Source organism: Erinaceus europaeus, chromosome 12 (assembly GCF_950295315.1).
Source record: "Erinaceus europaeus chromosome 12, mEriEur2.1, whole genome shotgun sequence".
Classification (NCBI taxonomy): Eukaryota; Metazoa; Chordata; class Mammalia; order Eulipotyphla; family Erinaceidae; genus Erinaceus; species Erinaceus europaeus.
This window is the reverse complement of record NC_080173.1, coordinates 15,589,996-15,706,685: the sequence shown is the minus strand read 5'-3', so window position 1 is coordinate 15,706,685 and position 116,690 is coordinate 15,589,996. Positions and strand designations below refer to the sequence as shown.

The following is a 116,690-nucleotide window of genomic DNA, read 5'->3' as shown; positions in this document are numbered from 1 at the left end:
GCGGCTTTGCCAGGTTCCAGCCCACCGCATTGGGAGGAAGCTCTGGTAGTGAGGTCTCCGACTCTACCTAGCTATCTATCTATCTCTGGAAAAGTTAGCCCAGAGCGATGAAGGCCGGTGACGAGCAAGGGAAGGAAGGACAGAGAGATAGAGGAAGGTATGAAGAAGGACGCGAAAGACCATGGATGTAAATGAAGGAATGGCACTGCTGGGGTTGGATGCAACATCGGATGGACGGAGTAATGGAGGGATGGAGGAAGCGGGGCGGGGTGGGTGGGGGGGTTGAAGGAGCTGTACCTGGAGTGAGCGAAGAGTCTGGCATCTGGTGGGCGGGCGGCTACTCCACACAGTACGGTAGGCGCGGGCTGCTCCTCCTCAAGCCCAGCCCGCGCTCACCCCCTCCCGCCCCCTCCAGAGCCTTTGCCCGACCGACTGCCTCCTCGGACCCCAGTCCCCGCAGGCGAGCGCAGGAGGCGGCTGTTGCACGCTCCCCGCCACCCGCGCGCCGCGATGCGCCAGGAGGCCGAGCCGCCCGGGGGCTGCAGCCGGCGCGCCTCACCATGAAGCTCCGCAGCAAAGCGGCCGCGCTGCTCCTGCTGGCGCTGCTCGCGCTGCTGCTCGGGCTGCTGTCCCTGCGCGCCCGCCGCGCCGAGCCTCCCGCGGCCCCCGAGCCGCCCGCGCGCCCCGCAAGCGCCCCGCAGCGCCGCCCTGCGCGCCCTCCCGGCCCGGGCCCCCGCGCCCTCCCCGGCCCCGCCGCTCGCAGACGCCGACCGCCACGACTGCGCCCCGCAGCGGGTCGCCGGAGCTCCGCAAGCCTGGAGAAGTTGGCGAGGTGAGTCGTGGCAGACCCAGCATTTCAGCCGGGGGGCCCCGTGTCACACTTCCTCCGCTTTGGGCTGGAGGGACAGACTCCAACTTGAGCCAAGGACCCCCAGCTTCACCTCGGCCACATCCACCGAGTCCTCCCAGCCGCGCCGTGCTCGTAAGCACCTGGGTTTTCCCGAGGAGCGCCAGAAAGTGGCTTCTAAATACCCTTCCTTTTTTTTTTTTTTCCCCCCTCTCTGCTTTCTTGCAAACACGCGCCCTTTGTTTAGTTTTTCAAAAGCCGTCGTGGTGCAAGAATGCCTTATCAAAGTCTCATGTTTCACTGGAGTTTTTTTTTTTCTTTTCTTTTTTTCTTTTTCTAACCAAAAGCATGTCTGATGGAGTTGGAGAAGTTTGATGTTTATCAAGGACGGGCTGCCTCGCATGCAACCACGAATCGCCCTGCGATGAGTGTAGGAGGTAGCCCGTCACATTTATTAAAAAGTTTTCTCCTGGCGAGAAGCGATGCGTGGCACCGGAAAGGCAGCAGGGGTGGGGGAGTGGTAGGGGAGTGCTTGTTCCTTGTTCTGTTTCAAGCTCAAGTGTGGTTAAAGGGTCCATCATGGGAAGCATCTTAACCTTTGACTTCATGCTTGATGCTTTCTTTCTCCTCGCAAAACTTAACACAGATTTAGGCTTATTCATGTGAGTATTTTATCTTCAGCCTTGAGATGGCTGGAAAGGGATTTGCCTTCATTTCCTTTGTTGTGAAGAGCTTTCTTAACAACCCTCCCTGCTTGTACCATCTGTCTCCTCTATCTTTTCATACAAAAGATCAATGAAACTGATTAAGTGTTGGTTCTTTGAAAGAGTAAACAAAATTGGCAAACCTTTGGTCAGAGGTACTTTATTAAAAAAAAAAAAGACTAATAAATAGGATTGTAAATGAAAGAGGAGATATTACAACAGACATCCAGAGTATTATGCCAGGCTTCTGTGAACAACTAGATGCCATCAAGGTAAAGAATCTGGAAGAAACAGAAAAGTTCCTAGAAACATATAACCTTCCAGAATTGAACCAAGAATTAGAAAACATGAACAGGCCCAACACAGCCAAAGATATTAAAACGGCCATCAAGAACCTTCCCAACAATAAAAGTCCAGGCCCAGATGGTTTTACAAATGAATTCTACAAAATCTTAAAGGAAGAGTTAATATCTCTATTTTTTAAGTTCCTCTTTTTGTTTGTTTGTTTTTACCAGAGCACCGCTCAGCTCTGGCTTATAGTAGTGTGGGGGATTGAACCTGGGACTTTGGATCCTCCTGAATGAGCCTCTTTGTATAACCATTATGCTATCTACTCCAACCCAGCTCCTCAGTCTTTTCTGAGCTGTTGATGTTTCTGACATGGCAGCATCTGATTTCCTTTGTTGGGTTTCTTCCCTATTTAAAATGAATTGAATAATTCATTTGGACCATAATGACTAAATCTGTTGCTGGCACTTTTCATGTAACTAGAGAAAGAAACACACAAACACCCTTATAAAGAATTGTCAGGGGGGCTAGGTGGTGGTGCACCTGGTTGAGCTCACATGTTACAATGTGTAAGGACCCAAGTTCAAGCCCCCAGTTCCCACCAGAAGGGGGAAAGCTTTGCAAGTGATTGAGTAGTGTTGCATGTCTCTCTCCCTCTATCACCCCCTTCCCTCTCAATTTCTGGCTGTCTCTATCCAACAAATAAAAGTAATTTTTTTAAGTGGGGGTAAATAGCATAATGGTTATGCAAAGAGACTCTCATGCCTAAGGCTCTGAAATCCCAGGTTCAATCCCCCACAGCACCATAAACCAGGGCTGAGCATTGCTCTGGGAAGAAAAAAAAAAAAAAGCCAAGCAATGGCACATATAGTACTAAGTGCAAGGACCTGGGTTCGAGCCCTGCTGCCCACCTGCAGGGGGACGCATCATGAATCAGGTCTGCAGGTGTCAATCTTTCCCTCTTCCCTCTCAATTACTCTCTTTGTCCTACTGAATAAAATGGGCAAAAGAGGAAAAAAAATATCCACCAAGACCAGTGGACTTGCTGGCACCAAGCCCCAGCAACTGGAGGCAAAAAATAATAATAATAATAATTAAAATATAGGGAGTTAGGCGGTAGCCCAGCGGGTTAAGTGCGTGTGGCCCGAAGCGCAAGAACCAGCGTAAGGATCCTGGTTCGAGCCCCCAGCTCCCCACCTGTAGGAGAATCGCTTCACAGGCAGTAAAGCAGGTCTGCAGGTGTCTGTCTTTCTGTCCCTCTCTCTGTCTTCCCCTCCTCTATTCATTTCTCTCTGTCCTATCCAACAATGACATCAATAACAACAATAATAACTACAACAACATTAAAAAACAAGGGCAACAAAAGGGAAAATAAATAAATATAAAAATTAAAATATAGTGATTTAAAAAAATAATAAAGCATTTTAAAAAGGGGCAGGGGTAGATGCATAATGGTTATGGAAAGAGAATGTTATGCCTGAGGCTCCAAAGGCCCAGGTTCAATCCACCCCCCTCCCCATAAACCAGAGCTGAGCAGTGCTCTTGTAAAAATAAAGAGAGAGAGAGAGAAAGAAAGAACAAAGTAACTGACACCATTTAATACAACTAACCTTTTGTCAGGCACTGTGCCTACAGCAGTGCATAATAATATCTTTGTTATCAGACACTTTACTTGTATTGATGATGTCATCGAAACATAACCCTATGATAATGGTTCTCATTAAAGTGTGGCCTTTGAACTAGCAACAGAGAGTTGCCTGGGGCCTTGACAGAAATGGTAAAATACCTCCCTTTGATAGTACACTGCTTTGCCAAGTGCTTGATCCAGGTAGGGGCCCAGCTCCTACCACATTGATGGAAGCTTTGGTGATGCTATGGTCTCTTTCACTCCCTCTCCCTCCCTCTCTCTCTACCATTCTCTCTCTCTCTCCCTCTGTGTGTGTGTGTGTGTGTGTGTGTGTGTGTGTGTGTGTGTATATATATATATATATATATATATATATAGAGAGAGAGAGAGAGAGAGAGAGCGCGAGAGGGAGGAGGAGGAGGAGGAGGAGGAGGAATGAAAGCAGGCAGGCAGATTCATGGTTGGGGAGAGGTAGTATAGTAGGATCTTTCATGCTTGAGGCACCAAAGGTCCCAGGTTTAATCCCCACCACCACTATAAGCCGGACCTTTGAGGTCCAGGTCAGGTAAGAAGGAAGGAGAAAGAAAAGAAGAAAAAGGAGGAGAAATGCAGGTTCTCTGGCTCTATCCCACTAGCATCACTAAATCAGAAACCATGGGTGGGTATGAGGTTGGCTATCAGTGTCTTAAGTATTTCTGGATGTGTGATGATGACCAAATTTTATTTTATTTTATTTTATTTTATTTTATTTTAATTTCTTTATTGGGGAGATGACCAAATTTTATTCTCATTTTGAATACCAGGAAAGTACAACAAAAGGTTTAGCATTAGCCCAAGGTTCATAGACATAAAGTGTGTGTGTGTGTGTGTGTGTGTGTGTGTGTGTGTGTGCGCGCGCGCGCACGCACACACCACATCTGGATAAGAAGGATAAAGATCAGTCAGTCTGGACCCAGGTCTGGCTCTTCTTAGCTGCCGTGCTAATGTCATCCTGCCTTTTATGGCTGTACTGAGATTTTTCTAAACAAATCTCACAGATTTTTGGGCCTGTCTGATTCTTCAAGGTGTCCAGAACATTGGGGCAACATCTCCTTTTCTGTCTCTGAACAAATTGGCTCTGACTAAGAAGAGATCATGAACAGAATCCAAATGAATGTTTTGGGGGAAGGAGTATTCCCATGAGCACCAGCACCTCTTGAGGCCATTTTTCTTTGGAACATATCTCTTAGATTATCATGGAAATTCTGGCCAACACTGTAGGAATAGAGAACAAAAATTTTAAGCTAAGGAAAAGGAAAAGCTACAGCAAGTGTCAGCCTCAAATGCATGCACATTGAAAGCCAAGTGTCCTCTAGAGAAGTTGACTTTTTTTTTTTCTGGACCTCTTTAATATTTCTTTTGCTACCTACCTGGTCAGGAATGGCAAAAAGAAGACTCTGGAGCAGTAAGGGAACAGGAGGAAAAAATCTGAGCATAGATTCGTTTATTGCTTTCCTGATCCTGCCTGGGTTAAATTTTTGTGGTTTAGGAGGAATTTCATTTTAGGGAGGAAAAAGAAAAGCCTCATGTTTTCAGAAAACTGAGTACTTTAATCTTTTTATGTGGCCAGAATCCAGAAGAGATGAAAACTACATGATCTCATTTCCCAAAGCTCCGGGAGGGTCAGACTTGTGGTTGTAGTCAGCAGAAAACTGGGAGTTGGATGTGGTACAGCCCACCACCTGCTGACCATCCGAGGATGGGATGCACACACCCCGGCAGGCCTCCCCAAACACACACATAACACGCACATCCCAGGGTACTGCAGTTAGTGAAGTTTTCTGCCGTGTCAGCACAGGAAACATAACACTCCCCTTTCACATCTTGTTTTCATTTCTGAGAAGTTTCCAGGGACTTGCCTAGTTAGCAGGCAGACCCTACAATTTTCTAACTACTCATTTGTATGCAATTGGTCCTGTGGTGGCTTCCCCTCTCTATAAATTTAAAGACAGAAGGTACATTTTGAGCTTTTAGGTCTAGGGTGGCATCTGAGAATGGATACCACACTATAGGTAGTCACTTCAGTGCACAAGAGAAAGGAAATCTCCCTTCTACTTTGTGTGTTGGTGAGTTATACCTGGCCGGCTTCCAAAAAGAATTTGAGATGACTTAGAGTAAAAAGCACATATACAATAAGACCATTGTGGCACCTATAAAAAGAATGAAGAGTCATAAAGAGTAGGGGGAAAATAAGTACTATTTGTCAAAAACTGAAGCCTCCATTGTTATAAGAATTAGATGTTTTTTGGTTTTTTTTTTTTTTTTTTTTTTTTTTTTGCCTCCAGGGTTGTTGCTGAGGCTCGGTGCCTGTACCATGAAATCCACTGCTCCTGAAGGCCATTTCCCCCCCTTTTGTTGCCCTTGTTGTAGTTATTATTGTTGTTGTTGATGTCGTTTGCCGTTGGATAGGACAGAGAGAAATGGAGAGGGAAGGGGAAGACAGAGAGAGAGGGGGAGAGAAAGATAGACATCTGCAGACCTGCTTCACTGCCTGTGAGGCGACTCCCCTGCAGTTGGGGAGCCGGGGCCTCAAACCAGGATCCCTAGCCTGTCTTTGCGCTTTGCACCACGTGCGCTTAAGCCGCTGCGCTACTGCATGAGCCCCAAGAATTAGATGTTAAGTAGAACTCTCAGCCTCCTGGCTGCCTGGTCAAAAGGGAACCATGAGGAACTGCCTCATCTTCACTGAAGGTAAGAAGAAGGGGTTGGCTGGTGGTGCATCTGGTAAAGTGCACATGTTACCATGCACAAGGACCCAGATTCAAGCCCCCAGACCCCATCTGCAGGGAGAAAACTTAATGAGTGGTAAAGCAGTGCTGCTGGTGTCTCTCTCTCTCTCTCTCTCTCTCTCTCTATCTCACCATCCCACTCAAGTTCTCTCTGTATCTAGTAAAGAAGTAAATCAAAATAAAATATTCATATATTTAATATATATATATATATGAAAAAATTTTAAAAGACAGAGCCTTTTTTTTTTTTTCATTAAAACTGAATTGTAAAAAGAACTTTACTTGGAAATAGACTTTAAACTCTAGAAGACTATCTGTCCAACCTGCTTCTGAGAACTCTTTGAGCCTACATATGGGGAAGGAAATTAAAAAAAAAAAAAAAGGCACCTGACATCCTGAGAATTGGGTTCTTGTCTGAAGCCACTAATGTTGCCATCTTTAAAATGAGAAAATTGGGGAGTCAGGCAGTAGCGCAGCGGGTTAAGCGCAGGTGGCACAAAGCACAAGGATCCCGGTTTGGCTCCCCACCTGCAGGGAAGTTGCTTCACAGGTGGTGAAGCAGGTCTGCAGGTGTCTATCTTTCTCTCCCCCTTTTTGTCTTCCCCTCCTCTCTCCATTTCTCTCTGTCCTATCCAACAACAATGACATCAATAACAATGATAACTACAATAATAAAAAAAGGGGTAACAAAAGGAAATAAATAAATAAATGCTTTAAAATTTTTTATTGTAGTTATTATGTTTTATTTATTATTATTAATATTTTTAACCAGAGCACTGTTCAGCTCTGGCTTATGGTGGTGCGGGGGATTGAACCTGGGACTTTGGAGCTTCAGGCATGAGGGTCTGTTTGCATAACCATTATGCTATCTACCCTCCGCCCTAAAAAAATTTTTTTAAATGAGAGAATTGATCCAAAAGTTTGTTAAATTCTCTTCAGCTCTGACACATAACAGTTCTGTGATGAGATCATTAGTGGCTCCGTCCTCACAGGACCTGTTTGGCCCACTGTGCTATTCCTTGCGAAATCACCATTTCTCCATTATTAGCACTAACCTAGGGCTCTTACTGATTTCTCAACCTCACTTGTCTCCTGAATTTTACTCTTTTTTTTTCCCTTCTTCTCTGTGTTGGACTAATTATCAATGTTCTCTCTTAAAATATAGTTTCTAAGGCAGATTTAGGCCTCCTCTCTGCCCAGTAATACACTTCTGTCATTTAATCCACAGCCAGCAAATGTGCATCTTGTGTGTATGTATCCTGATCCAGATGCTCAGTGCCCAGTACCCCCTGGTTCCCACCTGCAGGGGGAAAGCTTCACAAGTGGTGAAGTAATGCTACAGCTGTGTGTGTGTGTGTGTGTGTGTGTGTGTGTCTTTCCCTCTCTATCTCCACCTTCCCTGTTAATTTCTCTCTGTCTCTATCCAATAAATAAATTAATTAAAACAACAACAACAAAAGCATCAGTCTGGCACATGCGATGCCGGGAGTTGATCTGAGAACCTCATGCTTGAGACTCCAATGCACGTTATCCACTGTGCCAACTTCTGGGTCGCTAAATATATGCTTTTTAAACAGAGATTCTAAAAATTCTGGACTTTTCTGTGGTGAGAACTGTACATGCATTGCTTATTATATTGATACACTGACTTTTAAGACTCATTTAAGGGTGGGAGATGGTTGCTGGGAGAACCAACATGTGATTAGAGGTTGAAACTTTCAGTCCTACCCCCAGGCCTTTGGGGAAGGGAAGTAGCTGTCAGGGACCTATGATGTACTCTGCCATGCCTATGTAATGAGGTCTCTCTGAAACCTCAAAAGCAGGGCCCAAGAAATAGCTCACTTGGACAGTGGACTGCTTTGCCACGTGCACAACCCTGACCCCCACCGCACTGAAGAAAGCTTCTGTGCTGTGGTCTCTTTCATTTCTTAACTGCCTCTCAGTTTCTATCTCTGTCTCAACAAAACAAAAAGACAGGGTTCAAAGATCTGGCTCGTTGGTGAGCAGGTGCAGCTAGCTATATGGAGAGTGCCAGGTGCAGAGAGCTAGCACAGAAGCCCCATGCCCTTTTCCCAGGCCTTGCCCTGTGCATCTGGTTCTCCTGAGTTATATCATTTTGTAATAATTGGGCAAGAGAAATACTTCTTTGAGATCTGTGGGCTGTTTGAGTAAATCAGCTGAATTCAAGGAAGAGAGTCATGGGAACCTCTATAGCTCGAAGGTCAGGAGCTATAGAGACGGTAGTAGGGCGGTTCTCCTTCTAGCGTTTGCCCTTCTTCCGTAGCCAGTCAACAGCATCAGGTTGAGCCTGATGTAAAGTTTCGAGACCTCCTTTGAATCTGGAGAGGTGGCAGTCGTTGACTATGTGGGTCATAGTCTGTCTGGAGCCGCAGGGGCAGTTCGGCTCGTCTCTGGCTCCCCAGCGATGGAACATAGCGGCGCACCGGCCATGGCCTGTTCGATAGCAATTGAGGAGGGCCCGATCATAACGTGCTAGGTCATAGCCGGGTTGACGCTTGCAGGGGTCTGTGATGAGGGGTTTGTTCTTTACCTCAGCTGACTGCCAACTCTGTTTCCAAGAGTCTGGAACAGAGAAGTTCAGTGTAGGCGTAGGGGACCAGATTGGGTGACGAGACGTCAAGCGTTGGACAGGGTGGGCGAAGATATCCGCGTATATTGGCAGGTCCGGTCGAGTGTAGACGTGGGAAATGAACTTAGATGATACCGCATCCCGACGAATATCTGGCGGGGCGATGTTGCTAAGAACTGGCAGCCATGGAACCGGGGTGGAACGGATGGTTCCAGAAATGATCCTCATGGAGGAATATAATTTGGAATCGACCAAGTGGACATGGGGGCTACGGAACCATCCTGGGGCACAGTGTTCTGCAGTGGAATAGCATAATGCCAGAGAGGATGATCGTAGTGTGGAAGCGCTCGCGCCCCATGAGGAGCTGGCCAGTCTTGCAATGATGTTATTCCTCGCGCCCACCTTTGCTGCAGTTTTTATGAGATGTTCGTGAAATGACAGAGTGCGATCGAGAGTGACGCCAAGATAGATTGGCTGGGCTTCATGCCGGATTCTCGTATCGCCAAGCTGCACATTAAGCTCATGAGGTCGGGTGGTTAAGTGGGTTAAGTATCTTCCCCTCCTCTCTCCATTTTTTAAAAAAATTTATTTTCCCTTTTGTTGCCCTTGTTGTTTTTCATTGTTGTTGTAGTTATTATTGTTGTTGCTATTGATGTTGTCGTTGTTAGGACAGAGAAAAATGGAGAGAGGAGGGGAAGACAGAAGGGGAGAGAAAGATAGACATCTGCAGACCTGATTCACCGCTTGTGAAGTGACGCCCCTACAGGTGGGGAGCTGGGGGCTCGAACTGGGATCCTTCCGCAGGTCCTTGTGCTTCGGCCCACGTGTGCTTAATCCGCTGCACTACCGCCGGACTCCTTTCTCCACTTCTCTCTGTCCTATCCAACAACGATGACAACAATAATAACTACAACAATAAAACAACAAGGGCAACAAAAGGGAATAAATAAATATTAAAACAAAAAATGAAGGGGGAGGAGGAGGAGCCACAATGATAGCCCAGGCTGGGAGATAGCTCACCTAGTATAGCACACACTATACCATGTGTGAGGAACTGGGTTCAAATCCCCAGTCATTTCATGGGAGCACCATGCAAAAGATAACTTTTGCTAGTGGTGAAGCATTGCTGTAGTCTCAGTTCCTGGCATCTCGTGTCAGTGATGCTCTGTCTTGCTTTGTTTTGTTATGGGATAGAGACAGAGAGGAATTGAGAGGGAAAAGGGACAGAGAGAGAAAAACACAGCTGCAGCACTACTTAACCACTTGTGAAGTTTTCCCCATGTAGGCAGAGACAAGAGGCTTCAACCCCAGTCCTTGCACATTATAACGTGCACTCAACTAGGTGTGCCACCACCTGGTCCCATGCCCTGTTTTTCTCTCTCCTTCCATAAGTAAGTAAATGCTAACAAAAGGAAATAAATAAATATTTTTTAAAAGGAAAAGCAGATACTTAAAAAATTTTTTTAAATTTATTTTCCCTTTTGTTGCCCTTGTTGTTTTATTGTTGTTGTTATTGATGTCGTTGTTGTTAGGTCAGAGAGAAATGGGGAGAGGAGGGGAAGACAGAGAGGGGGAGAGAGAAACACCTGCAGACCGGCTTCACCGTGTGTGAAGCGACTCACCTGCAGGTGGGGAGCTGAGGACTCAAACCCAGATCATTCTGCCTGTCCTTGCACTTCTCACCATGTGCGCTTAACCCACTGTGCTACCGCCCGACTCCCAACAGATACTATTAAAAAAAAAAGTTCAAATTTGTAAGGGAAAATATTATAGTTATCCCATATTTAAAAAATTTTTAATATTTATTTATTTTCCCTTTTGTTGCCCTTGTTGTTTCAGTTATCCCATATTTTTAAATGTTAGTATTTTACATATTTATATTCATAACTCACATATTAGGTATAACTCTTCAGGGTAGTATATCAAAATGTATAGCAGTGGTTATGAAATTGGAATTATAAGTGATTCTTTTTTTGTCTATCTGTATTTTTAATTTCTTCCTCTGATATATTCATAATTTGTATAGTTAATATTTTTAATATTTATTTTTTTTATTACTGAGAGAGTGGAGGGGACACCAGGTGATCACTCTGACATATGTGATGCCAGGGATTGAACTCAAGACCTCATGCTTTGGAGTTCAATACTTTATTCATTATGCCACTTCCCAAGCTGTTTTTTTGTTTGTTTGTTTGTTTTACCAGAATACTGGTCAGCTCTGGCTTATGCTCATGCCAAAGACTGAACCTGGAACTTTGGAGCCTCAAGCATGAAGGTCTAGTTGGGGAGACTGTATTTTTCTCCCTCTATTAAGTTGTTAGCCTTTTTGTGTGTTGGGGGGGGGAAGCTGGGGTGGGGATAGATGAGGAAGCTTGGTGGGGATAGAGACTCTCATGCCTGAGGTTCTGAGGTCCTAGGTTCAGTCCCCCACCACCACCAGTATAAGACAAAGTTGTTTTTTTCTTTTCTTTCTTTCTTCCCTTTCTTCTCCACTAGAGCACTCACTGCTCAACTCTGGTTTATGTTGGGCGGGGGACTTTGGAGCTTCAGGCATGAGAGCTTCTTTGCATAACAATTATGCTATCCACCCCTGACCTATAAGCCGGAATTGAACAGTGCTCTGGTTAAAAAAAAAAAAAAAAAAAAAAAAGAAAGAAAGAAAAAAAAGCTGTCCCCTTTTTTTTTTTGGAGGGGGCAGATGAGATAGAAATGTCAGTTTTGGGGGCCAGGCTATAGTGTACACATTACTATGCACAAGAACTCAAGTTCAAGCCCCTTGTTCCCACCTGAAGGGGGGAAGCTTTACCAGTGGTGAGACAGGTCTGCAGGTGTCTATCATTCTCTCTCCCTTACTATTTCTCCCTTCTCAATTTCTCTCTGTCCTATCAACTATCAAGGAAAAAAAAAAAAAAGGGAGGAGGGGAAAATGGCCGCCAGAAGTGGTGGACTTACAGTACTGGCACTGAAGCCCCAGTTAAATGACTCTGGCAGCAGTAAATAAATAAATATTTTTTTAAAAAAGACAGTAAAAATAAATAAATATTTAATTTAAGGGGGTCAGTTAAGTGCACATAGTAAAAAACACAAGGATAAGCACAAGGATCTGGGTTTGAGCCCCTGGCTCCCCACCTGCAGCTGGGATGCTTCACAAATGGTGAAGCAGGTCTGCAAGTATCTCTTTGTCTCCCCCTCTCTATCTCTCCCTCCTCTCTCAATTCCTCTCTGTCCTATCCAACAAAAATGGGGGGGAAAAGTGGCCTTCAGGAGCAGTGAACTTATTGCCAGCACCAATCCCCAGCGATAACCCTGGAGGCAAATATATATATATATATATATATATATATATATATATATATATATATATATATATAATTTTTTTAATTAAAAAAAAGTGGGGCTGTTGTGGTCCGGGAGGTGGCACAGTGGATAAAGCATTGGATTCTCAACCATGAGGTCCTGAATTCCATTCCCAGCAGCACATGTACCAGAGTGATGTCTGGTTCTTTCTCTCCTCCTATCTCTCTCATGAATAAATAAATAAATTCTTTAAAAAAAGAGATAGGAAAAAAAAAAGTGGGGCTGGGTGGTGGTGCACCCAGTTGAGCACACACATTACCATGCACAAGGACACAAGGACCCTAGTTCAAGCCCCTGGTCCCTACCTGCAAGGATGGAAGCTCCAAGAATGATGAAGCAGTGCACAGGTGTCTCCCTCTTATAAATAAATAAATAATTATGTAAAAATTTTCAACAACATCCTGATTTGAAAAGGAGAAGGAGATACAGAAATAGAATCTTTTAAAAATGTATTTATTGGGTGGGGGTAGATAGCATCGTGGTTATGCAAAGAAACTGTCATGCCTGAGGCTCCGAAGTTCCAGGTTCAATCCCACGCACCACCATAAGCCAGAGCTGAGCAGTGCTTTGGTGTTTCTCTGTGTCTTTCTCTCTCTGCATCTCTCTCAAAAATAAGTAAAATACTTTTTTAAAATTGTGTTTATTTATTTATGATTTGATACAGAGAGAAATTGAGAGGGGAGGAGGAGAGGGAAAGACACCTGCAGCCCTGCGTCACCACTCATGAAGCTTTGCCCCTGCTGGAGGGGACCAGGGGCTTGAACCTGGGTCCTTTCGCACTATAATGTGTAGTGCTTAACCAGGCCACCACCTGGCCCCTGAAATAGAATCTATGTCAAGAGTAAGGGAGTCCTGGGATTCCCACACAGACATGATGGGCCTAGACCTCTAACAGATCCCTGTCTCCACTGTCGCTGGTCATCTTCATCAAGAACAACATAATGGACCCCTTTGTGGACCCCTATAGGACCTTGCCCTCAATGTGGATCAACAATGGTATGGAATGTTCCATTATCTGAAGGGAGGTTGGACAACATACTCTACCACTTGAGGAAGATGGATCCTGAAATTAGGGCAGTCTAGAATGTTCCTGAATGCGAGGTCAGACCTCCTACAGGAATGGTCCTACATGCTCCTGTGACAAATATGGGTCCCAGATCAAATTGATGGGATTTACAGTTAACAATATATACTTTTCCCGTATTTGGGAGTTACTCTCTTCCCTGATCCAGCTTTCTAGTCATTTTTTTTTTATCTTTATTTACTTATTGGATAGAGACAGCCATAATTGAGAGGGAAGGGGGGGGGGAGTGATAGGGAGTGAGACACCTGCAACACTGCTTGACCACTCGCAAAGCTTTTCTCCTGCAGGTGGGGACTGGGGGCTCGAACCCAGGCCCTTGCGTATGTAACATGTGCACTCAACCAGGTGTGCCACCGCCTAACCCCGCTAGTTCTTTTTAATGAGGATTAGTTCAGGCAGCATTGTAGAATTTTGTAGGGAAGAGAATCATACCACTGTGCATGACCTCAGCTAATGGCTAATGGATGGGTGGTGAAGTGCTGTGCGCAGGGAGGTTTGGAGTGAGAGACTGAAGTTCAGTCCATGCACAGACCACTGAGCCAGGAGCCCTGAGTAGTGCTACAGACTTCACCTGCCCAAAGGGGGTCCTTCTCTGGTGCACTTGTATGTGACACTAAATATAGCACAATGACTTATAAAGCACAGTTCACAAGTAATGCTTCTTGGATGTGAACCCTTGCGCTGCCGCATGCTAGTCACTATGCACGTGGAGGTGTACAAGGGTTTCTAAAAGTAGATACAGGCATACAAAGTAGATACAAGCAGAATGACCGACCTTAGACACTGAGCACATTCTGTGCACTGGACTCAGACTTTGCTTAGGAACACAGCCGTGTTTCACTTACCACCATCCAAACTAAATACAGACTATTGAGAGCTGAGTGCACTTACAAATCATTTCATTAAGCTTCCCCTGGCAGCTTTTTTTGGCACTCTGTTGCCTCTGTTCATAAAATAATACCCTAACTTCAAGGAAAATGTCAGCTCTTCTGTCTAATTTGGATTATATTAAAGATACTTAACTTTACACCATGGGTCATTAAAAGTGGCTTATTAGCACAGTCCTTAGCATCATGTCTTCCTTCCTTCCTTCCTTCCTTCCTTCCTTCCTTCCTTCCTTCCTCTCTCTTTCTTTCTTCTTTTTAATGAGAAAGTGATACAGATATATATATATACAGAGAGAGAGAGAGAGAGACCAGAGCACTGATCCGTTCTGGCTTATGGTAGTGCTGGGCACTGAACCTAGGACCTCAGAGCCTCATGCATGAAAGTGTTTTATATAACCATTGTGCTGTCTTCCACAGCCCCATGTATGGGTTTCCAAAGGAAAACTCTACTCACAGCTTCAGGGGGGGGGCTTTTTTTTTTTAAAGAAATCTATCTTAAAAAATTTTTTTTCTTGCTATTATCTTTATTTATTTATTGGATAGAGACAACCAGAAATGAAGAGGCTCCAAAGCCCCAGGTTCAATCCCCTGCACCACCATAAGCCAGAGCTGAGCAGTGCTCTGGTTAAAAAATAAATAAATAAAATAAATAAAAGGGAGTCGGGCGGTACTGCAGCAGGTTAAGCACAGGTGGTGCAAAGCACAAGGACTGGCATAAGGATCCCGGTTCAAGCCACCGGCTTCTCACCTGCAGGAGAGTCACTTCACAAGTGGTGAAGCAGGTCTACAGGTGTCTATCTTTCTCTCCCCCCTCTGTCTTCCCCTCCTCTCTCCATTTCTTTCTGTCCTATCCAAAAATGACAACAACAATAATAACTACAACAATAAAAAAGGGCAACAAAAGGAAATGAATAAATAAATATTCAAAAAAAGAAAGAAAGAAATCAAGAGGAAACAGGTGATAGAGAGGGAGAGACAGAGAGACATCTGCAGCATTGCTTCACTGCTCATGAAGCTTCCCCCTGCAGGTGGGGACTGCGGGTTCAAACCTGGGTCCTTGCACACTGTAACATGTGCACTCAACCAGGTGTACCACCACCTGACCCTAGCAATTTTTTTTTTTTGTCAAGGGATTTTCATGTGGTTTGCACGGAACTTTTAAGTACCTCTTGTTGCCAGTGCTTGGTGTAAACATAATCACCGAATGCCAGCCTCTCCTGGGGCGGTGTCATAATATTGTTCTCACTTCCTGAACTGTCATTTGTAGGCTTTTGCAGGCTCAAACAACTGCAAAGTCATCTTGCTAAAGTTTCTATTGGGGGGGAAAAAACATTCTACTGAGAAGGGGGCATTCTGCTACTCTACCCTCCCTCCCTAAGGTAAGCATATTCAGCTTCTTCAAATTCCCCTCCCGTGTCCCCAAATACTTCTGTGCCCTTCCCCACAGCACTGGTTTGGGCTGTATTTTTAAGAACTGAGTTTTTCCCATCAAGCTCACACTGTCTATCTGCTCCCTATCACAGCATCGGGCTTACCTGAGTTAATTCAGCTTGTCAGTTAAGGAGAAGCGCTGATAAAGGGGCAGCAGGAGACAGCAGAGAAGAGGGTCAGAGAACAACCTACTGCTTGCTTTCATAATTCAGTGTGTTTGGCGGTAATAGGCTACAAAGTAAATAGCAGTACACATAAATGCCCTATTTCATTATTTATACATTCCAGAAATTGAAGTTTAATTAAGTCACACTCTTGAGACTTCCAAGTGGTTAAAGAGATGCCTCTTTTCAGGCAGCATAGAAGTGGAGAGACTGCCTTCCCCCAGCCTCCTCTACGGCTCTGAACCTGAAAGTGAGTTTTCACGTGCACATGGGGGAGGTGGATGGGACACTAATGGAATCCTTGGCCGCTGGCACAGTGTCTGCTACACTTCAGCCTTCAGTCATTCCCACATCAGTACCACTGTTCTTCCAATATGGCTGCACAGTCCTTGCTAACTAAAAGTCGGGGAAAAAAATCATCTATGGTTCTTAGAAAGCATTAAGTACATTTATTTATTCATTTAACTTGAGTTTTATTGAAAGATTATTAAAATAAACTTAGAGGCATACAGTACAGTGGTGTTTCATGTATTTATGGAAGTGTGAACAATCACTGGCCTGGGAGAAGGGGATAAAGCTAAAAAAAAATCACTGTCATTTAATTTGAGAATATTTTCATGACACCCACCCAAATAAAAGAAACTGTCCATTAAGCTATCACTTCCTGTTTACCTCCCCCCATACCTCTATCTTTTTTATTTTGTTTTGTTTTGTTTTAAATATATCTATTTACTATTGGATAGAAACAGAAAGAAATTGAGAGGAGAGGGGGAGGTAGGGAGAGAGACAGAGACACCTGCAGCACTGCTTCACCACTTGTGAAGCTTTCCCCCTGCAGGTGGGGACCAGGGTTTTGAACCCAGGCCCTTGCATACGGTAATGTATGTGCTTAACCAGGTGTGCCACCTCCTGGACCTCCAGTATCTATCTTTCTCTCTCCCTCTCTCTCTTCCACTTCCCTCTCAATTTCTCTCTGTTCCTATCAAATACAGTAGAGAGAAAGAAGGAAAGAAAGGGAGGGAGGGAGGGAGAAAGGGAGGAAGGAAGGAAGGAAGGAAGGAAGGAAGGAAGGAAGGGGGAACGGAAGGAAGGAAGGGTAAAAAGGAATATATGGCCACTAGGTGCAGTAGATTTGTAGTACCAATAATGAACCCCCGCACTAACCCTGATGGAAAAAAATAAAAGCAAAGCAGGACAGAAGGTAAAAAGCAGGGAGTCGGGCTGTAGTGCAGCGGGTTAAGCGCAGGTGGCGCAAAGCGCAAGGACCGGCATAAGGATCCCGGTTCGAACCCCGGCTCCCCACCTGCAGGGGAGTCGCTTCACAGGCGGTGAAGCAGGTCTGCAGGTGTTTATCTTTCTCTCCTCCTCTCTGTCTTCCCCTCCTCTCTCCATTTCTCTCTGTCCTATCCAACAACGATGACAACAACAATAATAACTACAACAATAAAAAAAAAAAAAGGTAAAAAGCATAATGGTTATGCAAAAAGACTCTTATGCCTGATGATCCAGAGTCCCAGGTTCAGTCCCCTGCACTACCTTAAGCCAGAGCTGAGCAGTGCTCTGGCTAATATATATATATATATATATTTGGTTTGGGCTGGGAAGACATCATAATTATTATGCAAAAGACTTTCATGCCTGGGGCGAGGCAGTGGTGCACCCAGTTAAACACACATAGTAGTACTAAGCGCAAGGACCTGGGTTTGAGCCCTGGCTCCCCACTTGTAGTGGGAACACTTAAGAATGGTGAAGCAGGTCTACAAGTATATATATATATATATATATATATATATATATATATATATATCCTGTCCCCTCTCAATTTCTCTGTCCTGTCAAATAAAATGAAAAAATAAAAATAAAAAATGGCTTCCAGGGGTGGTAGATTCCTAGTGCTGGCACCAAGCCCCTATGACTGGAGGAAAAAAGAAAAAAAGATTTTTTATGCCTAAGGTTCTGAGGCCAGCATTACTATAAGCCAGAACTGAGTACTGCTCTGGTCTCAGTCTCTCTCTATATATATCTGTCTCATTAAGATAAACAAACTATATATGTGTTTGCCTCCAGGGTTATTGCTGGGGGCTCGGTGCCTGCACTATGAATCCACTGCTCCTGGAGGCCATTTTCCCCATTTTGTTGTCCTTGTTGTTACCCTTGTCATTATTATTGTTGCCATTGCTGTTGTTGTTTTCTGGCACCCACGTGGAGTGGATCCAACCAGGGGGTAAGCCTCCAACCCTCCCTTGTTGGCTCTAGGAGTCGCACGGCTCAGAAAGAGGCATCGGGGAATATTCTGGTACGAACATTGGTTTATTGGGAGAAGAGTACAGGTCTTTATAGAAAGTTAAACAAAAAACATTTTTCACATATGTCAGAAACTACAGGTTTCTTAAAGGTCAGCTTGCCACTATGGTAGGGGGCTGGTATGACAAGAATTGATGTGATACATAAAGGTCAAAACGATTAGTCTCCAGGATGCAGGCAAGTTAATTATCCAAAGGCATTTAAGAGAAGCATAGGGGTTAAGCCAGTAAGGTGAGGTAGAGAAGAAGAAAAACAAAACTTGATGTAAATCACATATATCAAAGGGCATAAGGAAATAAAAGTTGGGTGTTTCACTGCCTGGTGTTTGGGAGGTGTATGATAGAGTGTGTTCTCCTTTATGATCAAAAGGAGAAGTGGATGTGTAAACTTTGAGTGAACCCTAAAGCAGGCAGCCATTTGGCCTGCTAGCAGGGGAAACTAAGTATGAGAGGCTTGTAGGCTTTCTCTGAGCTTGAGAGACTAACAAGGAGAAACTGAGTCTGGGAGACTTTACCCTCTTGGCTTATCTCTATAAGGAGAGAGGCTAACAAGTGGGGTGTCTTTCCAGACCTCCATCCAAGGATGGGAGAGCTCCCCTAAGCTCTACCAAGCTTTCACATAGTCCCACAGTTGTTAGATAGCAGAGAGAGAAATCGAAAGAGGATGTGAGACAGAGAGGGGGAGAGAAAGATAGACACCTGCAGACCTGCTTCACCGCCTGTGAAGACTCCCCTGCAGGTGAGGAGCTGGGGGCTTGAACTGGGATCCTTACACAAGTCCTTGCACTTTGCACCACCTGCACTTAACCTGCGGCGCTACTGCCTGACCCTCAATAAATAAAATATTTTAGAAGAGCGGCCAAGTGATGGTGCACCTGATTGAGCACATGTGTTACAATGTGCAAGAACTCAGGTTCAAGCCCCTGGCCCCCACCTTCAGGGGGAAAGCTTAGCGAGCGGTGAAGCAGGGCTGCTCTGTTTCTCTCCCTCTCTATCACCTTCCCTCTTGGTTTCTGGCTGTTTCTATCCAATAAATTAATTAAGGTAATGCAGAAAAATGTATATTTAAAATATTTAAAAAGAATGTTAGGCTAGGGTAGGGGTAGATAGCATAATGGTTATGCAAACAGACTCTCTCTCATGCCTGAGGCTTGAAAGTCCCAGGTTCAATCCACCCGCATCACCATAAACCAGAGCTAAGCAGTGCTCTGGTGTCTCTCTCTGTCTCTCTCTCTCTCTCTTTCTTGGCATCTTTCTCAAAAATAAAATAAATAAAATATTTTTTAAAAGAATATTAAAGGGGGTTGGGGAGTAGCGCAGCTGGTGAAGTGCACATGGCGCAAAGCACAAGGACCGGAGTAAGGATCCCGGTTCGAACTCCCGGCTCCCCACCTGCAAGCAGTGAAGCAGGTCTGCAGGTGTCTATCTTTCTCTCCCCCTCTCTGTCTTCTCCTCCTCTCTCCATTTCTCTCTGTCCTATCCAACAACGAATGACAGCAACAACAACAAATAATAACCACAACAAGGCTACAACAACAAGGGCAACAAAAGGGGAAAAAGGAGAAAAAAAAATGGCCTCCAGGAGCAGTGGATTCATGGTGCAGGCACCGAGCCCCAGCAATAACCCTGGAGGGAAAAAAAAAAAAAAAAGAATATTAAAAGAAAAAAATTGTCAGGTTATATTCAGCTACGCTGCTGCAAGCTTTTGTGTGCAAATTTTGAGTGAGCATGTGCTTTCCATTCTTTTGAATTCATCACTAAGAGTGAAATGTTGGGTCATATGGTTTCTCTGTAATTGACATTTTTAGTAACTGTCCAGCTGTTTCCAAAGTGGCTGCACCCTTTCACAACCCCACCAAAATTGTCTGCATGTTCTGATCTCTTCCTGTTCTAAGTATATTTTATTTTTTTTGCCTCCAGGGTTATTGCTGGGGCTCAGTGCCTGCACCATGAATCCACTGCTCCTGGAGGCTATTTTCCCCCTTTTGTTGCCCTTGTTGTTTTTATTATTGTTATTGTTGATGTCATTTTTTGTTGGCTAGGACAGAGAGAAATAGAGAGAGGAGGGGAAGACAGAGAAGGGGAGAGAAAGACACCTGCAGACCTGCTTCACTGCCTGTGAAGCGACTCCCCTGCAGGTGGGGAGCCAGGGGTTTGAACTGGGATCTTTTTGCTGGTCCTTGCGCCTTGCGCCATGTGTACTTAAGTTGCTGTGGTACCACCCGACTCCCAGCCCTGCATTATTTTTAAAGAGTTACTTTATTGGGAGTCGGGTGGTAGCGCATTGGGTTAAGTGCAGGTGGCACAAATCCCAAGGACCAGTGTAAGGATCCCAGTTTGAGCCCCCGGCTCCCTACCTGCAGGGGAGTCGCTTCACAGGTAGTGAAGCAGGTCTGCAGGTGTCTGTCTTTCTTTCCCCCTCTCTGTCTTCCCCTCCTCTCTCCATTTCTCTCTGTCCTATCCAACAACGACGACATCAATAACTACAACAATAAAAAAAAAATAAGAAACAAGGGCAACAAAAAGGGAATAAATAAATATTTTTTAAAAATAGTTACTTTATTTTACTTATTAAAGAGAAAGAGAATGATAGCACTGCTCTGGCATATTCAGTGTTGCGGATTAAACTAAGGATCTCAAGCACACAGGTCTGGCACACTATCTGCTGTGCCACCTCCCAAGTTATTATTTTGTTTGTTTGTTTTACCAGAGCACTGCTCGGCTTTGGCTTAAGGTGGTGCAGGGGATTGAACCCGGGACTTTGGAGCCTCAGGCATGAGAGTCTCTTTGCTTAACCCTTATTCTATCTACCCCTGCCCTAGAGAGTCTTACTTTATATTGATTGTTTATATGTCGTACACTTGATACAGATTCCAGTGAAAGAATATGTAGGTTCAGTTTCTGGCAGAGTTGAGTGGCGCTGTGGTCAGAGAGGAGAAAGAGGCACACAGAGAAAATATATTACCTTTTTAAAGTTTATTCTTTTTTAACAACTTTATTTTTTTAAATTTAGTAGAGACAGAAATCAAGAGAGGAGGGGAGATAGGGAGAGACAAGAGAGACATCTGCAACACTGCTTCCCCACTCATGAAGCTTTCCCCCTGCAGGTGGGGACGGGTGGGGGGAGAGGGGGCTTGTATATATTGCCATTTGAGGTAAGTTCCTAGAAGAAAATAGACCATGACAGATAATAAACAAGAGGGAGCTGCTTTGACAGGATGGTCAGGAAAGGCCGCTCTGATGTCCAGAGAAGGAGGTAAACAGCCCCTGAGCCAGGGAAGAACGTTCCAGGCAGAAGACAGACAGACAACACAGAGGTCCAGGACATGAACACGGAGCTGGTGTCTCATGTAGAAAGTAGAAGGCGGTGTGTATGGCAATTACAGCACCAAAGGATTGGGACACTGGAAGCATCTTCTGCATAACAGTCGAAGTACCTGGGATGATGACAAGCACTGGTGTGTGGAGGAAGGAATACTGTGTGAAGGAGCTGAAGTCCCCAGTGACTGCAGACCGGGTAGCAACTGGAAGATGAGAAACGGCATCGATGCAGACAGGGAGCCGGTGGACTAGTTGCGCCCCCATGCTTCCTTCTAGAGATGAATTCCACGCTGGGTGTGGCAGTGAGGAGTGGGGAGAACACCAGTCCCATGGCTGGCAGGGTAGGGGAGGAAGAAGTCTTCACTTGGGCATCTGCTAGAGAGGTGGCATCTTGGCAAAAAAGTCAGGCTGTCATTATGGCCAGGGGCACAGAAAATACTCAAAATTATCCTTAGAGTGGCACTTGCAAAGGTACAGGAAAAGAGTCTGGGAGAAAGAGAAGAGGTGGGAAGTCAGTCCAGGTTGTTAGTTCCTGGCTGGACTTGGACACTTGCTGGTGGTGTTACTGTGCAAACTCCAGGGAACTCTCTGAACTGAAAACCTCTGGTCTGGGAGTTTCCACACCAGCAAACTCTGCTGAGGACTGTGACACACAGTAAGGCAGGGAATCCCCTTCACTGGGTGGTATTGGTTATCTCTTCCAAATACAGAATTGGAAGAATTTGGCTCAGGACTGTTGTGATAAACAAGGGATTAGTGGACTTAGTAAGCATTTCAAAGAATAACTCAAGGTGACAATAGGAGTGAGAGGCAGAGGAGGCATGCATCAAAGAATTATTTCTGTGTCTATATATTTTTTGTTTGTTTCCTGCCCCGGGGCTTCACTGGGTCTTTGTGTCAGCATAATTTCACCATATCCAGAAGACTCCCCCCTTTTTTATATATATTTATTTTCCCTTTTGTTGCCCTTGTTATTGTACTTATTATTGTTGTTATTGGATAGGACAGAGAGAAATGGAGAGAGATGGGGAAGACGAGAGGGGGAGAGAAAGACAGACACCTGCAGACCTGCTTCACCACTTGTAAAGTGACTCCCCTGCAGGTGGGGAGCCGGAGGCTCGAACCAGGATTCTTAACACCGGTCCTTGCGCTTTGCGCTACCTGTGCTTAACCCACTGCGCTACCACCCGACTCCCTTTTCCCTCTTTCCTTTCCCCCAGATAGAACGTAGAAAACAGAGTGGGTGTGAGAGAAGGACGGAGAAACACAGAAGTACCATCCACCACTCATGCAGCTGACCCTTATGCATAGTGCTCCCATGTTGTAGCTAGGGGCTCGAACCCTAATCCTTGGACCTCGTCCTTGAGAATGGCAAGAAACGTGCTCAACTAGGTGGTCTGTATCCTTAACCCAAAGAAACACATTTTTAAAACATATTTATTTACTCTCTTTTGTTGCATTTGTTGTTTTATTGTTGTAGTTACTGATGTCATCGTTGTTGGATAGGACAGAGAGAAATGGAGAGAGGAAGGAAAGACAGAGAGGGGGAGAGAAAGACAGACACCTGCAGACCTGCTTCACCGCTTGTGAAGCGACTCCCCTGCAGGTGGGGAGCCGGGGGCTCGAACCGGGATCCTTACTCCGGTGCTTGTGCTTTCCACCATGTGCGCTTAACCTGCTGCACTACTGCCCGATGCCCCAGAGACACATTTTTAAGATAAGTTCTAAGACTCTCCTTGATTGCTAAGTTCTTAAGTTTGTTGCAAACAAGCTTAAACAAAATAGTGTGTGTGTGTGTGTGTGTGGTTTTTTTTGTCAAAACTATTTTTTAAATTTATTTATAAAATGGAAATATTGAAAAGACCATAGGGTAAGGGGGTACAATTCCACACAATCCCCACCACAACTGGAACTCAAAATAGTGTTTATTGGCATTGCAACTGAGCAGTCCAAAGTTAGGGTCTGGCTCACTTGCATCCAGATGCTTAGTTGATGCCACCAGAGATGTGTCCTATGACTGTGCTTTCTGTTAAGCTGTTATCATCCTCGAGGTATGGTGGCCGAGACGTTGCACACCAGCTGCAGTCCTAGTAAGAAACCTTAAAAGATCCAGGGCAGTAGCTTAGTGGGTAAAGCCCATGCCTTTCCAGGGGACAGGACCTGGGTTTGATCCTTGATACCACATAGGAACATTACAGACAGAACCACGAAAGTTCCATGGATAGTGAGGACGTGCTGTGACCTTTCCTTCTGTTTCTCTAATACATACATACATACATACATACATACATACATACATACATACATACACACACACACACACTAAGCACTAGGTTAGTGAGGCAGCTCACTGGTGGCATATTTGCACAGGACTGTATTTATTCCCAAGTACTTCATTGAAAAGAAATCCTAGACAGCAAATTCCACCCCAGTCCGTTTAATGAAGTACAGCTCTTCCTAGCACTGGAGCCATACATGCTCTAGATGAAACTGGATTCTGCTACTGCAAGTGATGTGCTTATGCGGACAAAGCAAAGAGCTACAGTGAATCCTGATGGCAAGCCTACCAAAACCAGAGTAACCTGGGGAAAGAAAAGTATTAGCTCATACCCATAGAGACGTGGCATGATTGAAGCCCAGATGCAAAGCAACCTTCCACTTAAAGCCACTGGACACAGAATCTGTACAATGTGGTACCCTGAAAGGTTTTAAACTTTTTTTTTTAGTAGAACCCAAACCTTGCACATGTGCAATTTCTCTGCTATGGGTCACTTATCATTCAGAGAAAGAGACGGGGGCGGGGGTCAGCACAGCACCAGAGGAGGCCATAGCACTTCCCATGTGGTGCTAAGGTTCCAAGCCTGGGCCACACATGTGACAAGGCACACACAATCAGATGAGCTTTGTCTCCAGCTCCAGGATTTAAATGTATTGAACAGTAAATAAATAAAAGTATGCATTTGTTTAAAAGAAGAAAAAGGGAGAGGTCGGGCAGTAGCGCAGCTAGTTAAGCGCACGTGGTGCAAAGCGCTAGGACCAGAGTAAGGGTCCTGGTTCGAGCCCCCAGCTCCCTGCCTACAGGGGAATCGCTTCACAAGCAGCGAAACAGGTCTGCAGGTGTCTATCTTTCTCTCCCCCTCTCTGTCTTCCCCTCCTCTCTCCATTTCTCTCTGTCCTATCCAATGGCGAATTACATCAACAACAACAATGACCACAACAAGGTTACAACAACAAGGGCAACAAAAAGGGGGGGGGGGGGAATGGCCTCCAGGAGCAGTGGATTCATGTTGCAGGCACTGAGTCCCAGCAATAACCCTGGAGGCAAAAAAGAAGAAGGAGAAGGAGAAGGAGAAGAAAAAAAGGATTCCAGGGTCATAGAACAGATTTCCCCTTTTAAAATGTTTTTTTAAAATATTTATTATTGGATAAAGACAGAGATTGAGAGGGGAGGTGGAGACAGAGAGACAGACAGACACCTGCAGCCCTGTTTCACCACTCATGAAACTTTCCTTCTGCAGGTGAGGACCAGGGGCTTAAACCCAGGTCTTTGCGCACTGTAGTGTGTGCACCTCAGTAGCTACGCCACCACTTGCTTCCCAAACAGACTTCTCTTGATCCTGGCAGAGATTGGGCTGCCGATGGCGAGGTGGTGCATGTGTCATTCATCAGGACAGGTGAAGAGCACAGAGTATCCAGAGTCCTTAACCCAGACTATGGTGAACACACAGCACAAACACTTAGGACCTGAAGCCTGGGGTTTTTAACGCAATGTGCGAGGTCAGAGAGTAGGGGCAGCAGGGGGCTCTTTAGACTCCAACCACTGTCACTAGCATCGCCTCCAGGAAAAGCTTCTCTTGTTCTTTCTTAGTCCCTGTCACCAGACACATACACTGATATTTAGTGCCTTCCTGCTGTCTCCTGCAGTCCCAAATCACCAAGACCTGCAAAGAGCTCGAGTGAAACTCAAGTTTTTTGTTTGTTAAGGTTTTTTTTCCTTTATTGGGGGATTAATGATTTTTTAATATTTATTTATTTATGTATTCCCTTTTATTGCCCTTGTTGTTTTATTGTTGTAGCTATTATGTCGTTGTCATTGTTGTTGGATAGGGCAGAGAGAAATGGAGAGAGGAGGGGAAGACAGAGAGGGGGGAGAGAAAGATAGACACCTGCAGACCTGCTTCGCCACTTGTGAAGCGACTCCCCTGCAGGTGGGGAACTAGGGGTTTGAACCGGGATCCTTACGGCGGTCCTTGCACTTCGCACCATGTTCACTTAACCCACTACACTACCGCCTGACTCCCGGGGGATTAATGTTTTACAGTCAACAGTAAATGCAATAGTTTGTACATGCATAACATTTCTCAGTTTTCCACATAACAATACAACCCCCACTAGGTCCTCTGTCATCCTTTTCCAGGACCTGTACTCCCCCTCCCCCACCCTAGAGTCTTTTACTTTAGTACAATACACCAAAGGGTTTTTGTTTTGTTTTTGTTTTTAACTAAAAGAAGTATTTGTCAGGGCTGGGTGGTGGCGCACAAGGACCCAGGTTCAAGCCCCCACTCCCCACCTGCAGGAAGGAAGCTCATGAAGGGTAAAGCAAAGGGGCCGGGCTGGCGCACCTGGCTGAGTGCACATGTTATAATGCATAAGGACCTACGTTTGAGCTCCCGGTCCCTACCTGCAGGGGGAGAGCTTTGCAAGTAGTGAAGCAGTGCTGCAGGTGTCTCTCTGTCTCTCTTCCTCTCTATTTCCCCCCTCCGTCTTAATTTCTGACTGTCTCTATCCAATAAATAAATAAAGATAATTTTTATATTTATTTATTTTATTTATTTATTTTTAATATCAGAGCACTGCTCAGCTCTGGCTTACGGTGGTGCAGAGGACTGAACCTGGGACTTTGGAGCCTCAGGCATAAGAGTCTGTTTGCATAACCATTATGCTATCTACCCCTGCCCAAGATAAATTTTTTTTAAAGGGTAAGGCAGTGCTGCAGGTGTCTCTTTGGCTCTCTCCCTCTCTGTTTCCCCCTTCCCTCTCAATTTCTCAATTCCTTCTCAATTTCTGTCTTATCAAATAAAAAAGAGAGGGGATAAAAGGCCACCAGCAGCAGTAGATTCATCATGCTGGCACTGAGCCCCAGCAACAACCTTGGTGGCTGTAAAAAAGGAAAGAAAAGGGGGCTGGGTGGTGGCATACCTGGTTGAGAGCACGTGTTACAGTGCACAAGGACCCAGAATTGAGCCCCTGGTCCCACCTGCAGGGAGAAGGCTTTGCAAGTGGTAAAGCAGTGCTACAGGGGTCTCTCTCTCTCTCTCCCTTCCCACCTGCAGGGGAGTCACTTCACAGGCAGTGAAGCAGGTCTGCAGGTGTCTATCTTTCTCTCCCCCTCTCTGTCTTCCCCTCCTCTCTCCATTTCTCTCTGTCCTATCCAACAACAATGACATCAATAACAACAATAATTACACAACAATAAAACAACAAGGGCAACAAAAGGGAATAAATATTTATTTTTTAAAAAGTGCTAGATGAAGGAAAAGAGTAGAGAACATTTCTACAAAGGAAGGGGTGGGGGAGAGGCTGCGTATGCCAAGACCTGGAGAGAGAGAGCCCAACTCAGTCTCATGATGGGAAATGAGACAGAGAGTACAATACACGTGGCTGTGGAGACCAGAAGTTTGTTCCTTGGTACAACACACATTTTACGATGCACACAAGGAACTGATTTGGAGCTTCCAGCCACCACATGGGATCACCATAACGGTAGGGTGGTGTTGTATCTTTCTTCTCTCCAACACTCAGCCCTATCTGTCCCTTTCTCTGGAACATGCTTTCTTCCCCCTTCCCCCCCCCCCAATCTGGAACAAAGTGCAGGGGAAAGTCCACCAGGAGCAATGGAATCATGCAGGTATGAAGACCCAGCAAAGTACTGGAGGCAAAAGAAAAAAAAAAAACCAGAAAGAAAAACATGTGACTATGACTCCCATTATGACTGCATGTCAACCTAGACTGGAAGTACTGATGCAGTTGCAAAAGACATAAAAAAAAGTTAAGAAGGTGGGGGAGATAGCATAATGGTTATGCAAAAAAAAAAAAAAAAAAAAAAGACTTTCATGCCTGAGGATCCAGGTTCTCAAATTCAATTCCCCACACCACCATAAGCTAGAGCTGAGCAGAGCTCTGGAAACAAAAGAGAGAGAGAGAGAGAGAGAGAGAGGAGAGAAGAAGAAGAAGGAGGAGGAGGAGAGGAGAGGAGAGGACAGAAGAGGAGAGGACAGAAGAGAAGAAAGGAAAGAGAAAAGAAATGAATGAGTGACTGAATTTGGCCAGGAGATAGCTCCCTTAATAAAGCTCACACATTACCATGCTCAAAGACCCAAGTTTGAGCCCCTGGATATTACATGGGAGCGCCTGCAGTGCTGTGTTGTCTCTCCTGTCCCCCTCTGTCTAAAAGAAAAAAAAGTTCACTGGGAGCAGTGGAATCAAGTAGGCACAGAGCCCCAGCAAAAAAAAAAAAAGTCAAAAATTTATATGTATATATGAGCTGTGATGAACAATTTGGACTTGATCTTAGGGCATTCAGAATCCCTTACATGTTTTCGGTCAAAGGAATAACATGTTTCAAATTGTGTCGCATGTTAGTGGAGCATCACTCTGGCACCAGCAAGGATGCAGGTTATAGATGAGGTCAGAGGCAGAGAAACAAAGTATCTGAGGAGCTGTCATATTGAGTCAGATGAGGGGAGAGGGTGGTTTCTCCAGGAAGCAGCGGAAGTGGACACTTCGAGAGATACTTTCCACTGTCGTGTCCTATGATCCCTGGTATAAGTAGCGTCTGAGTAACTCTCCACTTCTGAGCTTAGCTAAGTCAGAAGGACAGACTAACACGAAGCTTGCTCTTAAGTAATCAGATTGGAAAGCTATCCAGAGTGCTCTGTCCACATCCTCAACTTTCCTCCTGCTGGAAAAAAATCTGGAGTGAGACTGCTATTATTCAGCAGAGCAGTGAACAGGGGAGCAGTGCTCTGATTGAAATTGACGCTTTTGGAAGGAAGGTAGCATTCAACGTCCAAGTTCCCCTGGTCTCCAAATCTTTCATGCAAGTCAATCAGTTTCATTTGTCTCAGGGCACCTTTTCCAGGCCAACTTGCCTGCAAATATTCCTCAGTGGTGTCTGAGGCTTGGCTCCCTCTCCTTGTCTGGAACAAATCTTTTTTTTTTTTTTTTTTTTTAATGAGGAAATAGCTTGATGATGATTCTGGACTCTTGGACCTTCTTTGCCTCTCAGCTGTCCACTCAGTCTTTGATACCTGGATATTTTTCAGCTTGACCTGCCCGCCCCACCCCTTCCTGCTTGCTGCTCATTAATATGAATTTTATACCTGGTGCTGAATTTCATCCCTACAATCCCAACAATCTTTCGTGAGACCATTGGGATTAGCACCTGCTTCTTCGCAGAATCTCCCAAGATATCACGTGTGTGATTTCCCTTTGCTCCAGTGGCCACGCATTCCGCTGTAACCTAAAGCCTTCCAGATGATGGGAAGATCATATTGCTCCTTTCACATGGGAAAGCCACAAGCCACCCTTCTCTTGTTCAAGTTGCATTCAAATCGAATTTCTACGGCCTGTGCAAGTGGGAGCGTCACAGCCCTTGTGTCAGCTGTCGAAGTTTAGCAAGACTATTTCCAAACATGGGCTCGTCAGCAGCCAGCAGGCACTAGACAACTGAGCTCTGGCAGAAAAAGTCTCAGACACCTATAGCCGTCCAAACAGTGACTCATCCTGTGGTTGCCAACATAAATATGGGAATAAATGGTATTTTTCTCTGAGCAAGAATAATTGTCAAAATGCTTATCACTTTATAAAAATAAAACAGATTGTGTGTGATCGTGCTTTGAAATGTTCCAACCACTCACTCTCGGGGTTGTTTTATTTATTTATTTATTTTTTAATTTTGTGAGTTAAGTAATAGCTTTAACTTGTTTTCCTTCTTCCTAGGAGACCTGGAGGACCCAGAAATTTCCAAGCCGTGGTGCCTCCCGAGTTCTGGATCCACCTGGCTGTGGTGGCCTGCGGTGACCGGCTGGAGGAGACGCTGGTTATGCTCAAATCCGCCGTGCTCTTTAGCCACAGGAAGATCTGGTTTCACATCTTCACGGAAGACTCACTGAAACCTGAATTTGATAAGAAGGTGAATTTGTAGAAGTCGCGGCACAGTGTTTGCTGAGGGCAGAGATAATGCCCTTTGGAAGGTGCTTGTCCTGCTCACTCACGTACTCTGCTGCATACCCAGCAGTGACACTGTGAAGCCTTCGCCTGAGCCTTGTTCTCTCCAGTAATAGAGAAAAGCCAGAGCTACCAGATGCAGTTAGTGGGAGGACTGGATAAGACTATGCAGTTATAGCACCCAGCCCGGAACCCAGACCTTCTTGTGTAATCGGTATTGTTCTTTGGTGGTGGTGGTGGGGGGTGTGCTTTCTTCACCTATACAGTTATTTATATTGTGCCTAAGAATGGTTTCAGGGCTGGGTGCATGCACAATACTGCCAAGCCACCAGACTGGTCTGAATTGTAGCATATATATATATATATATATATATATATATATATATATATATATATATATATATTTTTCCCCTCCAGGGTTATTGCTGGGCTTGGTGCCTGCACCATGAATCCACCACTCCTGGAGGCCATTCCCCCCCCTTTTTTTGTTGCCCTTGTTGTAGCCTCGTTGTGGTTATTATTATTGCCATTGTTGATGTTGTTCGTTGTTGGATTGGACAGAGAGAAACGGAGAGAGGAGGGGAAGACAGAGAGGGGGAGAGAAAGATAGGCACCTACAGACCTGCTTCAACGCCTGTGAAGTGACTCCCCTGCAGGTGGGGAGCTGGGGGCTCGAACCGGGATCCTTATGCCGGTCCCTGCGCTTTGCGCCACATGCGCTTAACCCACTGCGCCACCGCCCGACCTCAGTCTATATTATTTTTACAAATGCTTTATCCACTGTGCCATCTCCTGGACTACTAACTTTTTGCCTTTAAAAAAGAAACATAGGTGACAAAAAATAAAAAAGAAACACAAGGCTTCTAGGAGCATTTTATGATAAGTTACTCTCTAGTTTTTTTTTTCTTTTGAGATAGATCAAGCACCTCCAAAAATACAATTTCTACACATAGTGGGAACTTTACTTAAAATGAATATTAAATAAATTATGTGAACAGCCTTAGTTTAAGCTGACATTATATAATCAGCTAAAAAGGCAGTGACAAACCATAGTGCCAAATGGAAACAGTCTATTTGCAAATAAATTTTTAAAACAAAGTTAACTTTTTATTAACTTTTTGGCAGCAGGGTTAGTGGTGGGGCTTGGTGCCTGCATGACATATCCACCACTCCCAGTGACTTTCTTCTTCTTCCTTTTTTTTTTTTTTTTTTTAATAACCATAGCACTGTTCTGCTCTGGCTTATGGTGGTGTGGGGGACTGAAACAGGGACTTTAGAGCCTCAGTCAAGTAAGTCTGTTTGCATAACCATTATGCTATCCACCTTCTGCCCTCTTCTTCTGCTGCTGATACTCTTCCTCCTTCTTTCCCCCCTCCTCTTCCTCCTTCTCTTTTTTTTCTTTGTAGGATAGAGGGAAATGAAAGAGAAGGGAGGTAGACAGAGAGAGGGGCTGAGTGGTGGTGCACCTGGTTGAGTGCACGTTACAACACAAAAGATAGAGAGATACAAGGAAACATCTGCAGCACTGCATCACCACTCATGAAGCTTCCCCACTGCAGGTGGGAAATGGACTTGAACCTGGGTGTTTGCACATGGTACAGTCTGCTCACCAGGTGTGCCACCTCCTGGCCCCTAAGTTAACTTTTTCTTTTGCTTTTTGCTTTTTTTTTTTTTTTTTTTTCCTCCAGGGTTATTGCTGGAGCTCGGTGCCTGCACTACAAATCCACTGCTCCTGGAAGCTATTTTTTCCCTTTTGTTGACCTTGTTACTGTTGTTGTTGGATAGAACAGAGAGAAATCAAGAGAGGATGGGAAGACAGAAAGGGGGAGAGAAAGATAGATACCTGTAAACCTGCTTCAGCGCTTGTGAAGCAAGCACCCCTGCACGTGGGGAGCCAGGGACTCGAACTGAGATCCTTACCTGGTCCTTGTGCTTTGTGCCATGTGCACTTAACCCGCTGCGATACCATCCCCTCCCCGTTTTTTTTAATTGACACCAAGGTTATTGCTGGGACTCAGTGCCGACACTATGAATCCACAATCTCTGACAGCAAGTTTTTCCTTTTTTTTTTTTGTATTATATATATATTTTTTATTTCTTTATTGGGGAATTAATGTTTTACATTCAACAGTAAATACAATAGTTTGTACAGGCATAACATTCCCCAGTTTCCCATATAACAATACAACCCCCACTAGGTTCTCTGTCATCATTCATGGACCTGTATTCTCCCCACCCACCCACCCACCCCAGAGTCTTTTACTTTGGTGCCATATGCCAATTCCATTTCAGGTTCTACTTGTGTTTTCTTTTCTGATCTTGTTTTTCAACTTCTGCCTGAGCTTTTTTTTTTTTCCTTTTTTATTCCTACTTTATTTTTATTTGGCAGGACAGAGAAAAATTGAGAGGGAAGGGGAGATAGAGAGGGAGAGAGAGAGAGAGATACCTGCAGACCTGCTTCACCACTCATGAAGTGTCCTCCTTGCAGGTAGGGAGTGTGGACTCAAGCCCAAATCCTTGCACATATGTGTGTTTAACTGAGTGCTCCACCACCTGGTGTCCTTCTGTTTCTATTTAAATACAGAAAATATATTGATTTCCTAAAATTAATAGGATGTGATAACACTTCCCTATAAAGAATGTGTAACTTGGTGAAGCAGTGCTGCTGGTCTCTTCCTCCCTCTGCCCCTCCCTCCCTAGATTTCTCTCTGTTTCTGTCCAAAATAAATAAATAAAATATTTAAAAAGAATGCATACCAGAACATGTATAAATGGTGAGTGGATTTTTTTTTTTTTTTTTTACCAGAGCACTGCTCAGATCTGGTTTATGGTGGTACAGAGGATTAAACCTAGGACTTCAGAGCCTCAGGCATGAGTGTCTCTTTGCATAACCATTATGCTATCTACCCCTGCCCATGAGTGGATCTTAATAATTTGCTGGGGCAGGTAGTGGTGTACCTAGTTGTGCTCACCCATTACCATGTGTGAGGACCCAGGTTCAAGCCAGTGCTTCCCACCTGGAGGGGGGGATGCTTCACAAGTGGTGAAGCATGTCTACAGGTGTCCTTTCTCTCTCTCTCTCTCTCTCTCTCTCTCTCTGTCTTTTTCTCTCTCTTTCTCCTTACCCTCTCAATCTCTACCCGGTAAGAAAAAAAAAAATAGTCCACCGGGAGTGATGGATTCATAGTGCTGGCACAGAAAACTCCAGTGATAACTCTGGTGGAAAAAAAAAAAAAGAAGAATTTGCCATAATAAACTTTTGCTAAACACAAGTACACATTGTGAAGCACGACAGGTGGCATATGTTTTGACTAGGCCAATTTTTTTATTCATTCATTCAGCCAGTCAGGCAGGCAGGCAGGCAGGCAGGCAGAGTGGGAGAGCTTCCCCCAACCATCATAGCACTTCCCACACAGTACCAGGGCTCAAACCTGGGCCACATGCATGGCAAGACAGGCACCCCACCCTTGAGATATGTCTCTAGCTCAATGTGTTTTTTTAATGATAGATAATATAGGTTCATTAAGAGAAATTAAAATAATAAAGATTGGGGACTTCCGGGAGGTGTGGCCATGAAATAACTGGGACCAAATCACCTCTCCTCCCAAAATAACAAATAAATACAAGAGACCCAACTGAAGTCATAGTCTACAGCTGAAAGTTCTGCAGCCTCGGGTGGGTGCTTGCGAGCGGTTGGAGTGTAAAGGGGCTCAGGCACGGGATGAAGAACAGCAAAGTCAATCGGAGCTCTGAGCCGTGCCATTTTGGTGATTTCACTTTAAGTGCAGCAAGCAAGTAACATTGTTCCTGATGTTGGAAGAAAAGAGACAGGGGCTTAAAACCTCTCAGTTTTTGACTCATGGGGGCTTTAGCCTTCTGAATTCAAGGCAAGGACACAACGTAAAACAGCATTTGTGACCCAAAGACAGCCCAAAGCAACCACCCTCCCACCCTGTCCCACATGCCTCAGATCATACAAGCAAGAGAAACCTAGAGATCACAATAGCACCACCTGCTGGCCATCAATAACCAGCACTAAAAATACGCAAGCAGAGAAACAACTAAACAGTCAACTATGTCCTATGAGCCAGACAGAAATGAAACAGAGGGAGAGTCAGGCAGTAGCGCAGTGGGTTAAGCGCAGAACCAGTGTAAGAATCCCAGTTCGATTCCCCAGCTCACCACCTGCAGGAGAGTTACTTCATAAGCAGTGAAGCAGGCCTGCGTGTGTCTATCTTTCTCTCCTCTGTCTTCCCTTACTCTCTCCATTTCTCTCTATCCTATTCAGAAACAATGACATCAATAATAACTACAATGACAATAAAAAAACAACAAGGGGAGTCAGGCAGTAGCACAGCGGCTTAAGCGCATGTGGTGCAAAGTGTTAATAGACTGGCATAAGGATCCCAGTTAGAGCCCCTGGCTCCCCACCTGCAGGGGAGTCACTTCACAGGCGGTGCAGGTGTCTATCTTGCTCTCCCCCTCTCTGTCTTCCCCTCCCCTCTCCATTTCTCTCTGTCCTATCCAACAACGATAACAACAATAATAACTACAACAAGGGCACCAAAAGGGAATAAATAAATATTAAAAAAAAAAACAAGGGCAACAAAAGGAAATAAATAAATTTAAAAAAAAAAGAAATGAAACAGGAAATCCAAGTAATTACAAATTTAGAGAAACTTTCAGAGACAGACTACACAGAGCTCATTATAACAGCTCTCCAAGAATTTAAGCAAGAATTAAAAGAGCATGTTACTATGGAATTAAAATGCATGAGAGATGAACTTATAACAGACATCACTAAGTTATTGAAAAGACACCCTACCTGCAACCTATGCCCACGTAGAAGGCTTAGCAGATAGAGCCACACATTCAGAAGAAATAATCTCCAGTCCAGAAGATACAGCCAGGCCACTCTTTCAATTCAAAGATATGGGAACGGAATGGTTCAGAAAGACTGAAGCAACTCTCTGTGAAATTGCAGACTCCATCAAAAGATCGAGTATAAGAGTGATAGGTGTATCTGAGGAGGACGACAAGGCCAAAGACCCAGAGTCCATTTTCAGAACAATTTTAGCTGAGAACTTCCCTCACTTAGGAAACCATCAGAACATCCTCATCCAAGAGGCAGAACAATCTCCCAGATTTATAAATACAAAAAGACCAACACCAAGGCACATTATTATAAAACTATCAAAAATCAGCGACAAGGAAAAAATTTTGCTGACTGCTAGGGAAAGGAAAGAAGTTACATACAAAGGCAGAGCTATAAGACTTTCTTTTTTGTTTGTTTGTTTTTCTTTTTATAATTTTTATTTTCTTTTAAGAGATAACCACAGAATCACTCTGGCACACTGTATTCCAGAGAACTCATGCTTGCAAGTCCAATACTTTACCCACTATGCCACAAAGGTTTTTATCTGGTTCCTAGAGCAAATTAGGGAGCAAAGTACTTCCAGAATCTAGAGGAAGATATATGGTTCAAGTATGAAGGGAGTATCTAATTCAGCAACAAAAGGTCAAATTGTCTTCATAGTATTTCATTCAAAATGAAGGTTAACTCGCAGACCATGATTACAAAGAGGAAAAAAGGTCTTGCCTATTTTTGTCCTTCAAAAGGATGCCAGTGCAACTGTCTTTAAAAACAGCTTTTTCATAGCTTTCAGAAAATACAGTCCAGTCAGTGATGGTATTTCTCCATTTTCAGAGGACATAAGATTTACTAGGAAACCTCTGTAATAATTTATTCAACTTCTTGGGGTGTAAACTCCCAAACTCTCCCATGATATCCTGTGTTGATTTCATTTTTGGGGATGCCTCAGCCTTTGAAGCACAATCGAAGAAGTTCTTGATTTCTTTTCTGCACGCTTCACCATGGAATTCATTCTGCTTCCAGCAAGCCATCATCAATGACATCTCCATGACACACGTTGCCTCACCTCTCTCCCGGCGCCGTTCTCCCACTCGGTTAGCTAGAATGAGGGGTTTGCTGGGTTTCAGGCTTCTGCGAGTTTCCAAGCCGCGTGAGCCCACCCCGCAGGTTGGGAACCGCCATTGCGCGCCGAACTCCCAACATGCACTACTATAAGACTTTCATCAGATTTCTCTTTACAAACTCTAGAGGTTAGGAGAGAGTGGAATGACATATTCAAAGTTCTAAAGGAGAGGGAATTCCAGCCACAAATATTGTATCCTGCAAAGTTATCCTTCAAATATGAGGGAGAAATAGAGCTTTTCTCAAATATTCAAGAACTAAAGGAATTTGCCACAATCAACCCCACCTTACAAGAACTACTGAACCGAGTCCCACAAGAAGGAGGCAAAGGAATACATGTTCCAAACACCAAATTACAGATGCTACCATGATGTTAACCGGACTCGCCCAGACAGACGACTTCACCAATATACCCTGGAACCCCACCTCTCCAGAGCCCTGCCCCAGTCGGGAAAGATAAGGACAGGCTGGGAGTATGGATCAACCTGTCAGTGCCCATGTCCATTGGAGAAGCAATTACAAAAACCAGACCTCCCACTTTCTGCACCCCATAATGACCCTGGGTCCATGCTCCCAGAGAGATAAAGAATAGGAAAGCTTCCAATGGAGGGAATAAGATATGGTACTCTGGTGGTGGGAAACTCTAGTAGTGGGAAATGAATTTCACCCCTCTTAGTCTATGGTTTTGTCCATATTTTCTATTTTACAAATAAAAGAAGAAAAAAAGATTGTATAAGTTAAAGGGTGGGAGTTCATATTACCCTTCAGTCCTACACAAGAGTCTTGTCAGAGTTAGCAATTTTTCATAGTTTTTTTCCCCCACAGTTGTGTGTGTGGTGTGTGTATGTATGTACCTGTACCTAGAAGAAAATATATTTCTTTCACAGACTCAAGATTCTTAACTATGTGCTGTTTTACTCACTTAAAAATATGCACAGTTACAGATGTGGTAAGGAAGGCTTCTTGGCAACATCAATGTGAGAGGCAGAACCTCCACCTTCATTGGGCCTTCAGATAATAGTGACCCCAGACAGTAGCTGGGCTGCCATCTAGTGAGAAACTCTGAGCCCTGAGCCTGCTCACAAATTTCTGACCTTAAACATATCTGTGTCTTTAAGCTGTGGAGATTGGAAGTAACTTCTCATGAGAGAATAGCTAATATAGATATATCTAAATATATAGTATGTCAAATACATAAATTATGCCAGATGGGTTGGTGTGTGACAGCTGTGGCTAGGTTATAGACAGAATGTAGCTTCTGCCTGACTCCTTCCTGCGATGCTGATCCCTGAACTGGCCACCATGCCGTGAGAAGGCCCCAAGTAGCCTATAAATGGAGAGACCACATGGAGAGGCCACACAGGGACCTCAGGGCTCTGCCAACATTAGTCTGAGCTGCCAGACATGTGAGTGAACTAGGCTTCAGATGATTCCAGTCCCCTGCCTGTGAGCCTTTTAGGTAAGGCCCCCAGACAGCATGGAACAGAGTCAGCTATCCATGGATTGATATTCCTGAGTTTGGGAGTAGTTTCTTGTGAACCATAATAACTGGAGCATAGTTGGAAAATGAATTTTTTTTCTTTTTTTTAATATTTATTTATTTCCTTTTGTGGCCCTTGTTTTATTGTTGTAGTTATTATTGATGTTGTTGTTGGATAGGTCAGAGAAATGAAGAGAGGAGGGGAAGACAAAGAGGGGTAGAGAAAGATAGACACCAGACACCTGCAGACCTGCTTCACCATTTGTGAAGTGACGCCCCTGCAGGTGGGGAGCTGGGGGCTTGAACCAGAATCCTTTCTCCAGTCCTTGCGCTTTGCACCACATGTGCTGCCTAGCTTGCTACGCTACTGCCTAACTCCCCCCCTTTTTTTTTTTTGCTTCCAGGGTTATCGCTGGTGCTTGGTGCCTGCACTATGAATTCACTGCTCCTGGAGACTATTTCTTCCCTTTTGTTGCCCTTGCTGTTTATCTTTGTTGTTGGATAGGACAGAGAGAAATGGAGAGAGAGGAAGGGAAGACAGAGAGGGGGAGAGAAAGATAGACACCTGCAGACCTGCTTCACCGCTTGTGAGGCGACCCCCCTGCAGGTGGGAAGCCCGGGGCTCAAACTGGGATCCTTGCATGGGTCCTTGCGCTTTGTGCCATGTGCACTTAACCCGCTGTGCTACCGTCTGATCCTTCTCCCCCCCCTTTTTTTTTTCATTTTTATTGGGAGCTAGATCTTATGGGGAACCCACTATAGACACTTTTGAAATTTTGAATCACCCTGATGACTCTGTCCCGGGGTGGTACATTTCCTTGGGTCTCTACTAAACCACTGACGTTCACCTAACAAAGGAGAGACTAGCACTATGTTCAGATAAGGCAAGGCAGTTAGTGTGTCACCCTTTTCCATACAGTTTTTAGATTTAAAACTTTGACATAACTCACAGACCTTTTTTTTTTTTTTTTCCCCAGCATTAGTGTCTTCCTCTGTATCAAGAACCAGATGGTTCTTCCTGTTCCTTTAGAGTTTGAGATTAATCAAATCACCTGCTTATTTTCTCCTTGCACAGAAATTGTCTAGTTGGGGGCCCAGGCTGTGGTGCATCTGATTAAGTACACATAGTACTAAGTGCAAGGACCTGTGCTGTGCAGGGATCTGGGTTCAACCCCAGGTTCCACACCTGCAGGGGTGACACTTCACAAGGGGTGAAGCAGATCTGCAGCTGTCTATTTTTCTCTCTCCCTCTCTATCTCCCCCTCCTCTCTCAATTTCACTCTGTCCTGTCCAGTAAAAATGAAACAAAAACAAAACAAAAAAAATGGCTGACAGGAGCAGTAGGTTCATGGTACCAATACTGAGCCCCAGTAATAACTCTGGAGGCAAAGATTGATGGAGAGAGAGGAGGAGACTCTCTAGTCTATTTCTTCTTTGTCAGACATTTTGATAGACCTAATATAGTGGATCAACAGCAATGGGTTTCTGCTAAGCTCCAGGAGGTGCTGGTGTGGAAGGGCAGATCACCATCCTTCTCAAAACTGTCAGCACTGAAGCATTGTAAGAATATCTTGTGAGAACTTCAGGACTTTGCACTTGAAAATCCAATTTAAAAAAACATTTTATTCTTTTAAAGATTTTATTTACTTATTAATGATAGGAGGAGAGAAAGAATGAGACATCACTCTGGTACATGTGCTGCTGGGGATTGAACTCTGGACCTCATGCTCCGATACCTAATCCACTGCACCATCTCCTGGACCACATCATTTTATTTGTTTATTGGATAGACATAGACAGAGAGACATCTATACGGAAAGGGGAGACAGGGAGGGAGAAAGAGAGACACCTGCAGCACTGCTTCACCATTTATGAAGCCTTCCTGCTGTAGGTGGGGACCAGGGGCTTGAACCCAGGTTCTTGAGCATTGTAACATGTGCTCTCTACCAGGTGTGCCACTGCCCATCCCTGAAAATCTTATGTCCTATCTACTGTGTCACCTTCCAGGCCATTGGTCATTTGTTCATGACATGTGTACTAATTGGATAATGCCCTTCATAAATCACTTGTTAAACTATTTTGACAGATAATACTAATCATTCTTTTTATTTATTTTTTGCCTCCAGGGTTATTGCTGGAGATTGGTGCCTACACTATAAATCCACCGCTCCTAGAGGCCATTTTTAAGATTTTTTAAATTAATTAATTAATTATAGACAGGACACAAATTGAGAGGGAGGGGAGATAAAAAGGCAGAGATAGGGGGTCAGGTGGTAGCACAGTGAGTTAAGCGCACGTGGTGCAAAGCGCAAGGACCGGCTTAAGGATCCCGGTTCAAGCCCCCTGCTCCTCACCCCCAGGGGAGTCGCTTCACAGGCGGTGAAGCAGGTCTGCAGGTGTCTGTCTATCTCTCCCCCTCTCTGTCTTCTCCTCCTCTCTCCATTTCTCTCTGCCCTATCCAACAACTACCACATCAATAACAACAATAATAACTACAACAACTATGAAAAAAAAAAAAAAAGGCAACAAAAGGGGAAAAATGGCTTCCAGGAGCAGTGGATTCATGGTACAGGCACCGAGCCCCAGCAGTAACCCTGGAGGCAAATAAATAAATAAATAAATAAATAAATAACAAAGAAAGGCAGAGAGAAAGATAGACACCCGAAGACCTGCTTCACCTTTTGTGATGCATCCCCTCTGCAGGTGGGGAGCCGAGGGCTCAAACCAGGATCCTTGCGTGGGTCCTTGCGCTTTGTATTATGTGCGCTTAACCCAGTGAGCCACTACCCAACCCCCAATACTACTCTTTGTCATTCTGAAATTTCTCTCCCAAATATTGATCTCAAAATTTCAAAGTGTCTCAATGGTCAGGGAACTAGCCCAGTGGGTCAAGGTCAGACTTTCATGCCTGAGGTTCCTACTTTGATCCCTGATGCTGCATGTGCCTAAGTGTTGCTGGGATTGTTTCTGTCTTATGTGAAACTCTTTCTTGCTCATGTGTAATAAGTTTCAAAATAAATTAACATATCTTTTTAAAAATCTTTTGAACCGGGGGCAAGGTGGTGGTGCACCTAGTTGAGTAAACATGTTACAGTGCACAAGGAAGACAAACGCTAGAAGAAGAAGTGCACAAGGACCAAAATTCAAGCCCCTGTTCCCCACCTGCAGGAAAGTGGTGCAAGAGTCTGTCTCTCTTCCTCACTATCTTCCCCATCCAACTCGATTTCTCTCTATCTCTATCATATAAACATAAAACATTTTTTTTAATTTATATTTATTTATTTTCCCTTTTGTTGCCCTTGTTTTTTTTTATTGTTGTGGTAGTTGTTGTTATTGACGTCATTGTTGTTAGATAGGACAGAGAGAAATGGAGAGAGGAGGGAAAGACAGAGAGGGAGAGAGAAAGACAGACACCTGCAGACCTGCTTCACCGCCTGTGAAGCGACTCCCCTGCAGGTGGGGAGCCGGGGCCTCGAACCGAGATCCTTAAGCCGGTCCTTGTGCTTCGCACCATGTGCGCTTAACCCACTGTGCTACACCGACTCCCAATATAAAACATTTTAAAAATAAAACTCCTTTCAACTGGAGCTGCACAAATAGCAAGGCAGGTGTTCTGTTGATAAGCTATTTCTTTAGCCTCGTTTTAATTTTATAAGCTAGATTTTGGTGCAAGTCCTTATACCTTCATCCTCTAGGACTTGTTGTCCTCAATTTTCAAGTTGCTCCCATGAAAATTGGTTTAGATTTATGTGCCTCTTATAGAGCGTATATGCCCATTTTCAAGCACTCTTGACAACTCAGGATGTTATTGTCTTAAACCCTAGCCATGATCTTTCATCCAGTGAGCATCAGCCATGGTAATAAAATCTGACTCCCTGTGTAAATTGCCTGAGTGATTTCTTCTTGGACATCTTAGAGTCTTGAGATATTGCCATATTTCTGGGTCTAATTACCTCCCCACCCTTCCCTATTTTTCAGTTACGACAGTGGCCTGACTCATATACAAAGAAGTTTGAGCACAGAATCTACCCCATCACATTTTCAGTTGGAAATCCCCAGGAATGGAAGAAATTGTTTAAGCCTTGTGCTGCCCAGAGACTCTTTCTCCCGGTAGGAACACCTGCTTTTCATGAGATGCTGCTTGGGAAAGGATTGCACTTGGACACATGGGGAAATTGACTGGGTGTGTTTAGAGACAGTGTACTTACAACTGAAAATGTGTTTTCCTTGCATTCTGTGATTGATACTCTTAGGATGCAGGGTGTAGTGGCCAGGGAGGTGGTGCAGTGGGTAGAACACAGACTTGTTCCTGAGATCTAAGTTTCTGCTTCTTCTGCTTTTTTTTTTTTAATTTTATATCTTTTATTTTTTAACTATTTTCATTTATTTATTGGATAGAAACAGCTAGAAATTGAGAGGGGAGGGGGAGATAGAAAGAAAGACAGATATCAGCAGCCCTGCTTCACCATTTGTGAAGCTTTCCCCCTGCAGGTGGGGACCAGGGACTTGAACCCAGGTCCTTGTGCACTGTAGTGTGTGTGTGTATGTGTGTGTGTGTGTGTGTGTGTTTAATCAGGTGCACCACTGACTAACCATTTTTCTTCTCCTCCTCCTTCTTCTCCTCCTCCTTCTTCTCCTCCTTTCTCTTCCTCCTCCTTCTCTTTCTCCTCCTCCTCCTTCTCTTTATCTTCCTCCTCTTCTTTCTCCTCTTCTTCCTCTCTTTCTCCTCCTCCTCCATTTTCTCCTTCTTTTTTCAAGGCTCCCCCCCCCCCCCAGCACTGCTCAGCTCTGACTTAAAGTGCTGTGGAGGACTGAACCTGGGACTTTGGAGCCTCTGGCATGAGAGTCTCTCTTTTTATTTATTTATTTTCCCTTTTGTTGCCCTTTTTTTGTTGTTGTTGTTGTTGTAGTTATTATTGATGTTATTATTGATGTCATCATTGTTGGATAGGACAGAGAGAAATGAAGAGAGGAGAGGAAGACAGAGAGGGGGAGAGAAAGACAGACACCTGCAGACCTGCTTCACTGCCTGTGAAGCGACTCCCTGGGTGTGGGGAGCTGGGACTAGAACCGGGATCCTTACTCCGGTCTTTGCGCTTCCTTAGGCTTCGAGCTACGGGCGCTTATTCCGCGGTGCTACTGCCCAACACCCGAGAGTCTCTTTTCATAACTATTACATTATCTATCCCTGCCCTTCTTCTTTTTTCTCCTAGATTTATTTATTTATAAGAGAGAGGGAGAGAAACCCAGAGAATCTCCTGAGCACAGGTTTCTGCTTATCTCTGTCTCGGGGGGAAAGCCCAGGTTGTTGCTGGAAAATTATCTCTCTACCCTCTCCAGAAAGTACTAGCAGCTCAGTGAAACACATTTGAATTTTCTTTGACCTTGAATTGGGACCTGAGGTGCCACTGTTAAAAAAAACCCAAAAAACCGGGAGTCGGGTTAAGCGCACGTGGTGCGAAGCACAAGCACCAGCATAAGGATTTGGGTTCAAGCCCCCGGCTCCCCACCTGCAGGGAAGTCTCTTCACAGGCGGTGAAGCAGGTCTGCAGGTGTCTCTCTTTTTCTCCCCCTCTTTCTTCCCCTCCTCTCTCCATTTCTCTCTGTCCTAGCCAACAACGGCGACATCAATAACAACAGCTGCAACAACAATAAAACAAGGGCAACAAATGGGAAAATAAATAAATATATTTTTTAAAAAACCAACCTACCTCATGATGATTTCCATTCATCTCCAGTTAAGTAAACAGTCCATCTTAACTGACAAATAGGTTCTGACATTTCTTAATCTGCTTTTGATAATGGAAACTTGCCCTCCGTAAAAAGAATCAAGTAGGGAGTCGGGCTGTAGCGCAGCGGGTTAAGTGCAGGTGGCGCAAAGCACAAGGACAGGCATAAGGATTCCGGTTCGAACCCCGGCTCCCCACCTGCAGGGGAGTCGCTTCACAGGCGGTGAAGCAGGTCTGCAGGTGTCTATCTTTCTCTCCTCCTCTCTGTCTTCCCCTCCTCTCTCCATTTCTCTCTGTCCTATCCAACAACAACAACAACAACAATAATAACTACAACAATAAAACAACAAAGGCAACAAAAGGGAATAAATAAACTAAATAAATTTTTTAAAAAATTTTAAAAAAAGTTTAAAAAAAAAAGAATCAAGTATGTGGTTGACAGGACCTTTGCCTTCTCTAAATGGTTTATCATAGCAGCTGTTTTAAACATGGCATTTGGGGGCCTCTGTTGGATGTACAGATCCTCGGGGTCATTTGAAATAGAATCTAGGTGACTCTGTCCTTGAAATTCATCACTGTATATGCCCATCAGGTGTGCTTCTAGGGCAGCACAGAGACCATGGAGGTCCTTAAATGCAGCCATTCTAGCAGGTGACTGGCCAACTGACTGTATTACCCAATTGCTAAGTGAATATCACCTACTCCAAAACCTTTCTGGCGTAAGACTTTACTGTCAGGATAAGATCAAATTACAAGGGAGTTGGGCGGTAGCACAGCGGGTTAAGCGCACATGGCACAAGCGCAAGGACCGGCTTAAGGATCTCGGTTCAAGCCCCCTGCTCTCCACCTGCAGGGGAGTTAATTCACAGGCGGTGAAGCAGGTTTGCAAGTGTCTGTCTTTCTCTCCCCCTCTCTGTCTTTCCCTCCTCTCTCCATTTCTCTCTGTCCTATACAACAATGATGACATCAAAAATAACTACAACAATAAAACAAGGACACCAAAAGGGAATAAATAAATAAATATTTGAAAAATTAAAAAAAAAAAAAGATCAAAGTATAAGTCCATGCAACTCAAGCCTATTAGATTTGCAGGTTCACTTGGTGAAATTCAGATCCCACCAATCAAAGATCTGTGAGGTCCTCAAGTAAGTGGGTGTTTACTTTTCTTCTTTTTAAAAAAATTTATTTTCCCGTGGTCCGGGAGGTGGCGCAGTAGCTAAGGCACTAGACTCTCAAGCATGAGATCCCGAGTTCGATCCCCGGCAGCACATGTACCAGAGTGATGGCTGGTTCTTTCTCTCTCCTCCTATCTTTCTCATGAATGAATAAATAAATAATTAAAAATAAAATAAAATAAAATTTATTTCCCTTTTGTTGCCCTTGTTGTTTTTTATTGTTGTTGTAGTTATTGTTGTTGATGTCATCATTGTTAGATAGGATAGAGAGAAATGGAGAGAGAAGGGGAAGACGGGGAGAGAAAGAGAGACACCTGCAGACCTGCTTCACCGCCTGTGTAGCGACTCCCCAGCAGGTGGGGAGCCGGGGGCTCGAACTGGGATCCTTCCGCTGGTCCTTGCACTTTGCTCCACATGCACTTAACCCACTGCACTACCGCCCAACTCCCACTTTTCTTCTTTTTCAAAAATATCTTTTAATTTACTTTTTATTAACTTTATTTATTAGATAGTGACAGCCATAAATAGAGAGGGAGGAGGGAAATAGAGAGGGAGAGAGACAGAGACAACCGCAGCACTGCTTCGCCACTTGAGAAGCTTTCCCCCTGCAGGTGGGGACTTGAACCCAGGTCCTTGCCCAGTGTAGCATGTGCACTCAATCAGGTGCACCACTACCTGGCTCCAGTGTTTACTTTTCTTTATTTCTTTAAGTAATTTTTTTATTATTGTTGTTATTCATGTCGTTGTTGTTGGATAGGACAGAGAGAAATGGAGAGAGGAGGGGAAGACAGAGAGGGGGAGAGAAAGACAGATACCTGCAGACCTGCTTCACCACCTGTGAAGTGACTCCCCTGCAGATGGGGAGCCGGGGGCTCGAACCGGGATCCTTACACAGGTCCTCACGCTTTGGGCCACCTGTGCTTAACCCGCTGTGCTATCATCCGACTCCCCAGTGTTTACTTTTCTATAGCTGTGTCTTAATGGTTCTGAGATCAGGAACACTATTAGTTTGAATCAAACTGCATGTGACTATCTGGGATGCATACTGCCTTCATATGATTCAGAGACTTAAGTATTTAAAACAATATGCCAAATATAAAAATATATATATCAACTGTACTGGAGAGATAGCGTAGTGGTTATGCAAAAAGACTTTCATGCCCAAAGCACCAAAGGTCCCAGGTTCAATCCCCAGCACTGCCATCAGCCAGAGCTAAGCAGTGCTCTGGCAAATTAATTAATAATTAATTAATAATCAACTCTATTCATTATAATTGATACTAAAGAACTTTTCCCTTTTTTCAATAAAGACCAGAAAGATCTACTCATTTGATTGAAAGTCATAAGATTTTATGACTACATAAATAGCTACACATATAGGTATATAATCTCCTGTTTAATTACAAAGACATCACTATATTTCTGTGGGCATCCTAGGGATATTTCAAATATGACAAAGATCAGTGGACTGCAAAGTCTTTAGCAACTTCTTTGGCAGTGACATTCAATAGAGTAATGTGAGACAGACTAGGTACTGCCCAGCCTCGTGGGGGGAGTGTTTTAAACCATATTTTACTAAATCCTGAGATCAAAATAATGTCTGATAGCTTCCTTGCTCCCCAACAACTGCCATCTGCAGCCACATTCAAGGAAGGAATTAGGAAAGAATATTACCATGCTCCGGGAGGTGGCGTAGTGGATAAGGCATTGGACCCTCAAGCATGAGGTCCTGAGTTTGATCTCCAACAGCACATGTACCAGAGTGATGTCTGGCTCTTTCTCTCTTCCTATCTTTCTCATTAATTAATAAATAAAATCTTTAAAAAGTAATATTAAGGGAGCCAGGCAGTAGCGCCGAGGGCTAAGTGCATATGGTGGGAAGTGCAAGGATTGGCTTAAGGATTCTGGTTCTAGCCTCTGGCTCCCCACCTTCAGGGGGGTTGCTTCATAGGTGGTGAAGCAGGTGTGCAGGTGTCAAAAATAATAAGAAGAAGGAGAAGTAGAAGAAGAATATCTAGATGGCAGGGAAATATGCTGGAATTCAAGGAGACTTGAGCCAAGATCGATGAAAGGAGAAAGGAGTGTATTTTGTATGGACCGAGAGTTGATCACTCTGAGAACTCTGGTGTGAATGAGGGTGGTAACATTATCTTTATACCTTGACTGGAAGCAAGCTAAATTAGCTTCAGGTTACAGAAGCAATATGGGCAATTATGGTGGTTAGGTATTCTTAGGGAATCTTGTTTTCCAGGAATGAGGGAATGGGGGAATCTTGTCCTTCAGGAACAGGAATGAGGGAGTGAGCAAGCTTACTGGAATTGCCCAGAGCTAAAATTTTCTCAGTTCTCTCTAGCTTCCTTCTCATAGAGAGACTGGATGAAGTTGCCGTTAGTTGTGAGCAGTAAATTTGTCTTGAGTCTTCTGACTATTTCCAAAAATATGTCCCATTTTTTTAATATTTCAGAGGAAGACCATGCCAAATAAATAAAAATCTTAAGGCAGAGGAGATAGCATAATGGTTATGCAAAATGACTTGCATGCCCGAGGCATCAAAGCTTCTGCACCAACCACAGCCAGAGTTAACCAGTGCTCTGGTGAAAAGATAATAATAATAAAAGAAAAAAATAACACCTATGGACATCTAATCTTTGACAAATCTTTCCCCAGACTATTAAATGGGGAAAGCAGAGTCTCTTCAACAAATGGTGTTGGAAACAATGGGTTGAAACATGCAGAAGAATGAAACTGAACCACTGTATTTCACCAAATACAAAAGTAAATTCCAAGTGGATCAAGGACTTGGATGTTAGACCACAAACTGTCAGATACTTAGAGGAAAATATTGGCAGAACTCTTTTCCGCATAAATTTTAAAGATATCTTCAATGAAACGAATCCAATTACAAAGAAGACTAAGGCAAGTATAAGCCTATGGGACTACATCAAATTAAAAAGCTTCTTCACAGCAAAAGAAACCACTACCCAAACCAAGAAACCCCTCACAGAATGGGAGAAGATCTTTACATGCCATACATCAGACAAGAATTTAATAACCACCATATATAAAGAGCTTGCCAGACTCAACAACAAGACAACAAATAACCCCATCCAAAAATGGGGGGAGGACATGGACAGACTATTCACCACAGAAGAGATCTGAAAGGCTGAGAAACACATGAAAACATGCTCCAAGTCTCTGACTGTCAGAGAAATGCAAATCAAGACAACAATGAGATATCACTTCACTCCTGTGAGAATGTCATACATCAGAAAAGGTAACAGCAGCAAATGCTGGAGAGGGTGTGGGGTCAAAGGAACCCTCCTGCACTGCTGGTGGGAATGTCAATTGGTCCAACCTCTGTGGAGAGCAGTCTGGAGAACTCTCAGAAGGCTAGAAATGGACCTACCCTATGACCCTGCAATTCCCCTCCTGGGAATTCCCCTCCTAAGGAACTCAACACATCCATTCAAAAATATCTGTGTACACATATGTTCTTGGCAGCACAATTTGTAATAGCCAAAACCTGGAAGCAACCCAGGTGTCCAACAACAGATGAGTGGCTGAGCAAGTTGTGGTGTATATATACACAATGGAATACTACTCAGCTGTAAAAAAAATGGTGACTTCACCGTTTTCAGCTGATCTTGGATGGACCTTGAAAAATTCATGTTAAGTGAAATAAGTAAGAAAAGAAGGATGAATATGGGATGATCTCACTCTCAGGCAGAAGTTGAAAATCAAGATCAGAAGGAAAAAAAAAACACACAAGTAGAACCTGAAATGGAACTGGCGTATCGCACCAAAGTAAAAGACTCTGGGGTGGGGGTGGGTGGGTGGGGAGAATACAGGTCCAAGAAGGATGACAGAGGACCTAGTGGGGGTTGTATTGTTATATGGAAACTGGGGAATGTTATGCATGTACAAACTATTGTATTTACTGTTGAATGTAAAACATTAATTCCCCAATAAAGAAAGAAAAAAAAGAAAAAATAGTCTTAAACTGCTAGATTTTTATTGTCATATCTAGGACAGCAACATGTGATCTGCACTTTTCTCCACTGGTAGTTTTCTTTTTCTTTTTTTGCCTCCAGGGTTATCGCTGGGGTTGGGTGCTTGCACTACAAATCCATTGCTCCTAGAGGCCATTTTTTCCCTTTTTGTTGCCCTTGTTTATTGTTGTTGTTATTATTGTTGTTGTTATTGCTGTTGTTGTTGGATAGGACAGAGAAAATTGGAGAGAGGAGGGGAAGACAGAGGGGGAGAGATAGATAGACACCTGCAGACCTGCTTCACCGCTTTCGAAGAGACCACCCTGCAGGTGGGGAGCCGGGGCTCGAACTGGGATCCTTAGGCCGGTCTTTGCGCATTGCACCATGTGCTCTTAACCTGCTGCGTTACCGCCTGACCCCCAATGTCTACATATTTTATCAAACATCAAAAAGCCAGAAATTGTCAGGGTGAGATTAACCACCAAAAAGATAAATCAGAACTGGGAAATAACATAATGCTTATTCAAAAACTTCCATGCCTGAGCCGCCAAAGGTCCCAGGCTCACTCCTCAGAACCACCGTAAGTCTCAGAGCTGAGCAGTGCTGTGGTAATAAATAAATCAATAAAGTCATATGTAAATGACCGTGAAGGGCCTATCTGTTGAGCATAGTTTCCACAGCCTTTATCATTTGCTCACTTATTACTAGTTCTGACAGCGGTAGCGCAGCGTGTTAAGCGCACGTGGAGCTAAGCACAAGAACTGGCTTAAGCATTCAGGTTCAAGTCCCCGGCTCCCCACCTGCAGGGAAGGCCCTTCACAGGTGGTGAAACAGGTCTGCAGCTGTCTATATTTCTCTCCCCCCTCTCTGTCTTCCCCTCCTCTCTCCATTTCTCTCTGTCCTGTCCAACAACAATGACATCAATAACAACAACAATAATAACTACAATAAAAAACAAGGACAACAAAAGTGAATGAATAAATATTTTTTAATTTAATAAAATAATAAAAAGATCTGACAATCAGGATATTGGTTACAATTCTTGGTTACACATGAGAGTAACTCAGCTACAGCTGCGAAGGAAGTTTACTGACTTATCTGACTGTGAAGTTCATGTGACAGGGCTGATTCCAAGCATAGTGAGACCCCAGGGCTACCACAGCCTCATCAACTCCCCCCCTCGGATGTTTTGCAAAACAGGATAATGGCTTGAGGTGCCTGGCACCCGAATTCTAGACACTCAGCTACTGCAGCAGAAAAAACACAGCAGTGTGGCAGCCTCCAGAATGATGGCACGAGGAATCAACACAGTGGAATCACTCCCTGGTGAAACAGACCTAGCTAGTAAAAATGATTTCTGCAACAACTTTCTAGAGGCTTTGGGAATTTGTTCTAAGACCTACACAAATTTAAAAAAAAAAAAAAAATTTCTTATTAAAAAAAAAAAAAAATCTAAGACTTGGTAAGAATGAATGACTCTGACATTTGAACTATGACCTACTCCCACTCTCGCCCCTTTCAACTCAGCATAATGCAAACTCAACTCCAGACAATTAGGTCACGAACAAAGGGATCCTTTTCTCCACAGCTCCCAGTTGAGGGATATGGTATTTCCTTGGGAGGGGCAGGCCATCAGCATTTCTCCCCTCATCTGTTGCAGAGCCTAAGTTACAGGCAAGTATGGCCATAGGATCAGGGACTCTCTTAATTAAGAGGAAATTAATAGCTTCAAGAGGGAAATCAGCTTAACTATAGGCCAGTTCTGCAAGAGAGAACTAGAGAGAGAGAAGGAGGGGGGAAAAAAAAAAAAGCCTTTACTTGCACCAGAATAAAGTTCAAAGGCTGGCTTTAAAAATTCTTGCAGGGGCCAGGCCATGGTGCACCGGATTAAGTGCACATAGTGCGAAGTGCAAGGACCCCGTGCAAGGATCTTGGTTCGAGCCCCCAGCTCCCCACCTGCAGGAGGGCCGCTTCACAAGCATTGAAGCTGGTCTGTAGGTGTCTCTCTATCTTCCCCTCCCCTCTCAATTTTTTTTCTGTCCCATCCAGTAAAGAAAAAATAAGGGGGGGATACCCTTGAAAGTAGGTATGAATTTAATAGCTAGATTAGATCAGACTAATTAATGGAATGAGGCTATCATGACACTAAATAAGCCCGTTAACAACATCAAGAAGCCCTGTAGATTGTGAGAGAGAGAAAATCAGTATCAGAGTTGCTATCATGTATTATGTAAAACATGCTGTAATACAGTATCATGCTACAATATATTAATGTGCTACCACATGTTATCACAAGTTTCAAAATGTATGTTGTACAAAGAAACAGGAAAGTGTAACATATGCATAGAACAAAATATAGACAAAAAATGACAATGTCTGATAAAATAGAGAATATTGGTAAAGACATAAATATATAAAGCTAACTAAAATAAAAAATATTAGAGGGGCTCACAGTAGATTTGATGGAAGTGAAAAATAATCAAATTTGAAGATTAATCTAAAAAGATTATATTCTCTGACTAGGGACACAGCATAATGGTTATGCAAAAGACTTTCATGCCTGAGGCTGTGAAGTCCCAGATTCAGTCCCCAGCATCACCACAAACCAGAGCTGAGCAGTGCTCTGAAAAAGAGAGAGAAGAGAAGAAGAAAGAGGAAGTAAAGAATAATTACTAGAAGAAATAATGCTAGAACTTGTACATTTGATAGAAAAAAAACAGTCTCTACATCAAAGGAGCTCAGCATCTCTCTTATAAAATAATAATAGAAGAACTTGCTCAATAAACTACAAGCAAAATAAACCAAAGAAATTCACATGGATGTAGTTGGCTGAGTGCACGTGTTACCATGCACAAGGACCCAGGTTCAAGCCCCTGCTCCCTGCCAGCAGAAGGACATTTCACAATCTGTGAAGCAGGTCTGCAAGTGTCTTATCTTTCTCCCTCCCCTCTCAGTTGCCATCTGTCTTGTTAAAGAAAAAGGAAAGAAATGCACACAGTATAAGTGTGACTATTATGAACTATATTATGGATATTATAACTTTATATTTTGTGATTTACAACATTAATATATGTGTGTGTATGGTAACACTCATAAAATGGAAAACTGTATAGGACTAATATTTATATATCCACTGGAATTGAGCTTGTGTAATTCTGAAATATATTCTGGTAAGGTGTATAAGATAAGCCCTAGATAGGGAGTTGGGCGGTAGCACAGTGGGTTAAGTGCATGTGGCGCAAAGCCCAAGGACCGGAGTAAGGATCCCATTTCCAGCCCCTGGCTCCCCACCTGCAGGGGAGTCGCTTCACAAGTGGTGAAGCAGGTCTGCAGGTATCTGTCTTTCTCTCCCCATCTATGTCATCCCCTCCTCTCTCCATTTCTCTCTGTTCTATCCAACAATGATGACATCAATAACAACAACAATAACTATAAGAATAAAACAACAAGGGCAACCAAAGGGAATAAATTTAAAAAAAAAAGGAAAGAAAATAAAGAAGGAAAGAAAATAGTAAAATGAAGAACATAAATTCAACTATATCAATAATAAACATTAAGTGAGAATAAATAAATCTAGCCAAGGGGACTGGGAAGTGGCTCAGTCAGTTGTGTGCCCAGCTCACTGTACGTGCATACTGGCTTTCAAGCCTTCAGTCCCCACTAGGGGGACACTTCATGAATGATAAAGCAGTGCTGCAGGTGTCTCTCCATCCACCTCCCTCTCTTTCAATTTCTCTCTGTCCTATCAAATAAAATAGAAAGAAAAAGGGGGGGTGAGGAAAAATGGCCACCAGGTGTGGCAGATTCATAGTGCAGGCACCAAACCCCAGCAATAACCCTGATGGCAGTTAAAAAAAAAACAAAACTGTTGGGAGTCAGGCTGTAGCGCAGCGGGTTAAGCGAAGGTGGCGCAAAGCACAAGGACCGGCATTAAGGATCCCGGTTCGAGCCCCAGCTCCCCACCTGCAGGGGAGTCGCTTCACAGGCGGTGCAGCAGGTCTGCAGGTGTCTGTCTTTCTCTCCTACTCTCTGTCTTCCCCTCCTCTCTCCATTTCTCTCTGTCCTATGCAACAATGACAACAACAATAATAACTACAACAATAAAACAACAAGGGCAACAAAGGAAATAAATAAATAAATAATAAATAATATATAAAAATAAAAAGAGTTTACACTCTTAAAAAAAAAAAAACTGTTATTAGGGGGCCAGATGGTGGCACACCTAGTTGAGTGCACATGTTACAATGTGCAAAGACCTGGGTTTGAGCCTCCAGTCTCCACCTGCAGGGGGAAAGCTTCACAAGCGGTGATGCAGGTGTCTCTCTGTCTCTCTCCCTCTCTATCTCCCCGTTCCCTCTTGATTTTTGGCTGTCTCTATGCAATAAATAAAGATAACTAAAAAATTGTAAATAAAAATTTAAAAAACTGTTACTAGAGATAAACAGGGGAAACTTTATAGCAATAAAAATGTTAACCTACAAAAACAGAAAAATTTATGAAATGGGAGGTGGTGCAGTGGCTAAGTTAGCACTAGACTCTCAAGCATGAGGTCCCAAGTTCTATCCCTGGCAGCACATGTACCAGAGTGATGTCTGGTTCTTTCTCTCTCTCTCTCCTATCTTTCTAATAAATAAATAATCTTTTTTATAAGAAAATTTAAAAAAAACATAAAAATTATGAGCATTTGCACCTAACAGTAGAGCTCCAGAATATATTGCTAAGTGTCTTTTGCTAAGCAAAATATGTCAGATGGTGAAAGACTAAACTGTAAAGTTTTGTTTATGCTTCAGTTTTTAAGTCTTCTTCTTATTATTATCTTTTATTTATTGGATGGAGACAGCCAGAAATTGAGAGGGGAGGGGGAAATGGAGAGTCAGAGAGAGACACCTGCAGCCCTGCGTCACCACTCACAAAACTTTTCCCTTGCAGGTGGGGACCGGGGACTCAAACACAGGTTCTTGCACATTGTAACATGTGTGCTCAAGCAGATGTGCCACCACCCTGTTTTCTTCTTATTATTATTATTAATATTATTATTATTATATTTATTTTTTAACCAGAGCACTGTTCAACTCTGGCTTATGGTGTTGTGGGAGATTGAACCTGGGACTTTGGAGCCTCCGGCATGAGAGTCTGTTTGTATAACCATTATGCTATCTACCCTCCGCCTTGTTTTTTTTTTTTTTTTTTTTTTTTTTCACCAGAGCACTGCTCAACTTTGGCTTATTGTGGTACAGAATATTAAACCTGAGACTTTGGCGCCTCAGACATGAGAATCTCTTTGCATAACCGTTATGCTATCTATCCCTGCCTCATCATTTTGTTTATATATAGCATATAAAGAAAAAAATACTTGAAGTAAAGATTGACAGAACTACAGAAAAAGTAGGCAATCTAGCAACAGTGGGAGATTTCAGTATCCCATTTTCAGTAATGGATTACACAGGAAGCAGAATGTAAACGGGGCTGGGGAGGAGGGAGCGCGAGTGGTGGCACACACAGTACAAAGCACAAGGACCCGCTCAGAGATCCCGGGTCGAGCCCGCGCCTCCTGTTCTCTCCCCTCTCTGTCTTCCCCTCCTTTCTCACTTTCTTCCTGTCCTATCCAATGGGGGTGGGGGGAATGGCTGCCAGGAGCAATGGCTTCCTAGTGCAGGCACTGATCTCCAGCGACAACTGTGGAGGCAAAAAAAAAAAAAAAAAAATGAAACAAGGGAATAGAAGAGCTGAACACTAGAAATTAGAGTACGAGACATTTATAACTAAATGCATAAAAAGAACTGACAGAACTTGGGAGTCAGGCGTTAGAGCATCGGGTTAAGCGCAAGTGGCGCAAAGCGTAAGGACCAGCATAAGGATCCCGGTTAAAGCCCCCTTCTTCCCACCTGCAGGGGAGTCACGTCACAGGCGGTGAAGCAGGTCTGCAGGTGTCTATCTTTCTCTCCCCCCCTCTGTCGTCCCCTCCTCTCTCCATTTCTCTCTGTCCTATCCAACAACGACAACAATAATAACTACAACAATAAAACAAGGGCAACAAAAGGGAATAAATAAATATTAAAAAGAAAACTGACAGAACTTAGTACCCTTTATGATTAAAAAAAAATGCAACAACTAGGAATAAAAAGAAATTTCTTTTTTAACTTTTTAAAAATATCTTTATTTATTTATTGGATAAGGACAGACAGAAATTGAGGGGGAAGGGGAGATAAAGAGGGAGACAGACAGACACCTGCAGCCCTGCTTCACCACTCACAAAGCTTTCCCCATGCAGGTGGGGACCAGAGGCTTGAACCCAGGCCCTTGCGCATTGTAACATGTCCACTCAACCAAGTGCACCACCCCCACGCTCCAAAGGAACTTTCTTTACTGAAAAATAGACATCTATGATAAGTCCACAACTAAATCATGTTAATGGAAAACTTTTCCTCACAGTGGTATGTTATTCATTTGTAAAGAAAGATGAAATCAGGGTGGGGTGACAGCATAATGGTTATGAAAAAAAAAAAAAAAACATGCCTGAGGCTTTGAAGTCCCAGATAAAATACTGGGTGTTGGATGGTGGCACATCCAATAGAGTACAGTTGTTACCATGTACAAGGACCCGGGTTCAGGCTCCCCTGTTCCCACCTGCTGGGAGGAAGCTTCAAGAGTAATGCTGCAGGGTGTCTCTCTGTCTCTTTCCTTTTCTATTTCCCAACCCCCTCTTAATTTCTCTCCATCTATATGGAAAACAAATAAATATAATAAATGTTTAAAAATAAAATATAGGTGATCCGGGAGGTGGTGCAGTGGTAAAGCTCTGGACTCTGAAGCATGAGGTCCTGAGTTCGATCCCTGGCATCACATGTGCCAGAGTGATGTCTGATTCTCTCTCTCCTCCTATCTTTCTCATAAATAAATAAAATCTTTAAAAATAAATAAATAAAATAAAATATAGGAGGTCGGGCGGTAGCACAGCAGGTTAAGCGCAGGTGGTGCAAAGCACAAGGACTGGCTTAAGGATCCCAGTAGAGTCTCCAGCTCCCCACCTCCAGGGGAGTCACTTCACAGGCAGTGAAGCAGGTCTGCAGGTGTCTGTCTGTCTCTCCCCCCTCTGTCTTCCCCTCCTCTCTCCATTTTTCTCTGTCCTATCCAACAACGATGACATCAATAACAACAACAATAATAACTACAACAACAAGAAAAAATAAGGCAAAAAAGGGAAAATAAATAAATATTAAAAATAAAATATTTGGAAGTCGGGCGCTAGCGCATCGAGTTAAGCGCAGGCGGTGCAAAGCACAAGGACCTGCGGAAGGATCCGGGTTCGAGGTTTGAGCCCTGGCTCCCCACCTGCAGGGGAGTCGCTTCACAGGCGGTGAAGCAGGTCTGCAAGTGTATATCTTTCTCTCCCCCTCTCTGTCTTCCCCTCCTCTCTCCATTTCTCTCTGTCCTGTCTAACAACAACATCAATAACAACTACAACAATAAAACAACAAGGACAACAAAAGGGAATAAATAAATAAATATTTAAATAAAATAAATTTAAAAAGTAAAACAAAATATTAAAAAAGAAAGATAAAATCTCCCCATTATTCCAAAAAACAAAACTACAGATCAGCATCGCTCATAAACATAGATACAGGAATCCTCAAAATACTAACACATCAAATCTAAAAAAAAAAAAAAAAAGCATAGGAAGTCGGGTGATAGCACAAGTGGTGCAAAGGTCAAGGACCGGCGTAAGGATCCCAGTTCGAGCCCCGGCTCCCCATCTACAGGGGAGTCGTTTCATAGGCGGTGAAGCAGGTCTGTAGGTGTCTGTCTTTCTCTCCCCTTACTATCTCCCCTCCTCTCTCCATTTCTCTCCGTCCTAGCCAACAACAATAATAATAACTACAACAATAAAACAACAAGGACAACAAAAGGGAATAAATAAATAACTATAAAAAAACATAAAAAGAATTATATACCATAACTACATAGAATTTATCGCAAGTATGCAAGGCCAGCTCAGCGTTCATAAACCATTTAATGTAGTCCATTGCATCAACAGGGTAAATAAGAAAATTCTCATGACCTGACCGAAATATACAGAACAAGCATTTGACAAAATCCAACACCCATTCATAATAACACATAAAAATGAAATAAAATAAAAAGCCTTGTGAACTCGAAAGAGAAAACAGCTTTCTCTTGTGTCCTGGAAGGTGGTACAGTGGGTAAAGCATTAGACTCTAAAGCACGAGGTCCTGAGTTTTATCACTGGCATTGCAAACATATTCTGTGTTAACTGGATTTGACTTTCAAATAAAGCAACTCTTTCCATTTTAAATGAAGATCTCCAGTTCCCTGTGACCCCGTGATTATGTTTTCAACAGCTCTCCAGCAGACAGCAGACCCTCTGGTGAGGGACCATCTGACGGAGAAACTAGACTCTGCTTTAAATGACAGTTGCCATGGCTAACAGGGTATCTGCTGCTAACAAGGAAAGATAGTGTATACTTGCAGGCTGGGATTGCAACATCTGATAACAGGAGGGAGCAAGCCAAAAGGGATGGAAGCAGATGGAAGATCTGAGAGAGCCATTCTCTCAGCACAAGCCAAAGAAACCAGATCCTTTCAATAACTGCAAGGCCTGTGGAAAAACATCCTGCCAGCAGAGATAACAGGTGGCCACACAGCTGAGATGGTGAAATCAAAGACCAAATACAAGTCTGGGGAGCCAGAAACTGTGAAGAGCTACTGAACAGAGCCATCATTGATCTACCTGATTTAGAGGTACCCTGGAACTTCGTAAACTGATCAGAACAGTCTTTTTTTTTTTTTTTTTTTGACTCTAGGGTTATTGCTGGGGCTTAGTGCCTGCATTATGAATCCCCTGCTCCTGGCGGGTTTTTTTGTTTTTGTTTGTTTTTTTATAGGACAAAGAAATTTGGGGGGGGAGGCAGACACCTGCAGACCTGCTTGACCACTTGCAAAGCAAGCAGGTGGGGAGCTGGGGTTCTTGAACCGGGATCCTTGGGCCAGTCCTTGCGCTTCGTACTATGTGTGTTTAACCCGGTGTGCTACCACCGGCCCCCTGATCAGAAGATTCTACTCCCTTGAAAAGGGACGGAGAGACTGGCAAAATATTGGTAACTCGGCTCAAGCTGCACTGCACTGGAGGAAGTGTAGGTGCTGTGGTCTCTTTCATCTACTCTGCCTCTCTGTCTCTAACTAAAAAAGGGGGGTAGGGGGACATAGTTATGACATAAGTGCACTGGTCTTTGTTAAAGGCACAGAGAAATGAATATGCAAGTTATATGTAATTCCACAAGGGGGCGCAATAGAAGCAAAATATAAATTGACACATTTGTTTTCTTTTTCTTTTTTTTTTTATTTATTCCCTTTTGTTGCCCTTGTTGTTTTATTGTTGTTATTGATATGCGCCATCCCACGGAACCAAATAGCTTGAAAATCTCAAGGGGAAAAAAAAGTGATTGACCACGATTAAATCAAGACGTAAGACTTGTTTTTGTAGAAATTCCCTATGTGTTTACAAAAAAAAAAAAAAATCACTGCATCATACTACCAAAGGCTTTTGATTCTCTTCCCATCTTCAGATATTTTGACAATGTTGAAGAGAATATTTGAGAATATAGTCCTTAAAACAGAAGCCCCTTGTTCTTTGCACATTCAAATCAAAAGGGAAATATATCCCAAAGTAAGCAAGGAGAGGGGCTGAGGGCACAGCACAAAGGTTCATGCAGTAAGCTTTCACGCCTGAGGCTCCATGAGGCCTCAGGCTCAGTCTCCAGCACCACTAAACACTAGAGTTGAACAGTGCTCCGGTTTATTAACAATAAATAAATAGAAAATGTGGTGGTCTGGGAGGTGGCACAGTGGATAGGGCATTGGACTCTCAAGCATGAGGTCCTGAGTTTGATCCCCAGCAGCACATGTACCAGAGTGATGTCTGGTTCTTTCTCTCTCCTCCTCCAATCTTTCTCATTAACAAATAAAATATTAAAAAAAAAAGAAAGTGTGTGTCCAGTGCTGTTGTTTAATCCAAAAGTATGTTTGTGTGTATGTGTGTGTGTATATATATATATAGTATGATAAAGTGCTTTTTTTTTGTAAACACAGGGAATTTGTACAAACGCAGTATATATATATATGTATATATATATATATAGTTTGCATACTTATATATTTCTATTTTTATATAACAGGCTGAGGCCCCAGAGCTTCAAGTTTAATGCCCACACCACCTTGTACCAGAGCTTGCTCTAGAAGTTAGTGAGACCCAGGAGATTCCTGTCCTCACTTCTGTCTTAACTGGGGGAGCAGGAGGTCAGGCGATAGCATCCCTGGTTGAGCGCCCACATTACAGTACATAAGGAACTGGTTTAAGCCCCTCCCCCACCCTCCCTCACCTGCAGGGGCATGTTTCACAAGCAGCGAAGCAGAGTTACAAATCTCTCTCTTAAATATTTTAATTTATTTATTTTTGGATAGATATTGAGAGAAGGGGAGGTAGGGAGAGAGACAGACACCTGTAGCCCTGCTTCACCACTTGTAAAGCTTTCCCCCTACAGGTGGGGACAAGGGGCTTGAACCTGAGTCCTTGCACATTGTAATGTGTGTGCTTAACCAGGTGCTCCACTGCCTGGCACTCTCTCTCTCTTTCGTCTCTCTCCCTCTCTGTCTCCCCCTTTCCTCTCAACTTCTCTCTGTCTCGATCCAGAATAAATAATAATATGTTAAAAACTGAAAAAAAATTGAATGAAAACAAATGAATGAAAAAATAATTTAAGGGCAGGGGTAGATAGCATAATGGTTATGCAAAGAAACTCTCATGCTTGAGGCTCTGAAGTGCCAGGTTCAATCTCCTGCACCACCATAAGCCAGAGCTGAGCAGTGCTCTGGTAATAATAAAATAAAATGATTACCATAAAAAAAGAAAATAATTTAACTAAAGGCCACTGGTTGTAAGAAGTGGTAGAAGGAGATAAGCAGGCAGTGTAAAAAAGACACGGGAGAGGGGGCCAGGTGGTAGCGCACCTGGTTTGAGCACACATGTTACAATGGGAAAGGACCCCGGTTCAAGCCCCTGATCCCCACCTGCAGGGGGGAAGCTTCATGAGTGGTGAAGCAGGGCTGCAGGTGTCTCTCTGTCTCTCTCCCTATCTTCTCCTCCCCTCTCGATTTCTGGCTGTCTCTATCCAATAAATAAATAAATATAATATAAAAAAAGAAAAAAAGAAAATATTTTTTAAAAAAAGACACTGGAGAGAGAGAGAGAAAGAAATGCTCTGGGAGAGCCTGTCTAAGGAGGTGACATCTAGATTCACATCTAAGTGATGAGGTTGGTGTTCAGGAATAATAAGAATTAAGCCAAAGAGAGCACACTTGGATTGAGCTCTGCTTTACCAAGTGCACAGCCCAGGCTTAAGCCCAGCCCCCACCACACTGAAGGACTCTGTGGTCTTGTGGACTCTGTCATTATCGCTAGACATCTCCGTCTCTTAACCAAATAAACAAAAGCGTACATATATGAGTGGACAGCTCCACCTCATGTCTGGGAAGATGCTCATCCCAACATCACAGGAGTTCCATGGAGCTTAATGTCCAAACCCAAGGGAAGTGGGAGTCGGGGGTAGGGAGGACATGGCATTGCTGCTACTTGGATCATATCAAAAGACATGAACTGTGAAGTCATTAGTTTCTACATAGATCAGTTTTGATATTTGTGGTGTTACCTAAAATGAAATAGACAATCCTGGAAACTAAAGCATCAGGGACTAATCAATAAAGATGCTGGGGGCAGGGGGGGGGGGTCAGGCAATGGCACACCTGGTTAAGCTCTCGCATTAAAGATGCAGGGGGTGGGGTGGTAGCGCAGCGGGTTAAGCTCACATGGCGCAAAGCACAAGGACTGACGTAAGGATCCTGGTTCGAGCCCCCCAGCTCCCCACCTGCAGGGGGGTCGCTTCACAGGCGGTGAAGCAGGTCTGCAGGTGTCTATCTTTCCTCCTCTGTCTCCCCCCCCCATTTCTCTCTGTGCTATCCAACAACAGCTATGACAACAATAACAGCTACAACAAAGGCAACAAAGTGGGAAAAATGGCCTCTAGGAGTAGTAGATTCCTAGTATAGGTATCAAGCTGCAGCAATAACACTGGAGGCAAAAAAAAAAGGGGGTGCTGGGGGCCGGGTGGTGGTGCACCCAGTTGAGTGCACGTGTTACAATGCTCAAGGACCTAGGTTCAAGTCTTCAGTTCCCACCTGCAGGGGGAAAGCTTAGCAATTAGTGAAACAGTGCTACAGATGTCTCTGTCTCTGTCTCTCTCCCTCTTTCCTCTCAGATTCTTTCTAGCCAGTAAAATAAATAAATTAATTAAAAATATATTTAAAGGTAAATAAAGATGCTGTTTTGTTTTTTGCTTGCTATTTTTTGTTGCTTGTTTTGTCACCAGCATTATTTTGGGGGCTTGGTACCAGCATGACAATACCACCACTCCTAATGGTCATTTTATTTTCCTTTTTCTTTTCTTTTTCTGGGTGTATGGGGAGGAGAAGAGGAGACACCTGCAATATTGTTCCACCTCTCATTAAGCTTCTTCCCCTCTATTCCCCAACCCTCTGTGCAGATTAGGACCAGGGAGACTTGAACTTGGGTTCTTATATGTGGTAACATATGTGTTCTATTCAGTGCATGATGATGCCCCTAAAAATCCTGTCTTTAAGCACTTGTAAGGACCTTGTCTGACACCTCTAATGTCACAAAATTGGAAGTGAGCTGTTGTAGGTCTGCAGGATCCAAAGAATCTTGTGCACCCAATGACAGTTTCCACAGCTGTGGAGTGAAGACATACTGCAACACGGTGAAAGACAAATCCGCAATCTGAGTTGCAGGCTTCAGCACTCCTCTTCTGGTAATGGACTAATTATCAATCTAATTAGTGTGAAAATTAACGAGGTCCCCAGATTCTATCTGTGGATATGAATGAATCTGCAGTTAACTTTGCAGTTCTCCCCACCTCCCACCCCACCCCCTTCTTTGAGTCTGAGGATAAAACTGTAGGAGCACCTGTGGTTATAATGAACAGACCCCCCCAAAAAAAAAATTTAGTAAGGACAGAGAAGTCTTTGACAACACTGTCAAGCAAGCGACCTAATTGGCAGCTATAGAATTTATAGAGCACTCCACCCGGCAACTGCAGGATAATCATTCTTTTCAAATGTGTGGGAAACATTCACCAAGACAGACCATACGCTGGGCCATAAAGCAAGGCCCTACAGTTTGTGCTCCCTGGCAATGGAATTAAATTAAAAATGAATAACAAGAGGCCAAGCAGTGACACACAGTACCATGACTGAGGACCCAGGTTCAAGCCCCCCCCCCACTGCACCCCACCTGCAAATGATGGAGCAGTGCTACAGGTATCTCTCGTTCTCTCCTTTCCTCCCTCCCTCTCTGGTTCTCTGTCTTTATCGAAAAGAAAAAAAAAAGGGATGATCACTAGAAGCTGGGGTATCTTTTTTGCAGGCATCAACCCCTAGTGATAACTGATGGCAAAAATAAATAAACAAAAAAATAAAAGTAACAAGAGAGAGCTATCTGGAAAATTCCAAATACTAGGGAGTTAAACAAGTCACATTGGAAATTTAAAATTCCTCTATGTGCCTGGGGAGATAACATAATGGTTCTGCAAAAAGATTTTCATGTCTGAGGCACCAAAGGTCCCAAGTTTAATCCCCAGTACCATGTAAACCAGAGCAAAGAAGTGCTCTAGTCTCTCTCTGTATATTAATAAGTCAATTAATCAATCAGTTAATTTTAAGCATTTCTCTGAAGAATAAATTAGAAGGGGCCATACGTGGATGTAGCTAGACCAATGAATATACTTTTCCAGAATCCTTGGGGAGTTATAATGGTGCCTAGATCTTGGGGTAGGACAGCAGAGAGAATGAGAGAGAGAAATAGTCAGATGCCAATGTGTTTTGGAATTGGATAAGAGGAAGCATCCTACATAGACATTCTTGTCTCAAATTATTAAACAATTCCATGCTGCCCTTGGCATCAGTTTGTCAGCAGATCTGCTGCTCTGGGTCCTGCCAACTCTGCTATCCTAATTTCTGCCCCCTTTCTCTACAACCAGCTTCAACCCACCAGACAACCTACCACCTTCCTCTATCTTGTCTTTTCTTTTGGTCACTTTTTCTCATTTGTTCTTCTTACCATCAATCTTCTGCCCTGCTTTTATTTTATTTCCATTTTTCGCCTCTTCTCTTCTCTTCTCTTCTCTTCTCTTCTCTTCTCTTCTCTTCTCTTCTCTTCTCTTCTCTTTTCTTTCCTTTTGCCACCATGGTTACCACTAGGGGCTCAGTGCCTGCACCACGAATCCACTGTTCCTGGCAGCCATTTTGTTTTCCTTATATTTGATAAGACAGAAAAATTGAGAGGGTTAGGGGGAACTGTATAGGGAGACACCTACAGCCCTGCTTCGAGGCTCATAATTGCTTTCCCCTGGCAGGTGGTAAGCCAGAGCTTGAACCCAGGTCGTAGTACATGATGACATGTGTACTCAACCAGGTGTACCACCGCTAGGCCTCCTGGCTCCCCTTTTTCTGAGAAGACATCTCCACTTTACCGTGAGGCTGTTTTAGGAATCTGACTACGTTGCTGTGCACCAACCGTCTTATCACCCACACTTTACTTTTGCTTTTTTATCTGCCCCTCCTTAAGATTCCTTGGGAGGGGTTGGTGGTAGAGCACATAGGCACACAGTACAAAGCGCAAGGACTCGTACAGGGATCCCAGTTTGAGCCCCCAGATCCCCATCTGCAGCGGGTCACTTCACAAGCAGTTAAGCAGGTCTGCAGGTATCTTTCTTTCTCTCTCTATCTTCCCCTTCCCTCTCAATTTCTCTCTGTCTTATCCAAAAAAATTGAAAAAATGGTCATAGGAGCAGTGGATTCATAGTGCACTGAGTGCCAGCGATAACCTTGGAGGCCAAAAAAGTATATATTCCTTGGGAACAGAGATTACATTTCATTCTTTTCTGCTACTGCTACCACCACCACTACTGCTACTTATTGTCTAGACTTGAGTCAAACCACCAAGCCCTTGAGATAGCAGGTTGCATCATGACATCACAGCATTTATTGGGTCTTACTATGCAGGTACCAGGGATTCCAAATGTGTTAACTCCTTGAATTCATCCCAGCCACACTAGGAAGTGTGTTACCAAGCCTGCTTACCGGCTTGGGTAAGTGAGTCTTAAAAGACATAAGTAGGAACTGGGGAGATAGCAACATAGTTAAGGAAAAGACTTTGATGCCAGAGCTGGTTTCATTCTGAACTCCCTCTCTCACTAAAATAAAATATGTTTTGGGAGTTGGACGGTAGTGCAGTGGGATAAGCACAGGTGGCACAAAGTGCAAGGACCGGTGTAAGGATCCTGGTTCGAGCCCCCATCTCCCCACCTGCAGGGGAGTTGCTTCACAAGCGGTGAAGCAGGTCTGCAGGTGTCTGTCTTTCTCTCCCCCTCTGTCTTCCCCTCCTCTCTCCATTTCTCTCTGACCTAACAACGACGACATCAATAACAACAATAATAACTACAACAATAAAACAACAAGGGCAACAAAAAGGAGTAAATAAATATTAAAAATAAAATAAAATGTGTTTTAAAATAAATAAAAGCAAGACCCTAAGTAGTTTGTCCAAGAAGTTACAGGTAGTAATGGAAATAGGACGTAAACTCAGGTAGTTATATTTCAGGTCCTGAACTCCCTGCCTCTAAGTGGTGCATACTATCTAAGCCGTTAACTAGACTGGGGCAGAAGGCGCTTGGAAGCAAGCTGCGGCCTCTGGTCTCCTCAGCACAGAGGGACAGCAGGGGCCACCATAGGCCGCTACCCACAGAGTGATGAATGAATGCAGAAGAACACCCATCATAGCCCTCAGCATATGCTACAAATAGCTATTGTGTGCTGTCACTCCCACTCACCCCCTCAAGAAAACAAGAGCCTGGTTAATTTCCAGAAGGGGATTAGAATGGTTTTTTTTTTTTTTCTTTTAATCCACCCAGCAAATATTCCTCTTCTTATTATGACACAACCAACAACGATCCCCTTCAAATGAATACTGAGTCATCACTGCAAAATTACTGTCTCAGAGCCTCACTGTTAGAGAAAGACTGTTTGCCCTCCTGGTCATTGGTGGTGGTTCAGACAGAGAAGTAAAAGGCTTTATGTTCTTGTTTTCAGTAGAGGCAGTAAGTGGATTTGGGTATTTAAATATGTTCAGAAAGTTCATTATGTCTCTGCTTGGCTCTGGCTATGTAAAAGCCTTTTTGTGAGTATCATGGTCTGAAGTGCTTTGGGCATCAATGCGAATAGTGTCTAATTGCACTTGATACTTTAAACTGGAAAGCGGACTTCTAGCAGTAATAGCACTGCTATTTACTGAGTACTGAATACCTCATGAGTTTATTTCCCTAGGTCATGGTGACAGACAAAGGGTGAGACTACTGTCCACTTTTCACAGGTGGGGAACTGAGGCCTGGAATGACTGGGGAACTTGTTCCAAGTCACCAGGCAGGGGAAAGTGACTGAATCAGGGCGAGGATAGATAGTACAGTGGGTATGCAAACAGACTTATACTTAAGGAGCCAAAGTTCTACGTTCAATCCCCTGCACCACCATAAGCCAGAGCTAAACAGTGCGTTGGTTAAAAAAAGAGAGAGGGAGAGAGGGACAGAGAGACTGAATCAGGAATGTCAGACTCAAAATTCCTGAGGGCTATCTCCTCTGTCCCATCTCTGCACATGCCATTAGAATTGTTTACTTAAGGGAGTTGGGCCATAGCGCAGCCGGTTAAGTGCACGTGGCTCAAAGCGTTAAGGGCCAGCGTAAGGATCTCGGTTCGACCCCCCGGCTCCCCACCTGCAGGGGAGTCACTTCACAGGTGGTGAAGCAGGTCTGCAGGTGTCTGTCTTTCTCTCCCCCTCTCTGTCTTCCCCTCCTCTCTCCATTTCTCTCTGTCCTATCCAACAATGACAACATCAATAACAACAACAATAATAACTACAATAATAGAACAACCAGGGCAACAAAAGGGTATAAATAAATAAATATTATTAAAAAGAAACTTAAAAATAAAAGAATTGTTTACTTATTTGATAGACGCTGAGAGGGAAGGGAGAGAGAGAGGAGAGAAGCAGTGGCAATGTGCAGCACTCATGAAGCTCTTCCCTGCAGGTGGGCATCAGAGGTTTGAACCTGGTTTCTTGCGTATTATAACCAGGTGCTGGTGTACCTGGTTGAGCATATACATTACAGTGCACAAGGACCCGGGTTCAGGCCCCTGGTTCCCACCTGCAGGGGGAGAGCTTCACACCTGCAGGGCTGCAGGTCTCAGTCTCTCTCTCTCTCTTTCCCTCCCTTCCTCCCTCTCAATTTCTGCCTCTAATAAGAAATGAATAAATTATATATATATAAAACATGTGTACTTTACCAGGGGCACCACTGCCTGGCCCATTTGTCTTTTTTGACATATGATTGACACACTTAAAAGAGCACTCCCCCAATGCTCTCCTTAGCTTAACAAGCTCACACCTATGTAATGACTGTTTCCTACAGAAGCACTCTGTTTGGATGCATTATGATAAACTCTGTTTGACAAAGCAAGAAAAAAAAAATGCAGGGTAAAACCTCAATTAATTGTGTTCTATTTTAGCAGGTTCAAGGACTCTAAAGGGAAGAGATAGGAAGGGGCTATGGGAAGGGGGGTGGGAACTCAGTGTCCTAAGGTGGAGGAAGATGACAAGTTGGTAGAGGGTGTGTTGTGCTGACATCTGTCATGGGGAGATGTGAAACTCTACATCTGTGATAGCATCAACCTAGTTAATCAATATTTTATTTTATTTTATTTTTATTTTTTTAACATTCAACTATAATTTTATTTATATTACTATGCTTAAGTTACATGGAAAAGACAACCAAGCAGGTCCATCCCACTTCAGGAAAAGTTTCCTATCAACACCGATTATGTGGTGACAAATAGCTAAGAATGGTGACATCTTTGGGTCAAGACTGACAAAGGAGAATGAGCTCTGGGGCTATGGTTCTTCTCCAACAAGAATATGGCACAAGGGCCAGCACAAGCCATACTGACACTGAACCTTTAGTGCTGGTCACAAATTCAGATCTGTCCTCAGAAACTAGCAAATCAAGTGAAATAACTGGGTTTTAAAAAAGAACTTTAAAATGAAGCCCAAACAAGTTAAAAAAAAAAAAAAAAAGCATGCTCTTAACACATTTTCCTTTCAACGCTTACATTCAAACACACCTTTTCACTCTAATAGCCCAGATTTCTTTTTAACTTACTTAGCCCACCATGTAGCACGTAAGACTATCCTGCCTCAAGATGTAAACAGAGGGGGAAGAATTAACAGCATCTGCATAATATTCTCTCTACACGCTTCTGTTGGATGGAAAATAGGAAAATCTTTTTAAAAAGAAAGAAAGGAAGGTTCTATCTTAGATTCTCACAACTTCTTGTTCCACAGTTCATGAATCCGACTGATGCTAAGGTGACAGTGTTTGTAAGTAGATTTTTGTTTTCAGTGAAGGAGACCTGGAAAAGATGGAGTTGTGTCTTTTTCTTCAAGAGTTATCAGATGGTACGTGCTCCTCAAACCCCTCACTCTCTCGAACTAGAGCTCATTCCAGGATCACTCAGCCTTCCTTATAACGCTGGCTATCTTCGGTGGCAAATTCATAGATCCAGCCCAGTTTGCTATTGCAGTTTTTGTAGCTCACATCCCGAACTATGTGGCAGCCAGTGAGCATGACCCGGTATTGAACTTCACTGTATTGTAGGTTAAATACCTTGTTAAAAAGAAATGCTCGGCCAATGGCACCTGTGAACCATGTGGAAATGAGCTCTGAACGGTTGGTCAGGATCGTATCACAGTTTGCACATGAAAACAGAAGGGTACCACCAATATGATCGAGGAAAATTCTGCCCATTTTTGTAGCTGAAGTTCTAAAAACTCTGAGCGGTTGTGAGACCCGCAGCCGCGGCGACTCCTCCTCAGCCAGGACGAAGCCCCCTCACCCTTCGAAGCTCCAGGTTGAGTCAGGCCCCGGCCTTGGCCCCGCCTCTATTTATTTTTTTAAATGTTTATGTATTTATTTTTTCCCTTTTGTTGCCCTTGTTGTTTTATTGTTGTTGTTATTGAGGTCGATGTTGTTGGAGATGACAGAGAAATGGAGAGAGAGGGGAAGACGGAGAGGGGGAAAGACAGACACCTGCAGACCTGCTTCACCGCCTGTGAAGCGACTCCCCTACAGGTGCGGAGCCAGCGGGCTCAAACTGGGATTCTTCCGCCGGTCCCTGCACTTCGCGCCACGTGCGCTTAACCTGCTATGCTACTGCCAGACCCAGACATTTATACCTTGAGTCAACTTAGAAAGGAGAAATGAGAGCTAAGATTGATACTCGTTCTGCAAATCAATGTGAATCAATGAAATTGGTGGCACTGTCGACATACCAGGGGGCACGTCCTTCGTTTCTGACTTGCTTTCTGTATTCCTCCCCACCCCACCCCTCAACCCCCCACCAACCACCTTGTCTCATACACACTAAGGTGATCTTAAAGGATGTGGACTCACTTCTCTATGTGGACACTGATGTTCTTTTCTTGAGACCTGTCGATGACATCTGGAAGCTTCTGAAGCTATTTAATGCCACTCAGCTGGCAGCCATGGCCCCTGAGCATGAAATCTCCAAGATCGGCTGGTACAGCCGCTTTGCTCGGCACCCGTTCTATGGCTCTGCAGGAGTTAACTCGGGAGTCATGCTGATGAACTTAACTCGTATGAGAAATGCCCAGTTCAAGGTAAAGAAGTATTTTATACTTTCTTGTTTAAAAATCAGGGCTTTAGAGGCTGGGCAGTTGAGCACATGGTTAAGCGCACAGGTTACCTTATGCAAGGATGTGGGTTCGAGCCTCCACTCCCCACCTGCAGGGAGAGAAGCTTCACGAGTTGTGAAGCTTGTGCTGTAGATCTCTCTCTGTCTCTCTCCATCTCTATCTTCCCCTCCCCCTCTCAACTTCCTTCTTGGCTATCAAATAAAAAGAAAGTAAAAAATGTACAAATGAAAACAAACAAACATAAACAGCCAGCAAGATAGCTCACTTGGATAGTACATTTGCTTTGTCATGAACTCAGATTTGAGCCCAGCTCCCACCTCACTAAAGGAACACTCTGTGCTGTGGTGCATGAAAAACTTGATCCAGAGCAGTAAAATCCCAGTGAAAAGAAGGAAAGAAGGAAAGAAGGGAGGGAGAGAGGGAAGGAAGGAAGGAAAGAAGGAAGACTGGCAGACATCAGGAACTGAACACTTCCTAGAGTGTTAATGTGCTAATTAAGGAAGTGACTAGCTTATAGGAGAGGAAGGAAGGAACCAGGGAAAGGAGAGTTATTTGGGAAATTAAGAGATATTTATTTGTTCAGAAAAAAAAAAAACCAGATGATTATGGAATTAAATCTTTAATGCTTCTATTTAGGAATATTATGTTGCCTTTCTGAATCCCATAGTTTTTAAGCTCTGTATATCTAAGACTTTGAAAACTACAGAGATTTTCTTGGAATTATCCTAGGGATATATTTACACCAAGCTATTCATCTAAAACTGTTCATCTTTTGTTCTAACAAAGAACTGGAAAGAATCTAAATGAGCAACAGCAAAGAATAAAGCAATTAACCTCATTAGAAAAAAAAAAAAGACCACATCTATAACTGAGATAAATAAAAACCTCTAGGGAGTCGGGAGGTAGCGCAGTGGGTTAAGCGCATGTGGCGCAAAGCACAAGGATGGGCGTAAGGATAAGGCCCATAGCTCCCTACCTGCAGGGGAGTCACTTCACAGGTGGTGAAGCAGGTCTGCAGGTGTCTATCTTTCTCTCGTCCTCTCTGTCTTCCCCTCCTCTCTCCATGTCTCTCTGTCCTATCTAACAACAATGACATCAATAACAACAACAACAATAACTACAACAACAATAAAAAGACAACAAGGGCAACAATAGGGAAAATAAATAAAATAAAAATAAAAACCTCTAAAGACTATTCAGTGAAAAAATTAAAATGTGCAAGGCATAATATCACAGACTAGGATACCTCTCAATCCTAATAATACCAGAAAGACCAGTGATTGTTACTGTGTGAGTGCCTCAGAGAGAAACAGAAATAGGAAGTATAGGAATTTGGAGAATAAACATTCTAGCTTTGTGTGCTGTTTAAGTGTTTAGTCTGTGTTGCTCTATTTTTGTTACACTTGTTTGTTTTTAGCAGAGTCCTGCTCAGCTCTGGCTTATGGGGGTGCTAGGGATTGACCCTGGGACCTCAGAACCTTAGGCCGGAAAGTCATTTTGCAGAACCATTGTGCTACTTATTAACACAAGAGAAGAGTAGGGTGTAAAAGAGAACTAGAGCATCACTCTAGCCCGTGTGATACTAGGGATCAAACCTAGGACCTCATGTCTCCACGTCCTGTGCTTTAGCCACTGTGCCACCTCCCATGCACACTATATTATTATTACTGTTATTCTCCAGGGTTATTGCTGGGGCTTGGTGCCTGCACTACGAACCAAATGCTCCTGGAGGCTATTTTTTCCCTTTTTGTTGCCCTTGTCGTTTATCGTTGTTGTTGCTATTGATGTCATTGTTGTTGGATAGGACAGAGAGAAATCAAGAGAGGAGGGGAAGACAGAGAGGAGGAGAGAAAGACAGACACCTGCAGACCTGCTTCACCGCCTGTGAAGCGATTCCCTGCAAGTGGGGAGCTGGGGTCCTTAGGCCAGTCCTTGTGCTTCACACCACGTGCACTTAACCCGCTACGCTACTGCCCGACTCCCTTTCCTTCGTTCTTGAGGGGGAGAGAAGAGGTGTTGCAGGGGAGAGGGTGGGGATGGTGGCCAATCCTCCAACATTGTTTCTCAGTGTGCACAATATATTCTCTTTGCTTCAGTCATTCCGACAGTTTTCTCTTTTCCAGAGCAGCATGACTCCAGCAGGCTTGGCTTGGAAGGACATGCTATACCCTCTGTACCAGAAATACAAGAATGCTATCACATGGGGAGACCAAGATTTGTTGAATATTATTTTTTATTTCAATCCGGGTAAGTTCTCCTTCAAGAATGCTATTTGTGAAGGAATATGTCCACCTTTTCCCAAAAACACATTTCCAGTCTTGTCAGCTAGTAGGTTTGAGTTGAGTCTGTGTCCCCTGCGGAGTGCACCTGCTCATCAACCCCTGTGATTTGTCTCAGAGGAAGGCCTTTTGTTACACACACACACACACACACACACACACACACACACACACACAGCCAGATGTTGAAACTTCAAACTCTGGATGCCATTTTTTTTCCATTTCATTTTATGTATTGTTTTTATTTGTGTATTTATCTATTTTTAGATAGAATCAGAGAGAGAAAGATCACAGTGAAAGAGAAGCACCTGCACCACTGTTTTATCTCACCTCTAGAGGAGTTCCCCTCCTATAAGTGGGGGCTGGGTCCATACCTATGCATTGTAATGTGTGAGCTCAGCCAGATGTGCCACTGCCTGGCCACAGGAGTCTTTTTTTTTTTGGCCTCCAGGGTTATCACTGGGACTCCTAGTGCCAGCACTACAAATCCACTGCTCCTGGAGGCCTTTTTTTTTTTTTTTTTAAATACAATAGGACAAAGAGAAATTGAGAGGAGAGGGAAAGACAGAGAGGGGAAGAGAAAGTTAGACACCTGCAGACCTGCTTCACTGACTGTGAAGTTACCCCCCTGCAGATGGGGATGCAGGGGCTCAAACTGGGATCTGTGTGCAGGTCCTTGAGCTTTGTAGTATGTGCGCTTAACTCAGTGCACTACCACCTAGCTCCAGGAGTCCATTTTTTTAAGAATATCTTTTTAAAAAATATTTATTTATTTATTCCCTTTTTGTTGCCCTTGTTGTAGTTATTATTGTTGTTGATGTCGTCATTGTTGGATAGGACAGAGAGAAATGGAGAGAGGAGGGGAAGACAGAGTGGGGAAAGAAAGACTCCTGCAGACCTGCTTCACCGCCTGTGAAGTGACTCCCCTGCAGGTGGGGAAGGAGTCCATTTTTTAAAGGTATATTTTACGCATCCCAAAAGGTGCCATAGTGGATAAAGTGCTACACTCTCAAGCATCAGGTCTTGAGTTTGGTCCCTAGTGTTACATGTACCAGAATGATACTCTGGTGTTCATTTGTTCTCTCTCTCTCTCTCTCTCTCTCTTTCTCTCTCTCTCTCCCCTGTCACCTCTTTCTTATTAAGAAACCTTTTTTGTGGGGGCCAGGTGGCGGCACACCTGGTTAAGAACAGATATTACAGAACACAAGGACCTTGGTTCAAGCCCCTGGTCCCCACCTGCAGGGGGAAAGCTTCATGAGTGGTGAAATAGGACTGCTGGTGTCTCTCTATCTCTTTCCCTCTCTAGCTCACCTCCCCTTTCAATTTCTATCTCTATTCAATAATAAATAAATAAAAATATTTTAAAAAGGGAGTCAGGCGGTAGCGCAGCGGGTTAAGCACAGATGGCGCTAAGCACAAGGTCCAGCGGAAGGATCCCGGTTCGAGCCCCCGGCTCCCCACCTGCAAGGGAGTTGCTTCACAGGTGGTGAAGCAGGTCTGCAAGTGTCTATCTTTCTCTCCCCCTCTGCCTTCCCCTCTTCTCTCCATTTCTCTCTATCCTATCCAACAACAATGACATCAGTAATAACTACAACAATAAAACAACAAGGGCAACAAAAGGAATAAATAAGTAAATAAAATTAATTTAAATATATATATTTTAAAAAAAAAAAAAAAAAGCTTTTTGGGGGTGGGGGTATATAGCATAGTGGTTATGCAAACTGACTATCATGCTTGGAGCTCCAAAGTCCCAAGTTCAGTCCCCCACACCACCAGAGCTGAGCAGTGCTCTGGTAAAAAAAAAAGGAACTTTTTAAGGAGCTCATCTTAAAGGGATGTCTGTATGAAGGGGGGACATGCAGCATGGGAAACTGCACTGGGAATTTGGGGTATGGGAGCCCTGTACTCTACCAGTTGACCTATTTTCCTTGACTAGATGCCATATTTTAAGAATAGCTTTTAGCAGTGAGTGTGTGACTTCCTCCTTCTGGTTTATTTCGCTTGACACTGCCCCTTTCAGCTCCATGAAGCGAAAGGTAAAAACGCATCCTGTCTTATAACTGAGTAGTACTCTACTGTGTGTACATACCACATCCTTTCTGTCCACTTACATGTTGTTGGGCACTTGGGTTTTGTTATTGTTGTTGTTGTTTTTTAAATATTTATTTATTTCCTTAATTCTTTATTGAGATAATGCATGACAAACTTTGTTCAATATTTATTTATTCCCTTTTGTTTTTGTTGCCCTTGTTTTATTGTTGTAGTTATTGTTGTTGTTGTTGTTATTGATGTCGTGTTGGATAGGACAGAGAGAAGAGGGGAAGACAGAGAGGAGGAGAGAAAGATAGACACCTGCAGACCTGCTTCACCGCTTGTGAAGTGACTCCCATGCAGGTGGGGAGCCGGGGGCTCGAACCGGGATCCTTATGCCGGTCCTTGTGCTTTGTGCCACGTGCACTTAACCCACTGCTCTACCCCGACTCCCGTTGTTTTTGTTTTGTTCTGTTTTATTTTGCTACCAGGGTTATTGCTGGGATTCGGTGCCTGCACTACGAATCCATTACTCCTGGAGGCCACTTTTTTTTTTTTTTTTTGCCTTTGTTGCCCTTGTTGTTTATTGTTGTGGTTTTCATTGATGTCGTTGTTGTTGGAAAGAACAGAGAGAAATGGAGAGATGAGGGGAAGACAGAGAGGGGGAGAGAAAGACAGACACCTGTAGACCTGCTTCACTGCCTGTGAAGCAAACCCCTGCGGGTGAGGAACCGGGGGCTCAAACTGGGATCCCTATGGCAGTCCTTGGCGCTTCATGCCATGTGCGCTTAACCCGCTGCACTGCCTCCTGACTCCCTGTTGTTTGTTTTTACCAGAGCACTACTCAGCTCTGGCTTATGGTGGTGCAGGGGATTGAACCCTAGACTTTGAAAGCTCATGCTTGAGAGTCTGTTTTGCACAACCATTGTCCTATCTCCCCCACCCCACTTGGGTTGTTTCCATATCTTGTCTACTGTAAAGAGCACTGCAGTGAGCACATTTGTACATTACTACTTATTTTATTTTATTTATTTACTTATTTTTCAAAGTCTTTTTTTAATTATTTACTTATTAATGAGAAACATAGGAGGAGAGAGAAAGAACCAGGTATCACCCTGGTACATGTGCTGCCAGGGACTGAACTCAGGACCTCATGCTTGAGAGTCCAATGCTTTATGCACTGTGCCACCTCCTGGACCACTATTTTATTTTATTTCATTTCATTTCATTTCAAGACCGTGGAAGAAAGTGTGAGGAGAAGAGCACTGTCAGTTCTTCCATAAGGTGCTGCTGGAAATTGAACCTTTGACGGTAGGGGCCTCAGACAGGCAATTTGGTGCTCTAATAGGTTCAGCTGTTCCCTCAGCCAACTATTTTTAAAAATCAGACTCTGAAATTAAAACTGATCAAAATAAAACCAGGATCCAAAAGATACAAATCCTGAAAAAGAAAAAAAAAAGTCAACTGATAAAAAGTTTCTGGTAAGATTCCCAATACTCATTTGCTAGGTGAAGAGAATGTCAGCCATTCACTGACATGTTTTACTCTGGCAGTCACAGGGAATATAAGGTCTACACATCCTCCTTTCCCTTCCAAAGCAAATTTCATCTTTTCCGAGGTGTAGATATATTGGTTAAGGTGTTTCTTTTTAAAATTTTTTAATTGGATAGAGACAGAGAAATTGAGAATGGAGAGAGGTTATTATCAAAGCTTTCTGTAGCCAATAACTCTGCTTTAAAAAAAATTATGAGGGTTGAGCAGTTTAGCACTGGGTTAAGCAATGCACAAGGGCGGAGGGTAGATAGCATAATGGTTATGCAAACAGACTCTCATGCCTGAGGCTCCAAAGTCCCAGGTTCAATCCCCCTCACCACCGTAAGCCAGAGCTGAACAGTGCTCTAGTAAAAAAAAAAAAAAAAAAAATGCAATGCACAAGGATTGCTGCGAGGATCCTGGTTCAGTGCTCTGGAAGAAAAGAAAAGAAAAGAAAAGAAAAGAAAAGAAAAGAAAAGAAAAGAAAAGAAAAGAAAAAAAAAGATGGTTGCCAGGAGCAGTGGATTCAAAGTGCAGGCACTGAGCTCCAGCAGTAATCCTGGGGGTTAAGAAAAATAAAATAAACAGGGAGTCAGGCAGAGTGCAGTGGGATAGCACATGTGGCGCAAAACACAAGGACCTGCAGAAGGATCCTGGTTCAAGCCCCCGTTTCCCCACCTGCAGGGGAGTCACTTCACAAGCATTCACAGTCAGGGAAGCAGGTCTGCAGGTGTCTATCTTTCTTTCCCCCTTTCTGTCTTCCCCTCCTCTCTCCATTTCTCTGTCCTAGCCAACAACGACATCAATAACAATAATAATTACAATAAAAAACAAGGGCAAAAAAGGGAATAAATATTTTAAAAAATAATAATAAATTAAATAAATAAATAAATAAATAAATAAATGTTTATTTATTTTTGCCAGACTGCTGCTCAGCCCTGTTTTATAGTGGTGCTACAGATTGAACCTTGGGAGCTCAGACATGAAAGTCATTTTGTTTGTTTGTTTGTTTTTTGCCTCCAGGGTTATTGCTGGGGCTCGGTACCTGCACCACAAATCCACTGCTCCCAGAGGCTTTTTTTTTTTTTCATTTTGTTGCCCTTGTTGTTTTATTGTTGTGGTTATTATTGTTGTTATTGATTTATTTTTATTTTTGAGAGAGAAAGACACAGAAACACAGAGCACTGCACAGCTCTGGCTTATTGTGATGTGGGGGATTGAACCTGGGACTTGGGAGTCTCAGGCATGAAAGTTTCTTTGCATACCATTATGCTGTCTACTCCCACCCTATTGTTGTTATTACTGTCATTGTTGTTGGATAGGACAGAGAGAAATGGAGAGAGGAGGGAAAGACAGAGAAGGGAAGAGAAAGACAGACATCTGCAGACCTGCTTCACTGCTTGTGAAGCGACTCCCCTGCAGGTGGGGAGCTGGGGGCTTGAACCAGGAACCTTATGCTGGTACTTGCACTTTGTGCTTAACCCGCTGTGCTACCACCCTCTAACCGTTATACTGCCTCACCCTACGCATTGAAGCTTCCTTTACTGTGGTAGGGGCCTGGATTGGATCTTGACTATGCACATAGTAAACTCTTCTGCTGGCTTGCAAAATACTTTCATCCGGGAGACAGCCACGCCCCAGGTCCAATCCTTGGCGCCATTATAAAATCAATCCGAACAATGCTCTGGTTAGGAAGGTCAATAAATCACATGCATCGCCATCTAGAGAGGCTCTGGTTTACTCACCTAACACTGACTGTGGACATGTGCCTTCTCTTCTGTCGCCCCCAGAGTGTCTCTATGTGTTCCCTTGCCAGTGGAACTACCGCCCTGATCACTGCATGTATGGAAGCAATTGCAAAGAGGCTGAACGAGAAGGTGTGTCTGTCCTGCATGGGAACAGAGGCGTCTACCATGATGACAAGCAGCCAACTTTCAAAGCATTCTATGAAGCCATACGGGATGTAAGTGTGTTCTTGACACCCTTCCGCAGATCCCTGCTTATCAACATGCCAGAGAGCAGAGGCTTCAGTCAGCAGCTCCTTTGAAGGGCAGGTCACTCCATGGGGCACTGAGTCATAGCAGCTCTCCCCAGCCTCAGGCTCTCTGTTTCACTAGGTCCACTTACCATGAGCACTATGCTTTATCCGTGTTTGATTTGATATTGCCAAATAAGGTCGTGTGTGTGTGTGTGTGTGTGTGTGTGTGTGTGTGTGTGATAATGTGGAAGTGCTTGTCAAGAATTGAACTAAGCAAGTTACATATATCTAACTACAGGGCTCACTGATTAGAAAATATTACTTTTGTTCTTTTTTTTCTCTCTCTCTCTTATTGGACAATAGGAGGGACAGAACATTTGCCAACCAGTATTTTTTTTTTTTGCCTCCATGGTTATTGCTAGGGCTCTGTGCCTGCACTAAGAATCCACTGCTCCTGGTGGCCATCTTTTTTCTGTTGTTATTGTTGGACAGGACAGGAAAGTGAGAGAGAAGAGGGAGACAGAGAGGGGAAGAGAAAGATAGATACCCGAAGACCTGTTTCACTGCCTGCAAAGCAACCCCCTGCAGGTGGGAAGCCGGGGCATGAACGGGGTCCTTGCACTAGTCCTTACACTACATATGCTTAACCCAGTATGATACTGCCCAACCTCTGCCAACCAATATTTCTTTTGTAAAAAAATTTTTCTTTTTTAAAAAAGTATTTATTTATTTATTCCCTTTTGTTGCCCTTGTTGTTTTATTGTTGTAGTTATTATTGTTGTCGTCATTGTTGGATAGGACAGTGAGAAATGGAGAGATGAGGGGAAGACAGAGAGGGGGAGAGAAAGATAGACACCTGCAGACCTGCTTCACCGCCTGTGAACCGGGGTCCTTGCCCCGGTCCTTGCGCTTTGCACCACGTGCGCTTTATCCGCTGCACTACAGCCTGACTCCCCCAATATATCTTAAGTTGCATAGCATTTAATTTTCTCAGTAAGAAGGAGACTTTAAAAATATATTTTTAAAATTTTATTTCAATGAGACACACACACACACACACACACACACACACACACAGAGATGCCAGAGCACTACTCAGCTCTGGTTTACAGTGGTGCTGGAGATTGAACCTAGGACTTCTTTTTCATTTCTTTCTTTCTTTAAATTTTAATTATTTTTATTTGAAAGAACAGGGAGAAATTGAGGGAAGAGGAGAAGACAGAGAGGGAGAGAGAGAGACACTTGCAGCACTGCTTCATTGCTAATGAAGCCTCCCCCCCCCAACACCACCACCACCACCATTACTGCAGGTAGGAGCTGAGAGCTTGAACTCAGGGCCTTGCTCATTTTAACATGTGCACTCAACCAGGTGCGCCACCACCTGCCCCGCTTTTTTTATCAAGTTAGTTCGACTTTCTCTTGAACTATAGGAAGAACTTTAATATAAACTAGAATATAGGGCTGTTGTTTTTTTATGTGTCTTTTTTTTTTCCTCCAGGGTTATTGCTGGGCTCGGTGCCTGTACCATGAATCCACCGCTCCTGGAGGCCACTTTTTCCCTCTTTTATTGCCCTTGTTGTTGTAGCCTTGTTGTGGTTATTATTATTGCCATTGTTGATGTTGTTCGTTGTTGGATAGGACAGAGAGAAATGGAGAGAGGGGAAGACAGAGAGGGTAAGAGAAAGATAGACAGCTGCAGACCTACTTCACTGCTTGTGATGCGACCCCCCAGGATCCTTGTGCCGGTCCTTGCGTTTTGCGCCATGTGCGTTTAACCCGCTACACTACTGCCCGCCCCACTACCCCAATATCATTTTTGTATGTGGTATTTGTCAGTCCTCTTACCCAGCTATATACAGTTTTTGGTTTTAAAATGGGGAACCTGAAATTGAGATTTTTCTTTTCTTTTTTTTTTTTTATCAGAGCACTGCTCAGCTCTGGGACTTTGGAGCCTCAGTCATGAGTGTCTCTTTGCATAACCATTATGCTATTTACCCTCACCCCGAGATTCTTCTTTAAGGGATTGGTATTTGCACACATAAACTTCTGTTTTGTTCCCCCACCACCATAGAGAAGAAAGGGAGCTCAGAGCATCAGACATTAAAGTCTTCCTGCATAGTTGCCTAACCATTAGGCTATCTCCCCATCCCTTTTTTTTTGGGGGGGGGGCAAATGTCTCTCCCTCTATGTGTTTCTAAAGTAAATACTGAATGAAAATTGGAGGCGGGGATAGATTGCATAATGGTTATGAAAAGAGACTCTCATTCATTCCTGAGGCTCCAGAGTCCCAGGTTCAATCCCCCACACCACCACTAACCAGAGTTGAGCACTGCTCTGGTAAAAAAAAAAAAAAAAAAAAAAGAGAGAGAGAGAGAGAGAGAGGAGAAGAAGAAAAAATAAAGAAAGAAAAAAGAAAAAGAAAGAAAGAAAGGGAAGAAGAAAAAGAAAGGAAGAAAAGAAAAACGTCCCAAATGTGATTTCCAACAGAACCATCTCATATTACACAATGCATAATCTCCTTCTGGGAAGAAATATGCATTCCCATTAAACATGATTAAGTAATACTTCTGGTGAACTTTAAATGAATTAAAATTTATTCAAGGAAACCAGACACCCACCTACTCTGCTGTCAGTCAAGAGCACAGAGACTTTGATCATGTTCTTCCTTTTCTTTTTTCTTTCTCTTCTTTTGTATAAAATGTCCTTATCAGCACCTGCTTGAGCCCATGTGTTACAGTGTGCAAGGGCCTGGGTTCAAACCCCCAGCCCTCATCTGTAGGGGGAAAACTTTGTGAGTGGTGAAGCAGTGCTGCTGGTGTTTTCCTTATCTCTCTCTCTCTCTCTTTTTTTTTTTAATAATCCTTATTGGATAGAGACCGCCAGAAATCAAGAGGGAAGGGAAGGATAGAGAAGAAGAGAGACATCTGCAGCACTGCTTCACCACTCGTGAAACTTTCCCCCTGTCGGGGGGGGGGGGGTTGGGATTCAAACCTGGGCCCTTGCGCACTGTAGCGTGTGCTCAACCTGGTGCACCACCACCCAGCTCCTCTCCTTGTCTCTCTCTACCTCCCCTTTCCCTTTTGATTTCTGGCTGTCTCTATCCAATAAATAAAGATAATTTTTTTAAAGTTTTAAATAATAAAATGCCCTTATCAGTGCAGACTCTTTAGTTTGACTTTCCAGAGGTCTTTTCCTTTTGTTTTTGTTTGTTTTTTAATTTTTACTTATTTATTTCCTTTTGTTGCCCTTGTTTTATTGTTGTAGTTGCTGTTGTTGTTGTAGGATAGGACAGAGAAATGGAGAGAGGACGGGAAGACAGAGAGGGGGAGAGAAAGACAGACACCTGCAGACCTGCTTCACCGCCTGTGAATCGAGTCCCCTGCAGGTGGGGAGCTGGGGGATATAACCGAGACCCTTACTCTGGTCCTTGCGCTTTGTGCCACGTGCGCTTAACCGCTGCGCTACCACCCAACTCCCTTTCCTTTCGTTTTTTTTTTAATATTTTTATGTATTTACTTTTATTTTATTGGATAGAGACAGAGAGAAATTAAGAGGGAAAAGGGAGATGGAGTGTGAGAGGGGCGGGGCCAGGTGTTGGTGCACCTGGTTGAGCGCACATGTCACAATGTTCAAGGACAGGTGTTCGAGGCCCTGGTCCCCACCTGCAGAGGGAAAGCTTTGTGAGTGGTGAAGCAGTGTTGCACCTCTCTCTCTCTCTCTCTCCCCTTCCCTCTTGATTTCTGCCTGTCTCGATCCAATAAATAAATAAAGATAATTAAAAAATTGTCAGTGAGAGGGGCCAGGTGGTGACACATCCTGTAGAACACACTTATTACCATTACACTCAAGGAGCCTGGTTCCAGCCCCCAGTCCCCACCTGCAGGGTGATGCACATCTGCAGGTATCTCTCTCTCTCCCTCTCTACCCCACCCCCATCTCTCACCAAGCCCCAGTGGTAACACTGGTGGCAATAAATACACATTAAAAAGATGGAATGGGGGTCAGGCAGTAGCGGAGCAGGTTAAGCGCATGTGGCACAAAGCGCAAGGACTGGTGGAAGGATCCCAGTTCGAACCCCCAGCTCCCCACCTGCAGGGGAGTCTCCTCACAGGCGGTGAAGCAGGTCTGCAGGTGTCTGTCTTTCTCTCCCCCTCTCTGTCTTCCCCTCCTCTCTCCATTCTTTCTGTCCTATCCAACAACAACGACATCAACAACAATAATAACCACAACAACAATGAAAAACAAGGGCAACGAACAGGAAAATAAATATTAAAAAAAAAAAAAAAAAGGAGAGAGTGATCTGGGAGGTGGCACAGTGGATAAAGTGTTGAACTCTCAAGGGTGAGGTCCAGAGTTCAGTCCCCAGAAGCACATGTACCAGAGTGATATCTGGTTCTTTCTCTCTCTCTGCCTATCATTCTTCATGAATAAATAAGTAAAATCTTTAAAGAAGAAGAAGGAGGAGGAGAAGAAGGAATGAGAAAGAGACCCCTGCAGCACTACTTCATTGCTCATAAAGCTTCTCCTTGCAGGTGGGAACTGAGGGGACTTGAACCTAGGTCCTTGTGCATGGTAATGTGTATGCTCAACCAGATTCAAGCCTCCAGCCCCTACTTACAGGGGGAAGCTTCATAAGGATGGAAGCAGGTCTGCAGGTGTCTCTCTTACTCTCTCCCTCTTTATCTCTTCCTCCCCTCTTAATTTTTCTCTGTCCTGTCAAATAAAAGGAAAATAGGGGCCAGGTGGTGGTGCACCTGGCTTAGCACATACATTACAATGCGCAAGGAAAAGGGTTCAAGTCCCTGGTCCCCACCTGCAGGGGGAAAGCTTTGCAAGTGATGAAGTAGTGTTGCAAGTGTCTCTCTGCATCTCTTCCTGTCTATCACCCCCTTCCCTCTTGATTTCTGGCTGTTTCTATGAGACAAAATAAAGATAAGAAATATATATATATATATATATATATGCCAGGAATGATGGGTTTATTATTTAGGCACCAAGACCAGCAATAACCCTGGTATAAAAAGATAATAAAGCAAAATTTGGGAGGGTATGGAGATAGTATAATGGTTATGGAAACAGATTCTTTTCTTTCAGATTTAAAAAAAATAATAATATTTATTTATTTCCTTTTTGTTGCCCTTGTTTTTATTGTTGTTGTGTTCTTGATGTCATTGTTGGATAGGATAGACAGAAATGAAGAGAGATGGGGAAGACAGAGGGGGAGAGAAAGATAGATACCTGCAGACCTGCTTCACTGCCTGTGAAGAGACTCCCCTGCAGGTGGGAAGCCAGGGGCTAGAACCGGGATCCTTAACGCCGGTCCTTGTACTTTGTGCCACATGTGCTTAACCTGCTGCGCTACTGCCCAACTCCCATGGAAATAGATTCTTATGGCTAAGGCTCTAAGATCCCAAGTTCATTCCCTTGCAAGAGCTAAGTAGTGCTCTGGGAAAAATAATAATAATAATAAATAAAATTGTAACTCCAGTATTATTTTATTGAGGAAATAATGGTTTACAGGATTGTTGTTGTTACAACAGTAAATATCTGGGGCCTTTCCTGAATCGACAAGATTGTGATAAAACATTGACATCTGAGGCTGGGGCAATGATTCAACCAGGAAAGCACTGAACTTGCATGTCTGTGAGTCCCCTGTTCAGTCCCCGGCACTATATATGCCAGAGAGATGCTTTGACTTTTTGCTCTGTCTCATGTCACTCTCTCAAATGTAGTGAATACAATAAATCCAAAACAAAAAACTTGGCTGGGGAGATAGCATAATGGACAGACACACACACACACACACACACACACACACACTTTCATACCTGAAGCTCCAAAGTCCCAAGTTCAACCCCCAGCATCACTATATGCCAGAGCTGGGCAGTGCTGTGGTTAAAAAAAAAAAAAAGTTATTAAATAAATTTGGTGACTACAATAAAAATTCATTATGCTTACTATATAGGAAAAAAAATACCTCTGTGGTTTATTGTAGTAGATCTCAAATATCTGCTTGATCCGAGGTCCCAGGTTCAATCCCCTGCACCATCATAAGCCAGAGCTGAGTAGTGTGCTCTGGTATAAAAATAAAAGGGAGTCGGCTGGTAGCGCAGCAGGTTAAGCGCAGGTGGTACAAAGTGCAAGGACCGGCATAAGGATCCCGGCCGGTTCCAGCCCCCGGCTCCCCACCTGCGGGGGAGTCACTTCACAAGCCCTGAAGCAGGTCTGCAGGTGTCTATCTTTCTCCCTCTTTGTCTTCCCCACCTTTCTCTATTTCTCTCTGTCCTACCCAAAAACGATGACAATAATAACTACAACAATGAGACAACAAGGGCAACAAAAGGGAATAAATAAATAAATATTTTTTAAATAAAAAAAAAACCGGCTGAAAAAAAAAAGATGTGAATCAAATATCTGCTTGAGTCTTTCTTGTCAACCAAAACATGGCCTTGCTCTGATGAGTAGGTAAATAAATGTTTATGAAAGAAACATACAGCCAGGAGCCTTATCAGAAGCATGATGTTTATTTAGTTTTAATTGTCTTATTTTATTTTGATAAAGAATGAGACAAAGAGATAGAGAGGAAGATACACACCTGTAGCACTGCTTCATCACTCCTGAAGTTTCCTGAAGTAGGTGGAGACCAGGGGCTTGAACCCAGGTCCTTACTCATTGTAATATATGTGCTCTACTAGCTGCTCCACCACCCAGCCCTTTATTTAATTTTTAAATAGTTCTTTATTTATTAGAAAGAAGGAGATAGAGAAACCAGAGTACCACTCTGGCACATATAGTGCCAGGGACTGAACTCAGGACTTGACAGGCCAATACTTTATCCACTGCACCACTTGCCTGGCATGATTTTTTTTTTTTAATTTGTATTTGTAAAAAGGAAACACTGTGGTCCAGGAGGTAGCTCCGTGGATAAAGTGTTGGATTCTCAAGCATGAGGTCCTGAGTTCAATGCCCAGCAGCACATGTACTGGAGTGGTGTCTGGTTCTTTCTCTCTGTCCTCCTATCCTCTCATTAATAAATAAAATAAAATATTAAAAAAAAAAAAAAAAAGGAAACACTATGGTCCGGGAGGTGGCACAGTGGTAAAGCTTTGGACTCTCAAGCATGAGGTCCTGAGTTCAATCCCCAGCAGCACATGTGCCAGAGTGATGTCTGGTTCTTTCTCTCTCCTCATTTCTCATAAATAAATAAAATCTTTAAAAAATTTTTTTTTGTTTGTTTTTTTTTTTTTTTTTGACTGATATCTTGTTTATTTGGTTGGTTTAGACAGAGACGGAGAAAGAGTAAAAGAGACCTTAGCACCAAAGCTTCTTCAGTATGGTAGGAGCCAGGCCAGGCTTGAACCTTGGTTATGCATATGGCAAAGCAGTACACTATACAAGTATACAAGTGAGCTATTTCAACAGCACTGCTTTTTTTAAATTTTTTTTTTATTGCCTACAGGGTTATTGCTGGGGCTTGGTGCCTGTGCTATGAATCCACTGCTCCTGGAGGCCATTTTTTCCCTTTTGTTACCCTTGTTGTTTATCGTTGTTATCATTATTATGGTTGCTATTGCTGGATAGGACAGAGAGAAATCAAGAGAGGAGGGGGAGACAGAGAAAGGGAGAGAAAGACACCTGCAGACCTGCTTCACCGCTTGTGAAGCAACGACCCCCCCCCCCCCCCGCGCAGGTAGTGAACCCAGGGTTCAAACCAGGATTCTTTCTTTTAAAAAAAATATTTATTTATTTATTCCCTTTTCTTGCCCTTGTTGTTTCATTGTTAAAGTTATTATTGTTGTTGTTATTGATGTCATTGTTGTTGGATAGGACAGAGAGAAGTGGAGAGAGGAGGGGAAGACAGAGAGGGGGAGAGAAAGATAGACACCTGCAGACCCGCCCCAATGCCTGTGAAGTGACTCCCCCGCAGGTGGGGAGCCCGGGGCTTGAACCAGGATCCTTACACTGGCCCTTGTGCTTTGTGCCACATGTACTTAACCCACTGTGCTACTGCTTGACTCTCTTGAACCAGGATTCTTTTTTTTTCTTTTATTTATTTTTTTTTAGTTTGTTACTATTACTATTTATTATTATTATTTTTTTTTAATTTAAGAAAGGATTAATTAACAAAACCATAGGGTAGGAGGGGTACAACTCCACACAATTCCCACCGCCCAATCTCCATATCCCACCCCCTCCCCAGTAGCTTTCCCATTCTCTATCCCTCTGGGAGCATGGACCCAGGGTCATTGAGGGTTGCAGAAGGTAGAAGGTCTGGCTTCTGTAATTGCTTCCCCGCTGACATGGGCGTTGACTGGTTGATCCATACTCCCAGTCTGCCTCTCTCTTTCCCTAGTAGGGTGTGTCTCTGGGGAAGCTGAGCTCCAGGACATATTGGTGGGGTCTTCAATCCAGGGAAGCCTGGCTAGCATCCTGATGGCATCTGGAACCTGGTGACTGAAAAGAGAGTTAACATACAAAGCCAAACAAATTGTTGAGCAATCATGGACCCAAAGCTTGGAATAGTGGAGAGGAAGTGTTAGGGAGGGTACTCACTGCAAACTCTAGTATACTTCTGCTTTCTTACTTTGGTGCCATACTCCAAACTCAGTCAATTTCTGCTTTGCGTTTCTACTTCTTTTTTTTTTTTTACATGCATAACACAAGTCGAACCTGAAATGGAATTGGAGTATTACACCAAAGTAAAAGACTCGGGGGTGGGTGGGTGGGTGGGGAGAATACAGGTCCATGAAAAATGATGAATGAAATAGTGGGGGTTGTATTGTTAAATGGGAATCTGGGGAATGTTATGCATGTAAAAAAAAATATATATATATATATATATATTTTTTTTTTAAAAAAGGAAACACTGACAAAAAACATAGGATGAAAAGGGTACAGCTTCACACAATTCCCACCACCAGAACTCCGTATCCCATCCCCTCCCCTGATAGCTTCCCTATTCTTTAACCCTCTGGGAGTATGGACCCAGAGTCTATATGGGGTGCAGAAGGTGGAAGGTCTGGCTTCTGTCATTGCTTCCCCGCTTCTTCTTCTTCTAGCGTTTGCCCTTCTTCCGTAGCCAGTCAACAGCATCAGGTTGAGCCTGATGTAAAGTTTCGAGACCTCCTTTGAATCTGGAGAGGTGGCAGTCGTTGACTATGTGGGTCATAGTCTGTCTGGAGCCGCAGGGGCAGTTCGGGTCGTCTCTGGCTCCCCAGCGATGGAACATAGCGGCGCACTGGCCATGGCCTGTTCGATAGCGATTGAGGAGGGCCCAATCATAACGTGCTAGGTCAAAGCCGGGTTGACGCTTGCAGGGGTCTGTGATGAGGTGTTTGTTCTTGACCTCAGCTGACTGCCAACTCTGTTTCCAAGAGACTGGAACAGAGAAGTTCAGTGTAGGCGTAGGGGACCAGATTGGGTGACGAGACGTCAAGCGTTGAACAGGGTGGGCGAAGATATCCGCATATATTGGCAGGTCCGGTCGAGCGTAGACGTGGGAAATGAACTTAGATGATGCCGCATCCCGACGAATATCTGGCGGGGCGATGTTGGTGAGAACTGGCAGCCATGGAACCGGGGTGGAACGGATGGTTCCAGAAATTATCCTCATGGAGGAATATAATTTGGAATCGACCAAGTTGGACATGGGGGCTACGGAACCATACTGGGGCACAGTATTCTGCAGTGGAATAGCATAATGCCAGAGAGGATGATCGTAGTGTGGAAGCGCTCGCGCCCCATGAGGAGCTGGCCAGTCTTGCAATGATGTTATTCCTCGCGCCCACCTTTGCTGCAGTTTTTATGAGATGTTTGTGAAATGACAGAGTGCGATCGAGAGTAACGCCAAGATAGACTGGCTGGGCTTCATGCCGGATTCTCGTATCGCCAAGCTGCACATTAAGCTCACGCGAGGCCGAGGCATGGTGTAGATGGAAAACAGATGATACCGTTTTTGCAGTGCTAGGGATTAGTTGCCATTTTTTACAGTAATCAGATATCAGAGACATGTCTTTCGTGAGTGTTTCCTCGAGGATGTCGAACTTGGATGCCTGAGTTGCACAGCAGATGTCATTGGCGTAGATGAACTTCCTTGAAGAAGTTTCTGGGAGGTCATTGATGTAAATATTAAATAGCGTAGGAGCCAGAACAGAGCCCTGGGGGAGGCCACTTGAGACAAGTCTCCATCTGCTAGACTTGTCACCCAGATGCACCCAGAATCTTCTGTTTTGGAGAAGAAACGATATAGTGTTCCCCGCTGAACTTGGGCATTGACAGGTCGATCCATACTCCCAGCCTGTCTCTCTCCTTCCCTAATGGGGTCGGGATCTGGGGAAGCAGGGTTCCAGGACACATTGGTGGAGTCATCTGTCCAGGGAAGTCTGGTTGGCATCATGTTAGCGTCTGGAACCTGGTGGCTGAGAAAAGAGTTAACATATAGAGCCAAACAAGTTGTTGACTAATCATGAACCTAAAGGCTGGAATAGTGCAGATGAAGAGTTGGGGTTTACTCTGTGGTACTGAGGAGAAAGGTGACCAAAGGTCCAGATAGGTTCCACTGCTAAGATCCACTGCCCAGTGATGCAGGTCTGCAAGGTATCTTTCTCTCTTCCTCTCGGTCTTCCCTTTCCCTCTCAATTTCTTTTTGTTCCATCAAAAAAAAATTTTTTTTTAATGGTCTCAGGATCAGTTGATTTGTAGTGCAGGCACCAAGCCCCAGTGATAACCCTGGAGGCAAATAATAATAACAACAATATTAATAATAAGGGTATAACTCCACACCACTCCCACCACCAAAGGTTGGTGTGTCCCACCCTCTTTCCCCCCACTAATGGTAACCATCATAGTTCTCTCAGGATCATAGTTATGGGTTGATTATGTATACACATTTTATTCTTTTATTTCAAGTTCATGTATTTCAATTCTATATATTTCACTTATTACATTGTGGTATTTCTAAGGTTCTGTCTTGGTCCAATCTGAGCCAAAAGACTGCAACTGTTGGGAGTCAGGCAGTAGCACAGCGAGTTAAGCACATGTGGTGCAAAGTGCAAGGACAGGCGTAAGGATCCCAGTTCGAGCCCCCGGCTTCCCACCTTCACAAGCGATGAAGCAGGTCTGCAGGTGTCTATCTTTCTCTTCCCCTCTCTGTCTTCCCCTCCTCTCTCCATTTCTCTCTGGTCTATCCAACAACAACGACATCAGTAACAACAACAATAATAACTACTACAACAATAAAAAGACAACAAGGGCAACAAAAGGGAAAATAAGTAAGTAAAATAAAATAAAATATTTTTTAAATTAAAAAAAAAAAAAAAGACTGCAACTCTCTGGCTTCTTCTAAGGAGGGATTCTCACACCCTATCTAAACTACATGTCCAGGCCAGTTTGATGTTTCCTTTCCCAAGCCCCAGAGTCCAAGTTTTGCTGGAGAGTGACAGAGGGGTGCAATGTTCTAAAAAGTTGTGATAATTTGATTACCGGGACAAGCAGGGAGAGGGGCAAGGCCTTCAGATCTTCCAGCCTCCTGGGTCATGGTTTCCTAGGTCACCATGGGCCTTTGTAAATTTCCTCCCAACATAGGTCTTAACTGTTTATTGTTTTGAAAAAGCAAAGGAAGCAGGGATAGGCTGAAGAATGTGAGTCCCTGAAGTTGTCCTTTCATTTTTCAAGTTCAGTTTTAGCGTATTAACTGCTGGCATAGTACTAATGGTTAAGTTCAAGCAGTTTTTCAATTTTAGGTTACCTCTTCCACTCCTTGGTCACATCAAATCATGCTGGTTTTTTTTTGTTTGTTTGTCTATTTGTTTGTTTTTCCACGGTGTCTAAGGACTTAAAAAATGTGTGCCTGCCTGCTTATAGTGATTCTGGGTTTTGTTTTCTTAGTAGAAGCTGTTTGTACTTGAATTGTCATTTCAGAAACTAAACTTTTTCCCCTCCCCCCCCTATTTATTTTTCAGTTCCCCTTTCAAGACAATCTCTTTCAGTCTATGTATTACCCTCTTCAGTTGAAGTTTTTGGAGACTGTGCACACCTTATGTGGAAGAATTCCACAAGTGTTTCTGAAGCAGATTGAGAAAACAATGAAAAGGACTTATGAGAAACACGTCATCATTCACGTTGGCCCCGACTACAGGCACTGAATGTTTCGTATTCTTGCAAGTCCGTCAGGCCATCTCGTGACTGAGGAAATGTCCATCTGTCAGCTATCTGTGGGTCTTTTCATGTGTGTAAATTTTTTTTTTAAGAGTCAGAGATAGGGAAAATGGGGCAGAGGGTAGATAGCATAGTGGTTATGCAAAGAGACACTCATGCCTGAAGCTCCAAAGTCCCAGGTTCAAGCACCCACTGGTATCACCATAAGCCAGAGCTGAACAGTGTTCTGATAACAGAGAGAGAAAGAAAGAGATAAAGAGACCACATCACTGAAGCTTCCTTCAATGTGGTGGTGGTGGTGGGGGGGGGGGTTTGAGCCTAAATAGTATGGCAAAGCAGCACACTATCCAAGTGAGCTATTCCCATGGCCCACGAGTAAATATTTAAAGGTGCTTCATGACAATTGCATTTAAAAAGCCTGCTCAGTGTTGCTAAATTAATTGCTCCGAGTAGGGACTATGCACTATTCTTTTCTATAATGCTATTTATCTTTTTTTTTTCCAGGCATATTATTACTCATCTCACATTGTTCCAGAAGGTTGGGCTAGCTGTGAAAAGTGATTTTTGTGAGCCTCCCATTCTTGTTGCGTCTGAGACAGTATCAGTGGCATCGAACATATCAGATTTATCTCGTATGCCTGAGATTGTTCCTGTGGAGTGGGTGTTCTTCATCCTCATTGTATAAATGACACAAGCTTGTTGTAAAACAAGCGAACATTGTTTATGTTGTAAATTTGCAGGCAGTATAGCTTTGGGGGCCAGGTGGTTGAGTGCACCTGTTACAGTGCACAAGGACCTGGGTTCAAGCCTCCAGTCCCCACCTGCAGGAGGAAAGCTTTGCAAGTGGTGAAGCAGTGCTGCAGATGTCTCTTTGTCTCTCTCTCCCTCTCTACCTCCCCCTTCCCTCTCAAGATCTGGCTGTCTTTATCCAATACATAAAGACAATTAAAAAGAGAGAGAGAGAGTATAGGTTTGTGGAGCCAAATCAAGATTAGTCATAATCCTACCAACCAATGGGAAAGAATGTTATTTTAGCAGAGTCCTAGCTTTCCCACCCTAGCCCCCGTCTATATTTATTTGTCAAGCTCCCCTTTCCATTGTGCCACGCATCTAAAACAGGGAATTTCAGGAGAAGCTGATCCTATGCTAAGACTTTTTTGTGGGCAACTGAAAAGCTGCAAGGATCACTTTTACAGCTCTTTATTTAAAATATATATGTTTAAAATATATATGTCTTTATTAAAATATATATTTCTATAATGCTAAATAGCATTATAGAAAATAATAGTGCATAGTCCCTATTCGGAGCAATTAATTTGGGGGAGGGGTGTAGGGAGTAGATAGCATAATGGTTATGCAAAGAGACTCTCTGCCTGAGGTTACAAAGTCCCAGGTTCAAACCAGAGCTGAGCAGTGCTTGGTAAAAAATAAATAAATAAAATTTAAAATCATAATAATAAAATACACATGAAGGGTCCAGGTAGTGGCTCATCTGGTTGAGCACACATGTTGCAATAAGCAAGGACCCAGGTTCGAACTTCAGTTCTCCAACTGTAGAGGAAAAGCTTTGCAAGTGGTAAAGCAGTGCTGCAGGTGACTCTTTCCTCTCTATCACCCACTTCCCTCTGGCTGTCTCTATCCAACAAGTAACCCTATAACTAAATAAAAATAACTTTTTAAGGGAGTTGGGCTGTAGCACAGCGGGTTAAGCGCACGTGGCGCAAAGTGCAAGGATCCCTGTAAGGTTCCCGGTTTGAGCCCCCGGCTCCCCACCTGCAGGGGAGTTGCTTCACAGGCGGTGAAGCAGGTCTGCAGGTGTCTTTCTCTTCTCTTTCCATTTCTCTCTGTCCTATCCATCAACAACAATAAAAACAACAAGGGCAACTTAAAAAGCAAATAAATATTTTTTTAAATTTATAAAAAATAACTTTAAAATTATAAATAAATTAATAACTTTAAAAAATAATTTAAAGGGAGTCGGACAGGTTAAGCACACATGGCACAAATCGCAAGGACCGGCATAAGGATCCCGGTGCAAGCCCTGGCTCCCCACCAACAGGGGAGTCGCTTCACAGTTGGTGAAGCAGGTCTGCAGGTGTCTGTCTTTCTCTCCCCCTCTGTCTTCCCCTCTTCTCTCCATTTCTCTCTGCCCTATCCAAAAACGACATCAACAACAATAATAACTACAACAACAATAAAAAGACGGGAGTCGGGCTGTAGCACAGCAGGTTAAGCGCAGGTGGCGCAAAGCACAAGGACTGGCATAAGGGTCTCGGTTCGAGCCCTGGCTCCCCACCTTCAGGGGAGTCGCTTCACAGGCGGTGAAGCAGGTCTGCAGGTGTCTGTCTTTCTCTCCCCCTCTCTGCCTTCCCCTCCTCTCTCCATTTCTCTCTGTCCTATCCAACAATGACTACAACAATAAAACAACAAGGGCAACAAAGGGAATAAATAAATAAAATAAATATTAAAAAAACAATAAAAAGACAACAAGGGCAACAAAAGGGAAAATAAATATTTTTTAAAAGTTAGTGTTGAAAAGAAATAATTTTAAAACAAATACACATGTATAGGTGGAGTGTGTAGTTTGCATAACCATTACGCAATCTACCCTCTGCCCCAGCCTGAGTATGTAGTTCAGCAATAGAATAAATACATACTTCTCAATCATGAGGTCCCAGGTTTGATCCCCACCACCACAAAAAAAAAAAAAAAAAAAAAGAATGAAAGAAAAAGAAAAAAGAAATTATCCACACACACTCATCTGGAAGCATTCAAATTTTAGTAAACCAAGCAGTGCTAAAGGATGAAGCATACCTGGGTGAGAAGTGTTTCTCAAAGGAAAACTATTCAAATTTGTGGCACATTAACTCCTAAGAAATGTCTGTAGCTGGGGTGGGGGGGCGGATGGTGGCGCACCTGGTTGAGCGCACATGTGACAATGCGCAAGGACCCGGGTTTGAGCCCCTGGTCCCCACCTGCAGGGGGAAAGCTTCACAAGTGGTGAAGCAGGGCTGCAGGTGTCTCTCTGTCTCTCTCCCTCTCTATCACCCCCTTCCCTCTCAACTTCTGGCTGTCTCTATCCAATAAATAAATAAAGATAACAAAAAAAAGTTAAAGAAATAGAAATGTCTGTAGCTTCTAAAAACAAATTCAGTAATTGAGTTGTCTGATTAGCAGAGAAATGTGATGTTATGTCTACCCATACACAGAAATTTTTTAATATTTTTATTTTACCCAGAGCTCTGCTCAACTCTGAGTTATGGTGGTGCAGGGGCTTGAATCTGGAATTTTGGAGCCTCAGGCATGAGAGTCTCTTTGCATAACTATCATGCTGCCTATCCCCACCCAACAAAAACATTTTTTTTGCCTCCAGGGTTATTGCTGGCACTCGATGCCTGCAGTATGAATCCACTGCTCCTGGAGGCCATTCCCCCCCCCTTTGCTGCCTTTTTTTTTTTTTTTTAATTTCTTTATTGGGGAATTAATGTTTTACATTCGACAGTAAATACAATAGTTTATACATGCATAACATTCCCCAGTTTCCCATATAACAATACAACCCCCACTAGGTCCTCTGTCATCATTCTTGGACCTGTATTCTCCCCACCCACCCACTGTTGTTGTTATTGTTATTGTTGTCATAGCTGTTGTTGTTGGATAGGACAGAGAGAAATCAAGAGAGGAGGTGAAGACAGAGAGGGGGAGAGAAAGATAGACACCTGCAGACTTGCTTCACCGCTTGCGAATCGACCCCCTGCAGGTGGGGAGCCAGGAGCTAGAACCAGGATCCTTATGCAGGACCTTGCGCTTAGCGCCAAGTGCACTTAACCAGCTGCGCTACCGCCCGGCCCCCAACAAAAACATTTTATTCTCTTACATCATCATTAGATATGACCTTCTTTCCTTAAACACTAATGGTCAGTTCCATATTTAATGTGTATAAAATAGTTCAGTTGATTCTGCATATAAGAAAATTCAACATCACAGCAGCCTGCAATGATCTCCTCAATTTTTTTTTCTTCTTTAGTGTTATACAGCTGTTAGCCAAAGAGCCAGTCAAATCTTATAACCTACCTACATTAAAGTTCCACATCATATCCCTGAAGATTTGATTTAATCCCTCACATATCTGGTTATCAGCACGAGGGGACTTTGGGGGCCAGGTAGTTGCCTCAGCGGTAAAACTCATGTCTTGCATACATGTGGACCTGCAGCCAGTCCCTCGCGCTCTGGTGGGCCTCTTTTGCTCTCAATTAAAAACAAGAAAAAGTTAAGTTTTTTAAAAAGGCTATTTTATTTAATACTTTATCTCAAAATCAAAGACAAGAGCAAAACGAACACTGTGTATAAACAATGTTGATGATTAGTGGTCCGGGAGGTGGCACAGTAGATAATGAATTAGACTCTCAAGCATGAGTTCTGGATTTCAATCCCTGGCAGCACATGTACCAGAGTGATGTCTGGTACTTTCTCTCTCTCCTCCTATCTTTCTCATGAATAAATAAAATCTTTAAAAAAAAAGTCTTGATGTTTGCAACAGCCTAGTAAGCATAGTAAGGGCCTGAATCATCTCCATTATAAGGAAATTGTAACAAAAAGAAGCAAATAAAAAGAAATTTTTAAAGAAAGCAAACATTCCTGTTATAAATGCTATTCTAATGGTCCGGGAGGTGGCACAGTGGATAAAGCATCGGACTCTAAAGCATGAGGTCCTGAGTTCAATCCCCAGCAGCACATGTACCAGAGTGATGTCTGGTTCTTTGTCTCTCTCCTCCTATCTTTGTCATAAATTAATAAATAAAATCTTTAAAAATAAATAAATAAATGCTATTCTAGGGTGGTGGTAGATAGCATAATAGTTATGCAAAGAGACTCTCATGTTTGAGGTTCTGCAGTCCCAGGTTCAGTCCCCCACACTACCATAAGCCAGAGCTAAAAGTGGAGGGTAGATAGCATAATGGTTATGCAAACAGACTCTCATGCCTGAGGCTCCAGAGTCACAGGTTCAGTCCCCCTCACCACCATAAGTCAGAGCTGAACAGTGCTCTGGTTAAAAAAAAAAAAAAAAAAAAGCCAGAGCTGATAAATGTTCTGGAAAAAAAAATTAATAAAATAGTAAATAAGTGTTCAAAATGAATATATTACCCAGAGCCATCTACAAATTTAATGCTATCCCCATCAAGATCCCAAGCACATTTTTTAGGAGAATAGAACAAATGCTACAAATGTTTATCTGGAACCAGAAAAGACCTAGAATTGCCAAAACAATCTTGAGAAAAAAGAACAGAACCGGAGGCATCACACTGCCAGATCTCAAACTATATTATAGGGCCATTGTCATCAAAACTGCTTGGTACTGGAACATGAACAGACAACACTGACCAGTGGAATAGAATTGAGAGCCCAGAAATGAGGCCCCACACCTATGGACATCTAATCTTTGACAAAGGGGCCCAGACTATTACATGGGAAAGCAGAGTCTCTTCAACAAATGGTGTTGGAAACAATGGGTTGAAACATGCAGAAGAATGAAGCTGAATCACTGTATTTCACCAAATACAAAAGTAAATTCCAAGTGGATCAAGGACTTGGATGTTAGACCAGAAACTATCAGATACTTAGAGGAAAATATTGGAAGAACTTTTTTCCGCATAAATTTTAAAGACATTTTCAATGAAACGAATCCAATTACAAGGAAGACTAAGGCAAGTATAAACCTATGGGACTACATCAAATTAAAAAGCTTCTTCACAGCAAAAGAAACCACTACCCAAATCAAGAGACCCCTCACAGAATGGGAGAAGATCTTTACATGCCATACATCAGATAAGAGTTTAATAACCAACATATATAAAGAGCTTACCAGACTCAACAACAAGACAACAAATAACCCCATCCAAAAATGGGGGGAGGACATGGACAGAATATTCACCACAGAAGAGATCCAAAAGGCCGAGAAACACATGAAAAAATGCTCCAAGTCTCTGATTGTCAGAGAAATGCAAATCAAGACAACAATGAAATATCACTTCATTCCTGTGAGAATGTCACACATCAGAAAAGGTAACAACAGCAAATGCTGGAGAGGGTGTGGGGTCAAAGGAACCCTCCTGCACTGCTGGTGGGAATGTCAATTGGTCCAACCTCTGTGGAGAACAGTCTGGAGAACTCTCAGAAGGCTAGAAATGGACCTACCCTATGACCCTGCAATTCCCCTCCTGGGGATATATCCTAAGGAACCCAACACATCCATCCAAAAAGATCTGTGTACACATATGTTCTTGGCAGCACAATTTGTAATAGCCAAAACCTGGAAGCAAGCCAGGTGTCCAACAGCAGATGAGTGGCTGAGCAAGTTGTGGTATATATACACAATGGAATACTACTCAGCTGTAAAAAATGGTGACTTCACCGTTTTCAGCCGAACTTGGATGGACCTTGAAAAAATCATGTTGAGTGAAATAAGTCAGAAACAGAAGGATGAATATGGGATGATCTCACTCTCAGGCCGAAGTTGAAAAACAAGATTAGAAAAGAAAACACAAGTCGAACCTGAAATGGAATTGGAGTATTACACCAAAGTAAAAGACTCTGGGGTGGGTGGGTGGGTGGGGAGAATACAGGTCCATGAAAAATGATGAATGAAATAGTGGGGGTTGTATTGCTAAATGGGAATCTGGGGAATGTTATGCATGTAAAAAAAAAAAGAAGTAGAAACGCAAAGCAGAAATTGACTGAGTTTGGAGTATGGCACCAAAGTAAGAAAGCAGAAGTATACTAGAGTTTGCAGTGAGTACCTCCCTAATACTTCCTCTCCACTTTTCCAAGCTTTGGGTCCATGATTGCTCAACAATTTGTTTGGCTTTGTATGTTAACTCTCTTTTTAGTCACCAGGTTCCAGGTGTCATCAGGATGCTGGCCAGACTTCCCTGGATTGAAGACACCACCAATGTGTCCTGGAGCTCAGCTTCCCCAGAGACCCATCCTACTAGGGAAAGAGAGAGGCAGACTGGGAGTATGGACCGATCAGTCAACGCCCATGTTCAGCGAGGAAGCAATTACAGAAGCCAGACCTTCTACCTTCTGCAACCCTCAATGACCCTGGGTCCATGCTCCCAGAGGGATAGAGAATGGGAAAGCTATCGGGGGAGGGGGTGGGATATGGAGATTGGGTGGTGGGAATTGTGTGGAGTTGTACCCCTCCTACCCTATGGTTTTGTTAATTAATCCTTTCTTAAATAAAAAAATAAAATAAAATAAAATAAATAGTAAATAAGTGCTATTCTAGGTGTCAGGCTTTGGCACACCTGGTTAAGTACTCACATTACTGTATGCAAGGACCCAGGTTTAAGCCCCTGGTCCCCACCTATAGGGGAAAGCTTCACAAGTGGTGAAGCAGGGCTGCAGGTGTCTCTCTGTCTCTCTCCTTCTGTATCTCCTCCCCTTTCATCTGTATCTATCCAATAATAAGTAAATAAGATATAAAAAATAGCTTAGTCTCTAAAATACAAATATATATATATGTATAAATGTTATTCTATAAGATGTGAGTGTGCACAAAATATATCTTGTTTTACAGAAAAATGTTGGGAGACAAAAATCTGAAAGAATAAAATGAAAATTATTTTGCTAATGCAAAGATGATATCTTGTATATTGGAATCTTGGAAGATATCATTGGTGCTATAACAGCAGAAAGCCTTATCCTGAAAAGTAAATGAAGTGGTCTGGAAGGTGGAACAGTGGATAAAGCATTAGATTCTCAAGCATGAGGTCCTAAATTCAATCCCTGGCAGCACATGTACCAGAGTGATATCTGGTTCTTTCTCTCTCCTCCTATCTTTCTCATTAATAAATAGATAAAATCTTTTTTAAAAAATAGATGAAGATTTAAAACACTGCAAAGAAAGACAGAAATATGAGGTGGTATCGTGGGTGAAATGTTAGGTTCTCAACCATGAGGTCCTGAGTTTGTTGCCCTTATTGTTTTTTTATTATTGTTGTTGTAGCTATTGTTGTTATTGCTATTGTTAGATAGGACAAAGAGAAATGGAGGGAGATGGGGAAGACAGAGAGGGGGAAAGAAAGATAGACACCTGTAGACCTGCTGCACTGCCTGTGAAGCGACCCCCCTGCGGGTGGGGATCCAGGGGTTCAAACTGGGATCCTTATGCCGTTTCTTGTGCTTTGAGCCATGTGCGCTAAACTCGTTGTGCTACCGCCAGACTCCCCGAGGTCCTGAGTTTGATCCTCAGCAGCACATGTACCAGAGGGATATTCTGCTTCTCTTCCCCTCTCTCTCCTCCTATACCTTTTCTTTAAAACATAAATAAATAGGGACCAGGCAGTGGTGCACCTGGTTAAGTGCGCACATTACAGTGTATAAGGACCCAGGTTCAAGCCCCTGGTCCCCTCCTGTACAAGCGGTGAAGTAGTGCTGCAGATGTCTCTGTCTCTTCACTATCTCTCTCTCTTCCTCTCTCAATTTCTCTCTGTCCCTACCCAATAATAAATGAATAAAAATATTTTTTAAATAAACATTTTTAAATGCATATTTGCATCAGTGTAAAAAACGGCAAGAATACATATATTAAAACTATTTGTTTATTATTGGATAGAGACAGAGAGAAATTGAGGGGAAGGAGAGAAAGAGATGGAGAGAGACAGAGAGACACCTGCAGCCCTGCTTCACCACTCATGAAGCTTTCCCCCTGCAGGTGGGGACCAGGGGCTTGAACCCAGGTTCTTGAGCACCGTAGTCTGTGCTCTTAACCAGGTGCGCCACCGCCTGGCCCTGGCAAGTATATATATATTTTTAATTTCTTTATTGGGGAATTAATGTTTTACATTCGACAGTAAATACAATAGTTTCTACATGCATAACATCAGCAAGTATATTTTTTAAAAAGAAAGATATAGATATCAATGAATACTGGTGTCCAAAACCATTATTGTAGCAACATATTTAAATCTATAATCTTAGGATAATAGCCCACACTTTCCTTTTGATCAGCTAGGTGGCCTATGTTTATTATGTTTTTTAAGGAAACTACCAGTATGATGCAAAATTCTTAACTTTGCTATTGTATGTTTTCTCATTGCATCACAACATTTTTTTTTTTTTAACCAGAGCTCTGCTCAGCTCTGGCTGATGGTGATGTGGGGGATTGAACCTGGCACTTTGGAGCCTCAGACATGAGTCTCTTTGCATAGCCATTATGCTATCTACCCACTACCCTCACATTTATTCCTTTATATCTAGATTATGTGGGTCAACATTTAGATTTTCATTTGGCTGGAAGAATATACATCCTATCTACCTTTAAATGCAATTCACTTCCAAGTGAAAGAGTTAAGTTATTGGGGAGGGGAAGGGAAGGGAGGGGAGGGGAGTGGAGGAGGAGATAGCATAATTGTTAGGCCAAGAGACTCAGACTCCAAAGTCCCAGGTTAGATGCCTGTACCACCATAAGCTAGAGCTGAGCAGTGATCTGGAAAAAAAAAAAGTCAAGATAGTATGATCCCCTAATTACTATTCCAGTTTTCTGTTTGTTAGCTGTCCAGTCACTCCACAAAATGTCACTCAGCTATCTTTGTGATTCATGGATGCAAAGAAGTTCTTTTCCCCGTCTCCCTCTCTACCTTCCCCTCCCCTCTCAATTTCCTTCTGTCTCTATCTAATAATAAAGAAAGAAAATTTAAAATAAAAAGTTCCCTCCCCACCTGCAGGGAGAAAGATTTCAAGAGGTGAAGTGGGGCTGCTGGTGTCGCTCTGTCTCTCTCTACCTCCTCCTCCCCTCTCAATTTCTCTCGGTCTCTATCAATAATAAGTAAATAAAATATCATTTTTTTAAAAAAAGTTCCTTTCCATGGGATTGGGGGGCAGATTACAGCTCAGTAGGAGAGCACATGCTTTTATATGTGTGATGTCCTGGTTTTGTTCTTCAGGGAAGTGGCACAGTGACTGAAGTGAAAGACTGAAGAGCATCAGGTCCCAAGTTCTAGCCTAAGCATTCAGATGTCCCAAAGTGATGCTCTGGTCCTCTCTCACATGTTAACAAATAAATAGATATTTAAAAATTGACCTCTATTTCCCTGTTCCTACCCCTAAAAGAATACAGATTCCTGGGAGTCGGGCTGTACCGCAACGGGTTAAGCGCAGGTGGCGCAAAGCACAAGGACCGGCCTTAAGGATCCCAGTTCAAGCCCCCGGCTCCCCACCTGCAGGGGAGTCACTTCACAGGCGGTGAAGCAGGTCTGCAGCTGTCTGTCTTTCTCTCCCCCTTTCTGTCTTCCCCTCCTCTCTCCATTTCTCTCTGTCCTATCCACCGACGACAACAATAATAAATACAACAATAAAGCAACAAGAGCAACGAAAGGGAATAAATAAATATTAAAAAAAAAGAATACAGATTCCTTTTATTTTATTTTTTTCACCAGAGCACTTCTCAGCACTTGCTTCTGGGGGTGTAGGGGGTTGAACCTGGGACTTTGGAGCTTCAGATAAGAGACTTTTTATGGGGGTCGGGAGGTAGCACCGCAGGATAAGTGCACATGGCACAGAGCAAAAGGACCAGCGTAAGGATTCAGGTTCGAGCCCCCAGCTCCCCACCTGTGAGGGTGGGGGGTCACTTCACAAGCATTGAAGCAGGTCTGCAGGTGTCTTATCTTTCTCTCTCCCTGCCTCTCTCGATTTCTCTCTGTTCTATCCAACAACAACAACATCAATGGCAACAATGACAATAAGGACAACAAAATGGGGGAGGGAATGGCCTCCAGGAGCAGTGGATTCATAGTGCAGGCACCGAGCCCTAGAGATAACCCTGGATGCAAAAAAAAAAAAAAAAAAGAGAGAGAGTCTTTTTTGCATAACTATTATGCCGTCTCCTATCCAGCAATTCCTTTTTTTAATTTTTTTTTTATTTTTTGAGTTAAGATTTACACACAACTCTCAATTATTGGTTCTGGTGTGAATACACGGAATAGAACTGCCCACAAAGACCAACAATGGAACTCTAGAATGTTCTAGAATAATGTATCATAAGAATGTAAAATCTTAAGTTGGTGTGGTTTCCTGCCTTGGAATTCTTTCATTGTATCCTGAAAGCTTAGGTGAATTGAATGGACAATTTAGAGACACTTTAAATTGTTACTTATTTTCTGTAGTAAGACATGAGACAGTCTTTCCCCTGCTTTTGACAGTTCTCAGAAATGACTACATTAGCTCTTTTGAAATACGACAACCATGACTTACTTGTAAGTCCACAGTCTAATGAGACTTAGAGTGTGGTCTGAAGTCTGGCAAACCTTGTGTGGCCACATATGCCATACTGAATTCTCATTCTCTTTTTTTGCATTTTTCCCCCCTTCTTTACCAGAGCACTGCTCAGCTCTGGCTGATGGTAGTGTGGGGGACTGAATCTGTGACTTTTGAGCCTCAGGCACAGAAGCCTTCTTGCATAAGAAGTTTTTTGTGGGAGTGGAGCGGTAGCTCAGCGGGTTAAGCACAGGTGGTGCAAAGTGCAAAAGCATAAGGACCGGCATAAGGATCCTGGTTAGAGCCCCCGGCTCCCCACCTGCAGGGGAGTCACTTCACAGGTGATGAAGCAGGTCTGCAGGTGTCTATCTTTCTCTTCCCCTTTCTGTCTTCCCCTCCTCTCTCCATTTCTCTCTGTGCTATCCAACGACGACGTCAATAACAACAATAACTACAACAACAATAAAAAATAACAAGGGCAACAAAAGGGAAAATAAATAAATATAAATATAAAAATTGTTTTAAAAAAGGTTTTGTATAGGTTAGATCCCCAGCATACTGAACTAAATTCTTTCAACTTTTCTCTCCTCCTTTCTGCCTCTCACTTCTCATTGCCTTAAAATTCTGCTTCATGCATGTAACTGGAAGTTCCTTCAGAGGAACTTTAATGAGAGATACTGAGAGAAAGACATACAGAGAAAGACTAGAGCACTGGTCAGTTCTGGGTATGGTGGTGCTGGTGACTGAACCAGGGACCTTGGAGCCTCCAGCATGAAAGTCTTTTTGCATAACCATTTTGCTATCTCCCCGGCTAGAGAAGACACTTTTTCTTTCTTCCTTCCTTCCTTCCTTCCTTCCTTCCTTCCTTCCTTCCTTCCTTCCTTCCTTCCTTTTTAAAAAATATTTATTTATTTATTCACTTTTGTTGCCCTTGTTGTCTTTCTTCCTTTCTCTCTCTCTCTCTTCCTTTCTTTTTTTTTTTCCCCAGAGCACTGCTCAACTCTGGCTTACAATGGTGTGGGATTGAACCTGGGACTTTGGAGCCTCAGGCATGAAAGTCTTTCGTATAACCATTATGCTTTCTACCCCCACCTGAGAAGGCACTTTCTAATAGCACAATGAGACAGTATTTTTGTATGCATGGAAATTGGGAGTTTCAGTAATAGCATGGTCACCAGAAATGCTGGCAATATTTTTGTTGCTGAAGGGTTTTTCCAATATAAATATCAGAAATTGGAACCTACACTGAAAATGTCAACATTTAGGACCAGTAGAATAGTTCTCTTGGATAGTGCACAGCTTTGCATGTGCCAGACCCAGGTTTAAGCTCAATCCCTACAACCTGGAAAGGAGCCTCAGTGCTATGGATTCTGATTCTCTGCCTCTCTGTTTCTTTTTTTCTTTAATATTTATTTATTTATTTTCCCTTTTGTTGCCCTTGTTTTATTGCTGTAGTTATTATTGTTGTTGTTATTGATGTCATTGTTGGATAGGACAGAGAGAAATGGAGAGAGGAGGAGAAGACAGAGAGGGGGAGAGAAAGATACCTGCAGACTTGCTTCACCACCTGTGAAGAGATTCCCTTGCAGGTGGGGAGCCAGGGGCTCGAACCGGGATCCTTACTCCCATCCTTGTGTTTTGCGCCACCTGCGCTTAACCCGCTGTGCTACTGACTGACTCCCCGCCTCTCTGTTTCTAACTAAAAGCAAACAAAAATCATTATTTAGAAACTTTAACTGATCATAAAATTTACTTAAGTTTTCCTTGAACTTCTAAAATGACAATTTAACTCTTAAGGTATAATACTCCAAGCTTTATTCTTTATTTGAAAGTCCTGTTATGTATTTACTGTGTCCATTAAAAGTTATTTTTTGTGGTCTGGGAGGTGGCGCAGTGGATAAGACTTTGGACTCTTAAGCCTGAGGTCCTGAGTTCTATCCCCAGCAGCACATATACCAGAGTGATGTCTGGTTCTTTCTCTCTCTCCTATCATTTCTCATGAGTAAGTAAATAAAAATCTTTTTAAAAAAGTTATTTTTATAGGGCCAGGAGTGGCACCCCTGGTCCCTGCCTGCAGAGGGAAACTTCATGAATGGTGAAGCAGGGCTGTAGGTGTCTCTCTCTCTCTCTCTCCCTCTTTATCTCCTCCTCTCCTCTCAATTTCTCTCTGTCTCTATCCAATAATAAATACATAAAAATATTTCAAAAAAGTTAATTTTACTTTAACTGAATTTATTATTGAAGTGGATATTTATAGAGACAAAGAAATTTGAGAGTATCTGTACTGTAAATTTTTTTTTAAATTTACTTATCTTTATTTATTTATTGGATACAGACAGGTAGAAATCGAGAGGGAAGGGAGTGATAGAGAGGGAAAGAGACAGACAGACACCTGCAACACTGCTTCACCACTTCGAAGCTTTCCCCCTGCAAGTGGGGACCAGGAGATCAAACCTGGATCCTTGCGCATTGTAACATGGACTCAACCAGTTGCACCACCACCCAGCCCCTCTACTGTAATTTTCTGTTTGTTTAGATGGAGACAGAGAAGCAGAGGGAGAGGAAGATGCCATAAAACAGAAGCTTCCTTTTATGTGGTGTGGGGCTGAACTTGATTCTGGGTTGAACACATGGCAAAGCAGTGCTATCCAAGCCTGCTTTTCACCAGCCCTTGTCTATTGTGACTATGGTGTACATAAAAAAAATTTAAAAAATCAGACCATAACGCACATGGCACAAAGAACAAAGATCGGCATAAGGATCCCAGTTCAAGCCCCCAGGTCCCCCACCTGCAGGGGGGTCGCTTCACAAGTGGTGAAGCAGGTCTGCAGGTGTCTATCTTTCTCTCTCCCCTTCTGTCTTCCCCTCCTCTCTCCATTTCTGTCTGTTCTATCCAACAACGACGACATCAGTAACAACAACAATAACTACAACAATAAAAAGACAACAAGGGCAACAAAAGGGAAAGTAAATACATATTTAAAAATTATAAAAAGAAAAGAGAATGTAAAATAATAATAAATAAATAAAATATGTCATTCTCATGTTGGGTTGACCATGACAAACATGCTTTCATAAGTAAATTCAGAAATATGTCAGAGGGCACAAAGCACAAGGATCGGTGTAAGGATCCTGGTTCGAGCCCCCGGCTCTCCACCTGCAAGGGCGTCACTTCACAGGCGGTGAAACAGGTCTGCAGGTGTCTGTCTTTCTCTCCCCCTCTGTGTCTTCCCCTCCTCTCTCCATTTCTCTCTGTCCTAATAACAACAATAATAACGACAACAAAAATTAAAAACAAGGACAACAAAAGGCAACAAAAGGGAAAATAAATAAATATTTTTAAAAAGAGTTGGAGGCATTAGTGGTAAAATGAGAGGAATTGAGGATTCTTATAAAAACAGGTACTAAATTCTAATTTTTTAAATATATATATATATATATATTAGTGAGAGGAGGAGAGAGAAAGCCAGAGGATCACTCTGACACAGGCAGTGTCAGGGCTCAAACTTGGGAGCTCATGCTTGAGAATCCAACACCTTACCCAATACATCATCTCTCAGTCTGCAATTCTAATATTTAAATATATATATATATATATATATATATATATATATATATATATATATATATATATATATATATATAAATTTAGGGGGCCAGGCGGTAGCGCAGCGGATTAAGCTCACATGGCGTGAAGCACAAGGATCAGTGGAAGAATCTCTGTTCGAACCCGGCTCCCCACCTGCAGGGGAGTCACTTCATAAGCGGTAATGCAGGTCTACAGGTGTCTGTCTTTCTCCTGCCCCTCTGTGTTCTCCACCTCTCTCAATTTCTTTCTGTCCTATGCAACAGCAATAACAATAATAGTAACAACAAGGGCGAGAAAAATGGCCTCCAGGAGCAGTGGATTTGTAGTGCAGGCACCGATAGCCCCAGCTATAACCCTGGAGCCAATAAAACAAAAACAAAAAAGTTTTATTAGTTTATTAATGAGATAGATAGGAGGAGAAAGAGAAAGAACCATATATTACTCTGCCGGGGACTTAACTTGGGACCTCATGCCTATGAGTCCAATGCTTTGGGTGTCTGGCGGTAGGTAGCGCAGCGGGTTAAGTGCACATGGCGCAAAGCAAAGCGCAAGCACCAGCAAAAGGATCTCGATTCAAGCCCCCAGCTCCCCACCTGCAGGGGAGTCGCTTCACAGGTAGTGAAGCAGGTCTGCAGGTGTCTGTCTATCTCTCCTCCTATCTGTCTTCCCCTCCTCTCTCTGTCCTATCTAACAACGACGACATCAATAACAATAATAATAAAAACAAGGGCAACAAAAGGGAAAATAAATAAACAGAAAAGAGTCCAATGCTTTATCCACTGTGCCACATCCCAAACCACTGCAATTTTAATCTTTAGAGCTCATTTTCATGAGTTGCAGAAATGTTTTCTTTTTTAAAAAAATATTTATTTATTCATTTTTCCCTTTGTTTTTGCCCTTGTTGTTTTTCAGAAATGTTTTCTTTTTTTTTTTTTTCTCCTTAGAACCTGAGTGTGTGTGTGCGTGTGTGCACGTGCACATGCTACCTCACTGTTATGGTGGACTTTTCATTTTTAAATATTTAGTTATTTATTCATATGAGAGAGAGAGAACTAGAGCATCTCTCTGGCACATATGTGCTGGGGCCTGAACTTGGGACCTCCTAGTTAAGAGTCCAGCACTACTGATTGCACGACCTCCCTGGCTCTGCTTTTTCTTTTTTTTTTAATTTTTTTTTTTAAATAATTACCTACATTTATTCAAATCCTTTAACAGTGTATTAAGTGAGGTGTTGTTGTTGACATGGGTACTCAACCTAGCCTCAAGTTTATGGAAGATTCCTTTTTTTAAATTTATTTTTATTTTTTTATTTTTTATTATTATTTTGTTTATTTATTTATTTATTTAAGAAAGGATTAATTAACAAAACCATAGGGTAGGAGGGGTACAACTCCACACAATTCCCACCGCCCAATCTCCATATCCCACCCCCTCCCCCGATAGCTTTCCCATTCTCTATCCAGAAATGTTTTCTTAAAAGAATCAATCAGTGTGCGAAGGGTAGATAGCATAATGGTTATACAAACAGACTCTCATGCCTGAGGCTCCAATGTCCGAGGTTCAATCCCCTGCCCCACCATAAGCCAGAGCTGAGCAGTGCTCTGGTAAAAAAGAAAAAAAATCAATCAGCAAAACATATACACATATTCACACACACCTTTGAAGGCAGATGCCAGCTTAGTTGTAATATATGAATTGGAGATTTATCCATAGTGACTCCTGAGGTCAAATCATGTCACAGTGGCAGGCTAATCAGATTTCTCAGACAAAAAGACAGTTTTATCCTAATTTTTGTTCTTCACAGGTTAAAACTGGAAAGATTCTCTTGAATCTTGAAGATAAAGCTCTTGTGTTTGTGTAACTAAGTATGGACATCAAGCATCAGGTGCAATTTCTGCTTCATTGGTTTTACATGTTTGTATGTTTTTACACATCAGTGGAAAGTACATCAATTGTTTACAGCTCTCAAGGAGACTCTGAATGAGGCTTTTTTAATTCAGTGTTGGAAAACTTAATTTGCAGTAATTTTTCTTTGGAAAGAAATAAACATAAAAGAATCATTTAAAATAGATTATTAGAACAAATTAAAGTGATTACAAGTATTGTGGTTAAACTACAATCTTGTCTTTTTAAACATGTCTCCTGATTTTCCTCTTTTTATTAAAAACTTAAAAAAAAAACATGTCTTTTATTTATTTATTATTCAACAAATTTTTAAAAAATATTTATTTTCCCTTTTGTTGCCCTTGTTTTTTATTTTTGTTGTAGTTATTATTGATGTTGTTGTATAGGACAGAGAGAAATGGAGAGAGGAGGGGAAGACAGAGAAGGGGAGAGAAAGATAAGACACTTGCAGACCTGCTTCACCGCCTGTGAAGCGACCCCCCTACAGGTGGGGACCCTTACTCTGGTCCTTGCGCTTGCGCCACATGCGTTTAACCCGCTGCGCTACCACCCAGCCCTCTATTTATTATTTTTAACCAGAGCACTGCTCAGCTCTGGCTTATGGTGGGGAGGGGAACCGAACCTGGGACTTTTATAAGACCTCAAATTAAAATAAAATAAAATAGGGAGTCGGGCAGTAGTGCAGCAGATTAAGCGCATGTGGCGCAAAGCGCAAGGATCGGATCAAGGATCCCAGTTCGAGTTCCTGGCTCCCCACCTGCAGGGGAGTCGCTTCACAGGCGGTGAAGCAGGTCTGCAGGTGTCTATCTTTCTCTCCCTCTGTCTGTCTTCCCCTCCTCTCTCCATTTCTCCTCTGTCCTATCCAACAATGACGACAACAACAACAATAATAACTACAACAATAATAAAAAAACAAGGGCAACAAAAGGGAAAAAAATATATATAAAAGATTTACTTATTAGAGATAGAGAACAAACCCCACAACAACTTTCTCTGGCATATGTCTTGCTGGGGATCGAACTCATAACTTCATGTCTGAGAGTCAAACACTTTATCTACTGCACTACCTCCTAGACCATGCTTAGTCTACTATTTTTAAATCTGTTAATTTGTTTATATGAATGTCATACTACCAATCATGCTATTTAGTCTTAATACTGTTTCATGTTAAGACATAGAGTGAAGAGAATTTAGAAAATATGAAAATTAGTTCTTTTTTAAATTTTTTTTTGTATTTTATTTAATTTATTTATTCCCTTTTGTTGCCCTTGTTGTTTTATTGTTGTAGTTATTATTGTTGTTGTCGTCGTTGTTTGGATAGGACAGAGAGAAACGGAGAGAGGAGGGGAAGACAGAGAGGGGGAGAGAAAGATAGACACCTGCAGACCTGCTTCACCGCCTGTGAAGCGACTCCACTGCAGGTGGGGAGCCGGGGTTCGAACCGGGATCCTTATGCCGGTCCTTGTGCTTTGCGCCACCTGCGCTTAACCCGCTGCGCTACAGCCCGACTCCCGAAAATTAGTTCTTTGCATTCCTACATTTAGGAAAATTGAATCTGACTTATTAGCTGGTAACAGAAAAACAATAAATGAGTTCTTCCAAGAGTCTGAAGCTCATTCAATACTACATTATTAATTGAAGACATTATGCTTGAGAGTCCAATGCCTGACGCATTGTGCCACTTCCTGGGCCACAAACAGATCATGTTTAAATTTCTTTTTTATAATTTGATAGGAGGGACTGGGTGGTGGCACAACTGGCTGAGCACACATGTTATCAAGTGCAAGGGCCTGCGTTCAAGCTTCATGAGTGGTGAACAGGTCTGCAGGGTCACTCTTGCTCGTCTCTGTCTCTCCCCTTTAATCTCTGTTTCATCAAATCAAAATAATTTTTTTAAAAAGTTAGACAAAGAGAAATTGAGGGGGCCAGAGGGGAGGGGAGATGCCAGCAACACTCCATCAACTCTTGTGAAGCTTTCCCTACCGTACAGGGTTTTGAAACCTTTAAATTCCTTTCTACTTAAATATTCTGTGTTTCCATAATCTGTTCTCTATGACTCTGTTGTTGGACATTTGTAGTATTCTGGCTGCCTGGAAATCACAGCTGGTATTAGTTTATTATTTATTACTAGTTTGAGCACCCAGGGCTCAAACCCAGGTCCTTGCACATTATAACGTGTGCTCAACTAGGTGCACCACCACCTGGGCTCACTCTTACTAATTTCTTTCTTTTTCTTTTTTTCTTTCTGTCCTTCCATTTTTTTTTTTAATTTACTGATTTCTATACTAGTTAAGTTTCTTTAAATTGCAAGTGACAACAAACATAACTCAAACATACAGAAAAAAGAAAAAAATGCATTTGGCCTTTGTAAATGAAAATTTTAGAAATAGCTGGATTTGAAGATTCAAAAGATGCCAAGGAAAGTGTATTTTTGTTTCAGGGTCCAGGCAGTGGCGCACCTGGTTAAGCTCATGCATTACTATGCGCAAGGACGCAGGTTCAAGCCCCTGGTCCCCACCTGCAAGGGTAAAGAATGGTAAAGCAGAGCTGCAGGTGTCTCTCTGTCTCTTTCCCTTTCTATCTCCCCCTCCTCTCTTAATTTATCTCTCTCCAATAATAAAGAAAGAAAATGTATTTTTTTAGGTGGAGGGTAGATAGCATAATGGCTATGCAAACAGATTCTCATGCCTGAGGCTCCAGAATCCCAGGTTCAATCCCCTGCACCACCATAAGCCACAGCTGAACTGTACTCTGGTTAAAAGAAAAAAAAAAAAAGGTGGGGGTTGGATGGTAGCACAGTGGTTAGGCGCACATGGCGCAAAGCGCAAGGACTGGTGTTAAGGTTAAGGACTGGTGTCCTGGTTCGAACCCCCGGCTCTCCACCTGCAGGTAAACAGGTCTGTAGGTGTCTTTCCCTCTCTCTGTCCTCCCCTCCTTTCTATATTTCTCTCTCTGTCCTATCCAACAACAATCACAGCAATAACAACAACAATAATAACTATGATAATGATAAAACAACAAGGGCAACAAAAAGGGGGAAAAGAAACGAGAGTCAGGCGGTAGCACAGCAGGTTAAGTGCAGGTGGTGGCGCAAAGCACAAGGACCAGCATAAGGATCCTGGTTCAAGCCCCGGGCTCCCTACCTGTAGGGAGGGGTCGCTTCATAGGCAGTGAAGCAGGTCTGCTGGTGTCTTTTTCTTGCCCTCTCTGTCTTCCCCTCCTCTCCATTTCTCTCTGTCCTATCCAACAACAACGATAATAACTACAATGAAACAAGGGGGAGTCGGGCTGTAGTGCAGCAGGATAAGCGCAGGTGGCGCAAAGCACAAAGACCCGCATAAGGATCCCGGTTCGAACCCCGGCTCCCCATCTGCAGGGGAGTCGCTTCACAGGCGGTGAAGCAGGTCTGCAGGTGTCTATCTTTCTCTCCTCCTGTCTTTCCCTCCCTCTCTCCATTTCTCTCTGTCCTATCCAACAACGACAACAACAATAATAACTACAACAATAAAACAACAAGGGCAACAAAAGGGAAAAAATAAATAAAATAAATATAAAAAAATTTAAAAAAAACAATGAAACAAGGGCGACAAAAAGGGAATATTTTTTTAAATATATATTTATTTATTTTTATTCCCTTTTGTTGCCCTTGTTGTTTTATTGTTGTAGTTAATATTGTAATTATTGATGTCGTCGTTGTTGGACAGGACAGAGAGAAATGGAGAGAGGAGGGAAAGACAGAGGTGGGGGGAGAAAGATAGACACCTGCAGACCTGCTTCACCGCCTGTGAAGCGACTCCCCTGCAGGTGGGGAGCCGGGGGCTCGAACCAGGACCCTTTCGCCAGTCCTTGCGCTTTGCGCCATGTGCGCTTAACCTGCTGAGCTACCGCCGGACTCCCGGGAATAATTATTTTATTTTATTTTATTTTTGAGAGAGAGAGACACAGAGAGAAACACCAGAGCACTGTTCAGCTCCGGTTTGTGGTGGTGCGGGGGATTGAACCTGGGACTTAAGAGCCTCAGGCATGAGAGTCTGTTTGCATAACCATTATGCTATCTCCCCTGCCTGGGAATAAATATTAAAAAAAAAAAAAAAAAGGGGAAAAACCATAGGCTCAGGGAGCAGTGGATTCCTGGTGCAGGCACTAAACCCCAGCAATAACCCTGGAGGCAAGAGAAAAAAAAGTATTGTTTCAACAGTGCCTTTTTTCCCCATTAATATTTTATTGAGAATCACACATCTTTCTAGGATTCCAGCCATAGAATTTTTATGTCATTTCAACAGTTAGTACATCTTTGGAAAAATACATAGTCTCTGTTTCTTGACAATATCAAGAAAATCTTCCAAGTGGCACATTTTAAAATAACCTCTGGGTAGGGGTGCCTGGAGGTGGCACACCTAGTTGATCACATAGGACCCAGGTTCAAGCTCCCAGTCCCTACCAGCAATGGAGAAGTTTCAAGAGTTTATAAGTGTCCTCTGTCTCTCTCCCTAATTCTTTCTCCCCTATCAGTCTCTCTCTGCCCTGCCAAATGAAAGTAGAAGAAAGAGAGAAAGGGAAGGACGGAAATAAAGGAGAAGAAAAGGAAAGAAAGAAAAAGAAAAGAAAAGAAAAGAAAAGGAAAGGAAAGGAAAGGAAAGGAAAGGAAAGGAAAGGAAAGGAAAGAAGCCATAGGAGTGGTGGATTTGTCAAGCAACCCTGGTGGCAAAACAAAACTGTTATATTTGGGGAGGGGTCGTAATGGTTATACAAAGAGACTTTCATGCTAGGTCTGAGTTTGAGGTTTCAGAACTACTTTAAGCCAGCACTGAGCAGTGCTCTGATCTCTCTCTGTCTCTCTCTCTCTCACTCTCGTTAAAAAATAACAAGGGGGCCAGGTGGTGGCACACCTGGTTAAGTGCACATATTACTATGAACAAGGACCCAGGTTCAAGCCCCTAGACTCTACCTGCAGGGGGGACACTTCATGAGTGGAGAGAAGCAGGGCTGCAGGTCTTTCTGTCTCTCCTCCCTCTTGGTTTCTCTCTGTTCTACCAAATAAAATAAAGTTAAACAAACAAGAAAGCCAAAATAATAATAAACAGAACAAAATATAAAATAATAATAAAATTGTTTGCAAACAAGAATATAATTCACACTTTTTCGTGAGTGGTAGAGCAGTGCTATGGTTCTCTATCTTAAGTTTTTATTTTAATCTTTTTAAGTTTATTGGATGGAGACAGCCAGAAATCAAGAGGGAAGGGGGAAGATAGGGAGAGAGACAGAGAAACACTTGCAGCCCTGCTTTCCAACTCACAAAGCTTACCCCGTGCAGGTGAGGACTGGGGGTTCAAACTTGGTTCCTTGTGCATTGTAACATGTGCACTCAGTCAGAAGCACCACCACACAGCCCCAGTTCTCTTTGTTTTCCCTCACTCCTCTGTCTGTCTCTCTCTCTACCTTCATCTCAAATTAAAAAAGGAAAAAGAAAATTCACTGGAACTGCATAGGTTCAAAGTTTTGACACCAGTAGCACAGAAGCGGGTTAAGCGCACGTCGCACAAAGTGTAAGGACACCAGTTCCAGTCCCCCGCTCCCCACCTGCAGGGGAGTCGCTTCACAAGCGGTGAAGCAGGTCTGCAGGTGTCTATCTCTCACCCTCTCTGTCTTCCCCTCCTCTCTCCATTTCTCTCTGTCCTATCCAACAAGGACGAAAGCAATAGTAACTACTACAACATTAAAAAAAACCAACAACAACGACAAGGGCAACAAAAGGGAAAATAAATAAATATATACTTTTTTAAAATTCCAAGTCAGGGTCCGGTGGTGGTGCACCTGGTTGAGCGCATGTATTACAATGTGCAAGGACCCGGGTTCGAGTCCTCCATCCCCACCTGCAGGGGGAAACTTTACCAGTGGTAAAGCAGGGCTGCAGGTGTCTCTCTCCCACTCTATCACCCCCCTCCCTCTTGATTTCTGGCTGTCTCTATTCAATAAATAAAGATAATAAATTTAAAAAATTCAAAGTCCCGGCACCTAAAAATAAATAAGTAAATACAATTAAAACAAGTTGCTCAATAGAGAGATTGCATGCTTCCCATGTAGACAGACACCCGGAGGATCCTCCCTGTACATTCATGTTTGGGTCTGGCCCATATCTTCCATTTAGACCAAGAGCTTTACTTTTATTTTGGGGGGAGGATTATGGAGGAGACATTAAACACCTCTTTCCCAGCACCTCTGTGACCTTTCTTTCTTTCTTTCTTTTTTTTTTTTTTTATGGTTTCTTGTAGTGTCAAATAATCTTCAGTTATTTATTTTTATTTTTTTAGAATTTATTTATTCATGAGACAGATAGGAGGAGAGAAAGAACCAGCTATCACTCTGGTACATGTGCTGCTGGGGATCGAACTTGGGACCTCATGGTTGAGAATCCAATGCTTTATCCACTGCACCACCTCCCAGACCACCTCTGTGACCTCTCTTATTTGCCTCTGCCTGAAGACAAATCGTCTTTACTGGTACAGATATTTTCATTTCCTACTACCTCAAACATGCAAAGCATATGCTCAGAGCTGAACTTCACCCTTCTCTAGATTTCTGTTTGTTTTTGTTTGTTTTTAATAGAAAGAGAAAGATACACTATCTAAGCTTCTTTCAATGTACTGGGAATTGGGTTCAGACCTGGGTCACTCACATGACAAAACACGAATCAGGGGAGCTCTTTTGCCAGCCTGCCTTCTCTAGACTCTAAGAAGACCCTGCCAAAAACAAGACAAAACCTTCCATTTCTGCCTGCCCGGAAGAGATTTCACCATACTGTGAAACTATAAACTTTGCATACTTGTCTTCTACTTCAAATCAGAGTCATAGGTGTGTGGTGTCTTTCCTGATAATGTGTAAACTTCTTAAAAGGGAAAGAATATTCAGGGGCTGCAGTGTCAGTCTAAGATGAAATCAAGGGTCAGTCACTTGTCTGCAGCTCTGTAAGCTTGGGCAGTTCAGTTCACTTAACTCTCAGTTTTCTTTCTCAGTAAATGGGAAATAAACATTTTTGCTTAACTTAGCCCTGGCAGTGGTACATTTGGGTAGAGCAGTAGCATGAGTTTCCCCCGAGTTCAGTCGCCAGAATTGCATATACCATAGTGACATTCTGCTTCTCTTTCCCTCTTTGTTTCCTTAGTCAATCAATCTTCAAAAAATATTGCCTCCACAAAAAAGATATTGTGTTCTTTGGGACAAAAGAATGGAACTGGAAGCAATTATGCTTAATGAAATCAGAGATGAAAGATAATGCGGGAGGTGGCCCAGTGGATAAAGCACTGGATTCTCAACCATGAGGTCCTCAGTTCAATCCCCAGGAGCACACGTACCAGAGTGATGGCTGGTTCTTTTTCTCTCTCCTCCTGTCTTGCTCATAAATAAATAAACAAACAAACAAAATCTTTACAAAAAAAGAGATAATGAGGGTGGGGGAAATAGCATAATGGTTATGCAAACAGATTCTCATGCCTGAGGCTCCAAAGTCACAGGTTCAATCCCCCACACCACCATAAGCCAGAGCTGAGCAGTGCTCTGGTGTTTCTCTCTGTTTCTCTCTTTGTCTTCATCTCTCTCAAAAATAAAATAAATAAAATATTTTTTAAAAAAGAGATAATGAACGATGGTTTCATTCATGTGTGAAATTTAGAGAACTGAAGCATATGAACTTATAAAAATAAACAAAAACCAGGAGTAAACAAACTTGTCTAGTATTCTGTGAGAACTATGATGATTATCATTGCAAGGGTATTAATCACAAATAGAAATAGGTTGGGAGAGGGGGGAGAAAGATTGCCTCTGGGCCAGGGAGATAGCACAGTGGTTATGTAAAAGACTTTATCATGCTTGAGGCTATGAAATCCTAGGTTCAATCCCCATAAACAAGAGATGAACAGTGCAACAGTGATGTACTAAGAAAGACAGGAAGGAAAGAAGAAAGAAAGAGAAAAGGAAAGAAAAAAGAAAAGAAGTATATATATTATCTAGCAGAATACACTTGGATAGTTACTACTTTGCCATGTGAACAACCCAGGTTCAAACCTGATCCCCACAGCAATGAAAGAAGCTTTGGAGTAGAAGGGGGTAGATAGCTAGTGGTTCTGCAAAGATCATGCCTGAGACTCCAAGGTCCCAGGTTCAATCCCCCGTACCACCTTAAGCCAGAGCTGAGCAGTGCTCTGATAAAAAAAAAAAAAGTCATTTTAAAGATGATTTATCCCACTCTCTTTCCTTTTTTAAAAAAAATTTATTTATTTATTAATTATGGAGACAGGAAGAGAGAGAGAAAGAACCAGACATCACTCTGGTACATGTGCTGCTAGGGATTGAACTCCCGATTTCATGCTTAAGAGTTCAACACTCAGGGAGTCGGGCTGTAGTGCAGCGGGTTAAGCGCAGGTGTCGCAAAGCGCAAGGACCAGCCTTAAGGATCCGGGTTCGAGCCCCTGGTTCCCCACCTGCAGGGGAGTCTCTACACAGGCAGTAAAGCAGGTCTGCAGGTGTCTGTCTTTCTCTCCCCTTCTCTGTCTTCCCCTCCTCTCTCCATTTCTCTCTGTCCTATCCACCAACGATGACAACAATAATAACTACAACAATAAAACAACAAGGGCAACAAAAGGGAATAAATAAATAAATATTAAAAAAAAGAGTTCAACACTCTATCCACTGTGCTATCTCCCAGACCACTATTCTACTTTCTTTAATTAATATGAGACTGAAAGATCATAGCTCAGCTCAGGCATATGCAGTGCTGGAGTTTGAACACAGGGCTTCAGAATAAAGCATTCAGCTCTCCAGAGTCCGGTGGTAGTGCAGCGGGTTAAGCACACGTGGCGCAAAGCACAAGGACCGACTTAAGGATCCCGGTTTGAGCCCCCAGCTCCCCACCTGCACTTCACAAGTGGTGAAGCAGGTCTGCAGGTGTCTATCTTTCTCTCCCGCTCTGTCTTCTCCTCCTCTGTCCTATCCAACAAGGACGACATCAATAACAACAACAACAATAACTACAACAGTAAAACAATAAGGGCAACAAAAGGGAATGAATAAATAAATAAATAATAATAAAAGCATTCAGCTCTCCAGCGTGAGGTCCCAAGTTCAATCCTTAGCACTGCATGTGCCAGAGTGATGCTCTGGTTCTCCCTCTGACTAATAAATACACTTTTTAAAAAAACCCAAGGAAAACAGAAAAAAAAAAAAAAAAAGGTCTCATCTCTTGCTTATTCACTTCTTCCACTTTCAGTTTAAGTAAGGCCATTTTTTTTTTTAAAGATTAAAAAAAATTTTTATTTATTTTCCCGTTTGTTGCCCTTGTTGTCTTTTTTTTTTTTATTTTTTTTAAATTTTTTTATTTAAGAAAGGATTAATTAACAAAACCATAGGGTAGGAGGGGTACAACTCCACACAATTCCCACCGCCCAATCTCCATATCCCACCCCCTCCCCTGATAGCTTTCCCATTCTCTATCCCTCTGGGAGCATGGACCCAGGGTCATTGTGGGTTGCAGAAGGTAGAAGGTCTGGCTTCTGTAATTGCTTCCCCGCTGAACATGGGTGTTGACTGGTCGGTCCATACTCCCAGTCTGCCTCTCTCTTTCCCTAGTAGGGTGGGTCTCTGGGGAAGCTGAGCTCCAGGACACATTGGTGGTGTCTTCAGTCCAGGGAAGCCTGGCTAGCATCCTGATGACACCTGGAACCTGGTGACTGAAAAGAGAGTTAACATACAAAGCCAAACAAATTGTTGAGCAATCATGGACCCAAAGCTTGGAAAAGTGGAGAGGAAGTATTAGGGAGGTACTCACTGCAAACTCTAGTGTACTTCTGCTTTCTTACTTTGGTGCCATACTCCAAACTCAGTCAATTTCTGCTTTGCGTTTCTACTTCTTTTTTTTTTTTTTTTTTTACATGCATAACATTCCCCAGATTCAAGTAAGGCCATTTTTAAAATTATTTTTATTTATCTGATAGAGACAGTCAGAAATTGAGAGAAAGGGGGATATGGAGAGGGAAAGAGACAGAGACACACTTGTAGCCCTGCTTCACCACTTGTGAAGCTCTCCTTCTGCAGGTGGGGGACCAGGGGCTTGAACCTGGGTCCCTGTGCAGTCAACCAGGTGCACCACCACCTGGCTCCGATCATTTTTTCTTAAAAGAATTTATTTATATATTCATGAGAAAGATAGGAGAGAAAGAACCAGATATTACTCTGGTACATGTGCTGCCGGGGATCAAACTCAGGACCTCATTGGTAGAAAATCCAATGCTTTTATCCACTGAGCCACCTAGCGGACCACCTTTTTTTTTTCACATGAGTTATACAGGAGTTATATGAACTTGGCCTTGCACATCCATAATACTCTGATTGACTTTCTAGTCTGACTTTTTGTTTTCTCTACAGAGAGACAGAGAAGAGAGGGAGAGACATGTGAGCACTGACTGCTCCATCATCTGTGCAGCTCCCCTGTCCATGTTGCGTTGGGGCGCAATTTAAGACCTGAGTAGTGGCATACCCAATAGAGTACAGATGTTACCATGTATGAGGACCTGGATTCAAACCCCTGATCCCCTCCTGTAGGGGTGAAGCTTCACAGCTGTGGGACAGTGCTATAAGTGTCTCTCTTTGCTTCCCTTTCTCTCTCTATTGGAAAGAGGAAAATAAATAAACAAAAATAAACTTCAAAATGGGTGATGAAGAAGAACAACAACATTTTGCTTTGGCCAAAATAACTAACTTGGATAAAGTGCTGCTTTCCCCATGTTCAAGACCCAAGTCTGAGCCTTGCCCCAGGCACTGGAGGAAGCCTCAGGTACTTTGTACTCTGGTACAAAGAATGAGAGTCTTGGTAGCTAGGCAGTGGCACAGCGGGTTAAGCACACATGGCATGAAGTGCAAGGACTGGCATAAGGATCCTGGTTTGAGCCCTGGCTCCCCATATGCAGGGGGTTCACTTCACAGGCGATCTATCTTTCCACACAGGTGTCTGTCTTTCCTTCCTCCTCTCAGTCTTCCCCTCCTCTCTCCATTTCTCTCTGTCCTATCCAACAACAATGACAATAATAACTACAACAACAATAAAAAAACAAGGGCAACAAAAGAGAAAAAAAATAAATAAATAATGAGAGTCTTTCTGCTTAACTGTTATGCTATACCCAACCCCCTCCCCAAGTCTTAAATAACTATTCCAGGGTCACCCCACTGGTACTGTGGTACCTTTCTCTCTCCCTCTTTATATCTGAAAAAAGCCAGCCAGGAGTGGTGAAGCCCTGGAGATGACACAACACAACACAGCACAGCACAACACAACCACAGCACAACATAAAACACAATCTTCATGCTTGACAAGGATCCCACCATATAGGGTGAGCTATTTCTGAGCCCCTAAGAGAAATCTCTTATGGCTCTTCAAAATACATCCAATGCCTCACTCTCTCTCTCCCTCTCTTTTTAAATTATCTTTATTTATTGGATACAGACAGGCAAAAATTGAGAGAGATGGCAAGATATTGAGGGAGAGGGGCAGAGAGACACCTGCAACACTGCTTCAGCACTCACAAAGCTTTTCCCCCTGTGGCTGGGAACCGGAGGCTTGAACCTAGGTCCTTGAACACTGTAACGTGTGCTCAACCAGGTGTGCCACTACCTAGGCCCTCTCTCACTGCCTCTCTATCATCTCAATACTTGATCACTGAAGATTTTTCTGTTTGAAAACTTGTCTCAGCTACTTTTGTCTCATATAATTTAGGCCTCAACTTAAACACTCTGTCTCCCTGAAAAACTTGGTATAGGTATTAGATACTTAGTCTTGTCAGGGACCTTATCCAGAGTTTGCCAACTGCAGGCATGCCCCAAATGAGGGGAACAATTGAAAAAGCAAGGTGGAAGAACTTAGAGTGGTATGCCCTCTAAAGAAAAGTTCTTCTTTTTCTTTTTTTAAATATTTATTAATTCCCTTTTTGTTGTTTTATTGTTGTAGTTATTGTTGTCTGTCTTCGTTGTTGCATAGGACAGAGAGAAATGGAGAGAGGAGGGGAAGACAGAGGGTGAGAGAGAAAGAGAGACACTTGCA

At 43.1% G+C, this 116,690-nt stretch overlaps 2 protein-coding genes and 1 pseudogene across 3 annotated transcripts; 1 reads left to right on the top strand and 2 right to left on the bottom strand.

Moving 5' to 3' along the window:
* Positions 1–297: 297 nt before the first annotated feature.
* On the top strand, positions 298–104,872 carry GXYLT2 (glucoside xylosyltransferase 2). Of its 2 annotated transcripts, XM_060202860.1 has the most exons (8): positions 298–832; positions 29,373–29,565; positions 41,054–41,185; positions 67,591–67,842; positions 70,002–70,125; positions 75,512–75,684; positions 87,660–87,835; positions 104,505–104,872. In XM_060202860.1, the coding sequence occupies exons 1-8, from the start codon at positions 561–563 to the stop codon at positions 104,527–104,529; spliced, it is 1,347 nt and encodes a 448-aa protein (XP_060058843.1). In that variant the 5' UTR covers positions 298–560; the 3' UTR covers positions 104,530–104,872. The 2 variants fall into 2 exon arrangements, with proteins under 2 accessions (XP_060058843.1, XP_060058844.1); XM_060202861.1 differs by lacking the exon at positions 104,505–104,872 and having other exon boundaries at positions 87,660–90,981.
* Positions 35,290–35,880, bottom strand: LOC103120341 (small ribosomal subunit protein mS37-like; annotated as a pseudogene).
* Positions 66,584–67,027, bottom strand: LOC103120342 (protein yippee-like 5). The gene has a single exon (XM_060202415.1). The coding sequence runs from the start codon at positions 66,968–66,970 to the stop codon at positions 66,677–66,679; it is 294 nt and encodes a 97-aa protein (XP_060058398.1). The 5' UTR covers positions 66,971–67,027; the 3' UTR covers positions 66,584–66,676.
* Positions 104,873–116,690: the final 11,818 nt, after the last annotated feature.

Bases quoted from the DNA above. Each gene is read 5' to 3' on its own strand.
- GXYLT2 (XM_060202860.1), top strand. From the start codon at position 561: ATGAAGCTCCGCAGCAAAGCGGCCGCGCTGCTCCTGCTGGCGCTGCTC. The intron at 833-29,372 runs GTGAGTCGTGGC...CCTTCTTCCTAG, and splicing joins AGCCTGGAGAAGTTGGCGAG to GAGACCTGGAGGACCCAGAA. The intron at 70,126-75,511 runs GTAAGTTCTCCT...TGTCGCCCCCAG, and splicing joins TATTTTTTATTTCAATCCGG to AGTGTCTCTATGTGTTCCCT.
- LOC103120342 (XM_060202415.1), bottom strand. From the start codon at position 66,970: ATGGGCAGAATTTTCCTCGATCATATTGGTGGTACCCTTCTGTTTTCA.